We start from the raw sequence: 112,639 nt of genomic DNA, 5'->3' as shown, positions 1-112,639 counted from the left end.
TACGCGCCCCCATTTTTTTCTTTTTATTTCTTTTGTTTTAACAAAAAATAAAAAGGGGGCACACGCCCAGTGTGCCCCCCTCTGGATCCGCCACTGATCTGGACTCTTGAGCAGCATGCCACAACCGACTTCTTCCGATACTCTGTTCTCTACAATCTATGCAGTGAGTAGAAATGTTCTAGTGTACATGTAGTGAACTAGACCACTCTGTATATCTACATATGTAGGGGAAGGCCACATTAAAAATGAACAACTCCCAATAACCAGTGCAGTAGTAGTAGGGCAGTACCACTGCACTAGTGCATGTGCACTAAACTTTCCCAGTCGCCTAGTATGGTTGGACCTACTACACATCGACCGCCTAATCTTCATTTGCTTGATAAGAATATTTAACACTGAAAATCACGTAAAAACTTGACCTACATGATTGAGAAAATCCAGCACTATCAAATGCCTTTGTTCCCTTTTCGATTCGAAGTTTCAGTGCAAAAATATGAACGTCGAATTTGCGTGGCCTCGTTTCAGCTCCCCGCGGTAACGCTCCATTTTGAGATCGACCGCTGTTTTTGCATTGACAATGCACGCAAACCGAGTTGTATTGAACACCGTGTTGTACGAAGCTTTTTAGAACCTTCCATAGACATTACATTACGATTCGGTTGAAATATTCATTCGAAATTTTGTCCTGATTAAAACCATTAATGAACGGTGAATTTTCGCGTTTTCCCACACATCCTCATCAACAGTCAAAGCCAATCCATTTTTATGTGCTCTGTGCGCAGTGAAGTGCGTACTGAGCGTTCTGTGCGCCAATAGAGTAAAATATCCCGTTTGCGGCAGTTTAAGGCTTTTTCCACACAGTAAACAAATCAGGCTAATTATTTTCAACCATTTCATATATCATAGACAAGATTATTCATTAATGCTATTGTTTTCATAAAAAATTTGACCAATGACAAACACAGTTTTCATGATTTACCAGGGCAAAACCCGGCACAATTTTGGCCGATATGCGCCGCAGTAGCTCTGCTTGCGGCACGTTGTACAATCCCTATGCAATGCGCGCATGCTCCGCGATCTTCAGCTGAACGGCTTCACATGTCTCGCGAACATTGCGTAAGCGCCAATTCCCATTGCGAAAGCGCAGGGGCGGATCTAGCTTTTTTCCAAGGGGGGGGGGTTTGAGGGGCTGAGCTGGGTATTGCGAGGGAGCGTAGCGACCAAGCCCGAGCGAGCGAAGCGAGCGAGGGGGGGAGGGTGTGGGAGTGGGGTATCCCCCCTCCCACAGTAGGGAGATTTTTCATTTTTAGGGTTGCCAGCTTGCGATTTTAAGCATACTTACATGCTCTATTTTTTATCTTTTTTGCCGACCCTGGCTCCGCGGTCCCTGGGTTTGTGATGTCCCAATGGCGATGCAGAGCATCGTCCACAAGGCGATGTCTGTGAGCCGCGTGGAGCCGCGTGGCGTCGCGCCGATTTTTTTTTTTTTTTTAGCTATTTGAACCCCGTAAGTGATGTTTTCCTGGCATCTACTAACGTAATGGAGAACATAAAAAGCAGTCCATGATATTACGTCTTATTAGAATAAGATCAAATAACAGTTTAAAACAGGCGCGCCGGAAGCAGTTTTGGATTGGGGGGGCAAACATTGGAGGGGGCTCAAGATCAGACCATGCATATGTTACACAATATACACATACACACACACACACACGCACACGTACACACATCTATTTTATATATATATATATATATATATATATATATATATATATATAAGTGGCGTACGGTGGGTCGAAACATGGGGGGAACCATAAAGTAATTTTGACGGTCTGTATGCTTGTGCGTGTGTGCGTGAGCAATAATGGGACTACAATACATTACGGAATGTGATACATTCAACAACGCAGTCATTGAGGAACATTGTAAGTTTTCCTTACATGGATTATGGAATGACGGTGTGAAACGATCGACAAATTATATAATGTCAGCAACATAAGGTGAATGGCATAACAATAAAATGCGAGCGAGCGAAGCGAGCGAGCTTGAAAATTTTGATATTCTGCAGTTCCAAAACTGGAGTTTTGTAGCTATATATTTTGTTTTGGAAATAAATGGGAGCGCATCGGGCGCAACTGCTGGCAATTATTGGCAGCAACATTAGGAGAATGGCATAACGATTCAATGCGAGCGAGCGAAGCGAGCAAGCTTGAAAATTTTGACATTCTACAGTCCCAAAAAGGGGTTTGTAGCTACAGTATATCTTTCACTTTGGAAATTAATGGGGCGGCGCATCGGGCGCAACTGCTGGCAATTACTGGCAGCAACATTAGGAGAATGGCATAACGATTCAATGCGAGCGAGCTTGAGAATTTTGACATTTTACAGTCCAAAAACTCCCGTTTGTAGCTATATCTTTCGCTTTGGAAATTAAGGGGGGGGGGGCATCGGGCGCAACTGCTGGCAATTACTGGCAGTAACGTTAGGAGAGTGGCATAACGATTCAATGCGAGCGAGCGAAGCGAGCGAGCTTGAAAATTTTGACATGTTACAGTCCAAAAACTCCCGTTTGTAGCTATATTTATCTTTCGCTTTGGAAATTAAGGGGTGGGGGCATCGGGCGCAACTACTGGCAATTACTGTCAGCAACATTAGGAGAATGGCATAACGATTCAATGCGAGCGAGCTTGAAAATTTTGACATTCTAGAGTCCAACAACTGCCGTCGTAGCTATGTTTTTCGCTTTAGAAATTAAGGGGGAGGCGCACTGGGCTCAACTGCTGGATGCGAGCGAGCGAAGCGAGCGAGCTTGAAAATTTTGACATTTTACAGTCCAAAAGCTGCCGTTTGTAGCTATATTTTTTCCCTTTTATTCATATATATACATATTTATTTTATTTTCTTTGTTTATTCATTTATTTTTGGCAGCCCAAGGGGGGGGGGGGGTTTAAACCCCCTAAACCCCCCCGTAGATCCGCCACTGAAGCGCCAATTCCCGTTGCGAAAGCACATGAAAATAGCGGGCGCACATGCACTGGCTGCAAACAGGATCGCAATTCTGGCGGTGTTGTTGCTGTCTTTCTCGTGTTTTTCTCATTTTTTTCGATGGTAACATCCACTTTCTGAAAAAAATGGCGGCCCACATCAGCTCGCGAAAGTTCTATTTTACGTGAGGATACATGTATGTTTTTAAAATCCATGAACAACGGCAAAAGGACAAAAAGTCCAGTTTCTTGGACCATTGTTTCTTAACTGTTATGTTAAGAAGTACCGAAAATAATATTTTGGATGCGATATGTTGTCATTTAGGTGAGAAAATTTCACTTTTGTCGGAGATTGTGCCCATTTTATCGGTTGGTTTTTGTTGATTGGTAGTGTGTTAGTGTATGTGTAGTGTGCATGTAACAGTGCAATGCTGTGTTTAGCGGTATATTACTGAGTATGTTGTACCTGCCGCGAACGGGCGCACGGCCGCTTACTGCCGCAGTTACTCTACTACTACTAGGGTAACATCCCCAGTATTCGGTCACTTAAGCTTTTTTGCAATATTTTCAAACTAAAATAATACATACATACATCATATCTACAGCAATGCATGTGAAATATATCAAATTTCTTTAATCTCAATTTTCATTTTGTTAATTATCACACATATTTTCACAAAATCGCAAAATATATCACCTTGAAAATTCCCCAGTATACGGTCACCGCCCCCAGTATTCGGTCACGCGATATGCGCGTTCAAAGTCAATACGTGTTCAAGGCAGCTGAAAAACGTGCGCGCGCTACCTTATTGGCGCAAAATTGCATCGGTGACTGAATACTGGGGACTCTGCACTTGCATTCAACCCTTGTACATTGAGACACTGTATCGGCACGTACGGAAATTTTGTTTTTCTTTTGCGTTTTTTAGGATAACATCACACTCCAAGCTTGCAATTTATAAGCAAAAAATCCCGCGAGAGAACGGCCTATTTCTCGATTTTTAGCGCTTTTTTGGTGACCCGTACTCTTAAAACTGGGCCTTATCCGCGCGCGCTTTTGGAAAGTAGCGTCGATTCTGCACTTTTGACGGTAAAATTTGGGATTTTGGATGGATTTTTGGAGGGGGCTACGGGAGTTTCCTGTTGTGAATGAGTGTGCAAGTATGTGAATTGATGTGATTTGCGTGTGTTGTGACAGTTGAACATACTGGCTGGTGACTAGCGATAAGTGACCGAATACCGATAGCTGACCAAATACTGGTGCTCTTACCCTACCACTACGTGGTGGGTTTCAAAGGGCGGTCGATATGTAGTAGTAGACCATGGCATACCAGTGATCGACCAGAGAACACGGGGGGCATTTCATGAAGCATTTTGGTCGGATATTTTTCTGACAAACTGTTACAAGCTACTGAAATCCTTGCATCTGATTGGCCGAGAGCAAATTTATTGGACAAAATGCTTCATGAAATGCCCCCCTGGGCTGGGCCTGGTGTCTACTGAATTGTCAGCTAACCAAAACAACTTTTATTACTAATTTCATTTAGTTTTACCAGTTGACATGGTTGAGTTTGTGGTGGTCCACTATTTGTCTATAATAAACAAACACACAGCTATGACAATAACCGCAGCATTGTTACATTACCAGGACCCTTTCTACAAAATAATGACCTCATGAGTATTTCTGGGCTAGGCCTATATTTGCGCCCACATTCGAACACAATCAAGCAAGCGGAGCTGCAGAGAAGCATGCTGCAGAGAAGCATGCTATAACACGCGTGCGCGAGGCGGACTCGATAGCACTGGTTCATGCTGGACGGACCAGTTCGTCCGCACGCTGTCATGTTGTTGTTGCATTTCCAGCATAACGGCACACATGCTACTAGTATATGCATGAAGCCCAGAAAGCGTAGGCCAACGTTACATGTATGTAAAGTAGAAACAAAATAATCCGTACCAATTATCGTTTCTGATAGAATATCCCTCATAAAACTTCTGCCATAGACCTCCTGCCTAATTGGTCGTCTGACAGATGGCTCAGTATCCATCTTGGAGGTATCTGCAGATTTTTCGTCAACCATTTGCTGATCAGCCGCAGACTTTCGATCCTCTCCGTTGGTCGCCATTTTGAATAACGCGCCCTCTCTAGATGAGATACAAACGAGAGGAAATTATGCGCGGGTTCAAGAGAGTCAAGGCAATCAAGCGTGTGTTGTAGCTATTGCATGCATTTGAATGCTATATTGGTCGCACATGTAATACAACTAGCGTGTACCAGTTGTGGACGGAAGTAGCTGGATTTATTTTCTTTTCGGTAAGATTATTGTCTCTATAAAAGTGTAGATTTTCGCGTTGTGTTCGTATTTCTAGTTGTCTGAATAATCAGGCCACACGCTTTGCAGGGTACTTCGTGTTGTGTTTAAGTCATAAAAATCTCTATTTTTGTCGTCTCGTTTTGCATCGTGAAATATGATTTGAGCTTGTTGAGCGAGGACTAGTCTAGCTTCTGAGCTGAGTGAAATGGTAATGATGTCTGTGTGAGTGTTCAGTGAATTGCAGTGGCTGTAACAGAGATCTGACTAAGGTGAGAATAGATGCTGAGCAGAGCTCGCTGTGAGTGAATCTGTGACTAGAGTGAGTCAAAAGTCGGCCAAAAGTCATATGGGATAGCCTGGCATTTGTGTGTTGTTTTCGCTCCGGGCGGGTTTGCTCGTACAAACTAAAAGTAAATATAGTAAAACTCTCAAAAGCCCGCTGAAGAAGAGTTGATATACATGATAATTGATAGGTTACTCCCTTTTATTATGCAGACATTGTATGATCTCACGCAGCCTTGAAATTGTGAAGGGTTCCCTCTCCCTGAGGGCAAGCGATGCATTGCTAGCGCCGGGAAGTACTGTGCTGTAGTGTTTAAAAAAGTGGATATTTTCGCGCGACTATTAAATTTTTTGCGCTCGGCGGCGTAAGAAAAGTTTTGCATGTTTTTAATTCCGCGGAATGGAGACAATAGTGGAACATACCTTTGTATGATGGCGAGCAAAAATATTTTCGTGTGCTTTTAGTTTTGCGTGAGCTTCTGGTTGCGCAGAATGCGCGAAAATTTGAACACAAAAATGTCCACTACAGTACACATACATTTACAATTTTATATACAGGGCCGCGTCGGTGTTTATGAATTACAAGGTACAGTATATGTCATCAGTTTACTCTTTTAAATTGCAAGATCTTCCGGGATTATTTTCTAGGTGTAAAGCCAAAGGGTGAAATTGGTTAGGACCCTACGGCTAGCCATCATACGTCGTTTATACTCTTACAGTATGAGGTGCAGCAACAGACACAAGAATATTTCAAACTTCTGCACACCTTTGATTGTTGAAAATGAAGGTGCTATGACACAAGTCAGGTTCAGAATCAGATGATACTTGCCCATAAGGCCAAGTAAAAAAAGAAACCAGTTTCTCGTCCTCGCGCGCATCGATTTTGGCCGCCGCGTCGATTTTTTTACTATTTACTATTTTCAAAATGGCGCTGAAAATACCAAGAAATTCATAATTCTCGTCCCAGCCCGCTCCCCGCCCGCATCGATTTTCAGTTGCCGCATCGACTTTTTTTGATATTTACTATTTTTTCGGCCGCCGAAACACCTACTAATCGTGATGATGTCTCATTTCTAATTACGCCTTGCGTCCTCTACTTCGCTGTAGTACAGCTGTAGCTTCTGTAGTGCGTATGTAATAACGCATGCATCACACTGCGAGCTCGGCAAGAAGGAATGACCCACAAAGCAGTCGAACTGTAGTTGGATGGGCGGGCGGCGCGGGCCGGCCTGAGTTGTGATGTACAGCGCACTCAGTACGTCGTGAACGTGATAGCGGCAACATAATTGCGAACAATCGCTGATATTCCACGCATAATTATTTCGCGCATTGTTCGTATTTTTCCCCGTTTCTCCTATCTTAAGCGGATGAATTGTACTGTACAAATGCTTGTGAGGATTGTATCGAGTTTGTATACATTTTCATGTCATTGTGACTATGTGCATGTGTGTGCAGTGTCGGAAGGTACGGTGCCCGTGCAGTGGCGCTGGCCGTGCCGCACCGTATTGGCAAAGTGTGCGTGTCTGTACAGCTGTAGCTAGCTGTCCAGGGGGGGTGTTTCATAAAGCTGCTCGTAAAGTTACGAACAACTTACGAGCGACTGGAGATCAGTTCTTGTGCTGAATTATGGAAATTCTGATAAGTATAGCACAACAGAACTGATCACCAGTCGCTCGTAAGTCGTTCGTAACTTTACGAACAGCTTTATGAAACAGGAGCCAGGGTCCCCATCCCCTGGTCTGTCAGCTGTCTGCACGCACGCATGAACACATTCGAATGTGTAGAGGATCGTACGCTGCTCTGTAACGTTGCATCTGACGGCGATGTATTGTTCTATTTTGAAGAGAAAATGAATGCGCTTTTCCAGCAAATGTAGAATTATTAAATGGGTGTATCTACAAAATAAATAACTTTTCCACGGATTCTGGTTTGTCTCGTATTTCTGCGGGATACTTTTTTTTTTTTTTAACGATGTAAATTCACGGACACGGCCGTGAGTCGTATCATCTGTAGTGTGGTATGCAATCATTCATCATTTAAATGATGAGTAATTATCAAATGTCTTTTTAGAACATGAAGGAACATCTTTAAATGTTTAATGCTACAATGCCATATCAGTATCATTTTGACATCCATCTGCAATTGTACAAGCGAGTTTCCAGTTGAATGTGCTACAATTGTACTGTGAAGAAATGCAGATACATACCAGCTGTGTGGACACAAAAAGTCACAAACACCAATGATAAATAAAGCAGTGTTTTGAATATCATGGAATTTATTTCAGTCGTACATTTGTTGAAAGACATGTTTTATACCTGTTTCAATTAATAGCACAATACATCAGAATTGCAAGTACACTGGTATCAGAAATGCCATTACAACACTAAATACACTGTACCAGTATTAAGATGGTCATTTTCCCTTGACATTTGTGTGGAAAGAAAAAGCAAGTGTATTTCTGCAAGCATGAAGTTTCATTTCAAGTATGGTACATATATTTATTTATTTGAAAATGCACAGAGTGCAGGCAAGACATACACTTGGGAACTGGTCCCTCATAACACAGCTGCCAGAGTGATATTTCATTTCATAAATTGGATATAGAAAATAGTAAAGCCTTCTCTCGTTACCTTTCTCAGAATTACCGGACGAGAAACACATATTACTTTCATTTTGACAATCCTCGAAAAAATAGTAAGATATCAAATAGTAAGGACCTCCCTCATCGCCTTGCTCAAAAAACCCGGACGAGAAACTACTTTCTTTTTTTACTTGGCCTAAAATATACAGTAACACTGTACCAGTGGTAAAGAATTATCATATGTAAAAGTGGAATATTTTTGCGGTGTGGAAATTTTCATGCATTTCGCGCAACCAGAAGCAAATGCAAGAATAAAAGCAGGCAAATATTTTTGCATGCCTTGCCCTTATGTTCCAGGACACATGTAGCTAATGTCCTGATTCCGCGGAACTTAAAGGTGCTGTTTACCATTGGGAACAGTGATTTTAAAAAAGTTTGAGTTATACAATTGTATGTATCACACTTAATGTATGTGTGTAGGTAAGTTCTATCACATACAATGTACATCCTACCATATAAAAGTTTTGCCATAAAGCCTAAAATATAAGGAGATATCACTATTTTTCTCACTAAACCAGAACTGTAGACGGTTTAGTCTAGAAACAATTTTATTATAACTATTGTTCACATTTTGTGTATTTAACAATTAACATTGAATATACTGATTTACTTTTTACACTGGTTGTTTACTATCCCTAACTCATATTTGATAACTATTTTGAAGCACTAAAGCTTGGTGTTTGTTTCATCTGTGAATGGTAAACAATGGCTTTAAAAACATGCGAAATTCATCTTAGCTGGCTGAGTGCAAAAAAATTACTGGCACAAAAATATCCACTTTTGCAGTATGCTTGCTCTTGTCCCATATACAATTGTGTACTGTACCATGACTATGGGATTGAGATGTCAACTTACTATTCAGTATGTCAAAAAGGTTGTGTTATTAAGATCGAGAGAAACAAGATCCTTGTGTGTGGAGTTAATTCAAAATTTTAATCAAAGATCTGACTTGCTGCTGTGATAATCAAAGTCTGATCCCCCCCCCCCCTTATTTTGTTGTTTTTGCTTGCTGGAAACGGATGTACATTAGACTCTTGTAAAATGTACAAAACAAACTCACTGATTAGTGAATCATTACATGTAGTGTATGTTTACATTATGTCACATGAAACAGACATGCACTGTACATGTACAACTGTACATAAAAACTAATGGGAAGGGCAAGACATTTTAGTGTGTTGAAACAGACTCTTTATAGTTTTTTTTTTTGAAAGTTTAAGGACAAGAGTATATATCATACATACAGTAATGTTTTACAATTGTAAGTTGTAATTATATATGTTGTACTTCATGTCTCATTTTCATTAAGGGACAAAAACAATTATACAATATTCTACTTCTAGCAATTGTTTAGTGACCCTTTAATCAACACATATTTGCCTGTTCCTACATGCATTTTGTATTTCTTAGGTCTTTTTTTTTTCTATGGTATTTGTGCCTTATGATGATTAATGATATATACTTGTACAAGTATTCTACAAGTCACATGAGCAGGATCATACCAATGAATTCCCATTAACATACTAGTCCTACATATATGCGTAGTAACTTCTTGTTTGTAATTTTTGTGGGTACTTGCAGGTTCATGAAATACACAATGTACTGTAATGACAAAACCAACCAGCAGATGTGACTGGCTCACAAACCAAAATAATTTATTGCATAAAATGCTACTAGTAGTGCAGTCACATTTTGTTTGCCAGCCAATTTTGAAAGACTAAAATAAATCATAAATTGCATCTCAATGTGCAGGCTGTACATACAGTGTATGTTCAGTAGTGATTCGGTATTTGTACGTTTTATGTTTACAAGTACAATAGGTATGCTAATACTTCATGTACATTGTGACCAATTTACACTGTACTTTCATTACCTCTGCCAAGGAAGGAGGTACAAATGTAAAGTGATCATTGGCATTTGTTTGTCTGTTTGCAAAATAACTCAACAAGTTGTTCACGGATTAATATGAAACTTGCAAAAAAAAAAAAAAGTCGATATTGACACAAGAAACACCTCATTCAATTTTGGTAGTGATCCGGAAATTTTTATGGATTTTTGAAAGATTTTTTCATCTTTTGGTATATAAGGTCAATGAACTTGGGGTTAAAGCTGCGTGTACTGGAGGTTTACATACAACCTGTACACACTTTATACATGCACTAAAATGCGTACTCGTGCTCTGCGCTGCTTGGGCAAGGCACCGTGCAATGACATACACCTGTAAACAAAAGGCTTCTATTTTGGGAAATGAGTTGCCTGCTTGGCGGAGGTCTGTGCTCTTTTCTAGTTTATAATGCAGCTGTGCACAAATTTCAGTTGTCTGACTGTTTCAGCTTTGTGTGTCTATGAATTTTGTGAGGTTTTTGTTGCCAGACACAGAATGTGATTATTCAATCAGATTGTGCAATATACAAATTGTAGTGACTTTATGAATCTTATTGCTATAGTTTTAGCCTATTAAGAAAAGAAAGGAAATTATACATATGTGTACAATTTGGTACATGTATACAATATCTCAAATTACATCTTATAGTTATTGTGATTTTAGAACTGTTTTTCATTATGGCATGGAACTGAAGGTAATTGTGATGGCAGACTCTCTTTGTCTAGGGTCATTGATCAGTAACACAAATACACAATACATTGTACACCTTTCTTGTTCTTTTTTCATTCTCCTTCTCCAGAAATATTAACTCTGCAGTTTATAGGTTCCTATATTTCCTGAAAGAGTTCAAAGATATGAGGTTGATGCTTACACTGAGTGTACCATATATTTTTTCTACAAAAAAAGAACAAAATAACAACACCAAGTTGATAGACTTGGCAAATTTATAATGCTGTCAAGTATTCTTGATGAATACATGTATTACTAATAGCTGTTTCCTTTATTTTCAGGTTTGAAACACAGCCAAAGAGCATCTACAATAGCCAGCGGATTCCAGGATGTTTAGCGCAAACAAAACCCCATTTGGGGGGTCCACATTCGGCACTGGTGAGTAACTAACATAAATATGTTTCCCCTTTTATTCATTTTTTCAAATTTATTTTGAAATAAACCATTACCATTACCATTACCATTTTTTCATTGTGATAATTTTGCCTACCATATTTCCATCCTCCCCCTTTCATATTCTTTGCCACTTTTTCTCTATTCTCTTCTTTGTTGTAAATTGAATATTGAGCAAACATTGCTACTTTAATAAGAAAGTTGTTTGAAATTATAAAAAAGAAATGGAGAATTACCATGTAATGCAGTGGAATTTGAGCAAAACCAAATAAATGGCAAAAAAATGATACATTGTAGTTTTGAATTCCACTTTGTTGAGGAAATGCCCCATTTTCTTCGTAATAAAACTGCCTTGATCATGCATCGCTTGAATGTGTAGTATTCCTCATTTAGTCTATATTTTTAATCATATCTTTCACTGTTTCACCAGACATACTCTTCTCTCCAAAACATCTCATCCGTTACTAAATTTTGTTTGCAATTATCTGATTTATAGCTTTGTGCATTAATACTTCCATAAGAAAGATACTCTCTAATAGCCAAGTTTGTGGCACTGCATGTTACAATACGAACAGTAACCTACAATGTATTCGTGGATTATCTAGCCCAGTTCATGAAATGACGAGAGATTACAGAGAAAATATGTCTGCCACTTGCCCAACAGTGAGTTAAAGTTGCCCCTTGCAAGCGTGCAAATGAGTTTGCAGCACACTGAGTGACTGTACATGTATCGATGTACTGACTAAACTTAATGCAAAGTGGCTCTATCCAGCGGGATGTGATGCTCGATTCGCCCTTTCTCTGGGCCTCATCCTGTCTCTGCCTTAACCCAAAATCAGGTCACAGCGTTGCTCCTGCTCATATTACACAAATCATCTCACAGTGGATGGTTGATGATCAAGACTTCCTGTAGACCAGAGATGCTATGAACTTGGGGAAGGGGGAGCTAAACAATACAAAAACAAATTAAATTCATATTGCATTATACAGTATTGCAAGAAAGTTTTTGACATATCACATTACTTTAACTTTGGCCCATTTCCCTCTTACAGAGATTTTACTTGAAAACAAACCTGTTTTTTGTTTTTGTTTTTGATGCTCACAAATTAATTTTCCGTTTTATTCTACAAATGTCTGATATATGTGTACCTTGTGTGTTTATGTTGTTTATTACATGTACACCTGTACATTGTACATAGTTTCACATGTACATTGTAATTTGCCATGAGAGTACATGTGGTAGTGCTGTAAAGTTCACACAAGGCATGGCTTTTATTCATCTCATTACAAAATACATTTGATAAAATTGGTGACACTGACAAATATTTTACATTTAGAGTTAGACTTTGTTCTTAGTAATTTTGAGTGCATGGTGATAAGGATGTATGCAATATATTTTCAGTAGAAAGTTATTACCGTGCAGTTAACTTCTTCTTCTTATTATTATTATCATTATTATTATTATTATTATTATTATTGTTATTATTATTATCATTATCATTATCATTATCTATGTGACATTTAAACATAAAATGCAGATACAAATCATATATGATATAAAGAATGGGGGTGATTCTAGGTGCATACCACTGGTTGACAGGGGAGGAAAAGGCAAACTTAATCACCAAGGCTCGAGGCCTTCTTCCCCGACCAGTGCATGCACCCAGAATCAGCTACATGTACATATACAAAGGTATCAATGTAAGATGATTGTTATAAATTTCATTTTCATGACACTGCTCAGATAAAGTTACTACAGAGGAAGTTTCCATCAAATATAATTTATACTAACTTTATGTGGATTCATTGAATGCAGAAAAATGAGTGTGCATGACACTCAGTGAAAGTTTGAAGAAATCTGTTCAAAGTTTTGGTTACTTCCATACGCTGCCCTCTATAGATTGGAACTCTACAATGATTTGGAATGGAATACAACAAGGATTTTTTTTTTTTTTCATTTTGGACTACCATGTGAAAAGAATACATTTATAACCTAACTGCTCAAGAAGACATGGAATACATATAATTTGTATAAAATGGTGTCTGTAACATGCAAGTACATGTATATCTCAGTCAAGAGATACAGTGTACATGTACAATTGTATGTTATGGAAAATTCTTATTGTATAGACTGATGTAAATTCTTCTCATTCATCCAGTCGAAGTACAAGATAAAAAATTAGTTGAATCAAGAAACTGGAAATAAACTCACTGTTGCGACGTTTCGCCAATTATCAATTGGCTTCTTCGGGCGAATGAAGCTCCGTGGGACCAGGCCGTTCGCAAAATCCCAAGCCGTCTTTCGTGCGCTGGACAAGGTCCAGTGCGCTCTGCACAATCTCGCACTATTTAAGGGCCATTCTATCATCGGGAGCTTCATTCGCCCAAAGAAGCCAATTGGTAATTGGCGAAACGTCGCAACAGTGAGTTTATTTCCAGTTTCTTGATTCAACTAATTTTTGTTCTTATTGTATAGTTTGTCATAATACATGTATACTGTCAGTAAGGGTAGATTGGATGTTTGTTTTGGTAGACATACTGCTTTCCCTTTATTCATCTTTTAGCATTTCTCCATGCCATGTGTGAATTCAAGTGATACAATTAAAAAGAAAATCCATCCTAAGTAAACTCCAAAAGAAAGTGGGAAAAAAAATCCATGGATACAGTCTACAGAACGTTCCAAAAATGACAAAATTTGATAAAAAATAAGGAAGATATGACATTTTTAAATTTCACATTTTTTCAGAAAACACTTCTTGACCAGGCCTTGTGAATATTCAAATGAGCGAGTAACTGATTTCATGCTCTCACAATTTTTCACATATAAATATGTAATTTTGAAAAATGTATTCTTACTTTTAGCTAATAAAGGTAAAAAAGCATATTCCCATACCAAAACATACCAGAGGTGTCACTTATTCTTTTTTTTTTTCATTTTGGGTGGCTTTAAGGCAAGTTTTACAATGTAGTATATATATTCATACACCTGGGGAATTTTCATATTAGCTTTGATCCTTACGTACTCTTGGCAGTCCCCAATTTGATTTGCAGATCAAAGACTCTCCTTTTGATACATTGTATTCATTGTATGTTAAGTGACATCCAGCATGTACAACCCTTTGTGATTCTAAAGAAAAAAAGGGGGTGGGATGAGGGAGGGGGGAATCCCTCACATTCGAAAGTACGATATGTACATTTAGCTCCAGCTCTGTTAGAGTCCATCTGGCATCTTTTCCTGTTTGTCTGTTTGTTTGAAGTGAGTTCATGGTGATTTACTGTATGCACCCTTGATATACTGGTATACCCGATAGCTTTATTTTTAATTAAACTTGCAATGCTGGCTACTGTACGTGTACATCCATCATCGGCACTTAAAATAGACAAGATGCCCCCGCCTCGAGTTGGAGACTTCCTCAAGAAAGGATGTACACTGTAACTGAAGTCACATGATACTGACTTTTCATGAAGAACATGTACCGTACACTTTTGCAAAAGAAATTGCACATTATTCACCATGTGTGTTAATATAGGTATCTGATACATGTTTTGTTTGTGTTTGTGTGTGTGCATGTATATACAATGTCTTTAACTTTGCAATGAAATGCAAGGTGTATACATACCATGTTGTTTGCTATACACTGTATCATGGTCTAATGGGGTGAGAGACATTTCACGCAACAATAATCGGCAATCACTTGTAGGCCGAGTCTCCATGTTTGGCTCTCGAACTTATTTTTGTGTGTACAATCATACATTATCTTTCTATTTTTATCTTAACCCTTGTTTCAGTAGAGATGCCAATAGTTATTATTTTGTTTCCACTATTTTGTACTGTTTCTGCCAAACATAACTCTACAGCAGGTTTCATGGAAAATGCTGTCTACTATTCCCAAATTGTATTAGTATTACTGCACATGTCTGTGACAGGAAAGATCAGAATACTGTTTTTCCACAAGAATACACCTTTTCAGCTGTCAGAATACAGCAGTGTGGTTTATAGAATACTGTAAGGTTGGCATCCCTGGTACAGTGTCTGTGAGATACAATGTAATCTTTGGGAATAGTGAAATGTTACTGTATTCCTGCACTGAAATTTTTTTTTTTTCACTGGTTATACATGTAGTCAAAGTTTACATACTGCCCTCTATGGCAAGTTGCCAGGCAGAAAACGTGATTACCAATACCACAGTACTTTTTAATGTTTTTTTTTTCTTTAATCACCAATGGAGACATACTGTATTGCAATGATTAATTGTAATGAGTGTAAATATCTTTCTCTGTTTATCTCTTTTCAAATAACCAGTTTACAATAATTAAGAGAAAAAGCAAAAATTGTGACCATTTGGCATTCACGATGGAAGAGCACTGATCAGTTATGCAGAACTACAGTACATTGTATTCACTGTCAGCAGTGGCAAAAGTGATGTTCATGTAAAGTAACAAAATGCCCTCTGCATGGAGATATACACTGTACACATGTATTTTGAGACATTCTGACTCACTGGATTTCTGGTGTTGATTACACGGCCATGAAAAGAACTAATCTTTAAAAAACAAAACAAAACAAAAAAAAACAAAAACAAAACTTTACTGTTGTAATACCGTAATACTTAAGTAGAAGTTTGACAAACAGTGAGTTGGGGAGCGAACTTCAATTTTGTCATTTGCAAGAATGACATGCCAACACTGCACAGTGGCACTGGTCCCTGACCAGTAAAAATCATTGTCAGACCAGTACATTGTAACCTTTTTCAGGAATATGGGCCAGTAAAAACTGGAAAAACTGGGTACCTACTGGTCCGACAGAAAGGATGGACCTGTAGAAAAAATTAGTTAGTGTGCAGCCCTAGATGTAAGCTAAGCAAACATTTTTGTACTTGGGTTCAGTATGTCTGTAAAAGTTGCTTAGAAATTCATGTTTGTTGTCACCTGTAGTCAGCTGTATGCCATAAAAATAAAGGAAAGAAAGAAAGAAAGCAAGCAAGAAGAGGTAGCTACAGTCTGTACACTGTACATCTGAGCTTGTCACACATTAATGTGAATTTTTGTCCCGAACAGAGACAAGGTAAATGGGCAGGATGTACTCCTTAAAGAGCAGAGGGGTGCAGACCGCCCTTATCCCATCTGCCTTTATTGTTTCCTACCATGCCCCTCCTTACCACATTATCCGCCCCTATTGCAGCAGCATGGATCACTGCATACTCCTAATATGTCACACACGTACACACGCAAATGCATGCCCCCACACACTCACACACTCATACATTGTATGTTTTACATGCACACATGCCACACACATACGTAAATGCCCTTCCACACAAATGCACTGTAAATGTAATGAGGGGGGAAAAACACATGAAAAAACACATCAGCGCTGCCTAGTGGAAAAAAAAAATCCATGGAAGTTTCTTGACATTTTTAACTCACTTATTTGCAGCATGCTCGAGGGACAACGAGGGGAGCAGAATGTAAACTGAGAAGTCACCATGCATTAGTTGCGTAATTATAACTGGCACTTTTTTTTTATTCTTCTTCCTACAGAGTGATGTGTGGGTATTGGTGAGAGAGAGAGAGAGCTTGAGAAGAGAGAGAGAAAGAAAAAAAAAAAGAAAAATGACGCTCCCTACTGGCCAGACAGTGAGAACTGCCTGGTTTGTCCCGACTGAGCTTATCTCGTGCCGTCAGTCAAGGCTCAGTCTGTGGTTGCGTGCGGGATGCCACTCGTTTGCCAGCCCCTTTGCCTTTGTTTTACCCTTCTAGTCCCGTCTGCAGGCGATGCATGCTTGCTGAAGCCCTCACCGCTCCTTATGTCAGTTCTGGCTTCCCAGTCTCTTCTTCCCCGGCCACCGCGCCTCCTAGACAATGTTGCACCCGCTGGGCCCGGAGAGCTCCGAGCTCTACCTAGAGGGGCTCATGGGTCTTCCCCGACACCTCTCTGATCTTGGCGTCTATCTTTACCCCCCAGGGAGCACCAGCTTTGGCGGGACCACGTCGGGGTCGAGCGGATTCGGGTCGGGCAGTGCCTTTGGACAGTCAACGCCCTCCACGGGACTGTTTGGAGCCAACCCCAGTACCTCTTCAGCAGGTGGCCTGTTTGGTGGCGGAGGGACAGGCTCCTTTGGTCAGAGTGCAGGTGAGTTGGCAAACCTTTAGCAACAGGATATCAGTAGGTTCCGCATAGATTTGTTAGTACCCAGTGCTTTAAAGATGATTTAACTTTGATATCATTCATCACAGGGATGATTGATTCATCACTTGGCTGAGTCACCTATGAATCTAGAGCAGTGCTAAGATATATCTTAGCACTATATATCTTACTGTAATATTTGTTCATGAAGAAACTAAACAATATACCAGGTACATGTATATACTACATACCTGATATATTGTTTAGTTTCTTCATGAACAAAGATATGGCAGTAAGATATCATACTAAAATGGGGAAAGTATGTTTTCAGTTTATGCTGAATTTAAAGTATTGGGTACATTAATTATAGACCCATAGGAGAGTCGTAGGTGCGTTTTGTAATGTATCTGTGACGAGTGAAGTCAACAAAGATGTGATTTACTTAAATAGTGAAAGTTGTATCAACTTTACTAGGTGGAGTTATGTCTATCATGAAATTAAGCTTCTGTTGCTAATTGTGCAGTGATTGCATAGTACTTAGCAGTAAGGAAAAATCAGATATTTCTTCATTGGAAATAGATACTCTCTGATTTGGGCTTCCTTTTCTGTGTACATGTATAATAAGATTAAAATATATTTCTTTTTCCACTATACCTTCCTCAGTTAAGTATCCGTGGACAATAATTTGTCAGTTGGATTATCCATGATTAGGAGTGTTGTCAACGTAGGATCACTTTCGTTCTTTTCCCTGCTCTCCCTTTGCCCTTCTACCAAAAATTGAATACTTCCTGAAGAGGTTTGTCTTTTTGACTTCCATGTGTATTCTAATCTGGCTTCATCATGTTCCAGGCAGATGAGAATACCTTGTTTTAAATAGACTCACCAAGGGGAGCTTTTATAACCCTATCCTTTTAAAAGTGTTGCCCCGCCACCGCTCTGGCGAGCAGCTGTTCAGTCCGTCGCTGGCAACGCAAAGCGAGCACTGCTGAATTGGATCAGTGCAAGAGTGCAGCATCATGGGGAAATTTGGTTTGCACACCGTACCCGGAGAACGTTTCTGAGCCCGGGCGATGCCTGTCGACAGAATTGCTGGCAAATGATTTTTTTGTGCGCTAGTGACAAAGCAGAAAAAACAAAGATCACTCAAAAAAAGCCCTCGATGAGAATGTAAAATAACAGGGTGACGGAATGTTTTATGCAGGTGTGGTTTTCTTACTACTTTACTGTTAGTGATCAAGGACAGTCGCTCCATGCTCTCACCTGTCATACAGGTTAAAGCGGAAATTCTATAGGGGCAAGTTACGTAAAGGGATGTGTAAAGTTCTTGCCCTTTTTCAAAATGCAATTTGAACTCCAATAGTGAGTAGATGACAGCATAAAGGTGATGGCACTATGTTGAAATGGCATAGTGTTGATATTTTCTGGCCTTAAACATACTAAGCTTACATTTATATGATAATGTACAAATCATACACCGTAGGTACTACATTTCTTTGAATATAACGTGCATGTCACATAGCTGCTAAAATCATAGTGTATCTTAGATTTGATTGCAAGGGTCATAGTATTTATTGGAGGCAAAACCTTTTTATTTGATTTTATTTATTTATCATTTTTTTCTCGTTGTTGTTGTTGGGTTTTTTTTTTTTTTTTTTGGGGGGGGGAGGGGCAGTCTTCAAATAGGCACTGACAAACACTTGTTAGAATGAGAAAGTAACAAGGGAATATATTACTGGGTGGGGCTGGGGGGTGCATGGGGTATTTAGCAATAAAGGACATTTGACACAACCAAAAGGGTATAATCTAAAGATTTCCCCCGATGTTTACAATCATTGGCACATAGAGCCATTATCTATCCAGTTGTCACACACACCTGTTCATGTCAGTTGGGATTTGAGTCACAAAGTTCTGTCCACAAGAAAGTGGGGGTAAACCCAGGCTGAACGCAGACCAGCCGGGGGGAAATGTTTAAAAGTGCTGAGGGCCTCCCCACATTGTGCATTAGAGGCAATTAAGACTTCGGCTTATCATTTGAAACAGGTTGTCTGTGTGCGCTGACTTGTTTTCAAGTGTCCAATGTATTTTCGGTACAGACCCAGGAGCCACCTGCTTGTAGTATGTTAAGCATGTAACGTACAGCGTCAGCAATTTCCTTTGCCATAACGCTTTGTGCAGTTTTTCTTCAATTTATGCTTTTTGGGGTTTTTTTGCCTTCTACACCATTTCTGCAAGATGTTGATGAAATATGTTAGATTGTGTGTCTTTGTTGCACACTCATTTTTCTCCTTAGCCGGACATTTTACCCTTAAGAAAATTTTTATTTGTATTCTGCTATTTGCATAATGAATTTGGGATTCGAAAGCAGTTTCCATTATTGTGCTTCGAAAATACATCATTCTTGATGTCATCAATAGATTGTCAGCAGAGAAATCAAAAGTCTATGGTAATTACAACTAGAAAGGGAGGCAAATGCAAATCCATGGTAGATGACACACATGTGTGTTGGCTCTACATGTCTTTCCCCCATTTTCGCATGAACATACAGATATATCATGTTCAGGGATCTGAAATGAATACTGGTACTGTAATGGAAGTTACCTTAATAGCACTCTCTCTGTGTATCATTTGAAATAACAAATATGCCAGCTTACCAGTTAATCACTAGTAAAAATAAGTGGCCATGGTACGTTCTCCTGTAGAAAATAATAGTGGCAAAGTGTATGGCAATATGTATAAGAGCATTCAAGTAATACCTTTTTTTCTCTCTCTCTTATTCAAAACTCTTTGCTCGTTAAAGCTACATTGTAGACTTTGACACTTGCAGCTCTGATTCCAAATATCATTTTCAGATGGTATAAATCACCAATACATTATTTACTAGATTACCAAATTAAAAAAATATCAAACAGGAAAATGGTGAGGTTGGTGTGCAAGAGCAGATATCCACATTAGAATTAGTTCTGTGAAAGAAGAGATGATAGCAATCCATATTGGAGGGAGGAGGGGGAAAGGAAAGGATAGAGATGGAAAGATAGACTGACAGAGAGAGAGAGAGAGAGAAGAGAGAAATTTGAAAAAAAAAAGGAAGCTGAAATAATCATTTCACATTAAGTAATTGTCCTCGGATAAATCAAGTGGAATAGCTGTGAGCATGGGAAGGTGGTTGAATGGCCAAAGCTCTAATCTGTTTCCCTTTTCTGACTCACTTCCATACCCCGCGGCATCGTGGGTACGATTCTGTCAAGTCTGTTTCCACGCGCGGGAGAGCCGCTCTCCTGACGGCCCTTCACTCCGCACTAATAAGCAGTGTCTTTGAGGTAAATCGACAGTGAAGGAGCAGTGGGTACACTGCAGGCAAAATATAACCCAACAACACTTCCCCTCCAGACTCAACTTAAATTTGACCATCCTTAGGACAGAAAGGGGAGAGGGGGGAAAGGGGGAGGGGAGAGGGATGAGGTAAGAAAGAGAAGGGGGAGGGGAGGAGAGAGAAAAGCGGAAAGAGATAGAGAAAAAGAGGACTTTGAAGAGAAAGAAGAACATTTGTACATGATTCACATTGGATCTTTCACACCTCCCTGTGCCCTCAGTCCCGTAATTCAGGTTTTCCAACCTAATTACGGTGTGGTTTTTAGAGCTTTGCACACTCCTGGTCATCAAAGAGCACAATTTGAGACTTCGCGCCTAATTAGCAGTTTATGTTGTGACAGCAGCCGCGAGGAAGGAAGCATGCTGTCAGATATGAAGTGTTTAATGAGAATAATAGGATGTGGGTTGAAAGTAACAATATCCTGCTTGGAGTTTACTCTGATACACCATAAAGAAACATCAGTGGTTGCAATTATACATATATACTCTTGCTCTGCTCACAGTGGGACAGTTCTTGTTCAAGACTGTAAAGAATCAAAAAGAAAATGTGCAATGCTGTAAAACTAGAAATTTTTGTATTTATGAAACTTCTGCAAGGAGCGAAGATTCGGGAAAGTGAAATGCATATGAAAGGGTTTGTCTAAACAATGCATTAAATGCCAGCGGTAATTCGCAAAAGTTTCATGCCGTGAAAAAGGCTATTCGCTAAAGTTTCATGCAGCAAATGTTTCTTTTACAGTAATGATTTTATCACCCCAGTTTGTACAATGTGTGTTACAGTACAAGCCCTGTGCCGTCTTCAAAGTTGGATGCAACATGCATTTTTATTACATGTGTTACTGTATCTTCCATAGGTTTCAGTTTTGCAGCTAAGACAACAAATTCATCTGGGTTGTTCGGTGGAACGAGTACAAGCACTGGAGGGAGTCTTTTCTCCACCCCTTCATCATCGACCTCCTTCGGGGGTGGCTCAGCATTTGGTGGAGGGAGCAAGCCATGTAAGTATATTTTCCAAGATTGATAATGACAAGCTGTACTTACGACTGAAGAAAAAACAAAAACAAAACACATAACTGTCATCCAATACACTAGACTATTGTAAGGAGTGTAGCTTTATTTATTACACATATGTTTCTTTCCCATTGCTGTTTGTCATGTCATGTGCTTGGATGACATTCACTATGTATTTTTACACAAGTTGATGCAGATCTTCATTTCTGTTTTGAATGAAATGTGTCCCTCATGACATAAAAGGAACAGAGAAGATATACTAACTCATGACATTTGTATTGCCAAGGAAGTGCTTGCAATCTTTGTCCTGCATTAAGGGTCATCCAAGTGTGTGATGCTTACAGACGTGAAGATGAGGGACCATGCATGCTAGACTGTCCATGAAACCAGGTGGAGCCTTGCGAAAATTTGACATGTCGTGACGTGCATGTCTGGAACCGGGGGAAAACCAGGTTTCTCTGATGTGATGCAAAGCAGTGTCATCAGTATATATCAGAATCATTTCACGGAAAGGGGGTGAACAAATGAAATGTGTGCAACTGTCAAGTTTGAGGAGCATCGTCAAAAGCCGCGGAGGAAACTACAACCATGATGTGCAGCGTACAGAGGTGACACCCTGTATGACTTTGTGCCAGTGAGAGCCACCTGGTTGTTTGTTTGGTTTTCGGTTTTGCAGTTGGGAGGTTCTTCTTGCTGTTGGATGTGGAATGATGAGGTTTTTTTTTTTTTTTTTTTTTTGGCATGCTAGACATGGCGAGCAGTTGTCACGGCGGCTCATGTTGCGGATTATCCCAGTGAGCCTTCTGGAGCTTGGGCAGACACATGACCCGCTGAACCCCTCATTACAGAGCGGAGCGTGTCAGGCAGCATTTCCTTACCGCTCATTCACTCCCACAGTGTGGTCTCGAGGTGCTCCCGAGTCCAGCATGCCTTTTTCTTCTGTTTGCGTGCATACACCTTGGCAGCGTGTACTCGTGAAGGCGATTGGCACACGGGGCCGGATTCGCAGGGACCCATGGAAAGCGAGATTGCAATCTCTGATGTGAAATGAGACTAGGGGGATTGATTTTTCTTGGGAAAAACTTGACCTTAATGTACACATCCGACAGTAGAATTGCGCTGCTCAGAGATGATGTCTTGTAAGTAGGAAGGACTGAAATGTTTTGTGTTGATTTAAGATGGCAACATTCTCTTTCTGAGAGGGAGAGAGGAATCGAGAAAGAGAGATAAGCCAAGGACAGAATGATAAAATCTAATATTGACAGAGCATGTGATCTTTTGAATGGAATTATATACATCTGTGTGCTGCGACCGATTCTATTTATGCTTTGAGTGCCTTGAGAAGCAGCTGGAAGAAATTAAGCTCAGACTGAGTTAATGCCATGCCTGCTTCTTATTCTGCATTTTTTCATTATTGCCTATGATCGAAATACATATATCATATATCAACTTATATTCTATGTCTTCATCAACTTGTCTAACCCTTAACCTCACTTCCTACCTCTTTGCATTGTCCAGTATTTGGCGGAGGGACGTCAGGGACCAGCTTGTTCGGTCAGTCTTCAGCCAGCTCCACCCCGTTTGGCCAGACCAGTACTCAGTCCGGAGGGGGTCTCTTTGGATCCTCGGGCACAGGGGGCTTGTTTGGGGCCACGCAGCAAAATGGGACCACCATCAAGTTCAACGTAAGTGTCAGTTTCACTGCTTTCCATAAGCTGGTGAATATGATGAAATGCTTTTGCTGTGAATCAGAGGGAAGTGATATTTTTATTTGTTGGTTTGTTTTTATTGATTTTGTTTTTCTTTCATTTAGTTTCACCAGGTTTCGCATCAAGCGTCCTCCTTCACATTGATATCAAGTGATATTTTTTTTTGCCGACATTCATCTTGTCTTTTTGCTTGGATAGCCACCTCTAAGCTCAAAGATGGTCATTGTAGCTTTGACTAGTTTTCAGGGAACGCTATTGCGGCTCAGGAGTCGCGAGCCAAAACGGTTTCCATGTGCATGGAAGAGTAGCTGACGTTGTCTGTGGGGAAAAAAAAAACACATTGCAGAGTGCAAAATTTATACGTAGATGTGCACCACAGTCACAGTTGTAAGATAGTACGAACTGGGAGTCATATTACTCACTTGTCCCAAGGTCTATTGTTCTTTGAGGCTTACATTGTGTGCGGAAGTTATCCTATTGTGGGCATGAAACTTCTCTCCCTCTCTCTCTCTCTGTCCGTCTGCCTCTCTGTCTGTCTTTTTGTCCGTCTGTCTGTCTCTGTCTTCCGTCTATCTTTCTGTCTGTCTTTCTATCTCAGGTGGGCTTGTCAAATCAATGATGGCAAAAATATCACTGCTTAGTATCAGAGAGATTGTTTGTCAATGTTGCAAACTAAATCTGGCATGGGGTGGGGATGGGGGGGGGGGAAAGAGTTGAACTGGCATCTTGGCACAGGCTTTATCCCTCGAGGGGCACATTCAGGGATAAAGGGCAGGTTCAAAAGGACTAGGTGGTCCCATTGCACAGGGCGTTTAAAACTTTGGCTTCTATTTGATTTCTCATAATTCCCCAGACTCGTATCCACCTGCTGGTTAGCATGTCGCCCCCCTCCCACCCCTCTGCCTCTGTTTAGTCATTGTCTGTGCAGATTGCAGTCTTCCCCCACATCTCACTCATTGGCCTAACATTTGCACTCCTGGGTCCGTCAGCACGAATGTTGATGACACAGCGCCTGCGTATGTCATCACAGGGAACCCATCCGTAAGCCTGACTCACGCCCCGATGCCAGGCTAGATATCGCGTTATAAAGCCACAGCAGCATGGGACTGAAGCCCAACAGGGAGTTTCGAGATCCTTTCTTTTCTTGTCATTCTCTCTCTCCCTCTCTTCTCTCTCTGTCTTTCTGTTTCTTTCTCTCTTTCTCTTTCTCTGTCCTATCCCCCCCCCCCCCCCCCCCCGAATAATCTTGCAGACTTGTAAAAGCATGGTTTAGATCACTGGTGATAACAGATCCTGAGAGATTAGGGTTCTACTGTGGAGCTTCGTGGATTGATATGTCTAGATTTGGGTGGAAAAATTGGACTTGACATTTGATTTGGGAGTTACGGGGTTGATTGTGGGACGTGTTATCACATTTAGACTTTCCCCCACTGTGCTTCATTGTCATGCTTCTTTTAAAATTTACCATATGGAAGGGATACAAACTTTATGGCCAACATTTTTTGTTTGTTTGTTTTGTTTTTTTCTGGTAAAGAAGTAAAAAAAAAAATACTGGAACATATTATGGAAAAGGTTTAGATGAAAAATTGTTTGTACCAACAAATGTAAAATGAATACAAGATTGCATGTTTCAACCTGGATAAATTTTTCTCAACTTCCTGTTTCCAGTGATCAGTGTGGAGGAATTTGCTAGAAGTGGAGAGACTTGTCATTGATAGATGTCCATTTATTTTTGTTGGATTTTGTTTTGTTTGTTTGATTGATTATTGCTGATTTTTTTTTTATAGATACTATCATTGTGAGCGGGAAATAATCAGTGGTTGCCTTTATAAGCAACAACAACAACAAAAAAGAATAATAGATTTGAAAAGGGAAGAGGGAACAAATATCATATCTCTTCTCATTTAATAATCTCTCAATTAAGAGGAGCCTTGTCTTACAAAGATGAGCCTGGCATTAGCATAAACCAGCCTCTGACGAGTGACCTATTGTGCAGGGCAGCTTCCATGATGCAGTCTTGCATCCCGCTTCCTCAGGATGGGCTGGTTTTGATGCTTCAAATGTTCTCGTTCAATCCGTCTCTTCCTCGTGATGCCGTTGGAAGCGGGGGGAGCGGAGGCATGCGCCCCTCCTCCGAAGGGGGGAAACGAGTCAGAAAAACAACATGACCAAGGTCGGCCCAATTAGGGAGTTGATGGAGCGAAAAATTAGCGAGGACTGTCGGACGGAACTTTGTTTCCTCACATCGAGATCCGAAAATGTGAGAGAGATGCAGTCCAGGCGCCCATCCAATCCATTCGGCAGGATGGAATGAATGAGACTTGACTTGCAGCCTGCTTTGTCAACTTACGGATTATACTTCTCTTCCCTTCCTCTTTTGCCAAAAAGTTTGACAAAAAAAAAAAAATACTCCTACATTTGCACCCATGCCAGTCTCATGTCGTCCTTAATCCATATTTACTCAATAGAGATGGTTGAGTGTATGCAACATCGTTTTGAAGCCATGTTTAAGTGGGCAAGCTCTGATTGAGATAAAAAGTTTTTGTTTTTTGTGCAGATGTGGCTGAAATTCCTAACTGTTACTGTGTGAGAATTGCAGCACATATATTGTGTCAATCAGAGCAGTATTCTGTTATTCTTACACAGTGTGCTCTTGGATTCTGATAGCTGATTTCTGATTCTAAAAGCTGTTCAGACCTTCGGTCAAATTTCAATATCTTAACCGGGTATTCATGGTAACTGGATCAAAGGTTCTTGGATTCAATACACACCCTCAAATCACTCTAATATATATATGTCACTTAGATGGGAAATTTTAATTTCTATGCAACTGTAAGCACAAGCTTCCATAAAGATCCCGTTAATTGTAGTTTAGTGTAGAATTGTGTGTATGTATGTGTGTGTGTGTGTGTGTGTGTGTGTTTTAGTTGAAACTGAGGTTAACATGCTGACCAGTATATAATCTATCACACAGATACAACAGTTCTGCGAAGTAAAACAACTATAAGTAAACATTGAGTTGTCATACATTGCAGCTTAAAGCAAAATAATGAATTTTTAATGCATATGTTTGTTTGTTTTTTCTTTGTCCTGTTTGTCAATCAGCCTGTTTCAGGGACAGACACAATGGTCAAGAATGGTGTGTCCACCAATGTGACCACCAAGCATCAAGTTATCACCGCAATGAAGGAATATTCCAACAAAAGCTTTGAGGTAGGTTTTGCTTATAAGTGTGCATTGCTCTTCTTTCCCTAGCTCCATACACTGACACCAAATCCTTTTGAGAGAGAGATGTGCCCTTCAAGGAAACCCAAACCCAAAGAGCAATGTGGATTAAGTGAAAGCAACAACATTAGTAGAACATATCAGTGAAAGTTTGAGGAAAATCGGACAATCAGTGCAAAAGTTATGAATTTTTAAAGTTTTGGTGTTGGAACTGCTGGATGAGGAGATTACTAGAAATTATGGTGTCATGTGTGGACAACAATGAAAAAAAAATATAAGGGAATTCAACAAAAATTCACTTTTCATGAAAATTGCTCATTCCATCGACTTGATACTGGCATATGTTAAGGATAGCAATTATTCCCACTACTTTCTGAAAGCAGTTAGTCAAGTGTTCTTTCATTATGATAGAAAAGTGAATTTTTGTTGAATTTTCCTTATATTTTCTTTATATTGTTGTCCACACATATGTCATAACCTCTAATAGTCTCCTCATCCAGTGGTTCCAACACCAAAACTTTAAAAATTCATAACTTTTGCATTGTTGTCTGATTTTCCTCATATGGACTTTCACTGATGTGTTCTACTAATGTTGCTGCATTCACTCAATCCACATTGCTTTTTGGGTTTGGGTTCCCTTTAACATCACCATGTATGGTAGAGTTACTGCTGTTGTCACTTTCATTGTAAATTGACTTGGCATACAATGATAATTGAAGTATCTGTTGCTGAATTTCACCTTGAGACAAAATTTCTGTGTGAGATGCAAAGTTTAATCCCATCCATGATGGTGTATGTTTCAGTGTTATATCGGCACGTAGGAAGCGACCCCAAGTTGTATTCTAACGGCATAGATGTCAACTATTAGTAAAATTTAATGATTATAAGTAACTTCGAGCATGAGACCCCCTGTTTTGGCCTCTTAAGATTTTGCATATTAATATTTCATTTTTTGTAATAAGTATACTGTGTGCTTCTATGCAAAAACAACTCCCTCTTAGTAATTTTCAATTAGTAAATTGTACTCGGATGTGTTGGCAGCTATGTAACGGAAATGCTTGCTCCAATTTTGTGTGCCTATAGGCATGATTATCTTGGATACCAGACTGAATGTGCACTGTGAAATAATTATATTGCCATTTGTTCCTGAAAATGCAAAATGTGCATCATCATTCTTTAGACCTTTGTATTTTGATGAATTTATGTTGCATCTATTTGCCCGATAACATTGCAGGAGCTGCGAGTGGAGGACTACCTTAGCAACCGGAAGGGCGGCTCGTCAGGAGGCGGGTTGCTAGGGCCGACTGGAATCTCGCAGCCAGACAACAAGCCGGGTGGCCTGTTTGGACAGACCAGCTCTTCAGCCAGTACTGGCTTCAACTTTGGGCAGACCTCCAAGGGTACATTTGGAAGCAGTAAGTCTGCTCTTTGATATCTGTCGAGACAACTGGAGAGAAGCATGATTGAAACGTCATTGAAACATCACCAAAATCTTTTATTGTATATAATGTGTGCTTTTATGAAGCGATTAATGAATATAATGTTCATTGAGATTGAAGTAGTAGTCGTAGTAGTAGTAGTAGTAGTAGTAGTAGTAGTAGTAGAAGTAGTAGTAGTCGTAGTAGTCGTAGTAGTCGTAGTAGTCGTAGTCGTAGTAGTAGTCGTAGTAGTCGTAGTAGTGGTAGTAGTGGTAGTAGTCGTCGTAGTAGTAGTAGTCGTAGTAGTCGTAGTAGTCGTAGTAGTAGTAGTAGTAGTAGTAGTAGTAGTAGTAGTAGTAGTAGTAGTAGTAGTATTTCTGGTATGTTGAATGTTAGCCTGACACAGACACAGAATAACTCTGTTCTGTATTATTTGCCTGAGACTAAAGTTAAAGCTTTTAATCCTTAAGATCCAGTGTTTTCTTGTTCCTTTTTACCTGTGAGACAATGAATGCACATGTATATGTGTGTGTATGTTTGTGTGTCTGTATAAAATTAGTCTGCCGTGTGAATACTTCTCTTTGACATGTAGAATGATTGGCTTGTCAGAACAAAAGGTATCGTGAAAAAAAAAATGAACAATTGTTGACAAAAGTGATGAGAGAGAGCATTTCAACATAAGTTCAAGTCTGCTACATACATGTAAGTCGTAAAAGTCTTGGATGAAAGAGGAGATTTCAAGATTCTGATTCTGATTCTGTGTTGTTTGACCCACAAAACAATCTGCAGCCCCCAGCTCCTTTGGGACGGGTTCTGGCCTCTTTGGTGCCGCCGGCACGCAGCAACAGCAGCAGCAGCAGCAGCAACAGAGTGGTGGCCTGTTTGGTGGCAGCAAGAGTCTCTTTGGACAGAACAACAACAACACTAGCGGAGGGCTGTTTGGTGGAACGGGCACCGGTCTCTTTGGCCAGAGCCAACCGAGTCAACCAAAGGTATTTCTATGCTTGTGTGTGCATTTCATTCATTGTAAAAACTGCTCTTTTCACGTACAGATATTTCTTTACAAATGAGAAGGTCACAGACATTTTCGCAAGATGTTGTTTTTGTGATTTGACATCAAGGGTATCGTAAGTGCACTAATGCCGGTTCAAATTCAATGCAATCAGGATCAGGTGGCGATAGATTGCGTGATGTTAAATTCCTGGCCCAACAGTGATTTGCAAATTTGTGAAAATGAAACCCTCGCAAAGATAACAGCGTTTAGAGTAGCAAACCTGCTTCTCCTGTCCTGCTCCCTAGAATGACACAAGCAACACATAACAAAATGGGAAAAAAATCCTAAAAGGTGAAAGCCCCATGTCTTCTTCTGTAGACTGCAGCTTGCTTCAGACCAGGCAGGTTGCTAGAAGTGTGTGCCTGTTTACTGGGGGCAATTAAGACTTCTTGTTGGACAAGTGATATGAATGAGCACTTGCCTTTGTTTTAAGTATTGGGCTCTTGCCAGAATGCCTTCTTGGGCAAGTAGATGAAGGATTATAATTTCCTGCTAAGATGTGTCAGATACAAACCATTCTACAGCTACTGTCCATACTCTATTACAAAAAAAAAAGAATGAAAACGTTTTCTTCTCATCAGCTACCACTTAAACTTTTGTTCAATCACCATCTCAATTTGAATACTGTAAAAGTGGTTTCTTTCGCGTACAGAAACTTTCGTGGTTTCCATCGGTGCGGACTTTTTGGCGTGTGTTTAAATTCGCGGTCGGTAATGATAGCGTTGTACAAGCGACGAGTTCAAAACATTTTCGCGTGATGTTAAATTCGCGGTTCAACCTCAAAGCGCGAAAAGCGCGAAAATAAAACCACCGCGAAAGAAACCACTTTTACAGTATTACACTACCATGCATCTTCTCCCAATCACAAGCCACCTCAGAGAAGGCTGTGCCCCTCTCCCCCTCCCCCCACCGACATTCAAGATTGGAATGGGATGTCTGTGTTTTGATTTCTCGAGATTTTATATATTTGTGTAAATGCTGGCGTTCAATTCATGTACCTTGTGTGTGTGATGCCAATATTCGTGTGTCCTGAGAAATGTAAGATGTGAAGTTGCTGTGAATACCATAAATGTTGAAGACATGACACGCCCATGCATCCATTGAATGTTCTTCCTGTTTTTTGTGTTCATATCTCTCTTTTTCTTCATTCACAATTTGTTTGCCCGTTCGATGCACAGAGTCTCTTTGGCAGCACGCCCCAGGCGCAGGGTACGGGCCTCTTTGGGAGCACCCCGGCCTCGGGCACCACCGGCTTTGGGACGGGCGGGTTCGGCGGAGGAACCTTTGGACAACAAAGCGGGGTAATTTCAGAGATTTTGTGATGGTCACTCTGATGCTGCTTCCATTCAATTTTTGTGGACAGTTAGATGTCTGTATTGTTGGGAATCAAAGGGATCTTGTCACATCAGAGACTTCTGGCTGGCACTTAGGTTGCAGATGAAATTCTATTTGTAATCAATATCAAGAGAAATCTGTGTTAGCTGGTGCTCAACCTATTCAACCAATACAAGGATAGAAAGATGCATGTTTAGTGTTTTTACGTGATAGTGCAGTTTTCTCAAGTTTCAAGGAGAAATTGCACTATGGGAAGAGAGGAGTGTTTTCTGATCAACCGTTAATACCCCCATTACTAGCGAAGAATGTGAAATCTTGTACTCTTGTTTTGTTTTTTTATTCTTTTCTGTTTGATTGATTATTTTTAAAGAAAAGTGCTTAGATTGTTTTTGTTTTTGTTTGTTTGTTTGTTTGTTTTTGTGATGAAAAGGGGTATCACTGCCCAGGGTTTATAGATTTCTGAGTGAGCAACCCTTTCTCAGTTCTGTATTTCGTATCTTTCTTTATCTTTTGTTATGATGTGTGTGTGTTTTTTCCCCTCATTGACTACTCCCTTAACCCTAACTAGGCCGGGCTATTTAGGGAGATCATAGAGCCGGGGGGGGGGGGGGAGCCTCCAGGTCTCGGCTGTCGACCGCGCCATTGCGACGAAAATTGGCACACACATTGCCTATGATGTGATCTAAAGTACCACGAAGTTAAATTTTTTTTTTAATTATCAGTTATGCTAAATTATGCTAATTTATGCATAATGATGCATGAAATCAGATAATTATACCCCCGCCAAACGAAGTTTGAAGGGGGTATATAGGAATCAGCGGACGGTCGGGCGGTCGGGCGGTCGGTCGGGCGGTCGGTCGGGCGGTCGGTCGGGCGGTCGGTCCGTTGCAAATCTTGCGTCGCGAACTACTTCCTCAGTTTTCAACCGATTCCCATAAAACTTGGCACAGATGTGTGCCTTGGGTTGTAGATGTGCAAGACGTATTTTTTGACAGTACCCAAAAGTACGTTGCCATGGTAACGGCATATTATGGGCAAAAATGGGTACAAATCTTGCGTCGCGAACTCCTCCCACAGTTTTTGATCAATTTTTATGAAATTAGGTACAGATGTTCATCTGAATATGTTAATGTGCAAGACACATATTTCTGCAGTGGCAAAAAGTGCGTTGCCATGGTAACGGCATGTTATTGGTAAAATATAGGGCAAAATGCTTCATGGCAAAACTGCTTCATCAGTGTTCTTCCAATTCTCATGGAATTCATATTGAATGTTTGTCTTAGGATATAGGTCAGCATGACACATTTCTTGACAGTGACAAAAAGTATGTTGCCATGGTAACAGCTCACATATTATGAGCCAAAATGATGGAAAATTTTGTGTTGCAAACTACTTCCTCAGTTTTTGCCCAATTTCCATGAAACTTGGTACAGATGTGTGCCTTTGGTTGTAGATGTGCAAGACACATTTTTTGACAGTACCCGAAAGTATGTTGCCATGGTAACGGCATATTAATGGCAGAAGATCAAGGAAAGATCTTGCGGATTTAACTACTTCCTCAGTTTTTTGACCAAAGCTTATGAAATGTGGCACACACCTTGATCTTGGTGGGAAGATGTGGAAGACATATTTTTCGGACGTGTCGGAAGCTGCGTTGCCATGGTAACGGCATATAAATGGCAGAAGATCAAGGAAAGATCTTGCGGATTGAACTACTTCGTCTGTATTCGACTGAAGCTCATGAAATGTGGCACACACATTGGTCTTGGTGGGAAGATGTGCAAGACATATTTTTTGGACGTGTCGGAAGCTGCGTTGCCATGGTAACGGCATATTAATGGCGGAAGATCAAGGAAAGATCTTGTGGATTGAACTACTTCCTCAGTTTTTGACAAAAGCTTATGAAATGTGGCACACAATAGTTTTGGTGGGAAGATGTGCAAGACATATTTTTCAGACGTGTCGGAAGCTGCGTTGCCATGGTAACGGCATTTAAATGGCAGAAGATCAAGGAAAGATCATTCCTTGGGTAAGACTGTCGTCATGGGGCGGGGGTATTAATCACCTTAAGTGATATTTCTAGTTTGGTATAAATCACTAAATAAAGCTCAAAATGGGCACATTTTTTTGTGTAAATATTGTTTATAGTGTCCTGAGCAAATATAAGAGAAAAAAATTGCGGCATCAGAAAAAAATGTCTTAAGTATTTTATTGTTTTTGAATTTCTTATGTATTTCCTTGTTTTTTCGATGAAACTTGTCCGCGACATTGTTCTGAACAAGAAAATATGCTATTAATTGATTTTAATCAATAAAACCCCCAAATAATCATGCTTTTATGAAATTTGCCTGATAGCACAGTTTGCATTGAAATTGTACACAAATTCATGTTTTTGAGCAATTTTTGATCTGACATGCACGTACATATTTATGCGCAACTTCAGAACCGCACGCCCGGGCATCGCAAATTTGGTGTCAAAAGATGCGGGAGACTCAAAAGAAAAAAGCCATGAAACGTCGTGGCGATAGCTTTTCGCGTTAGCGATACATCGCACGGAACGTCGAGGGGGGGGCCTCGGGGCCCCCCTGGCCTAGTTAGGGTTAAGTAATATGAAATATCTCCTGCCTCCAAAATAATCATGGTATGTTTTGCCTTTAAAATCTCCACTTGGTGCTGCTCAATTACCACCATAGTTTCTATGTACTTGGTTTAAAGGCTTGATTCTAAGAAATGTGAGCATTAATGAAACCCTAGCTTCCTTTGCTCCAAATAAAATCTCGAGAGGTTTTGTTTTATGTCATTCACCACAATCCTTTTCTCGTTTGTGTTGTTGATTGTTTCTCACAGCAGGGTGGTCTCTTTGGAAAGTCTACCCCGGGTTTTGGCACCCCATCCAGTCAGCCGGGGCTAAGTCTTGGTACCAGCTCTGGTACAGGTGGTCTGTTTGGGGGCACCAGTAAGCCAGGCCTGACGCTTGGCACTGGAACGGGAACAGGTTTCGGTTAGTTAACTCGTCAGACGTAACCCCGACTGTATAAACTTTGTTTCTGTGTAGAGGCGATATGATGTTTCAGTATTGAAGGCAGAATTTCATATTGTTTCTTTTCCACTTCTAGTATTAAATTGCATGAAATCTGCAAGTTGCTATATCATATGATTTTTAGCTGTTGTATAAAGCCTGAAGGGATATCTGTAATTACCCTGGTATATAATTATGTGTTTAAAAGCTTTTAGCTTTGTATCACCATGTGAGGCAAGTTACATATTTATGCATAAAAAAAGTGCTGCCAGAACCAGGTATGTTTAGCTCTTCTATGAGACATTTTTGAAGCACTCGCACCTCCCAAACATTTTGAACTTGGAGAAAAGTTTCCATTGGTGGCCTACGCAATCCATGTTTGCAGATGCCAGATTTGTCTATTTCATGAAGAAAACGTAATGCGTTTTGGGGCAGAATGTGGTATTATGCTGAATTTTCAACAGAACATCGCTAAAAGTGTACTCAAAAGAGGTTGGTGGCTCTGAATCAGCGTTCACCTTTCTAAAATGGAACATCATTGTGTATGGGTATCCCCTTCTTTGTGCGCAGAAAGGTGTTGTATCATTGTAATAAAAACATGAAGACAGTGTAGAGTGTATTGTTTTATGTAATAATGTATTCAGTTTGAGTAACTTGAAAGCAGAGATGTTTGCAGTATAATTGTAAGAATCAAGATGAATGTGCTTCTGAAGGCCCAAGTTCTATTTGATTGGTTTCGTTTTCTTTTGAGGTTCAACAGGTTTCGGGTCAAATCCATCTGGCAGCTCAAGTCTGTTTGGCGCTAAAGGCACCACTGGCTTCGGTACGTCGGGCCAGACCGCTGGCGGCTTTGGGTCCTCGCTGGGTACCACATTCGGCAGCGGCACCTCTGGCTCCCTTTTTGGTGGCAGCAAACCAACGGGGTTAGGAACAACATTTGGAACCACAGGTAGTGTACTTTGATTCTCTTTTTACCTGATATGGAGTGAGCCCCCACAATCCATAGGTAACTCATGTAAGTGGAGTCTGCATAGTCGGCTAATTCAAGCCAGTTCAGAATTGTTAGTAGACAAAGGTAAATTGATTGGAAATTGTTGACAAAGGCTTAACTTGATAAGGAGAGAGATCATCACAGTAGGTCTTTATTTAGCTTCTCAGTTGAGGAAATGTAAAAAACTGGCATGATTTTTATAATGATTCTTGTGTAGCAGCAGTGTTATTTGGTATAATGGGTAAACATGAAATTGGGATATGTTTTCTTTGAGCAAAAAGTGAAAAGGTCAATCCCTTTGGTCAGTGACCAATGAACATCAAATGTGAATGAAAGCTACACTTGTGGTGGGAGACAGAGAATTTGTGTGAGAAAGGTGGGGCATCCAATCAGCAGTGTACTGCCTTTGAATTGCTGTAGTCTTACTCATATTGTGCTCCTTTGCATTGGACCAGGAACCTTTGGCGGTGGACTTGGAGGAACTGGAGGTCTTGCAGGAGGAGGACTGGGTGCAGGAACAGGACTTGGGGGGTAAGTCCAGGACTTCACACTTATATTTCGATCTGTATGTTAGAAGAGAGTAACCTCATTAATTCATTGCCCTTTCTCTTCTCAGAGCACTGTAAACTAGTCAAATACAGTCAGCCTTACGGTAGGGTAACCCATAAATACTTGTAAGTTTATAAAGGTTTGTTAAGGTAAAAGCTCCTCCACAAGTAGTTTTTTTCCCCCCTTTTTTGTTATATTCCAAGTGACAGTATGTTTACAAATTGTGTAGTTGTGTGGTGTTTTTCATGAATGGGAGAGACAAATCAAATGGGCCCATTTTCATCATCTTGATTTGGCAATGGTCAAAACTCCAAAAATGAGAAACATCTTGGTTTTTATTTGTTTTTCCACATATGGAGGCAACAAATCAAAAAGACGTAAGGTCGTCATGTTGCATTTGGCATACAGACTTTAACGATATTTATACCAACTGTTGTGTATGAATGTAGACTGCATCCCTTTGTGATCATGTGTGATCATTTGTGGCATCATTCTCAGGACAGTTGAAGAGTTTCATGGCAAAATGACTTAACTCCATTCTTGTTAAGTTGAGATATTTCCGATTGAAGCTTCTAAAAAAACAGAGAAAATTATAAAAAAAGATGGGATATTTTTCATCATAACTTCAAGAATAGTCCTTGTTGTGTAACAAGTATGGTATCATCGGAAAGGTTTTATCCTGTCTGATGGTGGACTTACTTTAGAAATGGCGCTTATCCCCTTTGTGATCAAACTCTTCATTTGCATCCTTCTAATATGACCTCATTCTGTATTGTGTCTCCCCACTTTTTTGCTAACAGACAAGCTGCCAACACCAACCAGAATGCCCAGGTACAGCAGCAGCTGATGACCCTCTTCAACTCGCCATACGGAGACAATCCCTTGTTCAAGAACATTCTTGTGGTGAGTACTGTGTACTGGCTTCATTTCTTTAACCTGTTGAAGACGAACTGATTTTGCTACAACACGCATTTCCCGTAAACCCCTGCCAGAGTATACTCGGGACCGGTGATGTCTGGAGAAAAGTGTGTGATGGGAATGAACCAGAGAGTGATAACATTGAGTGATGACAGCTGTGGTGATATTGCAGGAAATGGAGTCGTGAGATGCACAATTCTACATGTCAGCATTTATGCAGACAGACGCAATACGTAGTCTTCCATTTTTTTTTTTGCGATTATGGGTGAATATTCTCTACAACTCTTATCCACCATTTTATCATTTTATATCCTTGAAATGAAATTTTCATGATTTTTTGATGACAGGACCCAGACAAGAAGAAGGAGGCAGTCACCACTCTGTCGGCGCAGAAATCTCTGAGCTCACCATCCCACTACAAGGTATGAAGGCTTATTGTCCCCGCCGAACGAGTTCGAGCAGGGGACTATGAAACGGGCTCCGTACGTGTGTGTGTCCGTCTGTCCGTCTGTCTGTCTGTTCGTCCGTCCGTCCGTCTGTGCGTCCGTGTGTGATCAAAATGTTCAAAATGCTACTCCTTCGCCATTTCTAACCCGATTTTGATTCTGTTTGCTTTATATGATAGCACTACATGGGAGCTTTGAAACTTCTATACAGAATTTCAGTTGTGACCTTTGACCTTGACCTTTGACCTATATTGTACATTTTGCTTCAAAATGCTACTCCTTCGCCATTTCTAACCCGATTTTGATTCTGTTTGCTTTATATGATAGCACTACATGGGAGCTTTGAAACTTCTATACAGAATTTCAGTTGTGACCTTTGACCTATATTGTACATTTTGCTTCAAAATGCTACTCCTTCGCCATTTCTAACCCGATTTTGATTCTGTTTGCTTTATATGATAGCACTACATGGGAGCTTTGAAACTTCTATACAGAATTTCAGTTGTGACCTTTGACCATGACCTTTGACCTATATTGTACATTTTGCTTCAAAATGCTACTCCTTCGCCATTTCTAACCCGATTTTGATTCCGTTTGCTTTATATGATGGCACTAGGTGAGGGCTTCAAAAAACTTCTACACAGAATTTTGACCTTTGACTTCTTTGACCTTTGACCTTGATTTTTGACCTATATTGTACATTTTGCTTCAAAATGCTACTCCTTCGCCATTTCTAACCCGATTTCGATTCCGTTTGCTTTATGTGATGGCACTAGGTGAGGGCTTCAAAAAACTTCTACACAGAATTTTGACCTTTGACTTCTTTGACCTTTGACCTTGATTTTTGACCTATATTGTACATTTTGCTACAAAATGCTACTCCTTCACCATTTGTAACCCGATTTCAATTCCGTTTGCTTTAAGTGATGGCACTAAGTGAGGGCTTCAAAACTTCTACACAGAATTTTGACCTTTGACATCTTGACCTTTGACCTTGATTTTTGACCTGTATTGTACATTGGCTACAAAATGCTACTCCTTCGCCACTTGTAACCCGATTTCGATTCCGTTTGCTTTATGTGATGGCACTAGGTGAGGGCTTCAAAACTTCTACATAGAATTTTTACCTTTGACTTCTTTGACCTTTGACCTTGATTTTTGACCTGTATTGTACATTTTGCTACCAAATGCTACTCCTTCGCCATTTCTAACCCGTTTTCGATTCCGTTTGCTTTACGTGATGGCACTAGGTGAGGGCTTCAAAACATCTACACAGAATTTTGACCTTGGACTTCTTTGACCTTTGACCTTGATTTTTGACCTGTATTGTACATTGGCTACAAAATGCTACTCCTTCGCCACTTGTAACCCGATTTCGATTCCGTTTGCTTTATGTGATGGCACTAGGTGAGGGCTTCAAAACTTCTACATAGAATTTTGACCTTTGACTTCTTTGACCTTTGACCTTGATCTTTTTACCTATATTGTACATTTTGCTACTAAATGCTACTTCCGGCGGGGACATATATTACGCACCGCGTAATTTCTACTTTTCCTTGTGAATTCCAGCGGCTGGTTCCAAGACACTGGCTACTTTACTGTCATAGTTTCAGCAGGGTCACATGAAATTTTAATCTGTTGTTATGGTTTAACAAATGATGATAATGTGGTTTAATCGGTAGCCACTTCAGTATTGCCACTGCTCTGCCTCAGGGCCCTGCTGTTATTTGAACACCCCCCCCCCCCCCCACACACACACACACACACGCACACACATGCAAGGGCAGGCACTCATTCATACACCTGAGGCCTGCTGCATAAAACTATAAATTTGAAATACTGTAAAAGTGGAAATTTTCACAGTGTTGAAATTTTTGCACATTTCACGCAACCAGAAAGTACCGCGAAAATAAAAGCACGCGAATATTTTTGCTTGCCATATGTTCCTGTACGTGATGTATTGATTCTGCGGAGTTATAAACACGCGAAACCCTTCTTACCTGTCCAAGCGCGAAAAATTAGTCGTGCGAAAATATCCACTTTTACAGTAGTCACTGGTAAAAACCATAGCAGTACTATTTCATAGCCAATCAAAGCCAAGAAATCACTGATGGCTGCCATTGATTGTAGAGTTACCATTAATTGTAACATTGTTATAGTTTTATGCAGTGGGGCCCTTTGTAAGAGGAACATTGTGGGTAAAAATGATCTTATAATAAAGAAATGTAAGCACTTTGTGGGATTTGAACCTGGGATCTTTGTTTGATAGTCATGAGTCTTAGCAGATTTATTTTTTTTCCAGATTTTTGAGAGGGCTGTTGAGTATTACCCAGAAAAAAAAGAAGGAAAAAAAAAAAAATCCAACAATGTGGATGATCCTTATCTCGCTCCTTAAACTATGCATCTTCATAATATAACCTCTTTCTGTGAGGTAAGGGTTGTTTGTGTCATATGACATCTTGCACAAGACGAGTTCTGTTAACTAACGAGGTATTTGAGTTGTCTTGATAGGCTGGGGGAAATTTCTGTCTCTGTATCAGGTTAACACCTGTCTTGAGATGACCCTACCCCCCCTCCCCCCCTTTGCAAAATATCATGTACTCCTGCCACATATTCATGCATAATTAATTCATGATTTGATGATTCCACTTCATTTCTTTTTTATTTTGAAGGTGTCTGCCCGAGCAAAGTTGAAGCCAAAGCCTATACAGAGAGGAGTCGGGAAGGTGAGCTTATCACATAGAAGTAACTCTGACTGAAGTATCATCTCATGCCGTGATAGTCTGTCTTTGATTATGGCTATAGAGTGCTCCAACATTCATGGAGGCTGTCTGTGACACCCCACCCCCATCACTAAGTCATGTTTCATTTAGGACTGTGATACAAATTAACCTCAATCTTGAGTCACTCATTCGAAGTTATTGAGAATGTGGTAAATTGATTATCAAAACTGATATACATTTAGACATAAGAATAAGGAATGTTGTACAAGTGACATCTCCATTACAAATAAGTACATTACTATAAATGCAGTTTGATAAAAGGACTGATACGAAATATTTTTAGAATAAACAGAAAACAAAACTGTGTGTGTAAATGTGTAAAGATGGACAAGCATCCAGTCAATGTTTCTTGCTTTTGTCATGCTGTAAAATTTTTTCCGAATGACTTTTTATGTTATACAAAGTCTGCCCTATTTATGGTGAAATTTGCTGTATGCAGACACCAAAATGGAGGCCAAACTGGTGGCTTCAAACCCTGAGACCTGTCTCGGTTTAAAAATAAAAGTGCCTCATGTAAACATGGAAGGGTTGACTTTCCGTCAGTGTGCAGACACATCTTTATCAACTCTCTGTATGTTCTGTGGCCAAGGAGGTACCCACACACTGAAGGCACATTGTAGAGAGAGAGTCTGAAGGGAAAGTCAGTAAACCTTCCCGATGATACGCCAAAGTTCTAGGCTCCTGGGTTAAAGGGATGGTATAGTATTGGTTGAGGTGAGAATTCAGCTTCTAACTTTGTGTGAGGTACTTCGAAACCACCGTATGAAATGTTAAAAAGCATATAACTCGAAGAGGAATTCAAAGTTTATTTGATGAAAATTGGTTCTGAAATGGCTGAGATATCCAAAAACAAAGAAAAACAAAGCGGTCCTAATAAAAAGTGGGTCCCCTTTTTATTAGAATAATTTTGTTTTAGATAACTCAGCCATTTCAAAACCAATTTTCATTAAATAAACTTGGAGTTCCTCTTAGAATTATATGCTCTTTCATATTTCATAAGAGGTTTCTCAGTGTCTCAAAAGATCATCATCAAAAAACATTGGAAACCTCAAGCCCCATCTCAACTGAAACTGTATCATCCCTTTAATTTTTTTCCCCCTTGTTAATCACTTTTGTTGCTATTTTCTTTCCTTGACAGTCGAAGTTGTTTGATGGCCTCGAGGAGGAGGACAGCACGCTGAACTCGGAGACATTTGTGACGCGGCGGAGCATCAAGAAACTTGTCATCAAGAACAAATCCCTTGATGTGAGTATATTTGGCACTGATTTGACAATGCCCTTCATGCATCTTGACAGATTATTTGGGGTTTTCCCCCAATTTCTCTGAATCCATCTGTTAGGAAAAAAAATCAGAAGAGGATGGGGTTTTATATGCCTCCGCCACGAAGTGGTGCCGGAGGCATTATGTTTTATTTCTGTAGGGGGTGGGAAAGAGCGCTTTGGGATGAGAAATTGGCAGGAAACAGGAAAGACTCAAGATCTTTGCAGAGTGCTTGATAAGTGCAAGGTCGTCCTTTCGTGATGTTCATCATGTCAGATTTGAAGAGATTATCTTTAAAGGTTTGTGGCATTGTTGTTTGATTTGTTTTTAACAGATAACTTGTATGGAATATCTTTCATTGGTTTGATACTCTTCACGAGAAAGAGGCAATGATGACAGGTTTACATTGGAAACAGCTCCCAGCAAAGATTGATTAAAGCTCTCCCACCCAGAGATACAGAAATATGAGATGCAAGGCTCGCGTCAAACGTTGCAGTTTTGTCCCTGGAGAATGTCTGCAGCTTGACAGACGGCATTAGTTGCGGTCTCTGCACACCGCATCTGCGAACTGATTTCAATGTGTGGTTGAAACATAAGTCTCTTCTCGCAATAACGTGTGCCCTGTCTTTGACTTTGCTTTCTTTCTCTCCTCTCCTCCTGCCCCGCCCTCCCTCTGCTGACTGGTTTGGTCTTCCCAGGAGACCCAGAGCAACAGTCCCAGCACCAGGACATCTGTCAAGCCAGACGAGTTGGCATCGCCCCTGCCCGTCTACCCCCGGGACCAGACGCACGCCTCCGTGCACGACGCCTCAGAAAATGAGTCAGTTAGATCCCCTTTGCACTTCTTTTAAAAAAATGAAAATAAATATAAGAAGAAAAAAAAGCACATCCATCATAAGCCCTAAAGATATGTGAATGATTAGTCCTTAGTGCCCCCAGTGTATGAAACTTGCAAGAAAAGCAGATTGAAAAGGCAGCTAAGCAAAAATTGCCTTTTTCAAATCTTCTCTATTTCCTTTCTTTTTGTAATTTGAAGATAACATCTGTGATTGTATTTCCAAAGCATTAAGTACTTTATTGCTTATAGAAAAACTTGAGTTATACTTTTGCTTGTAACAGGAAGAAAACTAATTTCCCTAAACTAAATTTTCCACATACAAAGAGAGTTACCAGAAATTCACAAAATCTTAGTTTTTGTGGAAAGTACTCTTTCCTTTCACTTGTTACTGACATATGTGAGCTTAACATTATTCCGCTCCTTTTTTAGAGTGAAAATATGTTGAATTTTTGTCTTATTTTCTTCATATCGTTGTCTACACATGACATAAAAAGATGTTGCAGTCTTCTCTTCCAGCGATGGCGACACACAAACTTGTGAAATTCCTAACTTTTTAACGGATTGTGCGATTTCTTCAAACTTTCACTGATGTGTTCTACTAAGGTTGCTGCTTTCACTCAATTGACATATATATTTTGGTTTCATTCTCCTTTGATAGAGAAGAACCGTATGATGAAGGATACATGTGCATGCATGAAATTGATATAAGAGGCTGATTTCTCCTTGAAATTGTCTGTCACAATGATTTGGTAATGTAAACCTTCATATTTTTTTCTTGCATTCACACTTGATTTTTTTACCCCACTATTTATATATCTATGTAGCAGGGAAAGTCCCACAGGAAGACGGTCTTTGGATGAAACCAACACTCCAGAAATCTCCCTCTTCAGCAAGCCAAAGGTTCTGGCAGACACCAGTGCCATGGACAGGTAATTTAGAGGCAATCTTTGTAGGAAAGCATGCTAATGATATTCGATGCAGACATATATCAACTCCCAACATTCTTTAGGCATCAGGAAATCACACATACTTTTTATGCACTTACAAGATATAGCCACCAAAAATGATTTTAAGAGGGTATGACAAATCAAAACTTTTGTAGTATTCAGGAAGACATGCCTTGAGAAAAAAAAAAAAAGAAATCTCTGTACTCTTTGGATATGTTCTATTTCTTTTTGATATTATGTGCATCCTCACAGTATGTAATGTTGTTGTTTTTTCACTTGAATACTGAAACATTTACGCATGTATTTTAGTTTGGTAATCAGCAGTCTTAGGTGTTTGAACATAGGTATAGTAAGTAAAACAGGAATAGTTCAGCGGGATAATAGATGGTTGTGCATCAGACTGTAGCAGCCAAAAAAAGAAAACTAGTAAGATTTGAAAATGAAGTGAAAGCAATGGAAAGCAGACATCATATACGTAGCACCGATGTTTACCCTTGGATTTGCCTGTTGGGAAGGCCCCCCCCCCCCCCATTGCTAAACTACACTGGTTTAGAATTCCCCCAAAAAATCAGAATAAGATATTAACCATTGTTTGTAAATCCGTTAATAAAGAAGCCCGCAATACATTAATTACATTCATCATACCCATTAATATGCTTATCATTTACAGTGATTGTGTAAGCAAACTTTTCTAGTCATTCCAGAGATCCACAAAAGGGTTAGACATCATTCCTCTCTTGCACATCGTCCCCAAACTGTGGAATTCATTTAACCCCCTCACCAGCAAATAAACCATCAAACTTATTGTTTAAGAAGCATCTGAAATTCCAATTCCAATGCTATGTCTGTTTATTTGGATATCCAATTTAAGTTAATTTTTCTGATACATTGATATCTAAGTATAAAGCAGTTTGTACCCTTTGGAAAAGGTGCTGTACAGCTTTCATAATGTAATGTAATGTAGTGAATGCTATCATGTGTTGTTTGTATCATGTAAAAATGACTGGCCTATATATAATAATAACCTTTCATTTGTGTTCATCCCATCCACCTGCTTACCTCCCAAAGCCCTGGAGGAAAGTCTGAGGATGCAGACTGCACCATCCAGGCCCTCAACTCACAGCCTGGCGGCAGGCAGCGCCACTCCTCTGGCACAGGCACCTCTCCCGTCAGCTCAATGTCCACCAACCCTCCGCCAGGCACCTCCGGCCCTCCTCCGACCACGCCCAGGGATGCGGGCTCTGCCAACACCAGCAGAGGTAGCCATGGGGATTCATCGCATGACCTCACAGGTATTGTAGCCGTGCCAAATGTTGCATAGCTGTTAGGATTTCTCCAAAAGCATTCTTGCAAGACAGCAAACCATCAGCTGGACTCCTGTGTGCCATCTGATGAAAGGAGAAAATAATCTCTAATCCCTTTGTCTCAGGTGCTTACTCAATAATTTTCATGTGGGAAATGCAGCTTGGATACGTAGTTTTTGTTATCTTTTCTGTACTCTCCTATTTGTGCATTATTTATTTATTTATTTTTCTGACACCTAGGTTGGCACAGAGTAGAGTAGAGCACACTTTTAAGCCAATATTAATGTTGCTTGTAAAAAGAAAGAATTGTCAGTAGTTCCTTAGTAGCCATCTACCTCTGTTTTACATAGGCAAAGCAATTCCATTTCACGTGTTTCATCCAATGTAATCTCATCCAGGCCATTACTGTGTCTTCTAGGAAGAAGAGAGTCTGGTCAATTTTAATATTCTCTTTTATCTTATGATTTAAAACTTGTCAGTCTTTGAGAATGTTGATGGCTGTGCTGTGGCCATAACCTAAGTTTTTCTCCACCAAATGTTTTGCTAGGTGAAAATGATGATGTCATAGACCAGGAGAACCAGCCTCCGCCCCACCCGGCCAGGGTGGTCCTGCGTCGCCCCGGTTACTACACCATCCCCAACCTGGAGGAGCTGGCAGAGCTGACGGACGACAGCGGCAACTGCTACGTGGAGGACTTTACGGTGGGCAGGGAGCGCTACGGTAGCGTCTTCTTCCCTGGCAAGACCAACGTGAAGGGGCTGAACCTGGACGAAATAGGTAGGTTTTAGTCATCACGCAAGTGTGTGATATGTACATCAGTAATGATAGATATGGATGTCAATGTGTCTGTCTCTGTGGGGCTCATACATCAATCATTATTATCCTATGACGTATGGTCAGGAAGGGGGTAGGTGGGAAATGGGGAGAATTAAAGTTACTATTCTCGGCTTTTGACCTTATAGGTGCAAATAGTAATGTTAAACTTGCTAAAATTGTACTTTTGGCTTCCAGGATTGTAGGTTAGAAATATACTCAATTACCCTGATCTTATGTTCTTTGTTATTTATTGGGTAGTGAAGAAATTGTTCGTTAGCCAGATTAGTGAATAAAAACCACACTTTTTTGTTCTCTCCACAGTTCACTTCCGGCGGAAGGAGATCACAATCTATCCAGACGACACCTGCAAACCAGAGGTGGGCGATGGACTAAACAAGAAGGCAGAGGTCACCCTGGACCAAACCTGGCCCATAGACAAGTCAACAAGGCAACCCATCAAGGTAATGTGCTCTGTCTGTCTCATTCTTGGACAGCAGACAAGCCAAGTGCGTAATAATGCTGTAATACTGATGCTGCCTTGTATCTCCCATCTTGGTTGATTAATTTCATGTGCTGGACCGAGGATGGGAAGGTAGAGTACTGTGAATGTGAAATAGTTTCATGATGTGGACATTTTTGCATACTTTGTGCAGTGTGGTAATGGTGACACACAGTTATTTCGTCCATGTGAATCTATGGTATTATTGGTAGTATACCAACAGTCGGCAAAAGTACAAACACAGGAAATTCATCTTACTGGACCCTTCATAGGACTGTAGGAAACTCGTAATTTTTCTGATGTTCATAGTTCATAAGTTGCCATGTCAAATAACTTGACACTGAAAAATTGATGTCATCAGTAAATTGACTTATAAATTGACTTACTTTTGCATGTGATTTCATTCTTACAGCAATGTGTGGTGTTCCAGCAAATGCCATGGTTGTTTGGGTCATAAAGTAGACTAATTATTCTGTGGCTTTGGTTGAGAATGTTTTTTGTCTTTTGTGCAGGACCCAGAGAGGCTGGCCAGCATCGAGTACGAGGAACGACTGGAGAGAGCCACTGCTAAGCTCGGGGCAAAGTTCATCGAGTACCGCCCTGAGACGGGATCCTGGGTGTTCCAGGTCCAGCACTTCTCCAAGTACGGCCTGACGGACAGCGATGAGGAGGACGGAGCACAGCCCCAGGCCCAGCAGACTGCCAAGAAGGGCCAGAAGAAGGTATTAACCCGTTGAAGACGACTCTAGAGAATACTCGGGCAGGTGTCTATGGGAAATTCGTGTTATAGCAAAATCAGTCTGTCCTCAACAGGTTAAAGTAGAGAGAGAAAGATGATAGATAGATAGATAGATTGATTGATAAATAGATTGATAGATAGTGGGTGGGTAGAGAAAGGATGGAGAAAGAGAGGAGAGATAGAGGGATAAAATTGTAGGTATATGGACAGAGAGGAAGGTGAAGGGGAAATAGATAGCTAACGGATGAATGGAGGGATGGATGGATTGATGGATTGAGAGAGAAGAGATTGAGGGATAGAATTGTGAATATATGGACAGAGGAACATGAAGGGGAATAGATGGCTGATAGATGGATGAATAAATAAAAAGAGAGAGAGAGATACATTGATAGAATTATAGATATGTAGCAGAGAGGGAGATGAAGGGGAAGAGATAGCGGATAGATGGATAGATAGGGAATGAGAGGAAAAGAGATGAGAAATAGAGGGATAGAATTGTAGAGATATGGACAGAGAGGGAGGGGGGGGGGGGAGAGATAAGTGATAGATGGATTAATACAGAGAGAGATGGAGGCAGAGATAGAGGGAGAAAAGTAGCTAAAGATTTAAAAGGTATACAGTAATGTCTCTACTTCATCTAGTATCCCCCTCCCCAACCCCTAAAAAAATACATTTATTCATCCATAAAAGATATGTATATGTGTATATTCACATAGAGTGATAGTTAAATGAATGTGAGCTTGAACTTATCAAAATGCTGTATCAGTGCAGTCCCCTAGGAATCAAAAGATTCCTCTTTTCCAGTCAACCTGGAAACCGCACTCACCACTCATTTGTCACGTTTCCTCATGTCGACAGCTGCCAGCAAAGGATCAAGTCAAAGTTCCACCCAAAGTGCCAGAGGAGAAGCAGAAATCCAAGTCACCCCTACAGGAGAATGGAAGTGCCCAGCCCCCCAATGAAGAGCCTATGAGGGAGGAGCCTGATTTGGACATGGACACTATCAGTGACAGGAATGCTCCAAGAATGAGGGGACTTGGTAGTCAGATGATTCAGGATCACTTCATGGGTGGGGATGGTGAGTCTATTTCTCATTTTTTAACCCGTTGAGGACGGACTGATTTTGCTACAACAAGCATTTCCTGTAGACACCTGCTCAAGTATGACGGGACTCGTCCTCAATGAATGAAGTTTCTTCTCGTGTGTCCTGGCTTTATCATCATTTGTATCATAGCCTTTCTTAACCGTACATCTGTAAATAATACTCACTGTGGCAGGAAAAGGCTGCATCATTAGCCTTTGAACTTGCAGCAGTGCATAAATTCATCTCATATCCTGCTCGTTACCTTTCCCAGCTTACATAGAGTGCCTACTATTTCTAAGAAGATGGCTTAACGGCAATCTGTTGTACGTGTAATCTAATTTACTAGCTTTTTCTATTTCTTTCATTCACAAGGAGTGTAGTGGTTAAAAATCCGATGAAATACAATTTTCTATTAGCATTTTTTTTTTACTTTAGAGGAAGTAGACTAGATGTGCTTATTCACTTTATACTTGTTTTTCATGCCACACATTAGATAATGGTGTGGAGAAGATGATTGAAATAATTGTGCTATAAAGATTGTCATAGATAATGCTCTACTCTGTGAGATGAAATGATGCAAAATTTTCCTCTGTGTATGTCCTAATCAGCAAAAACTAGATACACTTTGTTCCATTTTGCCCCTAGCTGGTGACTTGGACACCTTCATGCCATATGATGGTGCAGATCGTGACCAGCGACCCCACGAAGAAGCAGACATGGAAGGTCAGAAGTCGCTCGACGTGTCCCACCGCCTGGCGTCAGCCCTGGGGGTCAGCTCCCACCGGATGCAGGTCATGAAGGCATCATTCTTTGGTGAGGAGGATGAGCCCCTGGAGTACGAGACCCATTCCCGTTCGGGGCCGGCCGCCAAGGTTTCCGCATTTGATGCCAGAGAGGGCTCCCTCCTGAGACCCACTCGCGAGCCATTGAAGGACAGGGGATCGGCGCAGGAGATGTGGCAGTCCACCACCATGGGTAGCCCAGCCAAATATCTGGCCGGAATGTCCGCACCAACTACCAGAGCAGGACCTGGGAGTCCTCTCCCGCGCCTCTTGAGGGAGTCCTTGGATGTGAGGGATATGAGCCAGCTTGGTACGTCTAGGTCGTCACTCCTGGGCATACCCCACCAGATGCCCGTAATACCCAGCAGTATGAGCCCCCGTGAGAAAATGCCTAAGGTGGTAGGATCTCGCCCCCACCTGGGTCTCATCCCCATTGAGCAGTCAGTCACGAACAGTCGCCACGACAACGTGGCAGATTTAGGACTTTTGATGGGGCGATCGTTCAGGGTCGGTTGGGGACCAAACTGGACTCTGGTCCACGCAGGAAAGGCTGTGGGTGTGGAGGGTGTCAGGCCGAAGGTCAAAGAGGAGCCTATGCCATTTACACTCCTCACATCCAAGTCTGTCATCAAGCCTGCATCAGAGAGCTCCCCTTTCAAGGTGACAATGGAGAAAGTGGACATAGCTCCCATGATCAGAAAACCTGGACTAGCCACCCAAATGTACGAGAGGTCATTGGAAGTGGAGCTGCAGCACAGCATGTGTGCCACGGATCAGCAGTGCCCGGCGTTCGCTTCTCAACCGGGGATCGACGCCTTGCACCAGCACATCGCTGTGTCCCAGGAGGACAAACGGGAGGGTTCGGGAGACGAGTTAGAACTCTTGGAGCACACCCGACTGGTCTGGTCTCTCATGGGTGCCCTGTGGGGCGGACTTCCGGAGGAAGAGGGCAAACCCAGGCTGGACTCCAACGGCTATCCCTACCGCAAAGCGAGAAGGAAGGCTCTGTCGCGTTGGCTGTCGGATGCTTGCAGGCGGCACATCAAGAGCGAGGTGCAGGACTCAAAGTTCCGTCACCTCGGTCATGTGGAGGCCATCTTCGCCCTCCTCACTGGGCAGCAGATTAATGAGGCCTGCGTCCAGGCACAGCAGGCTAGCGACCACAGGCTGGCATTCCTGCTGGCTCAGGCAGGGGCTACCCACGAAGTGCGCCACCTAGTGACGACCCAGCTGATCCACTGGGAGCAGCTCCGTGCCGACCAGTTTGTGGCGGACGAGTACCTGAAAGTCTACTCACTCCTGGCTGGTCAGCTGGTCTGGCAGTCGTCCAGGGGGGAGGTCAATGTCTGCGAAGACTTGGACTGGAAGAGAGCCCTCGCTGTTCACCTCTGGTACCACAACTCTTCTGTAGCCTCCATCATGGATGCTGTACATGCCTACGAGGAGGGTTTCACAGGTGGGTTAAAAACAACAACGAATAAACAAACAAATAAAACCAGTAGGCAAAGAATATCTTTGGAAGGGGCAGGAAGTTAGAAATAGGTTATGCATTAGTAAGATGAATATGCTTTTACTTTAAAAGTGCAATTTAAACCATCCTTCAGAATTAGCATAGATGATCATCATAAAATGAATGCCAGAACAGTAATTTACAAAATCTGTATAAGAGAATATATGGGAAGGGAATATGTAAGTCAACATATAATTTTGATGTTTATTGCGTCTCCGATTATGATGTGATGTATAAACATATGTGCATATTTCATATGTATTACATTGAAACACTGCCAAACTTATTACCTTGGTCCCCCCAAATTTTGGCACTGCAGGTGAATCAGCCCTGGGAGACTACTGCCTACCGCCACGCCCACCCTACATGGAGAGCAACCCGGGGTTCTACAAGGAGGACCTGAGTGCCCTGGAAGCCATGGAGGAGGGGGAGGAAGCCCCGCCCAGGGACCGCTTCCCCGTCTGGGACATGTGCTACCACCTCCTCAAGCTCTACTGTGATCGGACCTACCACATGCGCACCGTCCTGGCTCCGACAGCCCACTCCCCGTATCACCTGGATTACAGACTTAGGTGAGTGCTTGCTTTGATCCACCACAGGGCAGTGATTTGGCTCAGTCAGGAGCACTTCTACCTCCAGATCCAAAGGACCAAGGTTTAATTCCTGAGGCTACCTGAGCAATGTTTTGTGTAATCATACCATCCCCTCTTGTAAGAGGCAAAACATTCTGTCCCTGTGATAGGACATATAATGCAGGTCCTGTGTTTAAATTTTATTTCATCGTCATCAGAAAGTATTATTTTTTTTTATTTATATACACCCAAACCAAATAAGAACTCATTTTGTAGAAACATGTGAAACTTTCAACTTTCATTGCTTTCTTCTGGCATGTTTGATTTGCGAACGAAACTTGAGTTTGATTCAACTCTATAAGTTACAGTCAAAATGAACATGGGGCAGGGTTCACTTTTAATATTGCAACTCAGGTGGGAATATCAACTTTGGATAAAGATTTCTTGTTTTGTTTTAGTTGCTGCAAGAGTTTGAAGTTTGAATGTGGATGATTAGATGATAATTTATTTTTTGTTTCTTTTAGCTGGCACGTTCTGCAGATTCTCCAGGCCCTTGGATACTCTCACCTCTCCCCACACCGTCTGGCCCACCTTCACACGAGCTTCGCCTCACAACTGGAATCCCTTGGCCTCTGGCACTGGGCAGCCTTCGTGCTGCTTCACATCCCCAACGACCTGGCCCGCGAGGGCCTCCTCCGCTCCCTCCTGTCTCGCCACGTGACCCTCGACCTGTCGGGCGACCGTTTGACAACGAGGGAGCTCTTCCTGGTGGAGCGGTTGCACGTCCCCCAGGAGTGGATCCACGATGCGAAGGCGCTGAGGGCGCTGTACGAGGGCAGGGAGCGCGAGGAGGCGTGGCACCTGTTGAGGGCGGGGCGATGGAACGACTGCCACCAAGTACTCATCAAGAAGATAGCAGCTGATGCCATCATCAACGGTAGGCACGGCGATAATGACACCTCTGGAATGGGAGTAACTTACTACTGCAAATATTGCCTGTAGTGTCAAAGTAGAAACTTTCACACAAGTATTTAATTGTTTCCTTTCCCATTTTTCACTTGACCAATTTTAGTAAACATGTGTTTTAATTTGGGAACGATTTGTGTGTTTGTTTTTTAAATTGATCTTTGCACTTCTTCAATAGAGTGGAATTTCTACATTGCAGGGTATTCCATGTTTAGAATATGCTAAAAAGTTTTATTATACTCATACTGGGTTATAAGTATCAATACCATCAAGGCTCACTTGTGTAAATGAAAGTTTAAAGTCAGATTCATGCTGATAGTTGCTTCCTACTGATTTTTTTTTTTTTTGTTTGCTTTTCCTCCACTATGTAGAGAGCTATGGATTCCTCAAGGGTGTCCTAGACGAACTGAGCTTTGTGGAGAGGTCATCTGTGATTCAGGACTGGTCAACCAATGGTCAAGTGTACCTGGACTTCATCAACATCAACAAGGTATTCCTCATATCAGTTTGCCTACAGTACATCTATTTTAAAAAGCAATGAGTAACAAACTTCAGTTTTCTTGGATTGTATCAGAGCACATACATGTCCAAAGTGCTATACAAGTTATGATATTCCTGATGAAATATTCCCGCTATTAATCTTTTGCTGAGCATATTGTGTGCGACTCCTGTGAACCACCCAGGGTGCATGATTTGGCCATTAACTGTTCTCATTAATCTCATTCTCTGTGTGTAACTGAACACAGACCATGCAAGTTAGTTTCATTCTTATAAGCCTTGAGAAGTCCCTAATGGCATGGACATCTTGTAAGCATCCACTTTGGAGCTGGAGACGTCGAAGTGATAAGCTGAGAACGAAATGCGTACATTCAGTAGATATTTGTCGTTGCTCAATAGACAGGTGGTAACCAGCACTGCGTGCAGTGTACAAAATAACACCACTATGCACATGTCCCTGTCATACAGCATGATTGAAAAACAGAAGAGGATTGATGATGAAGATGACAGACATAAGTTGACGAATAGTAGGGAAAAAATGACACCCTGAAAAAACAAAGGTATGTAGAATACAGCAGTTAAAAAAACCAAATCCTCTTAACTCAATTACTACTGGTAACAGTCATTCAGCACAAACTGTCAATAGAGGCCCCATGTGGCTTAGCTTGCAATAAAAAACAAGTTTTCCAAGCGATCTTTTGTGCAATAGAATTGGACCCACCTGCTCTGTCCTTACACATGTTATTCTCGTCTTCAAAACAATCTTGCAGCGTCTTGAGGAGCTGCGTGGCCGTGATCCCACCACCTTCGAGATCGAGAAGCTCCATCCGGACATCGCCTCTCTCTGCCTGAGGGTTGGCGGGGTCTACTGCCAGTCCGTGAAGGACCGGGTGTGCCGGTCAGAGATGGCCAAGCGGACAGCCAACATGATGAGGGCTGTGCTCACACTTCAGGTAAGGGATCGATTTGGGGGACCGTGTCCATGTAGCATGACATAGCTTGTTAATATTCAGCTTCCATACCGGCATCAATAGAATACTTTATATGCCATATATTTCATGGGACCTTTATTTTTGCAAATTTAACAACACATGAAATTATTGACTCTGATCCTGATATGAATGTGACATGCATGCATACATTCCTCCTTTTATTACTGTATTGAGAGATCGCAAATTTAAACACTCACATAATCATTGGAAAGTCCCGATTCACAAAAAAATTAGACTTGCTTAATATACGGTGTGTACAATAATCCTGTTCATATTTTGCTTAATATTTTATTAATGAGTGTCTACTGAGAAAAAAGATCAAACAGCTCTCCCATTCCCCCCACCCCCAACATGAACACACATGAGTAGTGAAAAGAAATGCCAGTAACTTGAAAATTTGAAAAGAAATATTCTGCACAGAAAGAGATGGGTGAATCAATCAGCAGAGGATGCCAAGGTAGTTGATTAAAGTGTGAAATAACAAAGTGTGCGCTTTCACCTCCATATTTTACTATGTCTAAGCCTGTGTATCATTTTGACTGAATTTGGTTGGTGTTTTAATTTGTGCTCTTTTCTTCTTTCTTTCTCTTCGGTTTTGCCCCTTCTTTTTCTCTGCAGCAAGAGAGTCTGGCCAGTGCTGCTGGATCGCCACCAACATCGGGATCCAACCCCCTCATCCCGTCTCGGCTCCTGGCTCCACACGTCACTAAGCTCCCCCTCCCAGAGGACTACAGTCTGCAGGAGCTTCGGCAGCTCACCAGGAGCTACATGCAGGAGCTAACGGCCTGATGCAGACCCTGTTCGTTCCCGCACGCTGCGGGGAGAGGAGCGAGGAGGTAGCGCATTGTCTCTGTCGCTGCACGCATACCTGGGACAAGAGTCTGCGGGATCCAACTGCATGTGATGTATGGTCAGAGCACACATACCTCTGGTGGCAGGATAATAGGCTCTAGACAGATTGGGGGTGTGTCACATGTAGGAACGTGAAAGTAACTGGCGTGGAGCAAGGGGCTGTGTCAGTGTGTAGGGGCCTGGGTGGGTGTCAGGAAGTCTGCAGGGGGATTCCTGGATCCAGCGTCCTGTGTGCTGAGAGGGAGATCAGGAGCGCGCTGAAAGACCAGTCGTTTCTCGGGATGTGCCACTGTAATGTGAAGCTCTGAGATGGCAAATTTATGAATCCCTTGGCCTAACAGGAAGGTGATGCAGTTATAAAACAATATTTATTTGGGTGAATTTTCAAGATGACATATCTGCTGTTCAGAGGTAATCAGGTCTCATTTATTTTAAGATCAGGTGTTAAGTTAAAAAAATTGCATCACACTACTTGTTTGGTTTTTTCTTTCATGCTGCAGGAATGCCAATTAGAATTTATTTCTTCCCTGTAGATATCATTAGATGATTCTACTGTATGAGATACAGACCAGCCTGAATATGTGTTACAGTGTAAATAAAAATATATGGAGACACATTGTGTAAAGTAAAGTACTAATCGTTTCAGCAGAATTTCCATTTCTAAGTTTCCTATTGTTTATAGTTAACAGCAACGATAATGAATATGCTCAGGATATAGCAGTACAGCTCACATGGAAGCATTTCACATTATCCCCAGGCCATGTTGTGAAAAAAGGCTGTTCAAAATGTGTTTATAACTTGTTTTTCTTGCATTTTATTGCCAAAAAAAAAAGAAAAAAGAAAAGGAGGCAATGTCTGAAAGTAGATAAATGTTACTGCAACATAAAGAAGAATGTACATTCTGGTAAGTATATTGCTTCACATTCGTAAAAATTCAGTATGTATTCGAGTAGCTGCAAGATTACACACACTGTGTGTGATGTGTATCACGTGGAGAGCTTTATTTTTCTGTCTAGTCTGGCATGAACAAAAGTGCAAACAGGCTGGAAAAGCTGCTTTTGCAGTGTGAGGTCCTGTTAAATACAATGTTGAAAGTATTTGTACTTGGTAATTTGCTAGTGAATCGTGGTGAATGTTGGTATGGAGCTATACATGTAGTACAGTACGACTAGATTTGTACATGTGTATATATGTGTGTATATGTATGTATGAGTATTTCACCAGAGATGTACGACACGCACAATACTCAAATTTGTGGGTTGGAAACTCTCAGCGCTAATATTTTGGTTCGAGTCCTGATGGAAAACCATCTGTGATTGAGGGACAGAAAGTTGTTTCGTTGTTATGTGAAATATGTGTAAGTCACAATTCGTTTTCATTCCAGTGTGCGACTCTTGACTGAGAAATGTTGTAAAATGACTAATTTCAGATGCTTTTGCTGATATATTTGTCAGAAAAGCTAAATCGTAAAAATGTCTTAGGTTGTAAGCAAGAGAAATGCGACGAAATAACACAAAATTTGATATGTGTTTGCAAGCAACTGCCTATATGACAACTTATTCCAAGCCATCATTGGTACAGTATAACTGGAAGTCTACCTGATACAGAGTTGCTGTTTTATGTGAAAAATATCATTGGAAGAAGAAATAACAATGTACCATCATAGCAGCAAAATAGTTCACATATTGATACAAGCACTAAAAAGGTCGTAATACATCACATGGTTGTATTATCACTTTTCCTATGGAGGGTGTTGTTCAATTTATGCACATGAATGTATAAATATATTTATATGTGTTATCGAATGATATTACTGGTAGCATGTTATGTTCAAGCAGATTTTGCATTATGTATGCCAAGATGACATTGATTATTCCTAATGTATAATTATTGATATTCATATCTGGTTTATCACTCTCAATGCTTGCATCACTCCGTAACGTCAAGTTCCTACCTTTGAAGATTACTGTAAAACCCCAAACTTTCATGAATTTTGAGTTTTGTCTACCCAGTGCATTGAATGCCAGTGGCAGTTCATGAATGTTTCTGGTTTTTACGGTAAGTGCTCAATACTGATGGTATTTAATGCCGATGAACAGTACATAGAATGCCCAATGTCTTCACATCTCCTACAGCTACTGTGTCCCAACGACTGAATGTTTTGTGAGGTCCATCGATTCTTCTTCCCAATACGTCCGCATAACAATATCCAACATTTATTTGTCTTCGTGTGTTATGTCGCAGTAATAGCCTTACTCCCTTAATTAATCAGAGCATTTCTTTGTTTTTTTCATACATCGCAGAGTCCTGGTAAAGGAATTTTCAATTGGCAAGTAATGGTGGAGAAATAAACATTAGATTCTTCACATACTCGCCACTGTTTATCGCAATGTTTGGTTGTGAAGACTAAGCAAAGCAAATGGATTCAAAGAATCAGTATTGACGTTAGATCACAATGGTCATGCTGTGTTGTATGTCATTTCTTTAGAAAATGTAATTTTGTTTAAAACACAAAGATATTAATGAAAAAAAGAGGGGTACCTCATGACCGGGCTTGCACATAGTAATGTGCCAACTTTAAAGACCAAAGGCATGTAAGATGGCTGTCACTGTAATATTTGTATTTGTTAAATCATGACTTGTGGAAGAAAAAAAACCAAAACATAAGAGAAATGCTTGTGGAGACATTTTGACGTTCAATGATGTACAGCCATTTCTTCTGGCTGTGGCCTAGTGTGTATGATAAATTAAGTAAAGTGTTAGTGTTATGGGTGCAGGATTGTTGCAACAACATTTAACCCAAACTAAGAAATGTATGTTTGTAAACTGCTGAACAAATTTCAGTTTGTGTCGCCATTTTTTTAAATAAATGAATAAACATAATTTTGTCACTAATGAAACATTTGGTCAAGTTCTCTTGAATTTTATGTTGTTGTTTTTCTTTCTACCCGCAGTTTATTTTTTCAATCTGTTCAGTAAAGATTTGACCAGAGTTTCCTTTCATTATATTGAAATTTCATTACATCCAAACAAAAAGCCATATAAAGATTACATAGATAATAATTTTGGAACCTAAACATTGACTTAACTAAATTTCATTATGACCATGTGTGTTATAATGGGAGTGTACTGTAGTTGCAAAATCATGTTTAAAAACATGGGGCCGTATTCTGAGGGCTTAATTAAGGTGTAATTAGCACTTAATTATCGAAATGGTATTCTGAGAGCTTAATTAAATAGGGGGTTTATTACCACAACAACAAGCGTTTTGGCGGGAAAGTATTACACACTTGCGGGTATCAACGCGCATGCACTTCTACGAGAACTTAGTCACAGAGTTAATTACAAATTGGTATTCTGAGCGTGTAATTAAGTATGAAAGTTAATGGAAAACTTAATGATACCAAAGAGTGTCATTAACTACTCCGATATCACGCATTACAGCGTGTTTTCTCGGCCACAACGATGCTTACCGTCTTCTATAACCAAGGAGTGGTTGAATCTTGTTGTCATGGTATCCGTAGAATTCAGAGAAAAAAGAAATATAGGCGATCTTCGAGAAATTTTGTCATTTTATGAGATCTCTTCGCGTGCGTAGGTGAAGGGTTGTAATCAAAGACCAGAGTTGTAACAGAGACTCCAACCCTAAGCACCTTCTGATCTGGAGATTCTCCCGCCTGAAACCCCTAGCAAATGGGAGACTCCAACTTGATGTGTGCGAAGCGCATATCACGAGCGCAAAGTTCCTTGTGGCCGGGGTCCAGGGCCTGCTTGGGCCCTGGAAGCTCTAATACATGTAATTAGGGTTCTTGATGCTCTTCCGTGCTATCTAAGGCTTATTTTTCAACATACGAAGACAAAAAGTAAGAAATCATTTCAAAAGGGAGACACAGAGCCAGGGCGGGAGAAATTAAATCTCAAGCGGGAGAATGGGAGATTTTGCAAAAGTGGGCTTTCGGCGGGAGATCTCCCGTCGAAAGCGGGAGAGTTGGAGTCTCTGGTTGTAATTACAGAGGGTGTGTGGAGGAGCGCGCATTGAGGACATAATTGCGCGCGTAATCATCATTTTGGCTTCTAACAACGTGTCTGATTGGATGGAATAACAATTAGATGGGAGGAACCTAAGATAATTGTAAAGGACTTAATCATACCTTAATTATGTCCTCAGAATACCGATTTTGCCCATGATTAAGGGCCTTTTAACTTCTCAACTTAATTACGAAGTTAATTACAGACTTAATTACGACCTCAGAATACCACCCATGGTTCTCATATTTTTGTACAGTTATCCATGGGAGAGTTATGTGGCCATGACAATATTCCACACAGTAGTACTACAGTGTGTAGTTGCGACAAATATGACACTACAGTGTACTCCCGTTTAAACGAATTCGTTTGGACCGGCAGTTTTCTTTCATTATAACAAAATTTCATTGTAAGCTAACAAATAGACGATACAAAACATAGAGACGAGAACATTGCAGCCAGAATTTTTATTTCGTTGTAACCGGAATGTGGTTATAACGGGAGTGCACTGTATTGATGTGAACATGTAAAGCCCTATAATTCCACAACTTTCTCTTTCCTTTTTGTTCATTTTTTTTTACTAGACCTCTACCTTCCCGTTTGTCTGATTATTTTGCACTTTTTACCATCAACTCATGGGTCGGTAAACAAGATGAGAAATTTTACTTTATAGTTCTCTTGTCCTTTTTGCAACCCTGAAATTTAATTCCTTTCATAAAGCTGATACAATGTACATTGTGAAGGTAGGTAATTCAGGCCCCTCCTCAGAATAAAACTAGAAATGTCGCTACGGCGACTGGTGTATGCCTCCGCCATAATGCATGGTTCTCCTAATAGGTCTATAGTACAATGTCTTGACAATGTGTGATGACAGTTTCACACAATTGGCAAAATATTAAAATGACAGGTTTGCCACAAATGTGCTGAATGTTCACTTTCCTAGAACTAGGTTCAATTGGATGAATGATTAAAACGTCAGAGTGCAGGTATTGGGGAACTGATGATTTTTACTTGACTTTTGACCCTTTTATAAGTTTATGCATTGAGTAATTTTCAAGGTATTGAGAAAAAGTATAATTTCAGTATCAAATGGTAAAATAGTATTATCTAAACCTGGCCTTTGACCTTTGACCCCACAGTTCCAAAGAAGTTCACTGTTAGGTAGAACATGCATAAATATGTAAGTTTCATGATAATACCTTGAGTTACTTTTGAGATATGGAGGAAGAAGTGCAATTTAGCACTTTCACTTGACCTTTGACCTTTTGGCAAGAAACGTCCCACAGAATATATATTGGGTTATACATGCATACATCAAGTTAAAAAAAATCCTTCAGGCATTGCATAAATACAAGGAAAGTAGTGATATTTTGAGGAGTTGACCTTGACCTTTGACCCCCTGACCTTTGACCCATGACCCCCAACTTCCCTAGATAATCACTGCCCATCGGTACATGCATATATACTAAGTTCCATGAAGATACCTTGAACCATTTGCGAGATATGGAGAAAAACATGAAATTTCAACCTTTTTTTCAGAAAATAACCTGTGACCTTTGACCTGTGACCTTTGACCTTTGACCCCGTGACCCTAAAATCCAAAAAAGTATTATCCCCCCAGGATATACCCTCATACCAAGTTTGATGCAAAACCACCTCTCGGTTCTTTAGATATCGACATAAACAAAACGGGACGTACGTACGTACGTATGGACGGACGGACAGACGACCCGAAAACATAATGCCTCCGCCCACTTCGTTGGCGGAGGCATAAAAAAACTGGAACCTTCTTTATGTTGGAAGGGAAAACAATTCTACAGATTTCCAGTGAATTTGTTCAGACCCTAAAAAAATTCCAACTGTTATTCTTAGTACAAAAGGGGAGCATATTCATGAGTGACATGGGGTCAGTTTTTCCATTTCTGTTTTTTAAAAACTCTGAGGTGTATTACTGGACAATATCATACGTGATGTTGGGATCCGAAGCATTTTTTCTTCAATCACTTGAAATTTTTTGCTGTTTTGCAAAAGGGACATGTAATGTTTCAGTGCTGTGAAGTGTTGATATTCCCTTGCAATTAACACAGAATGAAAGAGACAAGACATGCTCCAATGAAGACAATAGGCAAGCACTCATAATATGCACATTAGATTGCTTTATACACATATTATAACCAAAGATAGTTGCATACATGTTTCTTTGTTAAAAGAAGGTGGCACGATAGAATACAAAAGTATCACGACTTCACTTACCCTAATCGCATAAAAGACTACCCATAATTACACCATATTCTGAGAGCCACTTTAAAAGCCAGAGCTACCTTCCTCCAGCATTTCTGAGTGTTGTCATGGTAAAATGCTCATATAGTGAAATACTGTATTAAAATCACGTACCTCTCATGCAAAACCGCCAAGACGGGAGATGGCCATTTTGATTTCAAATTGTCAGGAATAAAAGACATTTAAAAATTCTGTATAGTTTTGTTTGGCTGATATCAACCACCGACTTTGTAAGTTTCTAGTACAGGTGTATCCTCACATATACATTTGTTAAAATGATAAGAAGTTATACACATTAAAAAATGTGTAAGGATTATATCAGCTGTTTCATCTCTTACAGTGATTAAGGCAGTAGGGGAGCCGTCTTACAAATTTGCAGGTCGACATGACCTGACAAATTCAACTCGACGCCCAAGGGTCGCAGTGTTCTACTAATGTATTTAAAGCATTAAGTCCTGATTCATGCCAAGATTTACATACACACACACACACACACACACACGCAAAATAAAATTTTCTCATACAGCACCCTACTCATTCCAGTACTGGTAAACAGTTTTGTTACTGGTATATTTGTATTACACAATACATTATTACATCTACCAAATAAAAGCAGTACATCTGCAATCCCTGCAGTCATTTTCACATCACACTCATCATCATCAGCAGGTGCCTGGTTGTCTGAAGTCTACAAACATTGACTGCTATGAGGGTTAGGGCTGAAAAAGCTGATATTTTCATGAATGCAGTCATGGACATTTTCGCAAGATGTTGCTTTCACGATTTGACTCTGAGTCTGTCGTAAGTGCACTAAATCCTGTCTGTTTGTGACATTTTCCTGTGTTGTTAATTTAGCAGCCCGACAGCGATTCACAAATATCAAATCCTTGTACAAAATAACAGCTTTCACAGTAAACATTGACTGATGGTAAGTCTTGCAAGTCTACCAGTCAAGATAGGAAAGAATGTTGAAGCAGCAATGGAAGACTTTGTTGAACTTCTAAACTATTTGAAGAAGCATACATTGATGTTGAAGACGAGAAAAGTTAGTCTTAGAGTAGTCAAGTGACTTGATGCTGTGATCATGGATCCTGTCAGATCCGGATTGGAAAGAGAAAAATGACGAGGTACTTTGGTTCAAACAAAGGAAAGAAAAGGAACTGAGAAACCCATTAGAAGAAATGATAAAAACTGAGGGAGTGTTAAAACTGACCTGAAGAACGGAGAATATCAAGTACAGTCAAACCTAACAATAGCGGCCACCCAGGGGAGGACGAAAAAGCGGCCACTATAGACAGGTGGCCACTAAAGCAGGTTTGACTGCATTCCAATTTCTTAAAGCTGCAGACACAATGCTCTCGTAATAATAAAGTTCATAACTGAATGATGTCAAAGCTGAGTATGTTCGCTCACCAGCTTAATACCTGCAGTGAAAAATGAGCTTTGGGATGGCTAGAGCATTTGGAGAGAACCTCACTGATGCCACATGCATTGAGAAATACACGTTACTGTCATTTTTGTGAATCAAGTATTTCCTTGTGCTGAGACCTGCTCATTTTTCTTGAAGGCTTGTTCTGACATTACCCTTTAAAGTCAGTTTGCTTTATACCAATGCCTGCATAAAATATCATGAAGACAGTGTCTTTACTTACACTTTTGTTTTCCAAATCAATACTGTTTTTGAGTGCAACTGAGACTTTGCACTGTATCACTAATTTGGCGAAGTAATCTACTTCATTTGAGGTTACCATGTCAACAATAAAAACAGCTTCAAACTGTTCACTGGCACTTAGCTCAATGTTAGACACACACACACTAAAGAAAAACCAAAATATGAGAATGAAACTCTTTACTTCTTGTGGTCTTACAGTGTGTGTGTGTGTGTGTGGGGGGGGGGGGGGGGGGTTGAGGAAAAGTAGTCTTTCGAGAGAGCACTTCTAATCAAGAGGTCCATCAAACAATTCTCACATTAACTTGCTAATGTGAGATGTGGTGTAGGAGCATGCTTTTGCCTTTGATAGGAGGAAAAGCACTCAATACATCCTACTGGACATTTACAAAGGATATTATGATACGGATGATTTAGAAAGGGTACTAGTATAATATTGGTACATGATGGACGTAGCCCACACTGAGAAAAATCATATACTGTATACGCCATATATTTCGCGAGTCTAAATTTTCGCGAATTGGGGATTCTCGACGATTTCGCGAGTGGTTAAATTCGTGATCGTGGAGTCCTGTTCTGAACACAGAAATGTACATGCATACGTTATATTAACATCGGGATCAGAGTCAATATTTTCGTGTGTCTTTAATTTCGCGAATAGCACTCGACTCGCAAAATTCGCAAAAATAAAAACCTCGCGAAATATTCGGCATAGACAGTAGTTCAATATGATGTTGTGGAAGTTACTGTTGTGGTAGTTGCTTGAGTGGTTAAAAATAGCACACACACTGTTTATGGTGGACTGATTCTCCCTGTGGGATTTGATACATGCATCTATTTGCCCAAATTGCAAATACGTCATTTCAGCATTATAGCAAGAGAATTTTCACTGGAAAAGACACTCTTTGAAATTAAGCTCCAAGAATGATTTCTCATTAAATTGCACATGCAATAAAATAGTAAGAAAAATAGAACATAGGACATGAAAAATATATTTTTTTCCTGCCTTCTAGACACACATTTCATCACTTTACACAATGTATGTGTACACACAGCATCCCTATACACAGCACAAGATAAATGGATACACAGACTGTGTATGCTCCAAAACAAGCACATTACTACATATATGCATACACGTGCACATTGACATAATATGTATGTAACATGGGTCATTGCACATAATGCTGGAGTTGGCCCTTTAACCTCCATCATTGACTACCAGTGAGTTATGCACAAGAAATGAACAAAATTGAGGTGTAGAAATGGCAAAGGTTATTTCCTACCATTACCTCTGCAGATAGCAGTCTTTGGCAACTACACTACATGATATATCAAAAGCTGCTTCTAAATCATTTGTAACAAGAGCAGAGATGTGGATAGGACTTCCTTCTAATGTGATGTGACGCACAGCCTCAAATGTACCTGAGGAAAATGCAGGTGAGTTAAGACCTTCATGGCTCAAGTACCGGTACTTTCACTCTCATCTTCACTGGAAGCTCATCAGGACAGTTGTGACACAACTTTTCCCACCAACTCTGTGTGCATTGAGTTTCCGAGGTATATTTGGGAGTATAATATGTAAAGCAGGGCTGCTGACACACATTTCACAGCACGCAGTAGTAACATTTGCTATTCCTGCCAAAAAATGTGGTTCCTTTATAACAGTTCCAGAGTCAGGCTAGGTCACTGTAAACAGTGAGTCTGCGGTGTCGCCTGTACTGCAGCAGACGGCATAAATTAAAAATTTTAAAAGAGTAAAAAGCGTCTCTCTTGCAGGAGCTACTGATTGTTTTGATGCACGAATGCGTTTATGATGGCTTGGATGGACACGTACGTCCCCGCGCCAAATCCGACCAGGCCCAGCACGCAGATGATCACGTTCTTCACCAGCCTCCTGATGTTGACGAACGTGTCGTAGCCCCGGTAGGCGTACGTGAGCTCCTCGATGATGGGCGGGAAGATGAGGGCAAGGTTGGAGCTGGCGGCCGCTCCCACCAGGGAGATGAAGAGGGGAAGCTGGGGGATGGCCACGGCTAGTGTCACTGGGGTGAGAGAAAGAGACAGAGGAAGACATCATCATGAAACATCTGCAAAGACAGTTTTTTTTTTTTTTAATTTACATAAGACTGGTGCACTTTGTGCAGGAAAAATCAATTTGCAAGCTACAATACTAACTGAACACTCTCAAATTGCAGATATACACAAATTTTATGTTAGTGCAAACTGTGATAAATGCCTGCACACATCACATTCTTTAAAGAAAGAAACTGAAACAGAGTAGAAAAATGCAACTTAAAAAAAACACACACGCAAACAAAAAAACCTGACATATCACAATCTTATTCTTCATATGTTATTTCACACATGCACCACTTTTTATGCATGCGATACCGTATGCAGGGTCTAAAGAGGAGGCGGGGCCCAGAAGAACCTTCCTCTCCTCGTCACATGCCCCTACCCCCGACACAAAAAAACAACAAACCATCCAAGTCTATTTAGGGTGAAAGATAAATTCACCGCACAGAACTGATGATGATATTTTTGTAATGAAACAAGTCTTACTTGTGATCAGTACAAGGAGAGTCCTGAACGCGTACTCCGCTAACGTGTCGTAGCGCTCCGAGTGCGTCCAGTCGTGCAGTTTGTTCCTGACTGGAGGCCATACGAAGCTGAGCGGAACGTAGAACTGAAGTCCATACGAGATGAAGATAGCCCCTACAAAGAACAGCTTTGTTGCCGTGTACAACCTAAAATACGTCAAAAGATGGATAAATGCATTACAACAGACTGACGAACTGTGTAAAAAAAAGAAGAGATCCTTAGGACAAGAAGGACATTAACTCTCTCTATTAACTTCATAATGCTTCATTAGAGGCAGGAGGTCTTAACTGATATTGAGTGGTAGTGGTTTCTTTTCATTGTGAAAAGAGAACATGACAACATGAGTACTAGTAGGGCATTAACTCATTTGTTTCTAGTCATGCTCTTTTTCCTTTTCGGGGGCAGAAAGGTGTTCCTGGCAAAGATTACCTTCTATTGTATAAAAGGGACATAAGTGCTTGCGGGGAGTTATCTTTCTCTTTTCTAAGAATTTTCATTTGTCCACTTTGGGAAAAGATTTAATGAGACTGCTATTTGCTACAAACTCACTTTTACTTTCATTTGTATGTTATCATGTTTTGAGACTGGAAATGCTCCCAACTTCCTCGATGCATTAGCACCATTGATCTCTACAGAAGGTATCTGGATACCTCATTCCTTTATTCATGCTGTACAAAGAAGTGAAGCCCCCGCACCGCCATTTTGCCAGGCACACTCTATGGGCATTTACACACATTTGACAGAGACTGTCACCAAGATCATGTGATGCTGTGAGCTCCGTATGTAAATGAATGGGTGATGTGCATGGTAAGATGGCGGCATGCTAGTTTCAAAGTGAGTGGCCTGTTGTATATCCAGATACCTCCTGTAGAGTTCAGTGATAGCACACAAACCTTACTGCGAGTGATGTCTGTCAAACTATAAATCATGGAATGGAAGAGTGTTAGTAAAGCCACTGTGAGACTGAAAGTGGTCAATAAATACTGTCCAATGTATCATATGTACTTTGGATCACAGACGGTGACACGACATTTGCTCTTGCAACAAATGCTACAGTCTATTTTCTACAAAGACTTAGGGTTGGGGTTAGGATTGTGATATGATTTTAGGTTTAGTTCGATGCGAGGATTAGGATTAGGGTTGGGGTTATGTTTGTGGGTATGTTTTATGTTTGGCTTAACGTTTAGATACTTCATAGCTTTTATGTTTGGCTTAGTGTGCAGATATCTCATGGGGGACAATTGTCGCAGGAGCAAATGTCATGCAATCAAAGGAAACAGACATGACTAACCCACCAAGTTCCGGGAAAACCTTGCTGCAGTAATAATTGTCTGGTCATCACCAAATTGGCAACCCTAAATTCCACTACACATTTCATATGAGAGAAAGTTAACTGATTAAATTCATCACATCTGCAACAGTGTTGACACTCTTTAAACTGACTGAAATTTGATAGAGTGAAATCAAGAGAGCAAAGATGGTAGAAGTTTCACCACGATCTAATGTCAAATGAGAAAGTTGAGGATATTTGCATTTCACCTGAACAATGTATGCAAATTATAGGCAGTGATGATGTCATAATCTCTTAAGTGTCCCAGTAACATGTACACAAGAAATCGTCACCAAATTTCCATTTGTGAAATGAAATCAGAAAGAATCAATTGTGTCTTGAGCATGAAATCATTGTATTGTTTGAACAGCCCAGTAATAATGACTTGTAAGGGGGAAATGTTGTGGTGGCAAAACCATGGACCAAAAACATAATTTTTAAAGAATACCCTCATGCTTATATAAACCACAGGCAGAGGTGTGTGGGGTGATGACAGTGCATCCTGTGATTTCCATACTTTAAAGGTAAAACCTAATTCTCAGAAGGGATTAAATTTGATTATATATCATTTGGAATTTGCTTCCAATATCAAAGAAGGGTCTACCAAGATACATGTCTGGCTGGCACAATTTGCCAGGATAATGAGTTGTTTTGAGCCCCAAAAAGTAACGATTTTGATCGCAGTACACAATTTTTATTCCCGAAGAACCCTCCCCGTTCAGTAGTGGGTAGGTGAAATGCTCTGTGATGATCAATCAATCAATGACATCATCATTTCACCTACTTTGCACATGTGACTGCAACCACCATCACTATTTGGTAGGACGAAAAAATATGAAACTTTAAAATTTCATACCTTTTTTTACTTCCTGTCTAATTTTGATGAAACATTCATGTTACTATTCTCTTCATTTGATTTATCTTTATTCATTCATGCAACTTGAACCTGGGTGGGCAAATGCACTTTCAAAGCAATGATGCTACAACTGACCCTGTAGTTGGAAGGTAGACGGTGACGGTGTCTTTCAGGGTGTTGCCAAAGCACAGGTATCCCAGGGTGCCGGTGGTGAGATAGAGGAAGGCCACCACTGACATACCAATGACGAGGACCTTGGGGAAGTCCTCCGGGTGCTGGGTCTTGTTCTCCAGGGGAAGTACCTTGGGGCAGAAAAAATTTAAAAATGTCATCATTCTTTCTATGTCCTTCCCCATCCATCATCTCACAATCTGATTGGAGTCAAGAGGCAATAGCTGCGGTCAGACTGGCAAAAGATCAGGAAGTTTAAGATCGCAATCTTTAAGATCTCAAAGTTTTGCCAGAGTGACCGCAACCTTCTCGCGAAACATGCCACTCCAACTGGGGATATTTCCCCAACCCGCCAAACTTTTTGATCTTTTGCCAGTGTGACAGCTAAAAACTGAAACTTCACAATCTTAAACTTCTCCATCTTTTGCCAGTCTGACCGTGCCACATATCTATTTTTCTGAAAATCTTCAAACTGCAAACATCACTGCCATGTTTTGAAGCACTAGAGTTTACTATAATTCACAAATCCCTGCAGTTTGCTATAATCTACTTCTGCAGACTAGTAGAAGACCTACAGATACCAAATGCTTAATGCTATAACTTTGCTGCAACAAAGAGGAGTCATGACCACTCTCGGCCACTATTTTAAGATTACAATCATTGCACAACAAAAAAACAAACAAGCAAACAAACAAACCTGAATGCATGACCACTGTGTACCATTCATAGCTTGCAATCATGTAACATTGTAAATGTATGACCATGTGGATAGAGTTCATTCCACAGGGTTTTGCAAAGGACCGACTAACCACTGAACTGATCAATATACAGACAGATCACATGCTGACTCCTACATGCTCTCTTTAATCTTTGTTTGGCAGGGGTGCAATACTCTACGATGGAAATCTCATGATGACAGAAATAAAATACTGTATATTACATCCTGACCTATTGTTCTATTCCTTTGAATAAATACAGCAGTAGCAAATAAGACAGGAGATCTTAGTTTTTGTACCATTTCAGACAATTTTTTCCATCTATGGCTTTCTCTCTTATTGATGCATCATCAAAATATTATTTGTACAGATACATACTATACATAGACAGCTATTTTTTTCTTCTTATATCCCAAAATAAAATTTAACCGACATAAAAGTAAAAGACATGTATGCTATAAATGACTATGATTGCCCCCCCCCCCCCCCCCAAAAAAAAAAAAAGAGAGAAAAAACCAGCTTTTTCAAGATTCGCCACCAATATTCATTGTTTCACACAGGCATGTAACATTCCTGCATAGTTACTCACCACACCAATGCCCTCAAAGGAATACATGGCAGTCCCAAAGAAGAAGGCGATACCTTGAAAATTTCCAACCATCCTCAGTTCATTGAGGGGTGTTCCCTGGCCTATATGTGCCAGCAAGTACTATAATGGAGACAAACAAATGTACAAACAAACAAGCAAGCAAAGAAAAGAATTACTGCAACGTGAATAAAAATATTACAGACACAATACAATATTGTGGGGCACAATTCTGCGCCAGATAAATTAGCTGACTGAGTTGTATATTAGACAATGTTCAAATTGGTGTACATGACACTCAAATGTACCACATTGCTAAAGGTAAAATATATTTTGTAGTTTACATACACATGCAGAAACTGACAATGTGTGAAATAACCTTGTGATAACATGATTTCAGTTGGATAACGGCAAAAATGCAAAATATTAGCCAAAAAGGTATGCCGTCAGTATTGCAATCTCAGAACAAATCCCATGCGGTTTCTATACTGTGTAATGTTTTATAATTATCAATAATCAACAAATTGGGCCATAGCAGTATCCAACCATCTTCTGTGCCACAGTGAATCACATGCTGAAGCTTGTCAGGAAACATGATTGCTAGGGCATTATTGATGATCACATAAGGTTCTACCTTACCACTTCTGAATATGGAGGGCTTATCACGTATAAAAGTCAGGTATTCCGATCTTAAGTATTTCACACTTTCGATCTCAAAATACTCTGAAACAACTCATCATCTAGCCAATTGCTTCAGCCAGACATATTTCCTGGAGAGCCTGTATACTGCACGCAAATTCCAAATGGTGGAAAACAAACTTTCAGCCCTTCTGAGAGACATCTGTTGCCTCTCAACTCTGTTTTGAAAACTTTTGATACATTATTTGTTTCGGATACTTGAAAACAAAAGTTTTTACCATTATGTAGACCAGCAGCAGATTTGGAGTAAACTTGCTATCTCCCCCCTCCCCCAAACAACATGCTGAACAAAGGCTAAAGACACTTAAACATACGGCATGAAAATATTCACAGCTGAATGAAATGTGCCTTAAAAATCAAATTAACAACAATAACATATTACAGTAGACCATACATGGTTTGGCATTATGAAGGGCTCAACACTAACTTTTTTCTCTGGTGGTCCGAAATGAAAGGAACCATATAAATCCATTTCAAATCCATGTTGTCTGATCAGGCCACCAAAAGATAGCTTTTGGGGAAATTTGGTGGCCTGAAATGAATTTTTAGTAGCCCCAGGCCACTGGGTCACTGGGCCACTACTACTGTTGACATTGCTTTATTATTATTATATTAATTCCAAAGAGAACAGAACAGCATCCAGTACCTCAAAGAGAATGGCAAGACCGACGACTGACAAGACGTTGGCAATGGCAGAGAGAGGCGCAAAGTCATCGAGGTTTCTGATGTAGACTAGCAGGATGATTATGGGAGCAATCATGAGCACAAAAATTCTCTCATCAAACACTGCATCTTTATAGTACTGCATGTATATCTGTGGGAAAGAAAACAGTGAGATATATAAACAGAGATAGAGAGGCAAATAAATAGATAAATAGATAGATAGATAGATAGACAGATAGACAGATAGACATATAGATAGAAAGATGGATATATAGATAGATAGATGGATAGATAGATAGATAGATAGATGGATATATTGATAGATTGGTGGCCCAAGATAGATAGATAGATAGATAAATAGATTGGTGGCTCAAAATAGATAGATAGATAGATAGATAGATTGGTGGCCCAAGACAGATAGATAGATAGATAAATAGATAGATAGAATAGATAGATTGATGGCCCTAAAATATATAGGATAGATAGATAGATAGATTGGTGGTCCAAGACAGATAGATAGATAGATAGATAGATAGACAGATAGATAGATAGATAGATATATATAGATACACTAGATAGATAGATAGATACATGATAGATAGATAGATAGATAGATAGATAGATAGATAGATGGATGGATAGATTGGTGGCCCAAAATAGATAGATAGATGTATAGATAGATAGATAGATTGGTGGCCCAAGACAGATAGATAGATATATCAATAGATAGATTGATAGATAAATAGATAGATAGATAGATAGATAGATAAAGACTATTTATGCGATATATTTCACAAGTCTAATTTTTTGCGAATCGGGACTTCCCGACAATGTTCCGAGTGGTTAAATTTGGGATCAGGAAGTATAGTATGAATTGAGAAACGCATGCATGCACATTGCATTCATGTCGGGGGATTAGAGTTAATATTTTTGCGTGTTCTTGAATTTGCGAAAAAAAACAAAAACAAAACAACCAAAGACTCACAAAATTAAAAAAAATATACACCTCACAAAATATACAGCGTATACAGTAGATAGATAGATAGATACATACATACATACATATGTACATACATACATACAGTGGTTGATGGATAGATAGATAAAAAGAGAGATAGATAGATGGATATTTTATGATAAACAAAGATATTTGAGTTTATGTCCTAAACTTCTTATATGACCAAAAAGTACTCTGGATATACACACCACTTTATATCACTACTCTGCATGGTATACATTCAGACACATGTGAGCATATCAACATATTCTCACAGGCCATCATGATCTTCATGATCACTTCTGCATTTGAATGGCACGAGACAAATCGAAATGCAGCAAATCTCTCACTAAAGCCAAACAGCATAGTATGCGAAAGTTTCAAGAATAGACACTTGGGTAACCTTCATTTTGCTTTCAAAAGTAGATTCTTTTGTCACCAAGAAAAGACTTCGTCTTTGCTATATGATAAATAAACCACTCATTAACAGATTGCACACCTTTAAATTTCATCTCAAAATGTCCTTCCAACTATAAAAATTGTTTTTTTTTCCCCTGTCTTCACAGAAATCATGTAGCCAGGCTAATTCTGAAAACAAAGCCAGAATAACAAAAGCCTTCCTTAGCCCACAGGTCCCCTCTAACTGTGAGAAACGTAGCACTCCTTCAGTGAGCTTGAAACCACCCTTCGGTGTCTAAGCGCAGAGCACAACATGCATAGATTCTATGTCAACTCTCAATGTCAAATCTAAACCACGCTTATTCCAGTAATCAATTATTGCCAGCTCACATCTCTAATGTTGTCAGCAATGAAGAGGAAGTACACACAGCAGAATCCAAATTGAGTAATTACGAGGAAGATGTTGACCACTATCCTGAAAATTAAAATAAAATAAAAAAATGTGAAAGTGACATAATGGTTAAAATGTGTGTAATAAAGACTATAAAGCAGTTTGACCGCAGCTTGCCGTAGACTGACATGTATGTTCTGTCATTATTATGTTCTGTCACATAGCCTTCCAGATGCACTTTGATGAAATCCAGTCGTCTTTACTACTGTTCTTAAAGGGAGCATATACTTTTGGTTGAGACCTAACTTCAGGTTTCTAATATTTTTGGTGAGACAATGAAAAACCTCTGATGAAATATGAAAGAGCATGTAATTCCAAGAGGGATGCAACGTTTACCTGATGAAAATCAGTTTTAAAACTGCTGAGATATCCAAAATAGAGCATTCCTAATAAAAGGTGGGACCCACCTTTTATTAGGATCGCTTTCCTTTACTTTGTTTTTGGATGTCTCAGCGATGCAAAAAATGATTTTCATCTAATACACTTTGAATTTTTCTTAAAAGGGTATGCTCTGTACTATTTCATAAGTGGTTTCTTGGTAGCTCGCAAAAAGTTAGAAGTCCAATTCTCATCTCCACCAATACTATACAATCCCTTTAAACGTTAAACCTACAACCATTTTGGGAAATATATATATACATAAACATGTATGTACATATTGACCGATTCTGTGACGCGCTATGTGTATTTTTGGCATGGGCGCAGCCATAGTGGGTGTATCAGCCGACCCCCCCTCCGCACTCCCCCACCCCTCTCCCTACATTAGCACGCGCGCAGAATGAAAAACTGCTTTAGCCAATAGGCGTCTCGTACTGAGTGCGCGAATGCTTGCTTAGTGCGCGAACCTTTGTCACAAGTGCGCGATAAACATGTTGCCCCGGGGTGGGGGAGAGCAGGGGGGTCGGCTGATACACCCACTATGGCTGCGCCCTGTGCCGTAAAATGTCTGCTGCCCTCAACGAACCCGAATCGGTCAATACACATATATACATATATATATATATATATAATTTTGTCATTAAAGTTCTGTTCATCAAGCCACATAATCATTATTGGATTTCTCAAGCAGAAGTTGCGGTAAGAAAATTAATTTTTTTTCTAGGTCACAGGGATCTTCCTTCACAACCTTGGACTTTCATCAATGACATTTCATGCATTTCCTTTCTATTTCTATCTTTTCAAACAAATATCATAGTGGACATTCTGAAAGGTAAAATCACCACAGTAAGACCTCGATTATCCTGTCGCGTTGGGACCAACGGGCGTTCGGATAATTGATTTGGCTGGATAAGAGAGATATGCTCAAATACAGCACTGCCTAGCATATCGTGCTAGGGGTATACACATGTTTTTAAAAATTTACTATACATGTATTATGATTGTCTGCATGGCATTGTCATGCTTCATACTTCAGGAATTGATACGGAAATAAACGAAATACGAGTAAAGTATCCATTCATGTATTGTTTGTTTGATTGATATTGACTGACAGTGAGATCAAATTTGCGACTAGTCGAATACTGCCGCTGCACTGTACTGTAACCATTGCTGTGCACTCGGTGCCAGTGACAAGCGCGGCATCAGTCTTTGGCACCGTCTCAACAACTGACTTAAAAGTTACAGTCTGCTGCAATGATTGGAATATGTCTCGTCATGTATTTGCAAGAAAACAGTTCAATGTGTGTTTGCTTTGAGTGAGATATGGCACTGAAAATACATGCAAACATTTTAAAAAAAATATCAGTCAGTCAGTGTCCGCATAACAGAGTCCGGATAATCGATGGCCAGATAATCGAGGTCCTACTGTACTTGAAAATGACACCTACAGTCGAAAACAGAGACCTTTGACCTTCACTTTCATCTCTTGTGTTTTATGTCACTAACTGCCTAATTTTCCATCATTCCTCCAAATCATATGACTACTGGACTTTTCACTTGAACTTTCAGCTGAAAACTGAAATTTACATTCAAAGTACAGTGACCTTTGATCTTCCACTACTGACAGTTTGTGTAATTATCTTTATTTTGTTTCTATCCTTCCTACTAGGTTGAATTATGAGTGGACATAAATTGCTGAAATTACTGCTGAAAAACATTTCTTGGCCAAAGTTGAGTAATCTCTGACCTTTGAGATTGTGGGAATTTTGTCCAAAATATCAGGAGCACACCTACACAAGTTACTTAAGGTCCTTGACAGGTTTTTTTTTTTTTCTGAAAGTTTGTTACCAAGATCTCAAGCAAATCTGACTATAGTTAGGTTCACGTGCTGTTCCTAAACTTAAAGTTTAGGTCGAAAACTTAACTCTCGGTGATTGGCTTGTAGTTTAGCGCCGTGTGGACGCACTTGAAAGTTAGCAATCTTAAAGTTTAGTCAATGACTAGAACCACGAGACATCTTACGCTTTACGCTCTATCCATGAGCCACGGGGGATCCCCACTCTTAATTTCACTCCATGTGGACAAAATAATCAACGAGCTTGCGAGTTAGCGTGACCTTCAATTCTTGTTGGCTTCCGGGTCAACCTCCAGCTGCGCTATTTTGTATGGGCATAAGGCCACAGCGAAGACTCTGCACTTCCCCTATAATCGAGCAGGATTTGCTCGTAAGTTGTATCTTAAAGTTTAGGTGCGTGTGTGGACCCACGTCGTGAATTCACGAGTGGAGCTAATCATCGACAGTTAAGTTTTTGACCTAAACTTCAGGTTTGGCACTGCGTGTGAACAGGGAGGTGGGTTCCCACCCCCCTGGTGTGAACGTAACTTTTGATACAAATCTTGCGACCCAGTGAAAGAGCTCCCTCCAAAAGTCTAAACCTAAACCTACACTCCTCAGTCCTTCCCAATAATATCAGCACGAAATATGATACAATCCAAACAAAGTCAAGGGCTCAGTTTCACAGGCTGGGTGATAATGTAAACATTGCTTTAATCACTTGTAAAGACAAAAGTGCTTTAATTCAAAATACAAACAATTTCATGAACGTCCCTTGCCAAAAAGTCAAACAAGCTGTGTTGAGCATAACTCTCATCCCTTGCTTATATTTCTGTACAGGCAATTAAATGGAGTACATCAACATTATTGTTGCTAGGTCAAATGGATAGCACGTCCATGGGTTGTCAAGGAAATCCTTGGTAATGAAAGTGTGCACAAGGAACTCCCAAAACACGATTAAACTGGAAGATAATTGCAATTGGACACTTTATTGAAAGCATTTGGACACCCAGCTACCTCCAAAAAAACAAACATGGAATCAGTAGAATAGGAGAAATAGCTTGCACTTGGTCACACATAGAATAGTCCAACCACAGGACTAAGTAGTATTTTCATATTTTCACAAAAAGTGATTTTGGCATCCTTTTGGTATTTTTGTTGCAATGATGTTATATGCCATCATACATACTGCACCCACCTGCCCACTTGGTCACATCACAGAATTAAGTAGTCTTTTGATATTTTTACCAAAAAAGTGTTTTTGGCATGCTTTTCTAATTTTTGATGCCATGTTGTTAATGCCATCATACATACTACACCCACCTGCCCACTTTGGCCCTGTCTCGTATCGAGCGAGGAAGTCGGCTTTGTTTGATGGCTGCCTCGGCGACTTCACCATAGTCCAGAGACACTTGTCCCGTTCTGGTGAGGGGGAAATAAAAAACCTCTATAAGTTTTTTTCAATGGTAATACACATTAATCATATAACTCATTCACGTTAATACACACTACGAAATCTGCAAAATACGGAGATACGGTATTGGCATTGCCTTATCTCCAGCCAAACTTGGCCGACTGTGAATTAGACAAGTCATTCAGGATCATGACAGTCTCAGGGGAAGGTCACTCTTATTTACCATAGGTGAGTGAGATTACATGATCTGAATCAAATGGCAGTTTGTCTCAGGATATCCATGCTGGCTGGTGAAGCAAGCATGCCGGGGAATACACCAATAAAAAAACAATCTCTTGAAATCCCTTTCCGCCTTCTTGCCCTGAATGAGGCACCTCGGCAAATTTGGGGAAGTGTCCTTCTTGCCCTTCTCATCTCAGAGAAAATGCTTCGGTAAGTTTGAGCTTCTCGCCTTCGTGGCAAGATGAGTTTTGATAATGCTACAGTCACATGGCCAGGTCCATAAGGAATTAAAACTGTACTGACCTGGTTCGAGCCGTAGAGACCCGAATTGACCCGCATCATAACCTGTGTCAATTCCTGATGGATCCCGGGTGCTACGATACGGCGGTGAAAAATTTTTTGGTCATGTTCAAAATTTTCTCTCGGATTTCAATTCCGTATTGTTATCTGAATTGACCCGGTTTGAACCGCACTGACAAACTTCGGCCCGCTGTAACCCGCAGCGTAAAACCATATGGATCCTTATCATATGCTGCATTGCCTTCATGCAACGGATGACGACAAGGTTCACATCCGGGTCGATATGGGTCGAAGCGGGTTGACACCAATCGATAGGGGTCGAAAAAGATTCAGTTTAGGATTTAAAGCAGATTTTTATACGGTTCGATACGGGTCAATACGGGCCTCTATGGCTTGAACCGGGTCAATACGGTTGTAATTCCTCATGGACCCGGTTCGAAATCCAGCCGTGTGTGACTGTAGCATAAATTACCCTCCATTCCGGGACTAATACTGCTCATTTTCACCCGCATCAAATCTGTTTTGTGACCAAGCTGTGTGTGACTGTAGCATTAGTTGCCTCAGCACCCTCTCATCCTAATCAAGGTGCCTTGGTGAGTTTCAACAAGTTGTCCTCATTAAAAACCCAGTAGCATGAGGAGACCATGTAGTGGGATGGTGGCCCAACTCAGATATATTCGAAAATCCCTGTAACGAATTGTGTATAGCTTTTTGAAGACTACTGTTCTCAAAGTAAGTACAGTCACAGCCATAGAATCTTGAATGGAACTGAATATCAGCACTAAGCATACACTTGGGTGCACATATTCATATTCGCTGATGGGCAATTCTACTGAGCAAACCTGCACTAGTCATGGTCTTTTAATGTATGGGGGGGGGGGGGCAACAAATGAAGATCAATTTGACTGAGCCAATTTTGTCTCACTATGCTATAGATCAAGTCTTTACAGATTCCAAAACGTGTCCCACTCTCTTAGTTGCTCTCAGCCAAAAGAGAGCAACAATGAACATAACCACTACTGAATATCACCACTGAGCATTTGCTTTGGTGCACATATTCACTGATGGGCAATTCTAGTGAGCAAGCCTGTGCTAGTCATGGTTTTCGAACGTACTAGAAGTGCTAGTACCCCAGTGGACAGCATATGGAGATGATCTAACCAATCCAACTTTGTCTCCCTGTGCTATCAAGTCTTTACAAATTTCAAAAACTTGTCCCACCCCTTTGGTTGCTCTCAGCCAAAGGAGGTGCCAATTCCCCCCCCCCCCCCCACGTCACCCGAGCTCCAAGGCCCACCTACCTGCTGCAGATGAAATGGCAGGATCTGACGAGAACCAACATGCAGTGCACAGAGATAATGGCAATGAGGAAGAGAAGGATGGGACCAAGCTGTTTGGATACAACACAGAGACAGATGCAAAAGATCATTCACATGTTTATTACATGTAGTTTGTTTGTCTTCTTGTTTCTGCAATACGTGCAAGTGAAACTTAAAACACAACACTCCTCCCACAGTAGTCCTGATACAAATGCGTGGAAACACTATTATGCGGAGATACAGTTTTGTTCCTGTTGATGTCGTTCTGGTATCTCGATTTAACAGCCTGTCTGGCAATACAGCATGATTTGCATTTTAAACAGAGCTTTTACATCCAAACAAGCCCGTGAGTTGGTCGACGCGAAAGTAACCATTGCCACACTCTTTGTGTTGATGATTTCAGGGGTAACCCTTTATATATATTCATACATATACATGTATACAAAACTTATATACGTACAGTTGAACCTCTCGTATCCGGACAAGTCGGGACCGAAGCTCATCCGGATAAGGGATTTGGCCGGATACGGGAGACTCAATGCTTTATACATGTACATATAAATACACAAGTACTGATGTAGCCCATTGTAGTACCACATGTAGTAATGTGTATACTGCAACCTTTTCATTGTTACATTTGGGGATGTTTGGGGATGTTAAAATGTCTGAAGAGTGAAGGTAAGCAATTTGGAAGGAAATTTGATGTAATGTATGTTAATCATGTTGGAAGTAATATGATTGTAATTCATGTGTGTTTGTGTAGGAGTTCTCAAGGAGTTGGGAATCCCCCTTTCCTCCCGTAATTATAAAAAATTAAAAAAAATTCACGGCGAGATTGCGTCCGTATAATAGAGAGATCCGGATAAAGGGAGGCCGGATAAGAGAGGTTCAACTGTACATGATATTATACTAGTACCGGTAGTCTAACCTGTCATAGCAGTCATACTTGTATGTACCCCTTCATAAATACCTCTCTAAAGGCCAACTAAACTGTCTACCATGTTTATTTGTTTTTGTTTATGTTTGTTTGTTTGTTTGTTTGGGGGTTTTTTTTCACTTATTTTCATTTTGGGCTATGACCATTAGAGACATGTCCCAGTGTTAGGCAGACATTGAATTACGGGACATACGCATGTAACATCTATTACAGACATGCATATTTTCTGATAACATGAACATTAAGTCACGTGCCAACCTGTCTAAGATGGTCATCTTGTTTGTCTTGAATGGTTGCTATACAAAAATTCAACAGTAGGCATATACATAAATAGACAAATAGATGGAATGATAGATGGATAGATATGATAGATATGATAGGTAGATAGATAAAAAGAAAGCGAGCTGGATAGATAGAAAGGATGGATAGATGGCTAATGAGACATATGCATGTACCATGGTAACTGTCGAGCCATAGATACATTGAAGATGGATAGCTATAGAAACAGATCTCGAATAGATAGTTGGTCAGATAGACATCTGTCTGTCTATTCCATAGATAGACGGATAGACAGATGGATAGATGGATGGATAAATGGATAAGAGGATAATATGGGTGGACAGATACAATGTAGGCAGTGATATTCATCAGTCATTGAGCTTAACTCCTAAAACATAAAGCCCATCTCTATTTTCATCTCCATGTTCACTCACCACGATACCACACTCTTTGATGGCCATAGGCAGACTGAGGATTCCGGTGCCTAAACTGCCCTTTATAATGTGCATCAGGGTCTCAGCATTTCTGGTGGAGAAAGGGTTGAATAAATAAGACAATGGAATGAAAACTAAGGAATGAACTGTTTTTCCCACTCTATACTCTGGTAGGCTACTAAAACATTGATTGATATTCTACAGTTACTTGAAATGAAATGCCACTTCATGCATTTAAGGTGATTCTGATATAAAGTATAATATAGACCAGTATCTCAGAGTGAGAGAATTACATAAAATATTAATTTGTTTCAGTTATTATGTTAATCAAAGTCAACTAAACATGGTGGAATCATATTTTACTTCTAGGAAGAGCACAGGAAAACAGAACAGTGAAATTTCATTAAAATAAGACCTAATTACAAGAAACTTGTGGCATTGTGAAGACAGGTTTTTTGTGCAAAAAAAAATAATATCAGTCAAAAATGATTTATAAAAACTACACTAGGCCATGATGTCATTCTTCCATATTTCTTCTATTGGTGTCTACAACAGCAAAACAAACAAAACTACTACCCCTGGTACAGCAAACACTATTCTTTTTGTCAATGGTACAGCAATGATGACTTCCACCTCATCCCTATTAATATGGAAAGTCAGCACTTTCTATTGATCGTTAAAACTCTCTACGACATAATGATATGAGGGTTTCCTGTATTGCTTTGTCATATCAATAATGGAAGCTTGGTGAACAATGAAAACGAAAGGGAGCCTGGTAAAACAAAGAGTAGTGCTTATGCAGTCAGTAGCTCAGAAAAAAAGACAGAAATATTATTGAAGTTTCTACCACGATGATGAACATCTTCCATACTAGAAATATTATTATCAAACAGCTAACAACAGTGTGAATGAAGATTGGTCCCAAAGATGTGTGAACATCAATAATAACCGAGAACTATTCATGAGATCTCTTCACATATGAAGATGGGATCACTCCCCCCCCCCCCCCCCTTTCTGGTCCCTTAGTACACCTACGTAGTGGAATGTGAGGTGAGGAGGCGGGATTCTGTGGAGAGTGTGAGGTTGCCATTATCGCGGTCCTCGCGACGGGAGCTACCGCGGCCTTCAGGCACGAAGTTGACAGTGAGACTCCGTTCTTGTGACAGAATCGGCTGCCGTTCCTCTGCGGTGGACATGATGAAAGCTCGTGAAACTCTGCGAAAACAGAAAGGAAGTGGCAAAATGGAGAATGGATGTAAATAAACTCTAAATACCACTCACTTGGCATTCTTGGAATTTAGATGCTATACACTGACGAAGTCCCCTTCTCATTCCGTACATTTCTGTAGAGAGAATTCGAAGTTAGATTGTGGGTTTACGTCATCACCTCCAGATTGTAAATCCTCTTAAAAGAAAAGAATTTATTACACGTTTAAGTTTACACTAGATGATACTCTATAATAAAGTACATTTTTTAACAGTAAAATCAGATAAGAATTTGGTTGAGGAACTTCAAGGTTGAATATCTTTTACAAGAATCAGAAAGGATATCACTCACAATCATACATGTGAACTAGACAAGATCATCATCTCACGCCTTTCCAGTTGCTTTGTTTAAATATACTGTATACACCAATATTTTCGCGTACAGATATTTTCGCGAATCACGGTATCAGTGGCATTTTCGCGTGTTGTTAAATTCGCGATTGATAGTAGTAGTAGGGTCTACTGCCAAGCCCGACAAACACGTTCAAACACTTGCCAACGTACTCGTAACGTTTTTCCATTTGCATTGTGACTTCCCAAACATGAAAATAGAAACAACACAGTAGAAGATTTATAAAATGAAACAATTACGGCATTCACAAGTACTAGTACTCAGTACCTACCAAATGTTGCAGCAAATAGACAACAAAGTTTCAGAGCTGCGCTAGCGCTAGCAAAAGTTTTACATGCATCCTATATACACGGCCCTGTACTGTCGCTGTACACAAGTGTCGCGCTAGCTACACCTATAGCTGCGCATGGCGTCTGCACGGCCCTGCGCACATGGCGTCTGGTCGGGCTACATGCATCCCTAGGCCTCACCCGTGTACCCAACCACGTCGAGCCAGTGTTCGCTCGCGTAAGGTAACGTAGCACGGTGATTGTACATTTTAATGCACGTTTAGCATCGTACTGCACTTCCACAATCGGTCGCACCATAGCGTACATACTTAGTAATATAGTAGTATGTGTACGTACTGGCCGATGTAACAGCCGCGTTCTGGTCCGGCAAGCGTTTGATGCATTTGTCATCAATTTGCACATAAGGTATGACAGGGTAATATTTTCACGTGTCTTTAATTTCGCGATCAGCCCGGCGCTCGCGAAATTCGCGAAAATACTAGAAATATCACTTAAGGTGATTAATACCCCCGCCCCGTGACGACAGTCTTACCCAAGGAATGATCTTTCCTTGATCTTCTGCCATTTAAATGCCGTTACCATGGCAACGCAGCTTCCGACACGTCCGAAAAATATGTCTTGCACATCTTCCCACCAAGACTATTGTGTGTGCCACATTTCATAAGCTTTTGTCAAAAACTGAGCAAGTAGTTCAATCCACAAGATCTTTCCTTGATCTTCCACCATTAATATGCCGTTACCATGGCAACGCAGCTTCCGACATGTCCAAAAAATATGTCTTGCACATCTTCCCACCAAGACCAATGTGTGTGCCACATTTCATGAGCTTCAATCGAATACAGAGGAAGTAGTTCAATCCGCAAGATCTTTCCTTGATCTTCTGCCATTAATATGCCATTACCATGGCAACGTACTTTCGGGTACTGTCAAAAAATGCGTCTTGCACATCTACAACCAAAGGCACACATCTGTACCAAGTTTCATGGAAATTGGGCAAAAACTGAGGAAGTAGTTTGCAACACAAAATTTTCCATCATTTTGGCTCATAATATGTGAGCTGTTACCATGGCAACATACTTTTTGTCACTGTCAAGAAATGTGTCATGCTGACCTATATCCTAAGACAAACATTCAATATGAATTCCATGAGAATTGGAAGAACACTGATGAAGCAGTTTTGCCATGAAGCATTTTGCCCTATATTTTACCAATAACATGCCGTTACCATGGCAACGCACTTTTTGCCACTGCGGAAATATGTGTCTTGCACATTAACATATTCAGATGAACATCTGTATCTAATTTCATAAAAATTGATCAAAAACTGTGGGAGGAGTTCGCGACGCAAGATTTGTACCCATTTTTGCCCATAATATGCCGTTACCATGGCAACGTACTTTTGGGTACTGTCAAAAAATACGTCTTGCACATCTACAACCCAAGGCACACATCTGTGCCAAGTTTTATGGGAATCGGTTGAAAACTGAGGAAGTAGTTCGCGACGCAAGATTTGCAACGGACCGACCGCCCGACCGACCGCCCGACCGCCCGACCGCCCGACCGACCGCCCGACCGCCCGACCGCCCGACCGACCGCCCGACCAACCGCCCGACCGACCGTCCGCTGATTCCTATATACCCCCTTCAAACTTCGTTTGGCGGGGGTATAAAAACCCTCGGGAAAATAACGGCGTATACAGTAGTATGAAATTATTCTCGTCATTAGTGAGCATCTATAATCTCTACCCCTGTGCAAAGTCATATTGACAAATCATAAACGTTATCACCACTCAGTCTCTGCAGCTGTGTAATAATTATTTGATGCACAGAGAATCTGCTTTCATCTGTTTAATATCAATTGAAGAAATGAAATTTATTGACAATTAAAGTGTGGGTCGATGAGGGACAAGAGCAGCAATCACATTGATCAGCATACTGTATCAGCTCATCAAATTTGCAAACTGTAAACCCCATACTAGTATATCATCGCTGGGGCGACAAGACCTCGTACAATGTCAAATGTTCAGGAGAGCCAAAAAACATGGCAGTCAAAGCACTGTGGCGAATGGGATATCCTTTCCTTTGACATGCCGTGGTGGCTTCATCTTTGGAGTAAGACAGTTGGGATTTGGACAGGTATCAGTTAACCCAATATTTGACCATTACTGAAAAAGGTCATTTTCACCAAAATTGCAGATACAAGGTCTTGTCACCCTAGCGACGATATACATGTCATACTATTAGACTTTAGGCTCTGATACCTCCTCGATCAGCCTTGAGCAACCTTCTAGCTCAATATAAACAGCATAGGTGAGAGAGTACTTCATTAACTTGTAGAATAAAGTCTGAACAATTCTGAAACTTATGAAAAAAATGTCAGAAGTGCATCATTGCATTTGAACTGCATAAAAAAGGTCTGAAAAGCGGGTTTTGGGCAGAGTAAAACTCTAATATCATTATCAGACTATAAAACTCTTGAACTCTCACATCCCTGAAGCAGACAAAATATATGAAAGGCGATCTAGTGCCATTATGCATCTGACAGGGCATTCAGACGCAAAAAAAAATTATACTACATATGTAGCTATACCAAAACGGTATAGCTACATTTTGTATATGATGAATTTATACGTCTGAACGCTGACTAACGAAACGACATATAACGAAACGACGCATAGCGAAACGACGGTCAGAGCATCGTTTCGAACTAGAACTCGATAACAAATCAGCATTCCGTGTGCGTCTGAACGTATGGCGACCATAGAACGGTAAACTGGGCGGACGAAAGGTGACCCCACAGCTGTCACTCATGACTACAATGTATAACAGCATACGCAGTGGAAAACTGCACATCTATACGACGTTTCCCAGAACGGTCGTAATTAGTGTCTGAACGGTCTGTCGGCTATACGATGATTCTTTATACGTCGTTTCGTTATCGAGCTTTGGTATAAAATGGCATGCGTCTGAATAGGGGGTGAATGTATGACGATCATAGAACGGTATAACTGGGCGGAGCTTAACATGAGCTCATGTGAAAGGTGACCCTATTCCTCTCAGTAGTGGTGACCTCATGACCATAACAACACGTGCAGTCAGAAACTACACATCTATACAATGTTTTCCAGAATGGTCGAGATTAGCGTCTGAATGGTCTGTCAGCTATAATATGATGACTCTTTATACATCGTTTCTTTATCAAGTTTTGATATAAACTGGCTTGTGTCTAAACAGGGGTTGAGTTGCAAACCACAAGGTCATTTGTGACATAAATACTCTTCCAGGGGATCTTCCCTTTCATTGCTGAGTACTGCCATTGCCAAGGGTACAATGTTTACCTTCAAACTGTCTTTACACGTACTTTGTCCTCGCTTTTGCAGTTCCAGTCTCCAAAAATGAGAGTAATATCCCTTTGACTGACACTGTTTTGTTTATTATTTCTTGTAGCTGGTCATGAAAATCATCTACATGTATCACCTCTCTGGCTGCAATGGCAGTGTCAAATGATGCCTTTAAAAAAAAAAGAACTTTTTATTGGATATAAACCAACAGGTAAACAAACATTACGATATTTACAAAAGGTACACATAATGTCAATATCAGCAAGGTCAACATATCACATGGTAAGTATAAAATATTAATTACTTTCTTTGGCTGGGATCATGAAATGCAACCACCACGGGCTGTTTTTCTTTCAGGTTCGAGGATGCCAAATTGCAAATAGCCTGGAAGAGGTTTCCTTTTTTGTTGTTTGTTTGTTTCCTCTACTTCCTCCTCATCCTTCTTCTACTTTACTTTATTCTTTTTTTTAAGGGTGCGTTTATCTAAAAAATTTTCTGAGGCAGAATCACAATCCTAAACGCCTTTGAGGCATGTTTGGGCTATAAATGCAACCGTGTATTAAAACGCATTGAGAAACACCAATTTGAACACCATATAAAGGGCATTTTGAAACGCGTTTGAGAACATATCGCCTTCCTACCAGTGGACAAACGCAAAGCCGTTTTGAAACATGTTTACAGTCTCTGAGCCGCCAAGGTCAACTTCTAGTGTACACGCTAAAAAAGCGCAGGCCTCAGTTGACCTCTACTTCCCAGGACCAAAGTCGTTTTCAAACATGTAATACCTCTGAGCTGCCACAGTCAACTTCTAGTATACACGCCATTGCTTTCAAAACACAAAAAAGTGATTGCCCTACACTGTCTCGATTTAACATTTTGTGTAAAAGACACCTTTTCGACAGATCGAAATTAGGTACATGAATGTAGAAAATGAGATGAGGTAGCCATGTGTGAAGTGTGCATGCATGTGTGTATGCGTGTGTGTGTGTGAGTGTGTGTATGTGTTGTGTTGTGTATGGGGGAGGTGGTATACGTGTACTTGTCTGCATTTATTATGTTGTATCATTTGTACATATGTTATATTCCATGTAAATATGTTACACCTGTACTGTAGTGTATTGTGTAAAGGGGCCCCGACCACAAGCTGTGCTTCACTGGGGTCCCAAACCTATCATTCTGAATTTTTGCAGTTATGTCTTGTATTTTTGTCATGTTTGATTTGGTTTGAATAAACTGAACTGAACTGAACTAAACTGACCTCTACTTCCTGGGTCGAATGGATCAAAGCAGCTTCGCAGCACTCAAATCACAATTATACAATGTTTTGATAAACATGGCACCAAGGATTGTGTTTCAAACCATGTTTGTAAACACCATTACCACAGTTTGAAATGCATTCAAAGTATGTTTTGAAACATGATTCTCTCTCTAGTTAAGCCCTTTTTACACTTGTTTTTCTTAACCCCGGACTTTCTCTGACCCAGGACTATCGTTAGTCCCGTACCAATTTTTTCAGCTTTTTACACTCGCCAATTAGTCCCGTACTATCTCTTGTCCGGGGCTAAGGAGAAAACTGACCTTTTTACACTTGTATTTCTTAGCCCCGGACTTTCCAAACCACATGAATATTCATGATTACGCTGTGTACTGTACACTTACACGCACGCACCGGCAGCACTTGATTACCTCGTTTCTGATTGGTCAGTGAGGGTCGGACTTCGTCTTGTCGCCCCCCCTTAGCCCCACCGTTGGTACGGGACTTAGCAAAAATTTACAAGTGTAAAACGCCCTTTAGATAACCAGCCATACAGGGCATTCAGACGCAAAAAATTTATAGTAGAACGATATAGCTATACCAAGACGGTATAGCTATACGATGAATTTATACGTCTGAACACTAACTAACGAAATGACGTATAACGAAATGACGTATAGCGAAACGATGGTCAGAGCATCGTTTCGAACTAGAACTCGAGAACGAATCAGCATTCCATCGTGTCCATTGTGCGTCTGAACGTATGGCGACCATAGAACGGTATAACTGGGCGGGGCTTAATGGGAGCGAGCACGAAAGGTGACCTTGTACCTGTCACTCATGACCATGACAACATGCCCAGTGAGAAACTGCACATGTATACGACGTTTTGCCGGAATGGTCAAAATTAGCATCTGAGCGGTCTATCGGCTTTACGATGAATCTTTATATACGTTGTTTCTTCATCGAGTTTTGGTATAAACTGGCTTGCATCTGAATAGGGGGCATAGTCTGACTGTACTGGAGAATATTGTCTAAGTACCAATCCCATATGCATGCATCTGATACCCCTTTCAGGTAATCATGGATGCGGATAATACATGTAGGAGCACTAAGTTGTAAAATTTTGATTACATGTACATGAACGGGAGAGGAGTAAAAAAGTGCGCATTATTTTGATGCTGCTATTATCCGCATTATTGCAGCATGAGGAGTTGATCGAGAATACATGAACGCGTTTTACGACTTATGCGGACTAACATTCCACAGTTCGGTCAAAGGTCACTCGATTTCCCGCACAACCGCTGATTGCTGAGCTTGAGCGTGAGGTGTGCATACACGTGAGTATATATCACCGGAAACATTACGTCATTATAGAGGCGTGCGCAGTAACCATGACAAATACTCCTGTCTTTTGCACCGTTATATGAACGGGCGCTCGTAAAAGTAGTGCGCACTTCATGGGATATATGAACGTGATTTTGATTACTTCATCCGCATTATTTGGATGCGGATAATTGAACCACGATTACCTGAAAGGGGTATGATTGGTGAGATTGTTGAATGTTTAATATCGAGTTGGGTATGTCAGTTGCCTGTCCAGCTAGCAGATATCCAGGTTTTGTGATGGACTTCATAACATATGCCACAATAATGGCTGGTGTACAAGTGTCCTTGATAAAATAAAAGGTAAATGAAGCGATTGTTCTGCATTCATCTGAGCTGCCAGCAGATTTGAAAAGGACATGCCATGTCATTTTAATTGCTACCAAGACACTTCTTAGAGTAGTGCTGACTTTGACAGTATTATAAAGAACTTTCAAACCAACCTGTACTACAAGTGTACCAGCAAATACCTGTCCCCCACATTTTATGGTGGAGTTTGCCACCATGCATTAGAAGTTTACAGCTCACAGAAATCTTGCAAGGTATGATTATCATGAATGTTCTCTAAAACTTTTGTTTTTCAATGATCTGAATGTTTTTCAAAACACAACTCATACATGTACACACACAGCTGGTTCATGCTCCCACACACTGAACAACCCGTTGAACAGTGTACATACAACTGTAAAACTTAGATTCCCACAATGAACTACTTTCTACATTCAGAATAGACATACAGTTACTGTATACCTTCTCATCTAGTGATTACAGTATGTGCTTTTAAAAAGTTTTTAGATGGATTTATCAACTTTCCATTCAAAATCAATGCAAAGGAAACAAAAAAATATGCTTCCTTTTAAATATCTCAGTCATACATTGTATGTCATTACCCCGTGGCAAGAACTTTCATGGAATGAGTCTAAAAATTTCTGAAATCTCCTTGGTCGAAAGTCATGCATCAATTCTTACTGGTAGCTTATCTGATATCAAATTGTCATTGCAATCCCTAGCAATACTTACATAGAGATACTATTGCACACAAGCTGTAACAAAAGCATTTGTGCATTTAGCAAGCATTTGAGCAAATAGCAAGAGATGGCTGGCCATGCATCCAAGAGTAACAAAGAGCAAGAGTTTATGCACTGAGCAAGCATTTTATTTTCTGCACTTACAATGTAGCAAGAAATGGCTAGCCATGCATCCAGTAAATTAACTGTGCATCTAGAAATTACTGATGCACAATTGTATCAGTGGCAAGCCAAAAGGAAATGCATCAGACAGTAAATTTGCAGAGCATTGGTAATTATCGGATATATGATGAAAACAATGGATTTCTGGCAAAAATTTGTCTACTGTTCGATAAAACAGATGATACACACATCTTTTAGTGTGTCAGTATGAATAATGCACATGGAATCTTGTCTAAATCCAAGAGGCGCGGCCAAGTATGTTTAACAATTCCATAGTCACCATACAAATGTATGCACACAATTCCTATTATAAAATGGGTTCAAGAAAGTAGCCAATTGGAAGCGCTGAAATGAGTCACGTGTGCGTGCATTAATTTCTTAGTAAATGCACGGCCGGGGCCTGACGTACGTCACAATGTTTACACTAGCAGTGCGCACTCAATCAGTTGTTACAAGTGCGTCACGCGCTACTATACGCGCTGTCAATCCTGTAAACAACTTCTAGTTCGGGCAGCCACAACAGCCGGCGGCCTTTCTTGTGCATAACACGTGGCGTACGTATACTCTTATACGTATGTACAGTACTTATGTGCGGGATTTCCGAGTGCGACGTGCGTAAATGTTTGGGACGAACATCTTCAGACATCTTGACTTTTGAGCGAGTGCTACATGTAGCTGACTGGTATTGACCCACAAAGGTACGTGAATAATGCTGTTAGTTTTCGACCCATTTTATAAAACAAATGATGCACAGGATTATTTCGTGGCGTTAGTGAAGGTGCGGCGCGCTCGAGAGTATTGACAATGGTGCGACATGCACGAGGCGCACACACACTCTATCCTGTGCATCATTTGTATACTGATGCACTCAGACCTGTGCATCATAAATTTTTATACTGTAATGAACTTTGACAATAATTAAAAACATCCTGAAAGCAACAATGAGGAATCTGGAAAGTTAACTGCTGCCAGGTACATGTATACAATGTACGTTGTATGAACAGTACATTTTGTTTTTTTCTGCAATATGGACACAGAACACACAGCTGAAATTTGTCCCATAAACACTACAGTAGGTATAATGCCTATCACACTGTGTGTTTTTGGCGAAATGCCTTATTAGACCCACTCATAACATCATTTGTACAACTTTACAACTGTCTTTAACAGAGCAAACGCGAAAAAAGTCCAGAAAACGAATGTTTCCTCAAAGAAGGCTTCTAAAACAAAGTGCAAACATCTGACACATACTTACATCAAAACATATAATTCAGTTATAATACAATTACACTGAAAACCTGAACGCAAATACACCACTATATACTCCGCGAAATACATTGCAAAATGCTGTGACATTTAGAGTGGTAATTGAAACTTCACATGAAATGCACATACAGGCTTTTAACTATACACAGCCCTGTCGCTGTACAGAAGTCGCGACAGGTTCGCACAGCGTTTGGTTGGGCTAACGAGCTTTGAGTGTACATCATGTCACGAAATAACACCCATCGCAGTGCGGTCTATCTCTCTATCTTCCTATATTCACCCCATTGGAGATGGAATAGAATGTTTATAGGCCTACAATGCGCAGTGCTTACCTCGGAGAGGTGTACTTTCGGGCCAGAAATACCACAGGATTTCACAAACGAGAACGGTACTGTACCAACTGAAAAACTGTGGTGTCTACCATGATGATATTTCCCCAAAGTGAACAGTGATAACAAGTTATAGTGGTATTTGATACAGTGGTATTTGATATGGCAGTAATAATTTTAATGCGAATGCACCTCTTGTCATTCTTCTTGCTAGCATGTTTCATTTTCATCAAACGAGGTCACATGTCTACAGTCTACAAATCATGCATACGTCATGTTCATGATACCAATAACTTTTTTTCTTTCTTTTTTGTGATCTTTTCTTTTCTTTTCTTTGGTAGAGGAAGAGGCCAGAGGGGAAAGGGAAATCTGTAATTCAGAACACATACACACTGCAAGAGCCATCTAGCACAAAATTGTCTGTTATATTGCTCCAAGCTCTTTCATTTTTGTGTGTGCATTTTTTATTTTCTTTAGGGGCAGGGGTTCATATCGGCTTTGAATGTGGCATTGTTGGTCAACCATTCTACACTCACAATGAGCGCTTTGGTCTACATCTATATCATAGGGTGCCAATTATAGCTACTTGTTATGTAGCTGGCAGTGCATTGTTTTAAAATCTCAACAAACTGAAGAATTTGGACCGTGACACCTTCCGACCAGTTCAGACTCCAAGGCTGTGACGTGCCTAGAAAGGCATGTGAATTATCAGGGGGACTTGCTGTATGTTATCAGGCAAACAAACCTCCAACTGGTAATTTTGCCACTGAATATCGGGGCAGGAAGGACGGTCTACAATACAGCACGCAAGCACACACGTGACGTGATGTCGGCAGGCACTGGAGGTCTTAAGCGTGGCCTTCACTACTTCCCACATTTACAATACCATTACTATGACCCAGTGTGTAACAAAACATTTAATGGCACTTGGTACGGCTATTCATTTACAATTTCCTTTCCGTTAGCCAGAACATGAAATCTATTGGCTTTATTGGGTTGTTCCCACTATCTGTGTGGTTTATACAGGATACAGTGTTTTGGATCAATGTCACTTTACCGGTTTTTATTACAAGTACAGGAGGAAATAGGTTATCCTACATGAATAGAAAGTGTGTATGTTATACTGCAACTCATATGCCCCATTAAACCATTTAGTATGATAAGACTGATCGATTAATGACTCTTTATAATACACAATGATTCACATACAAAATGTATTCCTGGCCTTTCTTAACACTATGAAAACATACAACTGTAGCACTGTATTGACCAGTATCTTCACTCCCAGGTTCGAAGATACATGTGTACTATGTAACAAGTTGCATTTACTCAGTCAAATACTGCATCAGCTGTTATTTTTCTGAGGGTTTAATTTTTGCGAATTTTGCGAATTACTGTCGGATCGCAAATTTAACAACACGCGAAAATGTCGCCGTGCACAGGGTAATAGTGCACTTCAATAGCCTACAATTCACGAAAACAACATTTAGCGAATACGTCTGTGACTTCCTCATTTGCAAATATATATATATATATATATATATATATATATCTGTATGTGAAAATAATAGCTTATACAGCATATACAGAAGCCCAAGAACGCATGATTCTACCACATTTGCAGTCTAGATATATAGAAATATAAAATTCTCTTTCACTTCACAAAAAAAAAAATCATGATGGGCTTTCAATTTGTGCCTTCAGCTTTCCACAAGCTGTAGTCTAAAAATCATTGATATTTGGTGAATACTCTACAGGTTTTGTTTTTTTTAATCGACAGTGAGTTCTTGCAACATATCAGTTCTTTTGGGCCAAATCCTCCAAAATAAAACTAAAACACAAAAACCTGTCATTGTTTTTGTTTATAAATGGCACTTTGAAAATCTTTGGAGGCAAGTATGAGTCAGAGGTTCTTTAAAAAATACACTTAAAGATTTAGAATTTAAAAAGAAAAATAGGGGGAAACGATGACACCACTAGTCACTACAATATGTGCTGTATGAGACAACTTTAGTGGTACAAGTACTGTATTATCTTTTTTTTTTTCTCTCTCTCTGTGGATCCCTTCTTCCTCACTCACTTTCTGTGCCACAATTTAATGTGGTAGACATTAACAGGCACCATTGTACGGATAAGTCAAGAACCAGCCGGCTACTGGAATGACATCACATGACAGCATAACAGTTTTATTATGTTTGCCCAATGGCAAGATGACATAGTTATGATCTCCCAAGGGAAACATTTTTGTGGAAAGATGCCACATGATAGAACAGTGGTATTTTTAACACAATCACTACAATAAGTTTTAATTTTCCATTTAAAAAAAAGAAAAAGAAAAAAAAAAGTAAATTTGAGAAAAACATCATTAAAGATTGCTGCTTGTATAGCCAGTGTGCTTTCTGAACTTTGCAAATCTTTGGAGTACTTGCAAATCTTGCAATGAACACAATCCCTCCTTCATGTTCAGCAGAGTTTTCGTAACACGGCAGAGTAATGCAGCAGTTCCCTAAAAAATCCATAGAGTACATCGTAGGCAATAAGTGTTGTTGCAAGGAATATACAGGGGTGTGTTTTTATCTCAAGGTTTGATGTACTGTTCTGGAGAGGTTACAAGTCCCTCAATAGTATTTCTAACCATTCAAATGGAATATCACGCTCCCTCCTTCTTCAGTCACTGTCTCCATAACTTTGCCACTTTACACACACACAAATAAAAAGTTAGAACAAACTTTGCACAAATAGGGTAGAAAAATGCTTCTAAATGAATTTACCTATATCATATGTAATTACATGATTTGCTACCAGAAACGACGAACTACAATCCTTTTAGACTGTAATTCCTTTTGCATTGGCTATTGTTGGAATTCAGACATTGACCTCTACCATGTATGACTAATTCTCTCTCTCTCTCTTGAAGCCATGTCAGAACAATGTCGTGGGAAAGGAAATGGGTGTTTCATTGACAGTGGTGTCTAGTCACGTGTACCGGTAAAATTACAAGCCACACATGACATGGGCTGCTTACAGTGGCGACAGTGGGCATACATACATGTAGGCCTACATGCAAGTCTCACTATGCATACGATACTTATACCAGTGCACAAACCTGAAAGACAGACAGACATTGACACACACAGACAAACAGACAGAGAAGAAGAAGAGGAAGGGAATAATCAGTCACAAATTGATTTTTCAATACATGAGAAAGTATCCATTCTTTGAACTGTCTTCCAGAAAAAAAAAGAAACTGATACAATTTGTTCATAATCTTATTCTCTTCTACGTTCAAATTCTTTTGGAAACAGACCAGTTATGATACTCTTTTGCCAAAATTAAAAGTCAATTTACCAAATATGCTCATTAACAGAGATTTAATTTAATGTTATATAGATCTATCAAGGTACAGCTCTCTGATATATCAACTACCATCAAACAACATTTCTCTTGCAGTGAATTTACAAAGAGCAAAGCCATGCCATTTTCCAAGTTTAGACCTGTACCACTTGCATAGGTTTAAAGGGATGGTACAGTTTTCAATTAAGATGGGGGCTTCAGGTTTCCAACTTTTAAATGATCAGTAATTTTTTTAGACAATGAGAAACCACTTATGAAATATGAAAGAGCATATAATTCTAAGAGGAATTCACAGTTTATTTGATGAAAATTAGTTTTGAAATGGCTGAGATAACAAAACAAAGTGATCCAAATAAAAGATGGGACCCACCTTTTGTTAGGATCCCTTTATTTCACTTTATTTTTGGATAACTCAGCTATTTCAAAAACTAGTTTTAATCAAGTTAACTCTGAACTCCTCTTAGAATTGTATGCTCTTTTACATTTCATAAAGTGGTTTCAAAGTATCTTGCAAAAAGTTTAAAGCTGAATCTTCACTTCAACCAATACTATATCATCCCTTTAAAGTGTAGACACTTACAAGTACTTGTCATCCCTCAGCTCAAAAATAAACTGCCGTATTGAGCCACAGCTTGGCAATCAATTTGACATTGTTATAATTTCATAGCATATCATAATCATGTGCAAGGTGGTACATTGAGCGAGGTAACCACACTTACCACACACACTTTCGCCATTTTTTCTGGGCGGAACCACTTTGGCTCCTGTTTCACATTTGAAGAGTTTTGCAATTACTGAAATTCCCCTCCCACGAAGAAAAACAAAATGCAGAGAGAAGTTTGAAAAGGAAAATCTGAAATACCAAGTATCCCAGCTGATAAGTTGCTGATAAGTTGTTGCCAAGCTGCCACCATCTTGTGCATTTATTACAATATGAAGTCACTGCACACCTCTTGGAATAGGTCATTAATGTTATGAGCACATGAACATTACAGGCCTACACAGGAAGCTGTCCTTCATGCACTACTTCTAAACATTCCAGGGAATACACTAAAACTTCACATGCAAGAACATTAGAATCTCAACTCATTGAAGAATTACCACTTACAGTAAGTTTAATGTACATGATATGTACTTTCATTTGTTAATGCTCACATGTCATTGAAGACAACTTCTGTACAATAGGATATGACATAGCAAGAAGCAATTTCTGTATAAATTTCGATTTGTTATCCATTCTGTACAGTTTAGAGTCTTGACATTTTCTTTACAATGTCTCAATTCAGGTTAGATTATAGATGACCCTTTCTACATCCACCATCCCCCCCCCCCCCTTCCCCACAAAGAAAGCACAGTGGTTAGAGTAGGAGAACTTCTAAATTCAACTTGGTCTCACTAGATTGTTCTCTGGCTTGGCAAGCCATAGTAATTCTCATAAATTGGTTTAAATACTGGAATTGCATAGATCTCCTCACAATACTGCCTTAGAAGTTCTGTGCAGTAGGGATGACCGTTCTCGCCTTCTACGGGTTTATCTCTCCTTGAAACCACACGTGCCAGCAGATAGTGACAATGGCATAATCATTGTGTACATATTTACCATATAGAGGTCAGTGGTGCAGATATCATTTGCCTGGTTTGACTTGACCCATCCTCCATCCAGGACAACTTATTTCTTTCTTTTTAGACATATTTCATTTGAAATTTGAGTTCACAGAAATTAATAAATAAATAAATAAATAAATGAAAATGGTGCATACAACCTCCCAGTCACAAATGTTTAAATTTTCCAAAACACTCAACATTTCTATTTTCCATCAAATAAACAAGAATCACAAACAGTGGCTGGTACACTATCAGCAAGTGATTGAAATTTCTCATTGTAAAACCTGCTGTTTATGACAAGACATCAATGGTTAAAAAGAACAAAGGCTGACCACACTGAACTTTCTGACTAGTGCAAAGTAATTGTAAGTACCGGTACATGTTAACTCATCCAGACAAAATGTGTACACAGTACCAAGACTTGAAATAAAACTCAGAGGATCTTTGATAAAACCCACACAAGCATGACCAAATGCAGCGAACCACTAATAATCAGATTCACCTTTCAAGTTCATACTCAAGCGTAGTTCAAGCCTCTTCATTGACTGCATTTAACACACAAATGTCTCCTAAGCTTGTGTGCAGTGGCTTGCTACAAAGTCAGCAAGGTCTGAAAAGGACTCTTAAAACGTCTCCTTTGATCCATGAAACATCACAGACACTTGCTCCTCTATAAATATTGCTCCAGTGAGCACGATATTAGCCATTTCCCTGCAGGATCCTGGCATATTTAGTGCAGAGTCCGAAGGAATCCCAGAAACTCATGTAGGGAACAGGTAAACTTTCTCTGTACAGAACAAGGTATGTCAATATTTGCAGGGAAAGAAAGTTTGCTTACTATTCAATTTGCCTATAGATGCTTCAGGAATGTTCCTTGCTCTCCACTGACAGTCTGAAGAAGACATTATACATACTATCATCTTTCTATTGAATTGACTGATTGCAGTAGCAATGGTGAATTTAAAAGCATTTGTGTGAAATGCTAATACCTTCATACTATTCAAAGAAGATGCAACAATGTATGTTGTAGGCAGGAGTATGAAATCAGTGTAAAACCCATTACCTAGGAAATTGCAATACCAGTGTACTTTAATTAGCATAATACAGCACATAATCAAAACACTATCAACCACTACATAGCAAAACAAATACTTTCTGTACATCTGTTTCTGCCAGTTCTAAAATGTATTGTATGACTTGAGAAAGTACCTGGGGCAAACAATTAACTGTCATAATAAGCAGCTTTTCCAATATCAATATGAGCTAGAACTGGGATAATGTAGTGACCCCTTTTTAGTTTTTTGGGTTGTTGGTTTTTTTATCAATAGACTAGCTTGTGATGACACAACTTGTGTTAAATTCATGACTATTCACTAGAGACTGGCTCTGTTTTTGGGTGGACAGTCCCAGGGTCATTTTGGCCATTATGGTTTGCCTATCCTCTAACGCTTCTCAACCTTTCTTAACCGGAGGCCAATTTGGCTTCCACAAAGGTTTTGGGGGCCCAGTTATGTGTGTAGATCGAAAACAAATCTCTTTTTAATTCTTATTTTGAGAAAACATCGCAGCCCACCTACAAGAGCTTCGCTGCCCACTGGTTGAGAAGCACTGCTCTAAACCATCAGAATGCCATTGGGAGCGAGAACTTGTGACATGAGAAATGACTACGTATAATTAAATGACACTTCAACTCAAAGAATCTTAGGAAACTATCAACAGTGAATAAGGGTTCTAGTAGAGCTCTATCCTGATATTTTCCAGAGAGGTTGCAACCTTTTTTAAATACATCTAACCAGAGATGCCAAGTCAGAGAGCAGCAAGGCTTGATGTTCTGAGCTCAAGGAAACAATGCAACCAATTAGGGAGTGAATGAGAGGGGGTAGGAAGCTTGATAGCACTTTTAAGCTGCAGTGTGAATTGGGTGATCTGGTGCTTATTGAATACAATATTTTGAATTATTATGAGAAAAAATGTTGTCCCAAAATGTGACATTTTTTGTTGCCAGAATTCCATGTTTTCTGAGTTTTGTTTCTATTTTTTTTTTTATGAGAGGCATGCCATGAGAAAAAGCTTATCAGTTGCGTGAGGGTGAAAAAGATCCCCGAGGAATGAGAATTATAGTAGGTCTGATAGATTGAAGTGAATCAAAAGTAGATCGTAGATGTCTTTAGATCTAAGATACCCAGTAGACAGAAAATCTGTCTGTTTGGAGGAGTCTTTTACTTCTTTTACTTTATCAGCTCTCCTCCATAGACATGTCATTGATACCCATAGCAAAGATACAGTAGCTGACACTATTGACCGAAAGATCGGTCTGTATCTGTCCGTCGGGGAATGTTCCACGGAGACTGCGTCTGGCTTCACGGATCCCCTCCGTCTGACAGCGTCAATGGCAAAATGTAAAAGAGTGCTCCGGACAGACGGATCTTTCTGTCTACTGACACTACAGAGTGCGTTAGTATGATTAGACATTGCTGGGATAAATACTGGAAGCTCTAGAGATAATAGAGGTCTACTGCACTACTGTCTAGGGTGAGTTTATGCATGTTTAGAAATCATTTGACCGGGTGGTGCGAAAGTAAATTTTAGACTTAAAAGCCCTGGGTTCTGCTTTGTAAAGTAGACCTGATGCTTTCGGTCTGTCAGACTGTAGGCCTATCTGGTCGTCGGGGATATGTTCCGCAGAGACTGCATCTGGCTTCACGGATCCCCCGTCCCTGGAGGAGAGCGACAACGTAAAAAATAAATAAATAAATAAATAAAAGACACCTCCGGACAGACGGATCTTTCTGTCTAACCAGGGAGGTGTCTAACACCCGATGCCTATTCTTGCGTGGGAACCTCTTGCGTGTGTACAAGGAGCGCCCCGGGGTTAACCCGATGCCGTGACTCGATGTCAATTTTGGCCATTTTGCCTTCCTTCGCGCTTCGTACATTACTATAATGTCCCGTCTATTAATATTGAATTGAAAAGAGGAAAAAAGCATCCATACACGTAGTCGTAGATGACGTCTGTTTGGTCGTATAGACTGCATGTACATACAAGGTGAAAATTATCTGGAAATATGTATTGTCAGAATCGCCGGCTGGACGTCGCCTTGCGTCGTACGCTACACTGCTGTTTTCAACTGCGGACACATACGGCTTGACAACCGGGCGGGATACGATCCCGGGATCAGCCTGACTCAGAAACGGCTGATCGACTGCAGGTCAGAAAGACTAGGAAGTGCCATTTCCCTGCAAAGCAAAATCCACTGATTTCAGAATATAAAACTTTCTTAAACATGGTATGCTGGCTTACCTGTCATTCAAGCAGTTGTCGATGAAGAAGGCGTTAATTGTCTTATCATTTAAACACTCTATTATGTGCCCTCAGCCCACAACCAAGGAAGCTAGAAAGATAGGAAGCGCGATAGATCACATACAGCCACAACAACACACAGAGTATGAGTTTGATGGCACTGTTTACACCCACGACAGCTGACTTATCATGTGCATCGCGTACATAACAGTAGCAGCAGGCGCGCGCCGCAGTCACGCAGGGGAAGGAAGGGCTGTGCGTACGAACGTACGGTGCCGCCGCGGCAAATGTACGCGCGAACCAAGTTGTGTTGTGGAAAATACCCACTCTGCAACTTGCAAAGTTGGTAGCCGCTATTTCTCATCAAGACTTATTGCTTTATCCAATTATTTTATCCCATTTCTCTGTTTTCACCACTTCATCTCTCACATTCCATTCTATTTCAATGTACAAATGTAGTTTAGTACAGTACAAGAAAACTCGTGTTCAGTCTTTTACATTTATTTAGGAGCCACAGGTATGTCATTACTAGAACGAACCAAGTTGTGTTGTGGAAAATACCCACTCTGCAACTTGCAAAGTTGGTAGCCGCTATTTCTCATCAAGACTTATTGCTTTATCCAATTATTTTATCCCATTTCTCTGTTTTCACCACTTCATCTCTCACATTCCATTCTATTTCAATGTACAAATGTAGTTTAGTACAGTACAAGAAAACTCGTGTTCAGTCTTTTACATTTATTTAGGAGCCACAGGTATGTCATTACTAGAACGAACGTGCCAAGCCTAGCCCAATCACAATACATGATTCATACCATTGTTGGTCGGCCACAACATCTGTCAAAACTCGACGAGAGATCGACAATAGGAAGATTGGTGGACGTGTTTCTGGAGTGACTGATAAAGAGAATTTCTACCATGGAAAAATCTGATTAACTGATTTACCATGCGTAAAGATTGAATAGCCATCCCCCGGCAGCCATCCTATCGTGCACACACGAAACTATAGGAAATACATTTATATATATATATATATATATATATATATATATATATATATATATATATATATATATATTTTTTTTTTTTTTTTTTTTTTTTTTTGGTTGGGGGGGGGGGGGGGGGGACATTGAACCCATCAAATTTAAGTTCGACGCCTTTCCACCTGGCCATGACCTATCTCATCTTAACGACCAAACCTGGCTCTGAATATAGAGGCTCAGCCTGCGTTCAGAAGCATCCACATGTATCCACAGGTAATGTTTCAAAGCACTAGAACATTGCACGAAGCCTAAATTGGTTTAGAAGAATCGCCCGAATTGTATTCCAGGGGCGTCACCAGCTTTTTTTTTTTCGAGGGGGGTGCGTTTTGACACTAAATGTAACCTGTGGGATTTTTTTTAAATCAAATTCATTGGCTCCTGTGTCATCATGTATACATTTACATATACACTATACATTGTACATAATGTGATTGTATACATACACGAATCTTCGCTATGAAGGACTATACGGGGGTACATTATGTGACGGTGTGAGATCCTCGGCGAGGGAGTGAAGCGACCGAGCGGGGGAAGGTGTGAGAACTGAGAAGGGGATACCCCCTCCCACGGTAGGGACTTTTTGTATAAGAACAAGGGTGTATATAAAGTCGCGTTGATAGAACATTTTAAATCAAATTTCTTAGGAATTACACATAATAAAAAAAATCGCTATAGAAATGAAGGACTATACGGGGGTACATTATGTGACGGTGTGAGATCCTCAGCGAGGGAGCGAAGTAAAGAATTATTTGGAAGGACTATGATCATAACTTGGACAATGATCATAACTTATGAAAACTATTCATTTTACGAAGCGACCGAGCGGGGGAGGGTGTGGGAGGGGGATACCCCTTCCCACAGCAGGGACTTTTTTAAACACAAGAGTGTAGAAGCAGAGTTTACAGAGCATTTTTAAATCAAATTTCTAGGGAATTAAACATAGTAAAAAATCGCTATAAAGGACTATACGGGGATACATTATGACGTGACAGTGTGAGATCCTCGGCGAGGGAGCGACATTTTGACATGTTACAGTCCAAGAACTGCCGTTTGTAGTTATATTTTTTTCGCTTTGGAAATTAAGGGGGCGCACTGGGCGCAAGTGCTGGAAATTACTGGTAGCAATCAGGAGAATAACATAACGATTAAATGCGAGCGAGCGAGCTTGAAAATTTTGACATTTTATCAAACAGTGCAAAAACTGCCGTTTGGTACCTATTTTTCGCTTTGGAAATTAAGGGGAAGGGGGCTCAACGGGCGCAACTGCTGGCAATTATTGGCAGTAACATCAGGAGAATGGCATAACGATTGAATGCGAGCGAGTGAATGAAGCAAGCGAGCGTGAAAATTTTGACATTTTACTGTCAAAAAACTGCCGTTCGTAGCTTTATTTATTTATTTATTTTTGCTTTGGAAATTAAGGGGGGGCGCATCGGGCGCAACTACTGGCAATTACTGGCAGTAACATAATGGCATATCGATTAAATGCGAGCGAACTTGAAAATTTTGACATTTCTACAGTCTAAAAAACTGCCATTTGTAGCTATACTTTTAAGCTTTGGAAATTAAGGGGGTGGGGCGCACCGGGCGCAACTGCTGGTAATTACTGGCAGCAACATCGGCGAGAAGAATGGCATAGTGATTAAATGCGAGCGGAGCGAGCGAGCTTAAAAATTATAACATTTTATAGTCCAATTAAAACTGCCGTTTGTATAGCTATATTTTTTCGCTTTGGAAATTAAGAGGGGGTGGGGCGCCCGGTGCGCCCCCTCCCTGGATCCACCACTGGTAGTCAAGGATGTCGGTTTATGTTCATGATGGGGGGGGGGGGGGTATGACCATCGAGGGGGCGTCGAAGTGACCAAGCAGCTGAAGGATGTCCAAAATCTGCACTTTAGAGCATCCCCTATTGTTTGTGTTTGTGTGTGTGTACTACGTGTGTTTTACATACATGGGAAAGTTAGGAAACAGCCTAGGTCAAGTCTTATTGTTGGCAATGCAAGGCATTTTAATATAGACTAATATGTAAAGCAACACTGCAAAATCAATGATCTATGGTATAGCTTTGATACACTGCGCACATCCTGCTTATATTCAGAATGCCAACCAGGAATCACGCTGAATCACTATCTTTTGTCGGCTCCGGGCTTTTTGAACAATGTTTCACACTATAGGCCTACACCTCTTTAATTATGGTTAGAGAAATCTTTCTAGAAAAATATCTTATTTCTTTATCACCCTTTCATGTCGATTTCAAAAGCAGTTTACTAACCCTTGAATTACGATTTGGTAAGTTTTTTTTTAATGTTTGTCCGTTTTTACCAGCGGATGGGGGGGGGGGGGGCACGTGCCCCCCCCCCCCCCCATGCCCCCCATGCCCCCCCCCCCCCCCTGTAGTTACGCCACTGAGTATCCCCCTCTCACGCGACGGAGCTTTTGCATTTTCAGAATTGAAATTCAATAATCCGTCGCACAATGAGTAAATACCGTATGGATACAGTACGATTAATAGATACTAAACCCTGAAAAATAACATTAATGCTGCCAGAGCCAGGGATGCGATTTTTCTTTTTTCTTTTTTTTTGTTTCCCTGCGATGGTGCAAAAAAAAAATGATAGAAATAATAAAAAAGAACAATTATATTTAGCATCCGGCGTTGAGGTCGTTCGCAGACTGAAAGTGGCTTTTTTTTTTAAGGGTCTGAAGAGGGGTGCGTTCGCGTTGTTGTTGTAGTTGTTTGTTTGTTTGTTTTGTTTTTTGTTTTTTGTTTTTTTTTTCGGTTTTTTTTTTTTTTTTTGGGGGGGGGGGGGCTTTACTTAGCTAACTCAAAAGCTGATCTATGTAATTACCAAAGCATGTGGAATCACAAACGACGATCTAACTGACGATATTATTTTTTTTTTTATGTGAAAATTAAATGACATTCATTCACTTCCATATACTTATGATTTGACTACATACAGCACATGCCCGAGAACATGACTCGAGTATAGAATGTGTATCCTATAATATACACAGCTTGACTATGAGCTGATTCTTTGTTTTTTATGAAGTATCTTTCATTTTACATCCTTCAGTGATGCCTTTAGCGATTTATCATCACCACTCTTCCATTTCTAGTCATGTAAGAGGCCTAATCTTCATTTTCCCCCTGAATTTTCACCTGATACTAGTATAACTCTAAATGTCATGACATTTGAGAAATTCTTCGCATGTAGTAGGGCAACTCATGTGCAGAAAATGACATGAGAGCTGTGAATAAGACAATCATCACTACATCCCATCACCTATCTGTGTAGTTTCCCCTCCCCCCACCCAAAAAAAAAGAAAATTAAGAGAGTCACAAAGTGCGTCATCATAGTGTAACATGATATGCAACAACTAATAAGTTGTATTGAAGTGACTTGAGTTGAATCGATATTTGTTTGTTGGTTGGTTGATTTTTTTTTCACAACAAAATATTATGGACCTATTGTCACTGGCGAAAAAAAGAATTCGATTATCAATATCAGTGTACAATGAAATCATAGAAACATGTTTCCATTTTGATCAACCCGAAAGACCTTGCTTTGAAACATGCAAGTTAGCTCAGTCTATAGGGGAAAGTGCATTCAAATGTCTTTTTTAATCATGATTAGTATACTAAGTCTTTATAGCAGTGATTGCAAATGATGTCATGGACGTAATCTTGGTTTGGATTTTGTTTTTGTTTTTTGGGTTTGTTTTTTTTTGGTGATCGTCATAACCAAGTAATCTGAAGAAATAAAAGAAAAATAATACTGACACATAATTTTATGACACATAATATATCTATTTTTTATGCCTCATAATAAGTGATGGTCAGGTATTATCAATCAAGATAAGTCAACATGCATTTGCATTGCTTATGTCCCCTAATAAAGGCCGTGTCACACCAGCCTTGCGTGCGACTTGCAAAGAATAATTTTGACTACCCGGAGGTCCCCGTAGATGATCCGCACATGACAGTACCTAGCATGTATCTCAAAAGTAGTCGCCCGGAGGTGCGCACGCATATTTTTTCTCCCGCAACCGTGTTTAGGTCCTGTCACACCTTTCCGGGCAAGCTACTCGGGCTTGTTACGTGTAGGGATTTTCTAGCATACCGGACATTCCTGAGGGCGGAAAAGGATTTGTGCGAGTCAGCGCATGTGTCTTACTTGCTGGACGCGTTATACTTGCGAGTATACTGTGTGACCTTTGTACCAGTCGCGTGGGGGCTGACAACTCAGTGAAGGAATTCCTCTAATGGAATGGCTGAAATCTCACAGAATTTCATTATCTTGGCTGCATACGGGACTGCGAAGTACCTGCGTGGGAATTGCCTGGGAAGTACTGCCGCTAAGGGTCTCCTACTGGCGTTCTGCGTGGACCTCTACGGGCATTCCCGCGACTCACCCGGAAAAAGTTTTGGTCATGCTCAAAACTTGGCTGCGGTTAAATCGGACTTGCGTGAGCACCTCCGGGCAACTACGCGCTAGATAATGTCAGGTGCGGACCAACTGCGGAGAGCTCCGGGGAGTAAATTTGTTTCCCCGCAAGTCAAGCCGCAGAAGTTCCCCCGTACGGTATGACAAGGCATGAATGAAAATTGCAAACATTCTTGTTCGCCCGCTGAAAATCTTCTACGTGCTGGAAACTACCTCCTCGCCACAAGCCCGCGTAGCTTGCCCGGAATGGTGTAACACGGCCTTAAGGAACCCGGAACCAAAGCTTGAACTGTGTTAAATGGCGGAACCAATAATTACTATGATAACTAAATGAAAAGACATGGGAATGATTACATATGGACACATTTATAGGCCTTTGATTCGTAGGAAAATTAGTGAGAGGCAGAATGGCTCATTCAGTTGATAAATTTTAAACTACGGCACCAGACATAGGAAGGAAGTGAATGAGTATACTTTTCTCGTGTTTGCAGGAAGTATAGAGAACGGTCCATCTGGTAAAATTGAAGACTTGCTAGGGCGCCCTCTTTAGACAATGCACTTGTGTTATTCGACGATGTATTGAATGTTTTTCCCGTCAAGACAAGATAATGGATTCGTCTCCATAGAAAATATACACAAGTTTTTGTACTAGACTGAAAACATAAGACAAATGAAAAAGTGAGGAGATAACAGCAATCAACTACATGGATGTCGAAATCCGCATCTAATCAAAACAACTACATGATAGTGTGCAGTAAAATGCAGGTCATATAGTATAATGCTCATGCATTATGTTTTGTTCATTAACAAAGTACATCATGATTGATGAGTTACGCAGAATAGAACGCGATTTCCTCCTGCATTGTATATGTTTTCAACATCAGTTTTCAATATTGATCTCTCATTGTGGAAGATGCAATGACGTCACTATCGTGACCTCAAAACTCTTCCACTATTTTGCACACACACAAAATATGATGAAAATCATGTTATTGGTCGATGATTTTACCATGTAGGAGCTGTAACATCCTTTCCCCTTTGAAATTACAAGAATAATATTATGATACCAAAAGTGATTTAACATGAGGGGTACATCTCATTCTTATTAATTTCCCTTCAAAATAGTAAACTAATGGTGAGATGATGACATATCACTTTATGAATGTATTCCCCAATCTTCTTCAGTATCATGAGTTTTGTTTTGTTCTGTTTTATGACGATAATTCATACCTTATAGATATCGAGCGGCAAAACACTAAACCTCGTTCAATATGCTGTTCATGAAGCAGGGGCGGGGGTGGGGGGTGGGGTCAGAGTTGTGTAGCTCTATATTCTGGGTCAGATGTGAAGTGCAGTCGATTAAAATGAATCAGAGGCTACTCGAGGGATATGGTATTCATGCACTCAAGGCCATGATTATTCATTTACCAAGATCCCGGGGCAGTAGATGATTTGTTGGGCATTTTTTCCTCTTCCCCCAAGCCCACCCATCCTCCCACTGCTTTACTAATCGTCAGCGCCAGAAAGAAAGAAGAGTAAGACCCACTGGATTGTTTCCTTAATGAATAACCTCAGAGGACTTCTCCTCGACGTCACCTTTAAGTGGATGTTGCCGGATGACGTCATAACGACAAGAAACTCCACGTTCAGATTCCTCGATTCCCTGATCGACGCCCGAGGTATTTATTTTCAGATCGACCTCGCTCTGTAATGCCATCACGCAAAGTACTGAGGAATAATACAGCCATAGCTATGTATAACACTACATTTAAGCAGTTACACACACACACACACGCACCATACATTGGCACACACGCACGCACATACGCACGCACGCACACATACAGACACACTAACAAAGGAAAATTGAGTCATCACAATACACGCAGAATTACAGATACACCACTGTACACACAATTTATTGTTCACGCTCTCTCTCTTCTCTTATACACTCAAACACGCACACAGACAGTATACGTACAGATCGTCGTTTATTATTGTCGTTAGTGTGTGGCGGATTAGATTCTTCAAGAGCAGCATCTCTGAAAATTTGCCTTAATATGAAATCTTGATATTAACACCACGTCTAAAACAGACAATAATGTTAAAGGCGTAATTCAAGTAATGTAAAGGATGTGTGGCATCAATTTTGACCTTCACTTTTAATAATTCATTCGTCCCTTTACACCATTGTCTTCTGTGTTCGAATCAAGGTATGTTTGAAGCATAAAGCAAATCGATTTCCGGTTACTGTACTATACTGCGGAAAAGGAAAATGCATGTCTTTTGATTTGCGTTCACATATGGATAATCATTTCCGTTGATATAGGTGACAATTTGGGGGAGGCGGAATAAAATACAGCCTTTATGAGCGGAAATAAGGAGGACACATCTCTCTAATCGTCTCATGTCTAGATTGAAACACCTTCGACAGAGACTACTATGACACTTTTCCCAGATTTTAGATGCCATCTGGAAATCGGAATTGCGATATCACGTGGATTCTACTCAAAGCCATTATGCCTCGTTGCTGTTGTAAGGAGGAGAGGGTGATTAAACACGCCAGAATTATATTGGCAATTAAAGCATGCCATTAACCGGGTCCACCGTACGCTCCCTGCTCTTGAAGTCATCTGCAGGTATTCCAGGTGGTTAAGTGATGCGGAACATTGCCTTTTGACAGCAAAGTCATTGTTAGGGATTAACGATGGAGGGCTCTTACTTAGCGTTGCCGTGGCAACAAGCTGCGTGCATTCTCCGGTATCTGCCGTGGTATTGGTGTCATGCTGAGGGGTTGTTTTTTAACCTCTGGCGCTTGATTCGTGGACTGACCTAGGTTTTAAAGTCCTCAGCCTCATGGTTGAGAAGACTTTTCGTTGATTAATTCCCTCCTTTCTGGTAAATATTATGAGGACAGCCATTTCTGGTATAATACTGCATCAATCGCAGTGTGCCGCGCGAACAATTCATTAATCACGAGTTTGAAGGGAGACTTAGTAAAAGATAGCCTTTGTTTGTCAAGGTGTGAATGCATATATGCTTGTTAATGTTGCGTGCATAAATGACATGAATGTGTGTGTGTGTGCGTGTGCGTGCGCGCGCGCGTGTGTGTGTGTACATGATTGGAGTGTGTTTTGTACAATGTTGTGTTTAATGCAGTTTGTCTTGCGTAATGTTTGGTTTTTGTTTCTGTGAAAGTGAAGTTTGTGATATGAAATTGAACGAAATTCGAATAAAGCATTAGAAAAAAAAAGTGTGTGAGGCAGGAGAGAGAAGCGTCGTTGAATACAACAAGAGATTACAGGATTTGGGGAAGGGATAAGGACAGTTCCGTCTCCTAAAATTAAGCGCAAAAATACACACAAATTTTTAAACGCTATGGAATACATTTCATGACAGCCGTCTATCTCTAATTTCTACCTTATGCGATTTCCCGCATTGCAAGTTTCTGTTGAATACGTGACTTTGTGGTCGACTTTCATGGTTCCCCATACGCTTAAGACTTGAACTCACTCTTTAGTAATCGAATACTCCAAAACATCACCATCGTTACTCCTCTTCGATCAACCATTTTTTTTTTCTGTCAGGTGTCTAGTGTTATCATGGTTCTTGCCCAAGAATGTTTTGTCACTCACTTTTGGTACACATAAATTAGTTACTTCGTCGATTTGAAACATGGTTGTGTCATCACTCCTGTAGTCGCGTCGCATTTTAATCCCAATGCAGTATATATTTGGGCTAATTAGAAATAGACGGCTCTTTGGTGAAGTTGTCGCATCTTTTGCAGCAGTCGAACGGAACGTAAAACACTAAACAAGTGTCAAATATCCAACACTGATTTTCTAAATCTTTCTTTACAATCTACGTGGATGAAAGGTTTTGACGTTAAAGATAGACATGACTTTTACGTTCTTTACTCCAAAAAAAAAAGGAAAAAAAAAAGAAAGACCCCGAGATATTTTCTATCGATGCCGAAGTGAGTTTGGGATGGGCTGATTCCAAGATTGATAATATAGTGGATTATCGAGAGGGCTTTCAAGTCACTAATTTGAAAACTTCAACTGCAACACTATGTCTGCATGCATGGCTTCAAACTTGCCAAACTCTGGGGTAGAATGGCACACATTGCCCCAAAACAACGCAAAGTCTCCACAGCAGATACAGCAAGACCGCCCTCTCTCGAGCGATAGATATCACGTTTTTACGTCTCCGTTAAATAATTCCCAAGGACAAGTCGAATTTTCTCTCCAACATTTCCTCCATTCCGATGACTCCACAGTGAGGTATTGATAGAGCCTTTGTGGTGGCTTAGGTATCTCTTTCACCATTCAATGTCAGACTACCAAAAGGAGCTTTTGCCTTGATTGGCTCGAGGATTTTTTTTTCTCTCCCAGGTACGAGTGTGTCATCACTTTTGTTTCTCGTTGGTCGTAGCTTTCGATGAGGACGCGAAATGGAGCAAATTCACGCCCGAAGTAAAGCAGCCATAGCAACAATATAACAGCAACGACCACGAAATCTAAACCGACTTAGAACTTTGAATGGTTGTAGGCGCAGCAGTAAATTTGTGAAAGCCATTTGCTTTAAAATACTACACATCTTTCTTTCTTTTTTACGTTTGAAAGCTATATCTAAAATATCGCTACCCATAAGAAACTAGGTCACGTATCGATAGAAAATAAAACAGTTGAGAGGTAAACATAGCATTACCACCCTCAAGCACGTGCACTCTAATTATGGATGACCATGGGAGGATAATACTGGTACGCAAATAGGTTCGCTGATTGTACTCTTTTCGCGTGGAATGCATTTTGCCGTATATCAAGCATTCTCTATGCCCACCAGAGGCGCGCGTTCATGCGTCGTGAATAATTCAGTGGAGGGAGATGAGCTGATAACGGGGGGTCTTCGGAGAGTTGTATTTAATGGCCAGACGCACGTTTGCAAAACACAACATAGCCAAGGAGGAGGGGGGGGGGGGAGGGGAGGGGCGGAGCAGCAACCTACGAAGGCATCACTGTTCACAACTTACAGTGACATGTATTTTCAAATTCAGCAAGGACCACGCAAAATGTGGGATTAGTTAGACATTCGAGCAGTGATACCGGAACATGGTGCCAGCATACCTTAAAAAAAGTCAACAAAAATCCAAAGCGCGCTTTAAGCAAACACAGAACCGAGAACAAAAGAAACGAAAAACCAACCATCAGCTAGAATGTCGACAGTAAATTTGAAGGACGCGTCCAGGACAGCCGATATCAGGTGTAGGTTCGTCGCGTAATTTATTGCTCGCTGAATATGAATATGACGATATATACTCGCTTTGTGTTTCCCTCTGCTTTAATCAGCTGATGGACTGCACGAGGCGGTTAACGTTCCCCGCTTGTTTGGTCACGATATTAACTGAAATACGGAGCCACAGTATGGTTCCAGCCGAGTTGGCAAGGTTGACTGTAAAGCGGGGAACCCGTAAATCTGGCCGACCTTCTTTCTCCCATAAGGGGCATATTCAGTGCATCAAAGGACCGTTCATGGATTGCTGTCGAGGGCACGATTCCTCCCCCAAGAACAATGCGGCCCATGTGAAATTTACGCGCTGTGTCTCACCAATCACGTTCATCTCCCACCTTGTCATCCCGGAAGTAATACTCTAGATAATTCGCGAGTTATCTAATATATCTCCCAAGAAGTGTTGACTTTCACCATTACACGAGCACACAAGGTACACAAGCCAACAACTGGACACGCTCCAGTTGCAAAGAAACCCATCTCTCTCCCAATGCTGACTCATGAATCATGTTACTGATGAAACTCTCTGATGTTTACCCGGTACGAGCCGGGCATGAACGCCCTTCTGTAAACACTGTGACAGGGAAAGAGGGAAAGAGAGATATATAGGTAGATAGATAGAAAGATGGATGTATATATATATATATATATATATATATATATATATATATATATATATATATATATATATTTGTCTATTTATTTATTCATATAAAGATAGATAGAAAGATAGATAGAAAGATAAATAAATATATAAATGAATAAATAAATAGGTAAACGATTGATACATAGAGAGGGAAGAAGAGATGGAGCGAGAGATTCGTGTATAATCTATAAGATAGATAGAATAAAATTATAGATAGATAAAAAGGTGGATAGATTGAGAGATAGATAGAGAGGGGAAATTGAGAGAGAGGAAGCGGGAAATTATTGGAAGGGGATCGGAGAGCAAGCCAAGACGAGGCACAATTGACATTATCTCCACGCAATTATCTCTCGCTTTCTCAAAATGATCAGTGATAGTCAAACTTCAGGTTTGTATTGACACTTGAGTCCATATTTATAAGATATCCAGATATGAAACTCGGGTACATGAAGGGGAGGGGGTGGGGTGTCCAGTCCCTCTGAATAAGAATGCCGAGCCCTCAGATAGTCGAACAATGTCATGAATTAAACGAGGAATGCTCACGATGCAAAAATACACCTTGGCATTACAAACGTAGTAATGGAGAAACATCATAATCAAACGGAGGAGACTCTTAACTTTAAAGGGGAAAAAGGACAGTTCATGTATTCCTACATCATACAATAAAGGACCTGCTTTAATATTTGACACACATCTATCAGTATGACTGGATTTATCATACAAACAGTTGCAGAAAAAGCATTGGAAAGAACTTGAAAGGGTTTACAAAAAAAAAAAAAAGGAAGAAGAAGAAGCAGGAATTGCCTATGATATCTACCAAGGCAATCTTGAGCTAGGAAACCAAGGACTTCTTATGTGTACTCTTCCTGCCCTGTGAATTTTATCTTCATATTGTGCATAATATTCACGTCCATGATTGTGTGAAAAGGGAAGAACAAAAATTATGATGTCGAAGAATAATAATGTAAATGAAGAGCAAAAAAAAAAGAATGGGGTATATACAGAGAGAGATGGAAGGGAAGGTTGAGAGGGGGGGGGGGAAAGAAAGACAATAAAAGAATGAGAGGTAGGTAAGTAGATGGTAGGTAAAGAAAAGGAGACAGACTGTAAAGACAGGGAAAAGGGGGGACTAAAAGAAGAGGCAGAAAAAAGGGAAACGCTAATTTCTTCGTGTGTATTTACGTGTATCAGTTTTCCTCTCGTCACCAGACTGCGTCTTTCTTTACACTATCTAGGACACCTGATTCTAGACTTGCTGTCACCTTTAACATGCTCACTAGTCTTGTGCCGACACAGTGACCCGCTCCTATGCTGATTATTAAACAGGTGAACGCATGGGGATCGGCAAGGGGTTCTTATTCCACTGCGTGCATTCAAATGCGTTCCCATATGGAACATTCATGGCAGCTAATGTCTTCATCCATGCCATATGCGTTCATACGTGCGGGTATTGGCACGCGTAATATCATTATGCGCACAGGGAGATGGCGATCCACCTTCCAACCGATGCTGCTATAAAGGGGATGCATTCTGTACCTCACCTCGCCCAACAATCATACAGTGTGGGTTAAGTCCTACTTACTCGCGCACTCTCTGCCTGCCCCTATCTACACAAACCGTCAATTTGGGCTTTCACCATCTGTTTTAATTCGTTGATTAACTGTCACCGGTGTTTGTCTATTTGGGTCTGATTTGTCGATGCAGGCTGTCACCGCCATTATGACTGTTTGACCAAAAGTGCCATTATTTATTTTGCCAACCCGCTCTTAAAAGGAGATTTTAATCACTTTGCGGATGTTTCGGCCGGACTTTCATGCACTGCGCACTTACTTGAAAAGTAAAAAAAAAAGAATCACTAGAATATATCACTGAAGCTGGAAAATTCCTGTGAAGTATTTATGTTGCAATGCGTATGAATTGCCTTTTTTTGTGGCTGTCGCAATGCTACCTTGTAAACATTCTGCAAAATGCGCTGTAAAAATGAAAAATGAAATTCAACCGCTGCATCAAAATGTTTATGTAATATTTCACGTTTTATGAGGAAGTCGTAGTCAGAATAAAAGAAGAGTGCTATCTTGATGCAACAATCAGTGTTCGAATCAGATTTACTGCTCTCTTTCTCTTCCTCAAAGTCCTTCTCCGCTGTCAACTAAAAAAAAAAAAAAACCAACTGCTGCTTATTGCTAAGTTTCGCCCTCATTTCTTATGTTATCTTGAAGTGCTCCATCGTTATCCTGTCATCGTCGTCACCACAGAGATCATTATCATTGATCAGGCATCATTGATAACGTCATCATTATCACCACCACCACCACCACCACCACCATCGTCATCATCATCATTATCATCACAACCATCCTCCTCCTCCTCCTCATCCTCCTCCTCCTCCTCCTCATCATCATCATCATTATCATCATCGTCGTCGTCGTCATCATCATCAATATTCCCGTCATTGCCGTAACAACATTCACCATCTTCTTAGTCATCGCTTTATTCATTCTTGTCATCACTGTTCCAATAGATCATTACTCACATTTCATCAATATTTCCATATTCAAAGTAATCATCATTATTTTAACTGATTTTGTTTTTGTCATGTTCATCAGTCTAGTACAAGGTTTTTATCCTGATGTTTTTTGATTCAAGATCTTTGAATTGGGACGAGAAGTTTTGCTGACCGAGCTTATAAACAAACGGTTTTCATGCTATGTCTCCAGCGTTCTTTGTATAAACTATGCTGCCATATAAATCACAGAAATCAGGTCAACCAAACGCCATCTCCACAAGCAGTAAATCACCTTTCCTATGATGCATTGCATTTTGGGAGGGTTCTAAAGCAAGTCTATTAGTGTCCTTTGTTATATCTCCCTCATGGTATCTTCACTGAATTTATACCGTTCAACACTACAGAAGTTGCCTTTAATAGTCAGGGTAGAAGAAACATCGAACAGATGAAATAGTAGACGTTTCCTTTAAATCGGAACTGCACCAGGAAAGTTGTGGTATTTTAAAGTCAGGCAAACATTAATAATGTTATGCAAATTAGAAGAATAAGGTCACGACCTCACTAGTCTTGTATTTCCCTACACTCACAGTGTTTTTTCTTCAATCTTTCTAGTGTCATTTTTTTTTAACGTAAAATCAAAGATTTAAAACTGTCCTCGGCGTCAATTTCGTGTGTTTGCTGCAATAACTTAGCAATAATGAATGTCTTTTGTGGGGAAGTATTTCAATTTTTTTGTGTATATACGAACTAATACGAACTAAGGGAATCATTGCGAGTTGATGTCATAATCAATTCAGGTAATTTTGCAAATTTATGTGGAAAAAATCCAAAACAAACAAACTATGTGGCTGCGACCGATATTAGTTCTCCGTGAAACACAAACTCTAAAATTATATTCCTTGCTAAGCAAAATAAATAAATGAATAATTAAATGAATAAATAGATAAATTAATAAATAAATTGATAAATGAATAAATAAATAAATGTCGCACTAGGATGAAACATCTACCATTCTTTTCGTCTAATTTCACTACAGTCATTAAAATCAGGTTTGACGTACGTAGGAGTGGAATCACCTTTTAGTTAAACTAAATTTATCCCTTTCTCATGTTTGTCGCGTACAGATATCTCGAAACCTGCATGCATTTCAGTGCATTACGTGCGGTAATCACCACGCTTTTGCGTCACCGATGGACAACACAAAAAGTACACGTCGATGTCCGATGCACATACAGGAAATGGACAAGGTGTCAGTCGTTTGTTTGCTTCACGTGTCCTCACACCAGTAATTTCTTCCTGCAAATCGAGCGCAAAAGTGACAAGGCACGATTTTTTTTTCACTTGTCGTTTTTACGGATAACGGAAGTAATGTAACTAATGCTGCGTACTGGGCTGACTGACATAAAGACTGATTGATGTGTAATTTTCCTCCTCCTTTCTCTCTCTCTCTCTCTCTCTCTCCCTCGCTATGTATACATATATATATATATATATATATATATATATATATATATATATATATATATATATATATATATATATAATACCCATAGAGAAAGGGAGAAGAGAAGGAGGAATATATAAAGTCATGACAGTGTACTTGTAAACAGATATATAATCCTATGTGTGTGTGTGTGTGTGCATCTTGTTTACTTTCAATCGTTCGTTATATACCACCGTCTTTTATCTCCATATAATCCTTTTGCGAATGGTCTGTCGTACGCACTCGATCGATATTTTTTGAGGAAAACGTTTTTCTGTTTGTCTCTTTCTGCATAAATTTGTCATAGTAATATCCAGGGTGCATACTCAGAATCAGAATGCACAATGCACAAAACCCTTCATATTTGACGTGATGTATTGTTTCATTCTTTTTCTATATAACTGTCATCTATTAGTAGTTGAAAACAATGTCATGTGTGTATCAGAATGACATACTCTGCGTCATTTTCTGAGCTTTCCTATTGCAAGACTCAGTCCGATCGAAACCTCTCATAAAAAAGCATGTCAATTCAGCCCCTAAATATACAGCTGTTGTTTATGTAATGCACGTATTCCAACAGCATGAAATAGAGGTAAATATCAATTCCTTCCTACGTGAAATCCGGCTCCAACACAGGGCGTTTAAGCTGTTGTCACAAAACGTGAGCTGAGCAAAGCGAAGAGGGAGAAGTTGTATATAGGTACAGATAGATAGATAGATAGATAGATAGATAGATAGATAGATAGATAGATATATAGATGGATGGATAGATAGATGGATAAATTTACACTGTAAAAACATCGGTGTTAGATTTAACACCACGGGTGTTAAATCTAACACCGATCAAACTGCAATAAAGGACCACACCCACAGGTGTTAAAA

The 112,639-nt window shown here is 40.2% G+C and overlaps 2 protein-coding genes across 2 annotated transcripts; one reads left to right on the top strand and one right to left on the bottom strand.

The window, feature by feature from the left end:
* The first annotated feature begins 5,242 nt into the window (after positions 1-5,242).
* LOC139717774 (nuclear pore complex protein Nup98-Nup96-like) lies at positions 5,243-52,781 on the top strand. Its single transcript, XM_071629276.1, has 29 exons — positions 5,243-5,298; positions 11,118-11,214; positions 17,195-17,362; positions 21,580-21,723; positions 23,255-23,421; positions 26,551-26,658; positions 27,905-28,085; positions 28,878-29,080; positions 30,321-30,443; positions 33,328-33,478; positions 34,257-34,445; positions 34,943-35,018; positions 35,837-35,939; positions 36,302-36,376; positions 39,073-39,126; positions 40,322-40,429; positions 41,143-41,264; positions 42,107-42,211; positions 43,298-43,521; positions 44,081-44,311; positions 44,672-44,811; positions 45,362-45,571; positions 46,447-46,666; positions 47,318-48,910; positions 49,284-49,536; positions 50,061-50,473; positions 50,874-50,992; positions 51,771-51,953; positions 52,611-52,781. Exons 2-29 carry the CDS (start codon positions 11,166-11,168, stop codon positions 52,779-52,781), a joined length of 5,883 nt encoding a protein of 1,960 aa, XP_071485377.1. The 5' UTR covers positions 5,243-5,298; positions 11,118-11,165.
* Positions 52,782-62,594: 9,813 nt separating this feature from the next.
* On the bottom strand, positions 62,595-96,429 carry LOC139717762 (neutral amino acid uniporter 4-like). The gene is made up of 11 exons (XM_071629264.1): positions 96,343-96,429; positions 78,444-78,623; positions 77,409-77,499; positions 75,741-75,829; positions 73,827-73,925; positions 70,231-70,315; positions 68,428-68,595; positions 67,086-67,205; positions 65,745-65,911; positions 63,385-63,569; positions 62,595-62,864 (listed from the first exon to the last, which is right to left on the bottom strand). Exons 2-11 carry the CDS (start codon positions 78,602-78,604, stop codon positions 62,602-62,604), a joined length of 1,428 nt encoding a protein of 475 aa, XP_071485365.1. The 5' UTR covers positions 78,605-78,623; positions 96,343-96,429; the 3' UTR covers positions 62,595-62,601.
* Positions 96,430-112,639: the final 16,210 nt, after the last annotated feature.

This window comes from Diadema antillarum, unplaced genomic scaffold (genome assembly GCF_040938485.1).
Source record: "Diadema antillarum isolate AM-2024a unplaced genomic scaffold, OU_Dant_1.0 scf00000082, whole genome shotgun sequence".
NCBI lineage: Eukaryota > Metazoa > Echinodermata > Echinoidea > Diadematoida > Diadematidae > Diadema > Diadema antillarum.
This window is presented reverse-complemented; position numbering and strand designations above follow the sequence as displayed.

Bases quoted from the DNA above. Each gene is read 5' to 3' on its own strand.
- LOC139717762 (XM_071629264.1), bottom strand. From the start codon at position 78,604: ATGTCCACCGCAGAGGAACGGCAGCCGATTCTGTCACAAGAACGGAGT. The intron at 63,570-65,744 runs GTCAGTTGTAGC...GACGTATTTTAG, and splicing joins GTCTACCTTCCAACTACAGG to GTTGTACACGGCAACAAAGC. The intron at 62,865-63,384 runs GTAAGACTTGTT...CTCTCACCCCAG, and splicing joins TCTCCTTGTACTGATCACAA to TGACACTAGCCGTGGCCATC.
- LOC139717774 (XM_071629276.1), top strand. From the start codon at position 11,166: ATGTTTAGCGCAAACAAAACCCCATTTGGGGGGTCCACATTCGGCACT. The intron at 17,363-21,579 runs GTGAGTTGGCAA...TATCTTCCATAG, and splicing joins CTCCTTTGGTCAGAGTGCAG to GTTTCAGTTTTGCAGCTAAG. The intron at 26,659-27,904 runs GTAGGTTTTGCT...ATAACATTGCAG, and splicing joins ATTCCAACAAAAGCTTTGAG to GAGCTGCGAGTGGAGGACTA.